Source organism: Pleurodeles waltl, chromosome 3_1, assembly GCF_031143425.1.
Source record: "Pleurodeles waltl isolate 20211129_DDA chromosome 3_1, aPleWal1.hap1.20221129, whole genome shotgun sequence".
Taxonomy (NCBI): Eukaryota; Metazoa; Chordata; class Amphibia; order Caudata; family Salamandridae; genus Pleurodeles; species Pleurodeles waltl.
In genome coordinates this window covers 569,383,755-569,527,933 of record NC_090440.1, presented here as the reverse complement: position 1 = coordinate 569,527,933, position 144,179 = coordinate 569,383,755, and the positions used below count along the sequence as shown (strand labels likewise).

At 46.6% G+C, this 144,179-nt stretch overlaps 1 protein-coding gene across 1 annotated transcript; it reads right to left on the bottom strand.

Annotated features, from left to right (window-relative positions):
• Positions 1–26,239: 26,239 nt before the first annotated feature.
• ABHD17C (abhydrolase domain containing 17C, depalmitoylase) lies at positions 26,240–116,692 on the bottom strand. The gene is made up of 3 exons (XM_069222997.1): positions 115,130–116,692; positions 41,200–41,379; positions 26,240–27,602 (listed from the first exon to the last, which is right to left on the bottom strand). The coding sequence occupies exons 1-3, from the start codon at positions 115,597–115,599 to the stop codon at positions 27,383–27,385; spliced, it is 870 nt and encodes a 289-aa protein (XP_069079098.1). The 5' UTR covers positions 115,600–116,692; the 3' UTR covers positions 26,240–27,382.
• Positions 116,693–144,179: the final 27,487 nt, after the last annotated feature.

Sequence of the window (144,179 nt, the reverse complement as noted above, 5' to 3'; positions counted from 1 at the left end):
TTCTGCAGGGGGGGGATGCTGGTGGCCTGTGGGTCCTGTGGCGGGACCTCCTGGCCACTAGAGGAAGTGGAGGGCTGTTCTGTTGACTGGCTAGTGGTAGGGGCCGGCTGGTGTGCTGTTGTCTCCCTCGTGATGTTGGCCATGTCTGCCAGCACCCATGCAATGGAGATCAGGGTGTTGTTAATGGCCTGCAAGTCCTCCCTGATCCCCTGATACTATCCCACCTGCAGCCGCCTGTTCTCCTGCACATTGTCAAGGATCTGGCCCATCGTGTCCTGGGAATGTTGATAGTCTTCCAGGATCTCCGAGAGTGCCTCCTGGAGAGTCGGTTCCCTGCCCCTGTCCTCCCCCTGGCGCACAGCAGTCCTCCCAGTGTCCCTGTTGGCCTGTGCCCCTGTCCCTTGAACGGTGTGCCCACTGCCACTGACCCCAGGTCTCTGATTGTCTTGTGGGCGAGGTGTGGCCTGGGGTCCCTGTACAGATGGGCACACTGCTGATTGACGTGTCCTGGGAACAGAGGTGTAGGTACGCTGGGTGGGTGCTGTGGTGTGACATACTGAAGGGGGAGGCTTTGTGGTGGTCTGTGAGTGGGCTTGGATGACCTGCTGTCCAGTGGTCCCTGATGGGCCAGTTTGGTCCTCCAGATCCAGAAGTCCAGAGTTACTGTCCTCACTGGGGGCCTCTTCTGTTGGGGAACTGGATAGTGGTGGCACCTCCTCTCCACTGACATTGGCTGGGGTACCTGTGGGGATGTAAATGATGTATTATGCTTCAAGTGTCCGACATTTGTACTTCTGTAACTTCCCCTCTATGGTTGGTGTTGCCCTGCCAGCTTTTGCTTGTGTATGGTGATGTATTGTGGGTATGTTAGTTTCCCTATGCTTTACATGCTTTGGTGATGGGTGTCCATGCAGGGCTGGGAGGGCTGTCCATGCATTGGTATGGCATGCAGGGCTGGGCATTGGGGTTAGTCAGATGGGTAGGTGCAGTGTGGGGGATGTTGTGGAGTGATGGGAGTGAGGGTGAGGGGGTGTGATGGCATGCAGGTATGGGGGGTGATAAGTGTTAAATGTTGACTTACCAGTGTCCAGTCCTCCGGCTACTCCAGCGAGTCCCTCAGAATGCAGTACTGCCAGTACCTGCTCCTCCCATGCTGTGAGCTGTGGGGGAGGAGTTGGGGGTCCACCGCCAGTCCTCTGTATGGCAAGCTGGGGTCTTGCTGCTATGGAACGTACCTTCCCCCGTAGGTCGTTCCACCTCTCCCTAATGTCATCCTTTGTTCTTGGGTGCTGTCGCACGGCATTGACCCTGTCCACGATTCTCCGCCATAGCTACATCTTCCTTGCTATAGATATCTGCTGTACCTGTGCTCCAAAGAGCTGTTGCTCTACCCTGACAATTTCCTCCACCATGACCCTTGGCTCCTCAGTGAAACAGGAATGCCTTTGAAGTGCCATGGGTGTTGTGTGATGTGTGTTGGTGAGGGTATGTTGAGTAATGTGGTGGGGTGTGTGATGTGGAGTGCGAGGGGTGTATGGCTGTATGTGGTGTGTGTGTCTAGTTGTCTCTGTGCTCTTCTTCTCAGTCTCCTGCCAGTAATTGGTGTTTGTAAAGGGTTGTGGGTAATGTGGGTGGGTGTTTTATAGTGCTGTGGGTATATTTTTTATATTGGCCAATGGAGTGTTGTTTTGTCTGTGGGTGTCTGTACCGCCAATGGTTTACAGCCGTTGAATGTCCACCGTGGTGATTCGTGGGTCATAATGTGATGGGAGTTGTTTTGTTGGTGTAACGGTATGGGTTTTGGGACCACCACTTTATCACTGACCTTTGGTCTGGCGGATTTGTGTATGTGGCTGAATTCTGTCGGATTGGTGTGTGTGTGTCATAATATGGTAAACGGATATCCGCCACTGCAGCGGTAGGTTGGCGGCCATCAGCGTGGCGGTAAGATTTACCACCAGTGTCATAATGAGGCCCTCAGTGTCTTCATCAGCTCCTTCTGAGAACAATCAGATTTGTTGTCAATAGGAAAACTAGAGAAACAGTCTGCTTTTTAACCACCCTATCCTGGCAGTAGCCCCTGAAGACCTAACATTACAACCACTCAAAATATGTTCTAAGGGCTTGTGATCAGTATACAATATATATTTCGTACACCAAACATCTGGCTTGAACTTTGAACCAGACAATGTACACATAAGCATCTCTCTTTCGATAACAGAATATTGGTGTTCATGTGGCTTTAATGTGTCTGAAGCAAAAGCAATGGTGTGGTCATTGCTATGTTTACCTTGAGATAGAACAGCTCTCAGTGCCACACTTATGGTATCAACATTAATAAAAAGTTTATTTTCCCCAATAATTCAGGGAGTCAGAAGTGGGGCATGAATGAGAAGGGATTTAACTAGAAAAGAGAAAGTATGTTGCTGTTCCTCGTTCCAAATGAAATGGACATTTTTACAGTAACTTGTACATGAGTTCAACACTAGTTGCTAAATTTTATCATAATTTAGCAATAATTGAACACATACCCATAAAAAGCAAAAACTGATAATGATTCCGGAGCACAGGTAAGTTTTCGATCACATCAAGCAATCAGAGTTCACACCAAAAAAATACACTTACCACTCCTGAGTCTCAACCCTTTTTCTTCAAAAGCGTCCAGAACACTACCTAGTCTTTCCAAATGTTTCTTCTCGTCTTTATCAAAAATCAGAACTTCATCTTGAAATGCTAAACCTCCACACTTCCCAAAATTTGTCTGATCAGTTGCTGAAACACAGCTGCGGCCGATGCTACGCCAAACGGCATCCTACGGAACTAGACAAGTGTCTCCCTCAAAAAAGACCTTGTGCCGCAGATGCCCCAGAGGGCAATAAATTCGGCCCCAGCCTTCATAGACAGCAGAGGTGTGGCACTGCATCATTTACCTGAGCTGTGATGCATTGTCAAAAGGGATCTGTCTTCTTAAATCTTCAATACAACATGTCTCTCCCTGAGTTGCATTCATTTACTTTAGAATGCTTAGGGGGTCATTCTGACCCTGGCGGTAAATACCGCCAGGGCCGGGGTCGGCGGTAGCACCGCCAACAGGCTGGCGGTGCTCAGCCGGGCATTCTGACCGCGGCGGTACAGCCGCGGCCAGAAGTGGAAAGCCGGCGGTGTACCACCGACTTTCCGCTGCCCATGGGAATCCGCCATGGCGGCGCAGCTTGCTGCGCCGCCATGGGGATTCTGACACCCCATAAAGCCATCCTGTTCCTGGCGGGTCGCCCGCCAGGAACAGGATGGCGGTATGGGGTGTCGTGGGGCCCCTGGGCATGGGCACTGCAGGGGCCCCCGTAAGAGGGCCCCACAAAGAATTTCGCAACTGCACCCGTCGCACCTTCCCACTCCGCCGGCTCCATTCGGAGCCGGCTTCCTCGTGGGAAGGGTGTTTCCCACTGGGCTGGCGGGCGGACTTTTGGCGGTTGCCCGCCAGCCCAGTGGGAAACCCAGAATGACCGCCGCGGTCTTTTGACCGCGGTACGGTCTTCTGGCGGTTCCCGCTTGGCGGGCGGCTCCCGCCGCCCGCCAAGCTTAGAATCAGGCCCTTAGTCTCCGCAGAGCATGGTTCCGCTGGTGCTCCCAAGCAGGTACTACTGATAGAAAGACTGCCAGATTGTTCTGCGCTCTCCCCCCGCTTCGAATCTGCATTGGTAACTACTTTTAGGTAGGACTCCAAGGGGGCGAATAGGCGATAGTTGTACTTCCGACAAACATCACCCAAGACCATCTCAAAGACGTTGAGTGAAAAAGGAGGGCTATAGTATCACTCCCTCACCTGCTAGTCCAGCTACTAGACATTACTTAAGGAAATTTGCCATTCAAATTATTTTTTTGTGTAGAGCAAGGAGTTGGGCTTGGCTGTAACAAGCCATTAGTTATCTGTCATCACTGGATACTTTAAAGGACTTTACAATTTACTTTCGTCTTTATTCCATTCAGATGTCCCAGGAAGGTATAGAATGTTTTTAGGTGGGCTGACACGGGGAAAAAAGGGCATGCATTTAATGTACAGTTATGAAACGACCGGTGCACCCCTGTTAAAAAAAAGCAAATTAAAAGAGGAAAAGAAAGGATCACCGACTAGCAATGTTTAGTGTCCATAGACAGCAGGCTGCAGAGTCTGGTTAAAATGGCATCATGACACATTGAGCTGCAGCTCCAGCCTGCTTGAACTATAAAGTGGACGACATCTAAAACACAACCACAGGTATGTCCTCATCTACACAACACAAACGAAAGACAGCCCGAGACACAGGATCGCAAGTGCAGTCCACCGAACAACCATTTTTGATTAAGGAATTGTGCAAAGCAGATACAAGGACTACAATAGGAGTGCTACTTTACAAATAAACAAATTATGCTGAATGCTGGGGTTGCAGAGTGCCAAGGGTGCTAGTTTTGATTCCAACTCATGCCTCATTCTCCCACTGCCCTTCAGGCTGTTTTCCTATCCTTTCCTTTATCCTTCTTTATCCCTTGCCTGCCTCTCTATCTTGTTCAAGCTCTGAAGATGAAAATTGAGTCCTGATCCCCAAAAAGTAGTGTTGGTACCCACCACCTGCAACCACCAGCACAAATGAAGCATTGATTCTAAGTAACCCCTTACTTAATTTGGACATATAGACCAATCAGATCCTGAAATGGGGCTCACACTGAAGGTGCTGCTCTGGGACAGAGGCATGTGGTCAACATAGCAGATCGTCTTTGGACAGTAATGGTGTGCCCTGGTCTAAAATCTACAAGAGGAAAGCAGGTATGGCCAAGCATACTAACAGAAGGAATGGCGTGGCTTGCCAGCCAAGATGGCGGATGCGGTTTAGCGCAGCTCCAGGGCAAAGCCTCGATAATCTGCACTTAATCCGCTACTGGGAGGCTGATGGGCCCCTGTGCATCGATGCATGACTGAGGAAATCCTGCCGGGAGCCGGCAGTGATGTTCGTGACAGCAGGGAATGTGCGTGGGCACCGAGCGTCGCTGTGAGGGGTGCGGCCTAACCTGGCCGAACTTGCGCCTTGCAGTGATGCGAGCAGAGAGAAGTTAAGGAGCAGCTGGTTGCAGTGAGCTGGAGGTGCACAGCAATTAGTGTTGAAGGGAGCGGGGACCTTGTGACAACGAAAACTCACCTGCTCCTGGTGCCCCTTGAATCGACTTCTACTCTGGTGGCCTGAGTGAGGATTTTGCGGAGAGAGGCCCGGAGGGCTCAGACTGGACTCTGCCCGGCCCCGCTAATACTCCCTGCGACTGCCCTGACACTGCAGGAGTTATGAGCTCTGGGATGATTACACAGCAAAATTACAGTGCCACAGGCCATCACAGGAGTGGGGCTGCTCGTGCTGCTGCATTTTCGACCCTCAATTGTGCGTACAAGTGGGCCCCCACCGCACCCCTGCAGAACTGCACCTTGATGATAACTGCGAGTGCGGCGTCTCAATCAATGAACGCAGCCCCCTTGAACCTCACAGTGACAGAGATGGGCCATCTTCGCTCTGGAACGGGAACTGGGCTGCAGGCGCCTGGAGCTGATGCCCTGCAGTCAGACAGTCATAAGTTGGATGTGGTGCTACAGGCTGTGGAGCGGTAGACTCTTCCCTGGATCAGGCTCAGACCTCACTGGAGGGTAAGATCAATAAGGTAGCAAGTCTCAACCTACTTCATGCGGATCACCGCAAACTAGCAGATAAAACTAGCTCACTAGAAGACCAGTTACATGAACTGACGCCTAAGACAGACCAACTTGAATTCTCACTATGAATGGCACTAGACCGGACAGAAGTGCTGGAACACCACACGGAGGATGCAGATGGGCGCACCAGGAGGAACAACATCTGTGTTATAGGCCTCCCGGAGGGTGTAGAGGGCTCAGATGTGGTTGCATACACCTAGACCTGGCTTTGGGTGCTCACAGGGTCCCTCTGAGGGGCCGGCCACCAGGAGCGAGCCCACGCCCCATCTTGCTACGCCTGTTGCACTATGCAGACAGAGATATTATTCTGCGTGCAGTATGATCACTCCCGGCAATCCAAGTGGTTAACGCCCAAGTTATGATGTTCCCAGACTATACAGTTGCCGTACAAAAACAATGTGCCTCATTTTTGTCTGTGAAGTGCAAACTCTGGGCCCTTAGCCTGAAGTACTCCCTCCTCTTCCCTGCCAGCCTGCGAGTGGCAACCAGTGAAAAAAAACACTTTTTTTAACACCCTGGAAGCCACCTGGGAATGGCTGGAGTCAACAGACCTGATCAGTCAGCGGGACACTGAATCTGAAAGACCTGCAGCATGGGGTCTGAAGACCCATAGGCAGAGAAACCGCAAATTGCATGGGGCTCCCCTGACAGGCATAAGCCATGCCTTGGATCTAGAACAGATTATAAAGGAGCGACGCTGTGCCCTACAAATTGCAGCAGCTATCACTGTCCCATCAGCCACCTCGGAAGCAGACGCAGAGCTGACAGATTCTAATGGTGACAATGGCTCCTTTCTTGAAACGCCTTCTGAAATGGGGTCCTCTGCCCTTCCTACAGTGAAGCCACAAACGGCAGATTACTTACTTTGAGCTCACTTAATGGCTGCACACGGTTCACTCAATTGGACATTCCCTTGCAACATTGCCTCTCGTGGTGATTGAAAGACCAAACCTCATTACGTGCCAGTTCTACTACCTGTGGCTCTGCGCCTCCACCACTTTCCACGGCTAATAATTGATGTTCAGTATGCATACTATCCCTTGTCTCCTATGCTGAATGCTATGCACTGGCCCATTGGCCGCCCACACCCACGCTGCGTTAGGGGTCCCGTCCTTGAGCTTATTGGGTACCACACACCCTCTCCACACCCCCCACACCCTTTACTTGTGGGTACTGTCCCCACACACACCGCACAGGTGTCTTGATTGTTTGGGAACATACCAGTTGTCCCTCTGCTCTAATGGTATTTTATCATGTTATCTTTTTGCCAGTCGTTGGTTTTAAACTGTGTTTGTTTGTTTCCGAATGGAGCCCGGATTCCCCCTTTCCCGCTCCCCTCCTTCTCCCCCCTAGGATGTCCCGCTGCCGATCACAGGAGGCCCCATTTCTCTGGGAGTGAAAATTAGAGACATTACCGAGCCACTGACACACTATGAATCCTACCACCATTCTCACATGGAATGTGCAAGGCATACACTCGCCTGCACGCAGATATTCCATATACTCATATCTTAAAAGACACTCGATTCACATAGCGTTTTTACAGGAGACTCACCTTGCACAGCCAGAAATCACTAGACTGCAGAGGTGCTGGCGAGGGCAGCTGTTTGCAACAAATCACTCCTCCTATGCCAGAGGGGCCCTTGTCTGGATCAGACCGGGCACTCCATTTGTGGATGATGATCATGCCATTGATACACAAGGGAGCTATGTACTGGTGGCGGCCGCCTGGCCGGCGAAGCCATGGTGTTGGGGTCCATCTATACTCCGAATACAGACCAGGCCTCCTTTCTCAACATGTTTTGCGGCCCCCTCTCTCGTTGGAGCGATCTTCCTTGGCTGATAGGGGGTGACTTTAATAGCGTTCTAGATCCTGATCTGGACCGTTCTTTTCCACCACTGCCTACTGCGCCTACCGTGGTGGCTGAGCTCCAAAACTGGCAACGTATAGATACATGGCACCAACGTAACGCTGATACTAGGGTCTACTCGTTTTACTCGGCACCGCACCAATTACGCGTCCAACTTGACAGAATATTATTCACAGCTAACTTAAGCCCTGCAGTACCAAGGACTGACTATTTTGGCTGCACTAACTCTGATCACAATCCGCAGCTTATGCAACTGGGATGGGACACTTCCCCTCCAGCTATTCCCACCTGGCAGCTCTGGCCGGCGCTATTAGAAGATGCAGTATTCAGGGCATCACTCGATAGAATGATTCCCGAATATTTTTAACACAACGATGGCACAGCATCCTCGGGTCTTGTCGAACGGAATGCATTTAAAGTCTCTGTCAGGGGGCACTGCATGGGCACGCAGTGTAATCTTCGCAAATCCATTGAACGTGACCTGACTCGAGTGGAGAGATCCCTGATATCCCATGAACAAAATGCTGCACAACACCCCTCAGCGACTTACTGATTATCTACTGCCAGAGCAGAACATACATTCTTGTTGGAGAGGCTGCGCTGCCTCAACTATGCAGCCCACTCGGCCCGCATGCATTCCACGGCCGACCGGTCAGGCAAGCTGCTGGCCTGGCTCATTTGTCAAGACCAGGATCATGTTCCTATCGTGGAGCTTCGCTTGGCAGTGGGGGATGTACTCCACACTCCCCATGACATACATGCTGAGTTCACACAACACTATGCAACACTTTATCGCCCGTCTGCGGAGCTGGACGTGATAGCCAATGACAAACTTTTCTCCCTGACCACTCTACCCCAGCTGGCACCTGAACAACAGGAGGAATTGGAGGCACCCCTGGCGCTGCCTGAGGTGCAGGATAGCATACGTGCCTTGGCTACAGGAAAAACCTCGGGCCCTGATGGCCTCCCTTCGGACTTTTATAAATTGTTCTTTATGGTGCTCACACCTCGCTTTCTCCATCTTTATGAGGAGGCACTACAAGAGGCATCCTTGCCTGCATCGCACTGGGAGGTACTGCTGGTATCGCTCCCCAAAATCGGCAGAGACCCGACTGAGCTGGGCTCTTACTGACCGCTAGCAATGCTCAGTACTGAGTACAAAATCCTGCCCAAGGCCTTGTTGTCGCGTCTGGCGCCCCTGGTACCTCCGCTGATTCACCCTGACCAGAATGGCTTTGTGCCAACTCGAGACACTTCCCACAACATCAGGCGTTTATTCAGAGTCATGAGGCATACAACACAAAAATGGCCTCATGCCGGATGTCTGGTGTTTGATCTGGAGAAGACATTTGATCCCTTAGAGTGGCCCTATCTGTTAGAGTCCCTAAACCGATTCGGCCTAGGTCCCCATTTCCTGCCCATGGTGAAGCTGTTGTATACCCAGCCCCAATCCAGGGTCAAAATTGGAACAATCACCTCTGCACTCATTGATGTGGGCAGGAGTATTCGACAAGGCTGCGCCCTCTCCCCACTGTTATTTTCTCTGACAATGGAGCCCCTGGCGGTGGAACTGCGCAGGAGGAGAGAGACATGGAGTGTCCCATTAGGTGATGGCATACCTTCCATATCCATATATACTGCACCGATTTGCTAATCTCTCTGGATTAAGAGTTCACTGGGTGAAATCATGCCTCTTTCCCTTCAATACTGACTTGAAAGACCTGTGCCTCCAACTTTCTGGGGTTCATATCCCCTGGCAGCCTAGAACGTTCAGATACCTGGGTATCCACATTTTTCACAATGAAGACGATCTCCATGATGGCAACCTTAGAAGAGCAGTGCCATCTATCCGTGCACAGATTACTTTTAGCAAATGCTTCCACTTTCAGTGGCTAGAAGAATTGCTCTTCTGAAGATGGTGGTGCTCCCGCGTTTACTATACTACTTCTCTACTTTACCATACTATGTCCCAGCTAGCTTTTTTTTAGAGAACTAGAACCCAGAATCCAAGTTTATTTGGAACAAGGGCAGATGCAGAGTTGCGCTGAAGAAACTCTACTCACCTATGAATTGGGGCGCCTATCAGTGCCAAATATGGAGCAATATTACCTGGCCTCCCAGCTTCCGTGGGTGGTGCGAAAGCTATCTGGCCTTCAGCTATCTGACTCGGCGACCAGATCACCACCGTGGAACCTCCCAGCGATTCTACACCTCTTTCACCCCCTCACAAACGCGAGGACACCTGCAGAGCTCTTGCTGTGCATGGCTCATCGTTGTTACCGCAGGTGTCTGCGCCTCACACATACGACCGTCCCTTATGCGCCGGCACTGGCACTACTGGGCACACAGCGGGGTTCATGACTCACAACCACCGCTGAACTGGAGCCCTTGCACGCGGCTGATTTACATACACTGGGCAATCTCTATAGTGAAAGCACACTTACTCCATTTGACGTACTAACAGCGGAGACAGGCCTACCAACAGGGCAGTTTCTGCTGTACAACTCCCTGATAGCAACACTGTCATGTCGCTGGGGAGATATGGCATCTGAACCTCCAACACACTTACTAGTACAATACATGCAGGTTATGGGACAGGGCAAACACCTGATACAGTGGTTCACCAACGCACTCAGAACGCACACACTACACACCTGCGCTGCATGCCAGCTGGGAGGAAGATTTCCTTGAGCCCTGCACTGATAAAACATGGGATGCAGCACTGTCCAGCCACACTAACGTCCCCTCCAACTCCAGATTCCGCCTCATCCAATTTTATATTTTCCACAGGGCCTACCTCACACCAGCCAATATTTACATGTACTTCGGCCACGTGGATGCTGCCTGCCCTCATTGTAAGTCAGTGGGGCGGAACTCCTCCACACGCTGTGGTATAGCCCCTCTTTAAGCACTTATTGGCAAGGTGTGACGACGCCTATCAGCTTGCACGTCGTGCCCACGGTTATCTGCTTGGGAATCTGAGACGAGAGGACACCTTGGGCTTGCATAAATATCCCTTATCTGCCAGTTAGGATGAAATGCTGACTTGACTGTGAGAACCAGAGCATGGCACGAACATGGAGGTGACAGGCACCCCACACTATGGAACTGGTGATGGAATAGGCAGTTCATGTGCTGGGTTTGCAGGCTAAGCCCTTACTGGTATGATCCCCTGTGATGGTTGGCTTTGATTGAAGTGGGATCCCTATAAATTGCATTAACGGTGGCCCCTGGAGCCGAGTGAAGGGAAGTGCGAGTGGACATGATGGTGGGACTCTTTTAGATTGCAGGGTGGAAGTGTTACAACCGGACTCAAAGTTTGTTAACTGATTTGGTAACCTTACAGTTTTATATAATGTCAATGCTGAATCTTCACATGTATAAGCTGTTATCTATATATGGCAGTTATTATATAAATGTCCCACAGAGACTTCTTATCCACGGGAGTACACTTGCTGAGCGAGGTGAAATCAACCCTACTCCCAGCTTCTTTATATTTCTCATTACATGTCAAATCCAATTGAGACTTGCCAATGTTTGCAAGCATAACCCACATGCGCTGTGAATATTCTCTTGCCTATTCCACTGTACTGTGTCCAAATGTTTTGGTAATGTATCGGTATTATGCACCTATACTGTAATTTCAAATGTTGAAACCACATAATACAAACATTCAAGCAAAAAACAGAAGGAATAGCTGGACGTTAAAGAATACAGCAGAACTGAGGAAGAAACGGCATAGATATTTCCAATCTAGAAAATAAGCAAACCCTGGAAAATGAGCTGGAATACAAAATGTCACAGAGAAGCGAAGCGGATGCCAGCACAGCAGAGCCAGTGCTGACTTGTTGAAAGTCTGGAGCAGCATGATCGAGTAATTGTAATAGAGGTAACAGCTGGATCCTAAAGAGGCAGGCTTTACCTGAAGAAGATGGGTTTGCATCGCCCTCCAGTAGGAACAAGCACCTATTGCATCCATGAGAGTAATCCAGTGGAGACACTGAGCAGGTATGGCAGAGAAGGGACCACGGCACCACCTGAGTGATACTTCTGGAGAGGCGAAGCCCTGGCACCAACAAGTGAACCTTGAAGAGCATTGAGGTTTGTAAGACAGGATGCTGGTGCACTAAAAGCCTACTTTCTTTTAAATTCATTTTTTTTTTTTTTTTTTAAAGAGTCCCTTATGCCGACTCATTTTCCACCTACTCCTGCGGTGTCCCTCGTTGGTTCAATTTGCAGCCTCGCATTTGTCAGTAACTGTTTAGCTACCCCCTCATTGATGTTCTAATGTTTTACCTGCTCCAGATTGTTGTTAACTGCTGCATCCCTGCCCCTGCTTGTCATCTCGTTGCTGCAGTGCTCCATTTCCCACATCACACCAGGCTGGCTAAGATGCAGCATTCCTCTTTAAAGTACATCTCCTAGCTACCCAGTTTAGAAAGGAGAGCCCAGATGTGCGCTATTGTAAATTAGGCTCTCCCAGCATTCCCTTCTGCGCAACAGATTTCAGAAGGGCTCTGGAACCTCTGTTTTCGACCCAACATTTTCATCTCTACAATATTGAAGGCGGACTACAAAGCACGGGGGCATCACTGCAGCGCAGATGTGAAGAGAGCTAGGAAGAGTGTGCCCCAAGGATTCCTCACCCTGCAGGACAGGGAGAGGTGGCAGTGAAAAGAAGGAGCTCTACTGTCCCTAGCACTGAGGGGCAGGGGTGGCAGAACAGACAGATGAAAACAAGGAGAACCAAACATTTCCCTACCCGCTATCTAATCCTGTCTAGGCCATCACCTTCTAATGTCTATTCTGTACTCCTGGAGCGGGAACAGTACCAGACCATCCATGATTACCCATGACTCCGGGGGTCGGTCCTGCATCACTCCTGGATGGATTCCATATAGTATTCTCTCGTGATTTTGATTTTAGGAGACAGGATTGCTGTTGAATGTACTCCATACTGGCCCATATTCTGAGCTGGTCAGCATTTTCTGACCACTGAACACGTTTATGCAGGGGTCAGACTTCCAAGTTGGGTGATAATTACCGAGTGCGCTGAATACCTCACCCTTCGTTACATTTCTGCAGGTTAAAGTATATGATATTTACCGTATCATGGGGCATTTGGGTGCAGTAAGAATCATGCTATTCCCCAGAAACTCTGAATAGGTGCTATTTATCACACCTGCTAAATAATGTATCCCACAGTATCAATATTGATCAGGTGCCGTAAATAGCACCCATTACTGTGAAAAAGTCATAATCAGGGCCATACTATAGCCTTAGAACCCGCCGTAGCGGGCTCTACCGGCTATTAAAGGCCCGCTCCCCGCGTTAAATGCCCGAGCCGAAGGCGAGGGCATTTAACAAGGGAGAGGGACTTTAATAGCCGGTAGAGCCCGCTACGGTGGGTTCTAAGGCTATTAGAACATTCTGCCACTCAGGGCAGAATGTTCTATTAAAAAAAAAATGTTCACGGAGCCCGAGGGGATTAAAATCCCCTCGGGCTCCGTGAGGCTTTGTTCACAGCTGTTGCTGTGAACAAAGCGAACATTGGAATGTTGGCTCTGCGGGCTTTTACCAACCAGTAAAAGCCCACAGCACTTCATTGTTTTCAATGGAGCCCCGAGCATTCCAATGTTCTAATATTCTCTGGTTGTTTATTCAGGGTACAGGCTGGAGAGGACTATATATTAGTTGTTTCATTAGGGATGCCTCCAAGACTGAGGCATTTACCATATCTGGGGAGGTTCCCATCGTCACTGGTGGCTCTGCCTTATGACAAACCGCAGATCGACGGCTGCACCAATGTGCACTCGCTGGAACTCATAATGAAGCACTGTGACATACAACGTACCGTGTCTGGATGTCCCATACTTCACCCAGCATCTCCGATACAGGATCTACTAGATCCACCGTCTGTTTCATCTTACAGTACTAAAGGGCTCTCCCATTAACGTGGTTCAATTTGGAGCACATGGTGGCTTTGTACGGGGTATGCAGTGTTATGCGTATGGTACAGCCCAGTACAATAAATTAATCTGTATCCATACTGCAATGCTATTTTTCAATCAATTGTAATGAGAGGAATGCAGGCAATGCACGTGCAATTCTGGAAAGCCCGAACATTTTGAGGCACAACCAGTAGTGTTGTTAGGCTATAAGAGAGAAAGCATAAGCAGAATCAGTGAAAGCAAATATGTAATCATTACAATATTACCTCTGGTTCGATGACATAGTCTGATCACTCCAACCAATAAGGACCGTGCAAGGACTTGGATATAATTTAGTGCAGTGCAGAATCGTGGCTATCACTCGATGTTCACTCCTCCTTCTCGAACACCAGACATGAGTTTTTATGGTCTTACAGTGGTCTTTTGGTCTAAAATGTATAGTCTAGTTCACATAACAGACCATCTAATTTACAGAGTTGGGTGTAAGTTAACTGCATTTAACCTCAAATATTGGACTTTTATTTGCAACAATAAGCTTGGTCTCCGAAAAAACATGTCACTGTTTTCAATATTTTTTTGGCCTTAAAACTCTAATTTCTGTGTATCACTCAAACATAGCTAGTGCAAAACGGCTGCAGTGTCTGCTACTCCGTCTACATCCAAGTCTATTTTTACCATTCTCTTTCAAGTATGCAGGAGGATGGTGGGACTGGTTTCTTCTTTAACCCTCAATGGCTTGTTGCCTAAACTATAAAATATCTTTTTCATTTATCTCATCTTTTCAATTTCACTTTATTTTCTTGAGACAACTTAAACTTTGGCCTTTCTTATAATCTATTGCTGGGCCCATTTTATGATATAGGCTCACTTTACTTGCTAGCGCCACAGCACATCTTCAAACAGGTGCACCATGCATAAACAGGGAAAGCGTGCCCTATTATATTGAAAGTGTCGCCAGGGCAGCCACAAACTCGTGTGGCCCTGGGGGTAGTGCAATCAACTGAAATATGGAGCAGTTGCTTCAAATCCATCCGTGTTTCACAGTGCAGGTGGCAATCCACCCGCACTTTCACACAGATTAGAGAACGCAAAGACTGCCTCAACAGGCCAAGGGGTGGCATCGCCATCCTACACAGGGACACCATCAAAGTCACCACCAGCTCCCAACAGCTATTGACAACACAAAACACATGCACTCCCTAATCCACATTAACAACAACTCCACCCTCAGAGGTACACTAATTTACAGACCACCAGGACCACGCCCCGCCTTCTGCGACACCATTGCGGACACCATCAGCTCGCATGCTCTCACCTCCACAGACTACATTCTCCTCGGTGATTTCAACTTTCACTTGGAGAACCTACAAGACAACAACTCTACATCCCTCATAGACAACCTCACCAACCTCGGACTCAAACAACTGGTCACCGCACCCATCCACTCAGTAGGACACACGCTCGACGCAATTTTCACCTCAAGCCAACACATAGCCTACACCCACACCACCTAACTCCTCTGAACTGACCACCTCTGCATCCACTTCTCCTTCGCCAAACCCCCCCACACACCACCATCAACACACCACACCCTACTGCATGTGGGACAAGATCCCCACAGAACGCCTGAACTCCCAACTGGCCACAACCCCCCCCCCCTACACCAACGACCCCAACACAGGAGCACACAACCTCTCGAAATGGATCACTACCTGCGCAGACACACTAGCTCCCCTCAGAAAACGCATCGCCACCCGCAACATCAAGAACGCCCCATGGTTCACCCCGAACTCCAAGCGCAAATGCAGCAAAGCAGAGAAAATTTGGCGACAAGAACCCTCTACAACCAACTTCTCCACCCTCAAAGCCACCATTCGCACCCATCACCAACTTTTACGCACCGCCAAAAGAGACCACTACAAGACATGCCTTGACAACAACTCTCAAAACAGCAAAGAACTCTTCACCATCATTAATGAACTAGCCAAACCCAAAGCCAGCAACATAGACCCTTCACACACACAGCCCCTATGTGACGCCCTCCCCGACCACTTCCACCACAAAATCCTGGACATCCACAACAGCTTCATACCACACACACCCAACTCAACCCCCACTCATGATCCCCCCCCACCACACTCACCACCTGGGCCCCCACCCCACACAAAGAAACTGAAAAAAACATGAACTCCATCCACTCCGGATCCCCCTCCGACCCCTGTCCACATCGCATCTACAACAAAGCCAACCCAACCATTGCCCCCATACTCCGCGACATAATCAACTCCTCCTCCAACTCCGCCACCTACCCAGACCCCTGGAAGCACACTGAAATCAGCGCTCTCCTAAAAAACAAAGCCGACCCAGAGATCCTCTCCAACTATCGCCCCATCTCCCTCCTCCCTTTCCCCACCAAGGTCGCCGAGAAACTAGTCAACAACCGCCTATCCCACTACCTCGAAGAAAACAAGACTCTTGACCCCCTCACAATCCGGGTTCCGCAAGAACCACAGCACGGAAACCGCCCTCATCGCATGCACTGACGACATTATGACCAAAGTCGACAAAGGCGAGACAGTCGCACTCATCCTCCTAGACCTCTCCGCAGCCTTTGACACGGTCTGCCACCACACACTCCGCACACGCCTCCACAACATAGGAATTCACCACAAAGCCTTAGACTGGCTCACCTACTTCCTCACTGAGCGGACCCAGAGTGTCCGCCTCCCACCTTTCCACTCCACCACCACCAAGATCATCTGCGGAGTCCCCCAAGGGTCCTCTCTCAGCCCCACACTCTTCAACATTTACATGATCCCCCTAGCCAACATCCTCCGATCACACAGAATCACTATCCTCTCCAACGCAAATGATACCCAACTCATCCTCTCCCTCACCCGCAACCCCACCACCGCCAAAACCAACCTACACGCAGCTCTCCTCGACACCGCCAACTGGATGACAACTAACCACCTCAAGCTTAACTCCAACAAAACCAAGATCATCATCTTCGGCCCCAACAAAACCGTATGGGATGACTCCTGGTGGCCCACCGCCTTAGGACCCGCACCCACCCCCGCAAACCACACATGCAACCTCAGCATCATCCTGGACCCCTCCCTCTCCATGACACAGCAAATCAATGCTCTAACCTCCTCTTGCTTCCACACACTCCACACACTAAATAAATCCTTCAAATGGATTCCCCCAGAGACCAGAAAGACAGTCACCCATGCACTCATCAGCAGCAGACTAGACCACGGCAATGCCCTCTATGCCGGCACCACACTCACACGCAAACTCCAGAGAATCCAGAACACAGCCGCACGCCTCGTCCTTGGCCTCCCCCGCCACAAACGAATCTCACCACACCTCAAAATCCTTCACTGGCTCCCCATTAACAAGAGAATCACATTCAAGATCCTCATCCACGCACAAAAATCCCTCCACAACACCGCCCGACATACCTCAGCGAAAGAGTGAACTTCCACACTCCCACCCGCAACCTCTGATCAACCAACCTCAACCTAGCCATAGTCCCCCGCATCCAACGCACCACCACAGGAGGCAGGTCCTTCTCCTACCTCGCCCCCAAAACCTGGAACTCCCTCCCCACCAACCTCTTGCTCTTCAGAAAGAACCTCAAAACATGGTTGTTCGAACAGGGAGTGCCTTTATGCCCACGTCCATAATACTCGTGGGTGCAGCTCTCTTGAGCTAGCACTGGCACTACATGTGCACCAGAGCTATCTGTATTACAGAAGGGGCATCAAAAGCATCTGCAGCCCCTTCTGTCATACCAAAGTGCTCCGGTGGTGCAAAAAACAGGCACATTCCCACTGCACCCCAGAGCATTTTTTGTATGATACCCCGGTCTACTTACCTCATTTGAGGATCGGGAAATTACTCTTTCCTATATCTCCACTTCTCCTTTGATTGTTTTGGGTAACTTCAATTTACAGGTTGCTTTTGAAGTAATTCTGTTTCCGCTACGTCTGTTATAGGATGTTTTGATCGGAGCGTGGATCTCACTTTCGTCCCCTTCCTTTATTATTGCATGCTTCCCCACCTCTCTTATTTGTAAGTCTTCTTTCTGATCATTTTTTTGCTAGTCACTTCTTTTAGGTGAACTGACCATGTGCTAACAGTCAACACTATTAACAGCAACATTTTTCAGTGTTGCTGTTGGCAGTCTTGGTCCGTAATGTTTTGCTTTCTGTGGAGAAATTGCCTACCCTATCACTCAGTGGCGGCCGGTAAATTTAGGAGGTAGGGGGAAAGGACATACATGCACACTCACACTCAGTCACTCATTCATTAATTCACACAAGCGCACACACACATCCATTCGCAGCACTTGTTATCAAATATTGTAAACATACATACACGCACCAAACATTCATGTTAAAAAACACACACCTTCAGCTCTGCCTCGGAGGTCCCAGGTCAAGGAGACTTCTGGCCCCACCCAACTCTGTGACGAGGTGTCACTGATGGACACTCACCCTGGGAGTTTCAGGGCTTAAACCTGAAGCGCCCAGGTCAAAGTCAATGGGTGACACTTCCCCTCGTCACTAAGGGAGAAGACCTCGAGGCACCTTTGCTGAGCTGTGGAGGTCACGCTCATAGGAGCTGTGACCTCTTTAGCCCAGCAAAGTTCACCTCAGGCAGCCAGGAGCCTGTGCAAATCCCGCATGTCTAGCTCCTGGCTGCCTGACCTGAAGATGAAGAGTGTCTGTCAGGCTGACCTTTGCTCAGCCTGACAGACACTCTTCTTGAGGAGCGAAAGGTGGGGGGGGGGTGTGGCCCCTCAGCCCCCATGGACCGGCCGCGGCTGCTATCACTTGACCAAGCCATCTCTTGGCTCTCTGCCTTGTCTGATGGACTTGATATTAGTGCTCTTAAACTTTTCAAACCTACGGCAAAGTCTCCTCAGCCCTTACTATCTACTTAAACTGCTGATCTTAAAATTACGTGTGTGTGTGTGTGTGTGTATAAAATAACAAATTCAATAATTAAAGCAATCTGTGAACTGACCAATTCAGCCCCAAACCACGAATTTAGTGCAAAAGACAATAACACACATGCAAAGCATGCTGCCAAATGTCAATTCTCAAGCCTAACATGGATGATAATGACCACACTTGGAGGAACACTCGTATCAAAGCAATTGGCCATAACGTTCCACAAGGGAAGTGAGGAAAAGCACAGATCAGACACATATTAATGTAGAAATGGGGCCTCTGAACCTACATCTGCACCCCAAATAGACGGAGGCTGTAAAGAGACAGTTGGTATGAAGCTCAAATGCAGCCTAGAACAATGCCTTAAATTCAGTCCTTTCCACCATGCTTTTGTTCACTCCAGGTGAGTGAAATAATTAAATGAAAAGTATCGCTAAGGAGACCAACAGGAAAACACTAAAAGGAGATCAAAGGAGGGGATCATTACACAGAGTGAAGAAAGATATGATGTAGCTACTGAGTATGTCTGACCTGTCTGGAGAAACTTCCCTTTTTCCAGGCATCATTCCCCAACCACCTGAGGAATCATTTACTGCCACTCCTGCCACAGCAGATATGAACAAAACAGGGGAGGAAGGGAATCAACAAGTCTGGGCCGGACCCTATGTGCAGAGCCCTTTGGAGAACCACCCACCTACTAAATGTGAGTAAAATCACAACAGCAAAGGTGCCAACCATAGAGGCCATGCAAATGAGTGTGACGTAAAGAGCTTTTCAATCACTACTGGAGTGCTGGAGAAGAGCGAACAAGAGACAGAGCAGGTTAACTTGAATAACATCGCATGTGAGTGGTTGAAGGCCTTTCTGTATGAAGTAATTTGTCAACAAGACAAAGGGGCCAATTCACCAAGACCAATAATGTAGTACATTTGCATCATAAAAATATGCCTCTGTAGAGGTGCAGTTTACTTCTTTTTGCAATTCACGTATATTTCAAAGTAGAACCCCTGAAAAACGGCACCAGGTGCAGGTTTCCAATCGAACTACTGGGGTAATTCTATATATACACGGGGTGGAACCTATTGTTCAAACACACACACTTTCTTTTCCAATGTGGAGAAAACTTTTGCCTCCATGGAGAAAGCCTTTCTCCTACCCCAACCAAATCTAGGAGTGATGCCACCCCCTTCCTATCCTGGAAGGATTTAACTCAGCACGGGGAAGTAGTAAATTTCCAGGGTAGAGAAGGTTGCATTGGAATTTGGGAATGTCCATTGACCAGAGTCTGTGGGCGTTCCAAACTGAAGGCAAAGAGGGCCTCATTCGACTCACTCCATCAACGCACCCCTCCGAGGGATTTACCGCTGCATATTTCTCCACACTTCTGGTGTAAAAATCCGGAGTAGTAAAATCATTCGTGCCTGTCAAGAATCCTTATGGGACTCCCCGACATATGTAAACATAGGTATTTTCAGCCTAAATATGTTTATGCATAAAGTATCTTTGTGAATTGGCCCCAAGTCTTTAAACTTTCAGAGGCTATTGAAGAATAAAATAAAACTGGTAAACCTAAGCAATCAGAGGAAGAACGGATGGAATCCCACATGTCTGTGCCCTCATGGTGCATTCCATCAGTGGCAAAACTCTGTCCCATTTCCAACCGTCAAACAACAACAAAGCAGAAGAGAGGCGAAATAGACCCCTCTTGTAATACATTCAAAAATCAGACCTCTTGGTAAGCAGGAGGGCAATGCCCACAGTGGAGGATGCCAATGTTTGTGGTCTGGTAAAACACAAAAGTAATATTTTGACCATGCAGGTTAAAAAATGTAAGGAGAGAGCGCCACGGAATGATTTTAAGGAAAAAATATATAATGAGAGTACACATAATGAGAAAGGTGCAAAGAGAACTGTGGACTGGAAGTGACTGAACAATCACCAACTGAGGTGAAAGACAATTACCCCCGATCCTATTTGGCTTCAAAAGCAGTTAAGAAAGAATTGCTCTGCGGAGCGTTAGTTATTTTACTCTAAGGACTAGGGGCCAGAAGAAAAGATTATCAGGCCACAAGCATTTGGGGTGAATCATATTAGTTTTTATTGGGAAGCAGGAGATTAGCTTAGCCCTTTGGCTTGCAGGCCTGTGCCCCCTGTCACCTAGCGTCCTTTAACCTACTTAGCGTGCCCTGTTTTAGTCCATTTATTTTATTATTTCTTTTAAGATGGCTGCCATTGTTTATGGTTATAAAAATGTTTTGACTTGCGTTATCAGTGCCACTCTGTAAAGGAATCATTATCAGTGTCCTAATCGAGTGATGTACATAGGTATTCACATCATGTCGTTTTCTCACTCACATGTGACAGGAACATAATGTACAAATGTTGGGGATTGTTTACATAATTGCCACCACAAGTCTGCCTCCTTATCAATTGTTTGGGAACATACCTGCGTCAGGGATCCTACAATATCTGTATAAATACATCTCACACAGACAAGCTTATCAGAGGGATTCCTTCCAGAAGCCATCTACGCCATCTATGCTGCACGTCACCTTGCTGCAGAACTCAGTTTCATGTCACCACAGAGTCTGACATAGAGACCTAATTCCAAGGTAACAAGGATTGGGGGTGCTTCTCATGGACATGGTTCAGGCAGATTAGGTTTATCACAACTAGCTCTCATTAGGTTAAAGATTAGGGGCCAGATGTATGACCCCGAGTTTTGCGGCTCATAAAACCATATGTAGAACAGTGTACTGCACACTGTGTGCGATTCCCAATGGGGTCGCAAATGACCTACCTCATGAATATTCATGAGGTAGGTCGCAATTTGCGACCTCATTGGGAATGGCTGCACTCATAGGGATGGTGGCCTGCTGGGGTCAGCAGACCACCATGTCTGTGACTGCTTTTAAATAAAGTAGTAGTTATTTTTTTAAATGCAGCCTGTTTTCCTCAAAGGAAAACGGAATGCATTTCGAAAACAAAAATGAAAAGTTTTCTTTTCATTTTTTCAGAGCAGGCAGTGGTAATGGGACCACTGCCTGCTCTGAAAAAATGTTTTTGCATGCATTCACAAAGGGGAAGGGGGCCCATGGGGACCCCTTCGCTTTTGCGAATGGGTTAGCACCAGTTTGATAGTGGTGCTAGCTGCAATTGTTTTGTGACCGCATTTGCGGTCACAAAACAATCATACATCGGACTGCGACTCACAATTAGGAAGGGAACGCCCTTTCCTAATTGCGACTCGCAAACCCTTTTTGCGATTAGGTAAATAGATTACTGAATCACAAAAATTGGTCTGTACATACCAAAATGCTTTTTTCTCATCGCAAACAGTCCGATTCTGTGAATCAGGCCGTTTGCAACGAGAAAAAAGGTACATACATGTTGCCCTTGGTTCTCTTGCTAGGGATTTTACATTTCATGTTTATTGCAAGGGGGGTCTTTGCATTCACGAATCATCTTTACAATTATGGTTCTTTTATTGTTCATTATCCTAATCATTACAGCTCATGCATTTTAATGCAGATTACAGTCTTTTCAATAAACCTATTGAAAACCTTTCTGCATTTCCTTAACTGCCTGTGTGTGACTAAGGCCTATTACTAATATGAGAAAAGGGTAACTTCCATTCCACCATGACTCCCCTGAGATGTCACACTCTAGAGACCATGAGGAAGGCTACCAGAAATCACTTTTTACTGTCTGGGTGTTTTGGTGAGGTACTGCTTGTGACAGTTGGGATTTGTTGTAGGAGTGACTCAGTCACCTACAAACAAAAGTGCTGTCATCCCAAAACCAGCAGTCTTGCCTAGGAGGAAGAGTCCAACTACAACACAGTTGCTGTTTTTGCACAGAGCTGCAGTGCAGCCCAATCCTTTGTGATGCCACAGATGTTACCAATTCATCACAACTCAAAATCTCTTTTCAGAAGGATGTAAAGAAACCCAGAGTCATACATATTCCTGAGGAAAGATTCTCTGTGTAAATCCTTCATAATGGGGGTGAACGCAGTGATGGCAGGCTGCGAGGGAGAGCAGAACTGTATCCATGCATTCACATAATTCCAATATTGCAACCCCTGGTCTTCAAAGGGTTATGTGCCTCAATATTAAACAATGCTGACATAGAAGGGTAAGCAGTGGTCCTAAGAATTGCCGTTGGGTCACTCCCAATGCCCACAATCCACATTTATTGTGTGAATGTTGTCCCTCAGGAACAGCTTCCACTTTGTGAATGGATACTTTCATTTATCAGATCACACCAATGGTTTGTAACTGCAATAACAGTTGCAAACCATTGATATATATCCTTGTAAGTCATAAGGAGAGGGGGAAGCCCCTATCACGACCCCTTTCATTAAAGGTCGTATGAAGTTGCAACATGGACACTAGGAATGGCAAATCCATTTGTAATGTTTCTTGAGTACTGTTGGACTAGGCCCTTTTTGCAAACTTTTTGCCTACTTTTTGCCTTCTTCCTCCTATTTGTTCTGACCTGTTTTTGTTGGCTTTAGGACTCTTGAACTTTACCACTGCTAACCAGTGCTAAACTGCATATGCTCTCTGTCTAAAATGTATTGATGATTGGTTTCTACATGATTGGCATCTTTGATTTACTAGTAAATATCTAGTACAGTGCGGGTGTGTGCCCAGGGCCTGTAAATCAAATGCTACTAGTGGACCGCAGCATTACTTGTGCCAACCACCCGAGAAGTCCTGTAAACATGTCTCAGGTCTGCCATTGTATGTGCAGTTCTAAACTGCTATTTGACCTGGCAAGTGCACCCACTTGCCAGGCCCAAACCTTCCCTTTTACAAGTAAGTCACCGCTAAAGTCGGCCCAAGCAACCCCATGTGCAGGGTGCAGTGTATTCAAAAAGTAGGACAGGTACTGGGGTGCTTTACATGTCCTCATAGTGAGATACTGCTAAACCCGGTTTTCACTATTGTAATGCCTATCTCTACCATAAAGTAAAATGGGGATTGCCTTTGAAATAACTTTTAAGTGGAATTCTCCATTTTGGAGCAGATAGAGGTTTAGGGTCTCTGAACTCAAAGCTTAAAAATAAATTTTTGGGTGAAGTGGGTTTTTGAAATGAGAGTTTGAAAATGCCACTTTTAGAAACTGAGCCTTTTCTTGTTTAACCACTTTGAGCCTCTGCCTGTCTGCTGAATACACGTCTGGGTCAGGATGACAGTTGGGCTGTTTGTGCATTCACTCTAGTCACACAAAGGGAGCTCAGGTGTGCCCTCCATATTCTGATGGCCCAGCACCAACCTGATGGGTCTTCCTGAGCTAAAGTGGTGGAAGAAGCTGACACTTGCATCTGAATAGGGCTGTGCCTGTCCTCACACGAAGCAGTCTCCAACCCGATGGAGTGTGTTTGGGACCCTGGCAAGGACAGGCAAGCTCTTGTGCACTACAGAGACTTCTCTTTGAAGCTTGACTACTTCAAAGAGAGAGATGGGTATAAGTACTAGACCTCTAACACCACATACTTCACATACTTAGAACACTTCTGGGCTGAGGACATTCTACCAGGAAGAAGAGCTGGATGCGGTAGGAGGGACTGCCACTCTGCCTGTTGCTTTGTTTTGCTTGCCTGCTGCTTCCTGCTTCTGTCCAGGCGGTGAAAGGACTGGACTTTGCTTTCTACATCCTGCTTTGCAGGGTTCTCCAAGGGCTTGCACTGAGCTTGCCTCCTGTCAACAAGTCTCAGGCCATCAAATACTTCATCTGTCAGCACCTGGGCTCTCTTGCTGAGAGTCCTGACTTGCAATGCGGTGCCAAATCCAGCCCCTGGGCCCATGGAAGTGAGTTCTGGTGATCTTAAGGAAAAAAATCCACGCATTGACTCCCAGCGCTGCTGTAAATCGATGCATCGCTGGAAGGATCAAACGCAACACCTGCTTCAGCAATAGTAATCAATGCATCAGTATACAGAGCCGAAGCAGCACCTGCACCGCTGCTGCAGAATCAACGCAACACCTGCTTCATTGCTGTAGAACAACACAGTGCAGCTGGATTTTTGATGCATTGTCCCCTGGGTGCCATTTTCTTCATTGACATTGCACCGCAGTAAGGAACCGATGCTGCATGTTGGGAAGCACTACATCACCTCCTATGACATTAAGGAACCAACGCATCACCTCCTTGGGACTGTAAGGAACTGACTCATCACCTCCCCTGGCAGTTATGAACCAACGTATTGCATGTTTTCTGGTGCTTCACCTCCCCTGAGCCTGTTCTCGTCTTTCCTTTTTGATGCACCTAAGGTACTTTGCCCTAAAATAAAACATATACATTGATTTCTATGGACTAAACTTGCTTAATCTTTTAAAATGATATCTTGACATATGTATGTTGGATTTTTGGTGTTTTGGTCTTGTTTTATTCAGATAAACATGGTCTATTTTTCTAAACTGGCGTGGAGTCCCTTTGAAAGTTTTCACTATGTTACTATGTTACTGTGTGTGTACAAATACTCTACATATTGCCTCTGAGTTAAGCCTGTCTGCTCGTGCTAAGCTACCCAGGAGCGCAACAGGGATTATCTTCACTGAGTGACTCCTTTACCCTGACTAAAGTAAGGGTCCCTACTTGGACAGGGGTCCAAACTTCTGCCAACTGGAGACCCCATTTCTAACAGGTACATTGATAATAATGTGGGTTTTACACTCACAACTCCTGCAAGTTTATTTACTGCTGGCTTTGCAAGAACATTCAGCCCTACGGCCTCACTCCGTTTGATCACACTGCATATATCACTTAAAGTGATGCCTCCTAAGAGTAATAAATACTGTAAATAAACCGACCACCGTAACTCCATATTGCACCACTGTGCCAGTACCACACCAACATCATGTATGGCCATTTCAGAAGCGTCTATTAACTTTCAGTCATACTTGTACTTTTTTTTTTTTTTTCAATAGGAGAATAATTTTCTTAGGAGTCCATTGCTTTTATGTTATGATACAGCTCTCTTAGCGGGTGAAATAAAGTAACTTATTATGGTTGATTTAATATCTGGTATTAAATAAGTATGAGTGCATTTCGTAGGCACTGCAGTTTCGATTCGGCAAAAATGTGTTTTTCGTGACCTTTGAGTTTGCAGTTAGTACAGACTTCCTATGCGTGGGTGAGGAGCTTAAAGTCGCCCTGTATTTAGACGAAGTCTGTAGTGGCCCTGATGTCTGCCTACATTGAAACAGAAGCCTTTACGTAGGTTGCAATCGCCGGTATTAAAGGGGTCTCTGCAAGGAGCTTGTACTCTGATTTTGGCAGGATTCGGTCACATTTTTTCAGTTCCATCAGCGATACGTAAAAAATAAAAAAATTCAAGAAGTGGATGTGTATATGTAAGGAATCTGAAGTCAAATAGGTTCTGTAGTGGTACGCAGGAGGTCTTCAGTAATTTTTATGGGGGCCCTGTAACAAATCCACAGTACCCTGGGTTTGGTAGCATGTACAATTACAGCCATAAGATATGGGCTCGGGGTCAGTGCCAGTCAAGTGATCTATATTGGCAAACTTGTTGCACCCATTCGCCTTAAAAAAACATACAACCCTGAAACCGGCACTTTATCACCTGGAACGGAAACATACGTATCCACTGCTAACCATATTTGGCGAGGAGTTTCTAATCAATGTACAGTTACTGCTCCAAGGAGTAAGCCTACAGCAAAATACAAGCGGCAAAACAAACAGGCAGGTTCATTCTGGACGTTGAGTTCCATGCAAACTTTATTCGTCACAATCAAAGCATTCCTTCCGAGATACGAGCGACAACCTGATATTCTAACACAATCATCTGAAGCTCGAGCGAGGGCTCTTGTAGTTGTTTTAACCAGATTTCAGTCGGTGATATAACAAACTGTACAAGTTCCCATCTATTTCCTGTATTGCAAAGAAAAAAATAACCCAAAGTAGAAAGTAGTTCAGATGCACAAATGTGTAAAATTATCTTGGAAACAGTACAAAAATTGTATTAGTGTAAGTACTGATAAAACAGATTGTAACAAAATCCATTATTGAAAAAGAGAACACTTCAATTCATTGTAACCAGAGGCACAAATTCAGGAATAGTTACTCTCCTCAGAGAACATCAGAGGCAGACCTTGTGAAAAGTACCCTGTAGGAACGAGATTGAGTCAAATTGACCTCAAACTATCACACAATTGAGCTTTTTGGTTATAAATGTACATATTCATCATTTTCTATTGTTAACAAAACAAGGGATTTTAAAAATTAGCTATTATCACAGCGTGTCCCTGGGAAGAGAAAGTACCTTTACTTGGAATAAAGAACAAAACCGATCAACAACAGCCACGAAAACGTCATTCAGGCAGTGTTTCAGTCACAACACCACATATTCACATTCTGACAGACACATTCTGGCTTCCTGTAGGATGATCCAGTGTAAGAGAAGATGATAGCTAGATGCCAAAATAATACAAGAGATCCTTAATGCCACAAAAGATGCAGCAAAATGGCTAATTATTCAACCGTTAAGTCCACCAAAGAGTGGAATGAAATTGATGTCTGGATACCCCCGGAGTCTGCAGCTCAGTGGTTTGGTCCAGCAGGATCTCTCCCACCCCACCAGGGGGCGAAGAACAAAGTTCTAGGGTCTTCCAAGATATAGCAGCTGCTCATTGAAGATGCACACTTCGGAACAGTTCTCCCATTTCAAAGGTAGAGTTCATCAGATTGTGGATCAACAGATTCAGCTTCATTCTCCCTGCCATGCTCCTCGCAAGCAGGGTTGTTCTTCAGAGCACAAAGCTCCTTTGGAGGTTCAGCTGGTTCAGCAGACCAAGCCCACGATCAGGAAGGGAGGCGATAGCCCACATGACACACTCATGAATTGGGCAACTCATGGGATATGAACTTCTTTAGTCTGTCCAGATATTGCGCATACAACTCTATATCATTATGGCCGGCTCCTTCCACCCACAAGGGCTCTACTGCCCTGGGGCAACGCTCATACATGGCTAAGCCATGCGAGAAATCGATAACCTCGTCTTCTGTGCCGTGAATCACCAAAACAGGAGAAGTCACCTTCGAAATCTTGTCAATGCTGGAAGAAAAGTAGCAACAGTTATGTGGAGTACTCTTGTGTAGTACTTTTACTTATTGCATTTAACATGTTTTTAGGTACAGCACTTGCTCTAAAGCCATGAGAAACTGTACGATACAGAAAAGTATCCCAGTCTTCTTACAATTAACATATTAGCATATATAATAACAATAAGCCCTGCTTACGAACATAAAATATATTTTCTACTTAATTTCCACATGGAATAAAATACTCCATCTATTTTAAACGACACTTTTACAGAAACGTGTTAACTAATAAACTCTCATCCACTTCAGAAAACACATTTCAGATGGAGCAAACCAAAAAGAAAGCAGCAGAGACCTTTCCAGAATCTCAGAAATAAAAAGGTTACTTATCTGTTTCCTCTAGGAAAATCGTATTTTTACTATAACTTTTTAAAATTTCAATTTTGTTTCTTTCATATTTTTGTTGAATTGTAAATAAAGTTTATTTTTTTGTCCTGGGCATCTGCTGGAAATTCAGAGTGTTTTACATTGTTCAGTGGCATTATTCAACATGTGCCCAAACAATGCTTGGTACCACGACAGGAGGGAGGGAATTTCCCTTATATATGGAAAGGATCCAATTACTGCTGAACAACTATTACAGGAAAATAATTTTCTGTACTCCATCAGGGGACTTACTAAACATTCAAAAGCTAAGAACATATTTCTTAGAAGAACATTTTTCCTAGAAGTAAATATTCAGGGAAGGGGATAACGATAGCCAAACCAAAAGAGTTCTAGGGTATGCCTGTCTATACGTGTTCTAGTCTTGGCACCTGAGTTCAATCAGCAATCTAAAAAAAAAAAAAAAAAAAAACTGATTATTTAGCCCTGCGAAATAGAGTAATGTACTTCCTGGTTGAGAGAGAAGGATTTTATTCACTCTCCTGCCAGATGTAATCTCTACTAGGAATGCACTGTTCCAGGACCGATATATCGACTAGAATATATGCATATGCTCAAGTGGAGCTTCAAATTACCCTAGATAGCAATATGTTAAGTTGGCACACAGGGGCTGGCTTCTTAAAAGGCAGGACATTCTCTTTAAGTTCTCTAAAAAGCATGGATAATACCCACTATGAAACAGTTATCTGTATCTTTCTCTAAAGCATTATGTACAGAACGGCGAACTCTGATACAGGACTATTAATAATCTATTTTACCAGACATAAGAGTATTGGAGTTTCTAAATCCTCATATCATTTATAAGGGCTGGTAGCCAAATACCAGTGGCAGAACCCATTTGACTTCAAGGAATAAAGGTCATTCTTGTAAGAGACATAAAGGAGTACAAGTCAAACTCCTGAAATTGACTGGCTATTGATGCAAGAACAAGCCCACCAGCACACTCACGCATCCAGTTTAAATACCCCAGGCCACCTACGCACCACGAGGAGTGCCCGAGTTACCACCCAGCAGAAAATGTATCCACTCCTGGTAAAAATGATTGACGTACAGCCTCACCTAAAATCTATGCTGGCAAACCTTGCAACCTTCTAACATCTATCACCCCCAGGTCTGCCTTAAACCCCACCACTGTCTGTCCATGTATTCTCTCCCCTATCCATGATACCAAGACCACTGGCAGTCCACTGAGCAAACACGACAACGATGCACCTTTCATCTTGCAGGCGCATTGCCCCCCAAACCAAGTGCCGCTGGCTAGGCCTGCAAGAACCTCCCGGATCAGGACCAGGTCAGTTCCAAAAGAGGAATATCACCAATCACCTCAGGCCCCACGGGTAAACATTGGTATTGACCCACTTCTTCCCACTCAACCACATCTGCCAGATCAACCTCCGACAGTCAACCATACAAACCCCAGGCATCTAGACAGGATAGTTCAGCCACTGACTGGAGTACGACTTGTCTCGTGGAACGTGGCAGGTTTGAAATCTATTCTCCCCCTTCCATCCTTCTCCTCCTTTACTGATGAACATGACATATGTCTTCTCCAAGAGACATGGTCACTCGACCCACCTTTTCGAACAGGCTATTCAAACTTCCACATCCCCGCTGTGGCCAGCATGAGAGGAAGGCCCTCAGGGGGCCTGACCATCTGGATCAAAACATCACTTAGCTGCCACATATCATAGCTACCTACCGACTCTCCCGACCTGTTAGGCCTTCGTCTATCCTTTGGGCCTGACTCTGTGGTGAACATCTTTAACATCTACACTCGAGGGGTCAGGGGGGGGTCAAGTCTCCAAAACCCTCTGCGCCCTCGTAGCCCTCTTACAAAACTATCCCCGCCATCATAAAACCATTGTGGCAGGAGACTTCAACGTCACATTCCAACCCCTTGACTGGGACGATCTCAGGTCCATTAACGAGGGGGATCAAGCCTGGTCTATCCCTGCCCTGTCAATCCCACCCATCAAGAGATGGACGAAGGTCGCTGTCCAGGTCAAATCACTGACCATGGAGTTCGGGCTCAGGGCGTTAAATGGCAGAACCAAATCAGACACCAATGGCTGTCACACGTTCAACAAAACCAATCACACCAGCAGAATCGACTACTGTCTATTCGACATAAGACTATGGCCTTTAGTCATCGACATGACGATCATTGAAAGGACTGAAAGCGATCACAACCCTCTCTCTGCCCACACATTAGCTCTAGGTAATCTCCCATCCACGTTTAACTCCCCAGCAGTAGCACCGAGGGTATTAGCCTGGCCAACAATAAACAACACTTAAAATGGGACAAGGTCGTGGCTCGGCCCACACTCATCAACGCCGCTAATAACACCCTAAAATCCACACTAATGGACCTAGAGGCAGGTCCTGCAATTCCCTACCAGGAAATAAGCTTAATCCACACCTCCTGTTTCAGGGACATCGCAGCCCACTTTTCAGTGCCCCCAGCCCATGAGAACAAACGACACATAGGTAGGCACCGCTGGTTCAACAAAACGTGTCGGTCCCTAAACAAGCGCTTAGTTCAAGCCATTAAATCCAAGGACCCCACCGCCATCCGCGTAGCTAGGAACTCCTATAAATCTGCAATACGCAAAGCCAAGCGTGACCAAGATAATAAATGGTGGACAGCACTCAGTGACGCTGTGCGCGAGAGGAGCCATAGTCTGTTCTGGTCCCTGGCAGCGCGAGGCCCAGAAACCAGTGGTTTGGACATCGCAACCAATATTGCCCCGAAAGACTGGGTAGTTCACTTTAGTAGCCTGTACTCCCCTGACCATGATAGCCCCATTCCTGTTTGCATGGGCCCCCACCTATATCCCTCATTAGCACCCACCACCGCAGCAACCCTGTTATTCTCCCTAAGCGACATAACCTATTCCCTAAGCACCTTAAAACGCGGCAGGGCCCCTGGATCAGACTGCATCCCAGCAGACCTGTTCTCAACAGACCTAGCATCCTGGTCAAGATACCTCACCATCATAGCAAATGCAATAGCATCTGGGGCGCCAATCCCCAAGTCCTGGAAAGCGGCTATTGTTATTCCAATCTTTAAAAAGGGCGACAGATCACTTTCCTGCAACTATAGACCTATTAGCTTAATTGACTGTGTCCAAAAAGTCTTCTGCCACTGCCTCCTAGGAAAGATCAAAGAATGGATGACTGAACATGATATCCTTAGCCCCCTCCAAGCCGGTTTCCGGAAGAAAATTTCCACCACTGATCAAGCCCTCAGATTCCTATTATTATATTGGGAAACAGTGCTCATTGGTAAAGGCAGCCTTTATGTAGCTTTTGGGGACCTCAAATCTGCTTTTGACCTTGTACCGCGCAACAAACTATGGGACACTCTCTCTCGGATGGGAATCCCGGAGCACATTCTTGCCATACTGATACGACTCCACGAGGACAACTACGCACGAGTCAGGTGGGGCAACAAGGGCCAACTAACTGATAGAATCCATGTTTCCAGGGGTGTCCTTGCCCCGACCCGCTTTTCCCTGTATATCAATGAAATCGTTCCCTCCCTCCTCAGATTGCAGGCTGACGCACCTTCACTTGGCACACAAAAAATCCCAGTCTTACTCTTTGCCGATGACACTCTTTTGATATCCAAGACCCCTAGAGGCCTAAGGAAACTCCTTACGTGCTTCGAGAAATTCTGCTCATCACAGGGACTCGAAATCAACGCCTCGAAAACAAAACTAATGACCCTCAATCCCCATAGATCTTTTAAAGGGAAGTTTACTTTAGAGGGCTCCACACTTGAGAAGGTGGGCATTTTCAGCTACCTGGGCTTAACATTCACTGACAACATGTCTTGGAAACCACACATAGGAAAACAAGTTCTAAAACTAAAACAAACAACAGGGGTACTACTAAAAAACTTTCACCTCTCACACACAAAACCAATTCGCCCAGCATTACAGTTATACGAAGCCCAGGCCGTCTCCTCAGCGCTTTACGGGGCTGAACTATGGGGCTATACCAAAACCCAAGACTTAACCACAGCTGAAAATAACTTCCTGAGAAACCTTGTGTCCCTTCTGCAAAGCACCCCACTGTTCCCCCTTTTTAAGGACCTTGGTATCAAACGCATTGGACACAAAGCCTGCCTGCGACCTCTGCTGTACTGGCGGCGTCTCTGGACCACCCCTGAGCTCGACATCTTCACTGAAGCTCTACAAGTCATTCTAAAAGCCAACCATCTTCACAGAATCCCATGGCTACGACGTATCAAGGGTTCACTGTACTCACTCGGGCTAAATGATCTCTGGAACTCACCAACCACGTCCGTCTTCCCCTCAAAAAGCGAACTAAAGAAACTATATTGGCAAATGGCAAATTACGAAGACACAAGGGCTGCACTCCACACCGCACTATCTTGTGATTTTGCCAACCTAAAAGAGTCATGCAAGTATGAAGCTTTTTGGGACAATCTCGGCCCCAAGGGAAAGGAAACTGTACTTCCAGCTCCGCATTGGAACACTCCCATTAAGTCTTCTCACCAGCAGCTGGTCACACAACGAATCAACCGCATGCCCAGCTTGCAAAGCCCCCGTCGAGAATCTCCCTCACGTCCTTTTTGCCTGCCCCGCGTACACCGCCCCTCGCAGGAAATGGCTGGCCCCGGCATGCAGACTACTGGGAGTCCGCAGCTCTGAGCTAACCCTGCGAATCCTCAGATCAGACACTAGGCCAACGCTAGTGATCGCCGTCGCCAAATTCCTAGGAGCTAGCTGGCTTGTTAGAGGGAAATCCCTTCTGTATAAAGACTCCAACTAAGACTGTCCCATTGTCCTGTGCAAGCGCATTTTATTCCATTTTTATTCCATCTTTTCTTATCTTTTACTCCCTTTTTATCATTATATTTATTATTGTAATTATCATTTTGTGTATTTATTTGTATTTATTACTGCTTGCACTTTTTTGGCTCCTGTAGCCGCAATAAAGCTCCTTTGAATTGAATTGACTGGCTATTGGAATTGCGTGTAAGGGCAGGTAGTCCAACCCGCTGGAAATTAGCAGACATTAGCATGAGATTTCCAACCAAGATGAAGAATCAATATTAAGGTAAATGTATTGGCCATGCTTTCTCCTTACTGTCCTGCCTACACCTGTAAAACAACAGGGCTCATTAGACCTTCAGCCAACATTCAAGCGCTCCCAGTTTGCACCGTGGTTACTCATACAGAGGGAATATTATTTGCCAGTAACATGATACAGCATCGGGTTCACCAGCAAAATCGTGTGATTCCCAGTTCCAAACAGTGGATCAAATCACTGCCACCTTATTAACGTGCGCCCTCTCTTAGTTCTATCACTCAAACAAGCAGACAAATGTTTTTGACCATAAACTTAATACATATGTGTGAGTGGGCAAAGCCCGGGCTTTGTTATACTTTTCACTGAACTATTGTCCAGAGAAATCTTTTGTTTTTAGCTGCCCCCTTTATTACCCTCCTTTATCCTGCTGCCTTATCGTATCACCATACCCTCCCCCCCCCCCTTTGCACACATAGGTAGAGCATGCTGGACTTAATCATGCCCCATGACAAGATCACAGGGAAGATCTTTTTGAATTTGATTTTCTTTTCATTCTGCTCACCTGCAAATATTGTTCGAGAAGGGATTATTAGGTTATTTAAGTTTTGGATAATTCTTTTGGGAGGTAGTAAAAGGGCATACTATACCCTCAGTAAAAGCAACATTCATTAAAATCACTGCATTGCAAGAAATGGCCTAAACAAAATGGAGGCTCAATGCAGGGCATAACATCTTACAGGATACTCTCCATTAAATTGATCAAAACTAGAAATTAAAATTATAACATGGGAAAATAAACACCAGTATCACAAATATGGAATAATATCCAGATTCACAGGGGCAAGAAAATTGTGGTACCAAGTGGGGAAAATGGCAATATCACAAATGGGTGTAAAAATACCCAGATTCAAAAGAGCAAGCAAATGTTAGTAACAAATTAATACTAAGTGGAGAAAATCCAATACTAACAAGAAACAGCAATACCAATAGGTCTGCTTATGAATGAAAATGCCTTTCATGTCACTGTTGGGCTTAGGCAATCATAAGTGAACGTATGCACTCTGTCACAAATCTTTGCACTCATGCATCCATTCATCCAACCATTGACTCCTTCCATTTACCTTCTGACACAACCATGATAAACCACACATACTCAACAACATATGCAGGATATATTAAAAGAATACAAGTAGAAAAAAAGAATCAATGCTGCAGTATAAACAAAGTGGAAATATAGTTGCATTATTCAAACTAAACATAGCAGCAGGTGCCATTCTTGCAGTGCTATTGCAATAGTATATCTTTGTTTAAAGTTCCAGTATAGCCACACGTTTAGAACCAAAGTGCTGGCCATCTTAAAATTGTAAAAATCATGTTGCACTATGGACAGCAGCAAACCATAACTGTTGCCTGATTTAGAGGAGGAGGCCATGTAGGATACGGTACAAACAATGAAAGGGGAACTATAAAACAAGGAAATTGAAAACCAAAGGACTGGCCAACCAACCCGGACACTGAAGTGCACTCATTTGTAGGTGGGGTACACAAGTGATCAGAAAATGCTATCATTCACAGAGTAAGAGAGCAAATGACTAAAATGAATTAAACGATTACCCCATGGAGTATGTTGCTGTGGATGGAAGCCGAGTGTAAATGACACTCAGTTCGACCAATGGCAGACAACAGCTGCCGTAAATATACAACTGTCACACCTTCCAATTCTACCAAGAATTATTGGAGTGCAGATCTACTACCCCTGGGGTTGTCAAAATGGGTAACCAATACCATAATCCTTCTCTGCAACTTTAATCTGTGGGATTTCATGTAACACAATACCTTAATTCAGGCTTTACCATGAAGCAAAAACAACCTACCCTTAATAATGTGCTTGCCACCATATTCAATTCAGTCCTGCTGTTTAAACTGTTAGAACCCAAGAAATACAACACAAGCACCATTTTCAGTGGAAGCATGCAAATTTGGCCTGATCATATCCTGTACTCCGGGAAGCCCTGCTCTCAGTTGTACTCTGAAAGCTCTTTTTTTATCATATAGGATAAAGCTACAACCGCGCTTTAAAGCCAAACCTGAAATGCATGTAGATTAATTTAGCCCTGGGCATCCCATGCTGTTTTCAAATGCCCAATTGCACTCTTAAGTCTAATGCTACTGATGGAAAGAGAAGGCGATGGTGGTGGGACTAGAAAATAACAATACCTTCCTCTTGACTGCCCTCCCAGCATCTGCGTTGGGGCAAGAGAAAAAGAAACACCTTAAACTATCTAGTTACCTAAGACACTTTAACAGCATTAAAGTGCCCCCAAAAGAAGGTAAAGCAAGATAAACATACAAGGTTTATACTTTATGCATGTTAGTGAGCCTTCTCTGGGCATACTGCTACTGGCTCATGTAGCTACAAAAAATAATCACAGTTGCATGCAGGAGAAGCACTTTCTCTGGAGAAGCATATAGCTTCTGCCCAAACAAAACATGTAGTTCTATTCACCAATGTGTGAGTAGAGCCAAAGGCTCTCTCTTTAGTACTCCTAAAGTTCTTTTTTTTTGGTTGGCGACATAAGGTCAGGCAATAGCTGTGCTGTCAAGCCAGAACTAAAAATGCAACAGCACAATTAATACACTATATGTTGGAAATGTGCCCTTTCTGCACAGCGATTTTATATTTTTTTGCTGCAACCAATGTTTGTTGGGTATAGACGTCTGTGCAACCTATCCCTGTGGTAAAGTGCTTGTGCTCCTGCTTTCAACTCAGTAAAATTGGTATACACCAATTAGTTTATTTCATTTCTGTGTATGTCTATAGTACATGGTACCAAGGGCCTGCAAGTTAAATGTCACAAGTGGACTAAAACACCCATGGCATCATTCACTACAGTGACAGTTTAAACATGGCGCAGACCTGCCACCAGTACCCTGGCTGGGCAAGTTTTAACTGCAAATTTGACCTGAAACTTGGGGGGAGGGACTTATTTTGTCCTCCCAGCCACTTGGTCCGCAATCCCAGTGGGCCTCTTCTTGACATTTTAGTGTCACAGCCTATTTGACATGTCTGCTCGGTTTACATATAACATGTGAGATGCACTTTAAAGAGCGAAGAAATGATGTCAAAACAATTCTTGTGTATCCCAAGTCTGGTGGCTAAAAACTGTTCCACCAGGCTTCTGTCTCTGAAGTTGATGGGGGTGCAGGGACTGTCTCAAACTATATTTTAGTGCTAGATGTGGGAGGACACTAGGATCACTGTAGTACAACACATACCCCCAACTCTCAGAGCCCCAGTTGAGTGTGGCCAAAGATTTCAGCCATCTTGAACATGCCCTAATTGGGGAGGATTTGCCCCAGGAGCATTTACCACTTTGGTTAGGGCATCCTCAAGGGTTACTAGCTTATGCCAGTCTTTTATGTGGCATTTTCAGACACGCACTTATGAAAAATCCTGACCCAGTGAAAATTCAGATGAGAACTGAACCTGCTGAGACCGAAAAAGAGTTTACCAGGCAAGAGGTACACGAGGAAGACCTGCTCTTCCTCTTGTACCCAGGACCAAAAATGGACTCCAAGGATCATTAGGCTAATTTCCTGTTAAAACTACCAGGACACTACAAGCTACTGGGGCTGTTTCCTGCAACTGTCCAGCTGATCAATGTCAACAAGACCTGGACTGGAGCCTCCTGATGACCTATGCCTAACACCCTTTGAGTCTCTAGGTGCCTCCCTTATACTACTGGGGGCTTCAGAAGAGTACTCCTCTGGTGGATCTGTACATAAAGGTCAAAAGTCAGAAGGTAAAATCTTTGACAAGGAAGAGTTTTGTTAGTGTATTCGAGACATGCTCCATCACGGTCAGCGTCAAATTGCCCCTAGGTCCTGTTCTACCACAACTGTTGCCTATCATTGGCACTTTGTACTATTTGGCACCATTTCTACTTCACTCTTTAAATTCATACCTCCTGTTCCCCTTATTAGAGGTTGTCATATTTATTAAACTTTACTGTATTTTGCTAATTCGTCTTAGGATTTTTATTTGTTTTGCATTTTGACTAATACGGTTTTCCGTACTGCATAAATACTTTACGAGTTGCCTCTAAGTTAAGCCTATCTGTTTTGCGCCATACTACCATAGGCTGACTTCAGGCTTATTGATGGACCTTAGTGGTTCACCTTGACAAGGCTTGAGATTATTATTTGAAGTTGGTACTTAACCCCCTCAACGTATAACCCAATGTCTTACACCATTGCATAGTAGATTCAAAGCTTAAGGAAATTCAACACCAGAATCACCACTCAAAAAACTCAAGACGAGAATCGCCAAAAAGGAATGAAATCTCAGCTCCAGAAGCAGCACAGAGCAAGGAAAATCCAGGTGCAAATGGGATGAAGCAAGGAAACCATAACAAACAGCTAAAGAATAAAACACTTCAGGGAGAACAAAATAGACAGATCAACAAAACAGTCATTACATCCTAATACAGGGCTGCAGAAGAGGTACAGACTTTGCACAATACCTCAGGAGAGCACAGAAAACATACACAGAATCACCAAAGAACTGAGAAAGTCAATAAAATAGTGAAAACATTCTGTGTTGACTTGAGAAAACACTTTTTTCTTCATTTTTTAAACACAAAACCTTGAAGCAGAAACAGTGGAAATAGTGCAGGCACACTCGGTCCAGGAAGCAGTGTAGGTTATGGAGACACACAGCCTCGTTATTCAGAAAGAACAGAACTGATATTTCCTTGGTAACTTTCGCAGGATGCAAAAGACGACATAGGGAACTCTACTGATTTTTGTAGCGCTGGTTTCCTTGTATGGTGACAAATAACTCCGACCTCAGGCAGGTGTGGTATTGGCATCAACATGTACCGGAGTTGGAACACAGTCCTTGCCCGGTGTGCAGAGTATTTCGCGGAAACACTGCATCCTCTTCGTAAATACACTTAGCGTCCATACCTGGAAACCATTCAAAACCACTCTAGCTTGAAAACAACACATACCCAGGAGCCTGGTGGCCAAAATCTGATAGTTTATTTGCACATGTGCACCTGTGACAGCAAGACATAAGCAATTTGAACTACATACAAGCCACAACTGTCTAAAATAGCTAGTTGAGTACATTAAAAGTGGCAACTTGGGAGGAAAACACAGGAATCATCTGTGCTGCTCATTGATTCAAGCCCAAAAGAGATATTCTCACAGGTGCAAGGTATTGTTAGTCTCCTATAGCTCACAGCGGGCATGGCACCCGTCGTAAGAACTGTCCTACGCATACTCTGGGGATGATAGTAACTAGTGAGGTGGCAAGAAAATGTGTTAGCAGGTGTTAAACCATCCTACCCGAGTCCTCAACGGGAGTCCACCGAAAGTAGAGGCTTTGACAAGAGTTCCTAGCTGGAAAAAAATAGTCATACTGGCAGGAGTGTGGGCCAAAGTTTAGACAGGATGTACTCCTGGCAGTGAAGCAGAATCCCTCCAATACTCTAAATCTCACTCATCAGGGCTGGTGGCGTTAAAGCAGTGACCTTCAGGGCATTACCCAGCTAGAGCCTGCACAGAAATCTGTAGCTTCCAGTGACTACTCTATCCTGTGTGCATCATGATCGGCGAGAACGGATTACAACACAGAGGGCTCCAAGAAATCGCACCACTGCTGATTGGGATCCAGAGCCACATTTTGTGAGGACCCAGTCTCGCCTCCAAGACAAGGGGGGGTGGGGTGGGGGGAGGCAATCCTACTTGGTGTCCTACAGAAGGATATCTTCAGTTCCTCTTGCTACCAATGTCAGGCTTGGCATGTCCAATGTCCCGTAGATCTGTCCATCTGTCTGTATTGAAGCAGGAACAACACTAATTTGCATTTGGTTGTTCTAGCTACATAGCAGAACAGAGAGCAAAAACAATGCTTGGCAAAGTGCAGCACAGCGTAATTATCTGTGGCTAATATTAATTGATTATGGTTTTGTTCTCCCTTTTTCTCTCCCTCATTTTCCAACTTATTTTCACATTCTGCCCTTTCGCCTTAATCTCCCTAGTGCAGCGATTCACTCTGACAATCAACTTCCTCAATTCAATGTCCCCACTGCCTCAACTCGCCGACCTCAACCGTGCACATTCTTCGCCCCTCACACACTGCCTCCTCACTCCCACTTCACTTACTTCTTATCCCACTTGATACCCGACCTTCCTTACTCATCCCCTTCTCCACCTCGCCCCCCCCCCCACAACCTGCCACTCTCCGGGTCCGGCTCTGCCTTGCTTACTCCCTCTCCCCAAAGCCACCCAGCTGCTCCTGACATGTCTGCATCTCTGCCTTCCCTTCACATATCGTGTACAATACCTCTCCTGCCGCACACTGTGACTTCACTCTCGCTATGCCTTGCCTTTGTTCATACAATCTTCTTCCAGTGTTCTCTTGCACTACCTTTAATTTCCCCAACCAGTCCTCCCCTTTGGCTTCCCTGATTCTACTATGCCTTATGTATTACTGACTCTCTCTTGCTCTGTCAGTCTTCTTTCCAACACAAACTTTCTTCACCTTCCCTCCTGTTACTCTGCCTCCCCCTTGCGCCCCGACATAGTCTGCTGCCCCTTAACATGCACTCACAAACTCGATCCCCATGCTGCCCCTCTCTAAGCCGGTTTATCCATAGTCTCTCCTTCCAACCCCACCCCCCTGTTTTTGGTAGAGTCTACTAAACAGAGCATGAGTTCTCCGTCGCTGGCCATATTGTGGCATACCATGAACACAGAGGATTGGGGCCCACCCATTGTTTACTTTCCCTGTCACTTTCATTTGCCTGCTTCTAATCCGTGTCCCACCTTCTAAATGGTGTTTGTCCCTCCCACGGAGCACTGCCCCTTTGTCAAGTGTATGTTTGGTTATGGAGGTTACTTTTTTATGGGCGAGTGCAAAGCGCTCCGTCCATAAAGTAATCTCTCTTTGGGCCTTTAAACCACACCCAGGTCACGTCAGTCTCATTCATTGGTTCCTGGGCTTGCTCTTTAAAACCTGCTTGCTTTCATTTGTGAAAGGCATGCATACGTCATGCCTTTTCCGGTGTTTAGCCTGCCTACGCAGCACCGGTAAACTACTAGAAACATACGAGGCTCGGTGTTTTGAGCCTGGTTTCTGGACTACTTTGTTCATTTTTCCCACAGTGCGTTCGCGCTGGGGTTTACATAGCGCAATCGCGCTCCATTTTTTTGTTTTCAATTTCAGTGCGATCGCGCTGCATTTTACATAGCACGATAACGCTGTGTTTTTTTTCTTTTAATTTGTGTGGCAAGAAAAGTTAGGTTAGGAGTTTACAACGCAAATAGCTCCAACTCGAGCAAATGCGAGCCCCGTTGCATTGAAAATGCTTGTTCTTTCTGTGTGAGCACTAACCGAGAGTGCACGTGTTCTCCAGCTGACTTGCTCATGTACTTTGCTCCTCCCTCATGCTGCTGCCTGTCCCCACATGCTTCTTACCACTCCTCCCTGTTGCACTCGCCCGTGTTCTTCTGTGGGTTTCATCCGCCCCTTCTCTCTCCGCCACGTTCCCCTTCCTTCCTGTGTTGCTTCTGCGTCTCCCGCCCCCCCTTGCTGCTTCCATCTCCCACTCTTGTGCTGCGTGTGTCCATCTTCCCTCGCCCGTTTTGCTTCCAATCCCTGTTGCTTCCCCTCCCGCCTGCTTAACAAAACATCTTAAAATGGACTTGCATGTTTTGATTTTAGTTACCAATAGGACTCACATCAGTAACAACAACAAAAGTTTTAAAAAGTCTCTGTCTCATTTTGTAGGCATGTGCATGGGAGGTGCAAGCGCCTACAAAATTACGCGGGCGGCTTTGTAAAAGGTTGTTTTTCTTCTACTGAACTCACGCTGCGCAGCATCAAAGATCCTGTGCACCCTGACCAAAACATATTGGCAAATCCAATAGGTCGAAAAGTCGAGACTTATTGGCTTTGCCCATGCTGGTTTCTCGCTTCCCTGTTACTTACTTTACTTTTAATTTCATCTTCCTTGGTATCTGCCCATACCATTCTCTTAAACTAATGGGGATGTCCAAACAGTTAGGAAGCAGCATCTCAATTGAAATTCCCTTACCTGGGGAAGGCGTCAAAGCAGTAGGTTTTCCTTGTGTCTGGAAAGGCAACCCGCAAGCCGGACATAAGCGGTGAATGAAGTATGACGGCAGCACATTCGTGCCGCGAGGCAAGGTCTACTGTGGGCACTGTTCCGATACTCTGTCCATAGAGGATGATGTTTTCAGGGCTAACCCCATACCTGGAAGGAGTAAAGATAAGCAGCATTAAGTGTATTTGACATTACACTACAGATGCTCAAAGGAGCCTGCAAGACCCTCAGCGATATCCACACCTGCCAATCTTAACATCATTTGCACCATGTGATCATATGCAGAAGGGGCATGGCATTGGCAAGGGGTGTGGATACAGCAAGTGGGGCTTTGGAGGCCGTGCTCTGCCTAAACAGCCCCCACCTGCCTGCCTCGACACACCCAGAACTACTGATCTGGAGCCTCCCATGTTCTGGGAGGTTTTAAATCGAGCCCCGCTGTGCAAATCATGTACTTCTGTTTCAGAGATATATTTTATGAAAGAATTTTCAGCTCACCATGTGATAGTGCCTCTTCAATGGAGCACCGCGTGATGAGGTGTGAAACTGTATGTCAAAAGGCAGCACAGAGTGAGCAATATTATGCATGGTCTACTGGTGCAAAGTTAAGATTCAAGGTAGTTAAATCAAGCTGAACTATCAGAGCCATTCTATTAAGTGTTCTACAGACAGCAACATCAGAGGTGAACAAATAGTGTACATAATAGCCAGATACTATAACCATCAAAATGTGCCCCACATCAACAGACAAACCCTCTGGCCTATTTCTGCTGAAGCACAAACAAGGTGATGGATGGAATGCTTGAATTAATCTCTGCAACTGGCAATCGCTCTGGGCCGCATCCCATCATTTTTTGCCCACCATGCCACCTCAGTTTGGTCCCAGCCATCAGTCTTGACCCTGCTCCTCCTGGGGGCAGTCCAGCCCGAACTACCAGGCCAGGTTCACCCTGAACCAGAAAACAAGCAACCTAGGACCGGTTGCACCCTAGTTAGGGCTCTTCATCCAGGTATAGCTTGGTTCCAGTGGCATAGTGACCCGCGTCTGGGCATACCCAGCACACTTAGGGCAGCAAATGCAAAAAAAACGAGATGATGGATGGAATGCTTGAATTCATCTCAGCCACTGGGTTCTGGGCACACTGTGCCACTGGAACTAAGCTATACCTGGATTGTTTTTTCTATTTCTGCTGAAGGCACAATGCGGACAAAGAATATTGGGCCATATGTACAAAAACATTTTCCCATAGACGCAGAATGGGAAAAACCCTTTGATACATCTGGCCCATTGTCCTTTATAGATCTGATCCTGTGCTGCAGATGTGACCAAAATCATTGCCCCCGAAGGTTTAACAGCAAGGAGCATCTTTTATTAAAGGGTAGAACCAATGCTCCCAAAAACATTCCCAACCATAGGCTCATCGAATAAACCTCCACATTGTTACAGAATCTTAAAGGTCTGTGGATTATCCAGCAGCTACAGTGTATGTCTTAATGACAAGCAAATTACTGAACTTCCATCCTTTGCGTACAGTTACAACTCGTAGAAACAGTAAAAATGTGTCTTAAGTATAAATTAGATTAGATTATCTTGTCCAGATACCGTGATAGAACACTACTCCAAAGCACGGCGAAGTGCCAGACTAAATCATGAAACTCACCATGCCCCTAGTTAAACTGCACCTAATCTAGAACCAACTAGAAGAGGAGGAGGATGATGATGATGATGATGATTCTCCGGTTGAGAAAGCAAGGGATGTCAATCCGAAGCATTATATGTAATGAAGAATCAAGATCCACAATGAAGACATGGTAAGAAGAAAAAGCAAGAAACACTAAAATGAATCATGAGAACTTGAAGAAGAAAAGATCTGAAAATGCAGCTAGAAAAATCCAGACATGTCAAGACATATAAAGATAAAGTGAAGCAAGCAACAATCAACAAAAAAACAAGAGAGGACAGCTTTCAGCTAGCAATAAGTGAAAGTACAATATTTGAAGAACGAAATGAAAAGCATGAAAGAGGTGAACATGAAGCAAACAATATTGAAGTGAAGCAAGAAATATAAAAATGAAGGAAGTTATTAAACGAAAAAACCTCGTGATTAAAAAAAAGAATTTCAGAACCTGTGCAATTCACATGTATACATTTCTGCTAAGCTTAAACGGTGTAAGTAGCCGAGCTCCTAGCAGTGCATGTTCAAGCTCTGAATAATAACATCTGCTACAAAATATCTCTTTATTCACACATCACGGGCTGATAAAACAGTGGATGTGGAAATACGGTGCCCCTCAAGTGCAAAGCTATTGTTGTTGAGCCAGTCTGCAGGACAATCCTCTGTTGTTATGGCAAGAGAAAGATGGACCGTAGCTTGGAAAATTCCACAGACACTCCTGCAGGCTTCTATGTATCCAAGGATCCCTATTCCCTGGATCCTTGTCCTCAAGCACCCTAGCCCTTTAAACTCTCCATCAGGGATCCACTGGGACAGACTGATACAATCAGATTGAACGGGCAAGTACATTATTAGGACAAGACTGAAAAGGGAAATTCAAAAACATCTCTTGGGTTTCCGTTTTTCAGCCTGTGGGGGAAAAAAACGAAAGAAGCACCATTTGCGTATTCTAGAGACAGTTAAAACTGAATTGATTCCCCCACCAGAAAATCACGTTTTCGAACCATGGGATGATACTCTGGGAATTGCTTGAAAGACTGCCACAGGTATCCATCATACCTCCTACGCAATGATTCTGAATCAATTATTCTCAAAGAAGATGCTATCCAAGTAACCACGTGTATATATATATACACCAGGCAACAACATCAGTAGGGCTACAGTGGAATCTCAGTCCAAACACCAACCTTTGGAAGGACTCCACTAGCTAGACAGTGCTAAATAATTGGTCTGTCCGGACCACAAAAAATGTTATTTAATTGTGCCAGGCAAGTAAAGGTATTGGGGTTCCCATAGCTAAAGCCGCCTAAGTGGCCCTTACGTACATACAAGATCATGTTTTTAGTTGTAAAGTTTAAATACAAGCATAACCCAGCAGGAGACAGGTGCAACACGAGGTTACATTATGTTTCATGATGATTCATTGACTTAGGGGCTGCTCAAAGCTGACGAACTAGCACTTTGTATCTCGAATGGTAAGAAGTTTGTAAAAAGCACATTAAACTTGAATGAGTTCTTATCCCTAGCATTGTGTGCAGAGGGTCGTCTAAGGCCTATTGTACTAGCACTCCTGGCCATAAATGGCAGGGCCGCGTAAAGTTGCCCAAGTTTTTAATCTGTTTTTTATGTCGTCTTAGTCAGGATTGATCTGGGCTATAAAGTCACAAAGTGACTATACCTATGGTATGTGTCAGGAGGGAGACCCTGGCAGACAGTGAACGGCATCTTGAACATAGTACCGGACTGCATGCCACATGAACCCAGTACTAGATGCTTGCTGGGATGTTGCAGTAAATTGGCTTTGATATAGTTAATGCTCCGAAATTAACCAAAGCAATTATGTACTCGCACTTTCTCTTGTTAGTGGGGTTTTCCTTTGGAATTTTGTATGTTGCATAACTCGCATTTTCTGATTCAATTTTTAATGGGCGTATTTGTATGTTTCTTATGCCCTGGAATGGTTTTATAATGTAAAATATTGTGTTTCTTATGTATTCTATGGCCTAGATATGCTAGGCTGACACAATAAATAAGCTTGACCTGACTTTTTATTCTCAAAAGGAGAAGCACAGGTGGTACAAATCTTAACCACAGCATCCGCGCATCCCTTTTTCTTGATGGGAGAGCCAGTCAAAGGAAAAGGAAGGGAATTTTCTTGTTACTGCTGATGTGATAATAAAGTCAGGTGGGTTCTCTTTTCATTATTGAGAGTCTTGAGCTATGTCCATAGATTCCAAATCCTGATAGGACTTGGATGTCTTGTTTTTTTTTTTTAGAGCTGGAGGTAAAGTGTCCAAGTTGGCCTACACGACCATTGCTTTGGGTTGCAGAGTCTCAACATGACTAATGTCTGTGTTTGAAGAACAGTATTGGAGATCGTGAGCTTAACTGCAGCCCTGCTCATTCATAATTTCACTGAGTCAGATAATCATCTACTAGGGAAAAATCAGAATGTAGTTGCCTACAGCAGCGGTAGTAGAGGAAATGATCCATCCGGACTCCTCAGGGGTGTTGGACAACTCTTAGAAAGCACGAGAAGTCTTTCTCTTTCCGATAGCACCACTACATAGCGTTCTGTAAAAATATTCAAGCCACGTTCATAATTTATTCTTCCACTGTAGGAGGCATTTATCTAAGAAAAGCTATCATTCTGGAGGAGCCAGCTGCTGAGCAACACTTCAGGACAAGCATACCTTAAACACATTTCCCAAAGGCTACAGACACCAATGGTGGGAAATTAATGCAAAAAACTTCTTCAAAGCCATAACTGGTCCCGACAATGTAGTGCATTCTGGGGCACAGCTGATGCTGATCTGGCCTCAAGTGACAGTGTGAATTTATGTTTTCAGCGCGGTTTTTGCCTTTTCAGACCCATGTCTTTCCTTTAAAAACAAAAAAATTTAAGGTTTAAACGTAGTTAGCTGCTGAAACAAGTTTAAACTCTAAATTGCTTTAAAATGTTTACAGATAAGCAATGGTTAAAAATATATCGTGAAATTTGAGGGCAGAAAAGGGTGTGTAGGTAATTAAATGGCAGTTGGCGAGGCTCTAGGATGTTGCTATACATTGGCTTTGATGTAGTTAATGCTTCGAAATTAACCAAAGCTATTATGTACTCGCACTCTCTCTTGTTAGTGGGGTAATATAAATCTATGCATACTCTGAGGAGCGCAAAGAGGTGGCATAATGTGAATGATAGTGGCTAACACTGGCATGAGGTCATAGCGCCAAAATACCGGTCGGGTGATTGTGCTAAATAATTGTCTGTTGCTTACTTACTACTCTGTAGCATGTCTTTAGCCAATTGTGGAAATGGATTTCGCTGCGGGTCATCACTAACGTGTTGTGATGGGTGATCCAAAGTCAGGATGAGAGATGGAGGGGTAAACATGCAGCGGGTGTAGAAGGCATTTAAGGTTTTTGTCAATCGTACTGTTTGATTTGGTAAGACAGAACAGATCAGGGAAGGTTGCAAGGGCAAAGCACAGTTTGTGGACATACTGAGGTTTGCATATGGGTGAGTTTTCATCTAGACTGAGGGTTGAAGGTCAGGTGGTAGGGTGGAAGAGGCCACCACGAGTTACACAACGACAGATAAGTTAGAGGAGGCGAGTGAATTAATGTGTAGGGAACCTTAAGTTGTTAGGCAGATGAGGGCACCAGGAGCAGTCCTTGGTGGGATTGTGAACAGTGGAGCATACCAGTTACTTCAATTCACTATGTGTCGAGACGCCTATCCTTTTAAATTCGCTAAGGATTTAGGATTGGGGAAGCTAATGGTGGGGTGCCTTAACAAATAGCTGGAGTCCCTTCAAGATCATGGACTCCAGCTAGGTTGTCGTGTGTACACAGTTACTACCTATTGTGTTATGCCTATGTGACCTTCGATCCATGGCCCATGACCACTGCCCAATAGCACATGATCTTTGCCTTTTTTTTCTGTAACCATGTACGATGATATAGTTCTGTGCTTATTTTTATCATATACTTTTTATGCTAGTGTGCCTATATTACATGTACACACTGCATGTCTGCTATAATTATTTACCACTGATCTGTAGAACTGCACTCTTGCAATAAGGCACACAAAATGAACGCAATAGACAAATAAGTCCTTTAAATAAGTGTATTTGTACCATGATTTCTAATGCCCCTATTCTTGCATGTCATCATCAAGAGAACACGTTAAAAATTTTTGTTTGTACGAGAACAAATTAAAAAAGGGTGCAATGCTCTGTCCCTCGGCAGAGAAGACCGAACCATCATTTAGAGAACCGAGCCTCCAAGGACGTCTGGCACCTTCCCCAGATGCAGCCCAGCACAATCCGTGGACTGTGCAAGCCTGGGTCATTCCAAGTCTTGGTTCAGGTATGCAGCTTCTATAAAAACCCTTCTCCTTAAAGCTTATTAGTTACCAGCAAATTAGGAGGTGTGATGTGTAAGAGAAATATACGAATATTTCTAATGCTTGGTTTCTTCATTATGTTCACTTTTCTTCTGCTGGCTATAGCAAATACTTGTGCTTCTTGGTAACATTGTGATGGAGACTAGGTTGGTGTAGAGAGCTGCCTATACTAAACAAATACAATACTTTACAAGTATGTAGTTTCTGTGTGTGCGTTAACCTGGGGTACGTTTGGCCTAACTTTCCTCTGACTGATGCATCTCCTTGAAGATTCCTTACCATAAGAATGAGACCCAAAGTAATACCTTCCTGGGTGGGTGGATGAACAGTGTGTTTAGCCACAGAAGTCATGAACACAGCCTGGGAAAAGTATCCATTTAAGCATGCCTAAGCTATGAAGCAGAACTGGTTAGCAAAAATATGGTGGTATAACCATATGACCGCCAGTCAGATGTCACTAATGGATCCCCTCTGGAAGCCCTGTAGCAGCAGCAACGGCATAGTGAAAGGAGCAAGAATGCCCCCAGGGGGCCTTACTTGGTAAAGGCAAAGCAGATCTTAATACAGAGGATGTCTTAACGAGAAATTGTGTTTTTAGTCACCAACTTGACTTTTTGTTTTTAGCTCTATGAATTGAGTGGAAGAAAACATTTGAAGTAAACTTTTTAGAACACATGCCACTAGGTGTAATATAAGCAAGGAAGGCGGGTAAGGAGGACCCAAGAAAGCAGACAGGGCAGACAAATAAATATTTAACTGTAGCTCCTTCCATCCCCTGCCATGCAAGAGACAGTACGAAATGTATGGCAATGAAAAGGCAAGAATGAACAGGCTCCAGCTCTTCTAACTCATGCCACAGCATAAATTCGTTCCAAAAACCTGCAGAAATTGATTTTGTTCGGTTTTCTGAGAACCAAGATGATATCCCCACATTCACCAGGAAGGCAAGAGAACTCTAGACAGGCTCGCTCAGCATTTGAGGATTTGGGTGCAGGATCTGAACTCCTGCTGCAAGAGGTCCAACTGGTGCTGGACAGGACGACAGGTCAAATGCTGAATGGTAACAATCTGCATTCAAGATCCTCCTTGCCCAATTTAGGCGGATTAGGATTAGCAGTACTAGATCCCCTTGCAACTTCTGCAGGAATTTCAGCAGAAGCATGATCATTGGAAACTCGTACAGCAGGCCCGGATACCAGATGAACCTGAAGGCATCCCTCTGGAAAACATTCAGAGGGAAGTGTATGACACAAAACAGAAGATACTTCCTGTTCGAGCTGTGACAAAGATATTCATTGATGGAGAACCCACTCTGGAGAAGATCACCAACATTACTGTGGGGTGTAGTTCCTAGTCGTGGTGCTCTAGTGAGAGGTGAATGAGCGTCCACCCTCACATGAAGGGAACCTGGTAGATGAGCCTCTACTAGGAAAAAACATCCTTATTGCCACACCCACTGCTGTAGGCGAATCACCTTTCAAACAAAGGGTCCATGATCTATACCACTCTTCCTGTTGATTTAAGGGGCTGTGGTGGTGCTGTCTGACAGAATCTAAATGGAACTCCCAAGCTAGATGAAAAAAAATGTGCTGATGATAAGATGGAACATATTTAGTTCCAACACGTTTATTTATGAGCAGGTGCTGCGCTGACACAGACCAAAGTCTTCGCATCATCATGTTGCTAAAAAGGACAAGCCCAACAAAGACTGCATCCATAAAGAGCTAAAAAGATGACCAACCTCCAAGTTGGGGGCATCCATACTCCAGTGCATAACTAGGTAAATAGATGGGAGCATCTGGACTGAAAGGCCTTTGAAACTGGAGGTATGGTCAAAGCAGGCAACAGTGGAGGGCCATCATTCATCATCTGACTTGTGGTAACAATCAGATGCAAGACCTGCAGAACCAGGGAGCTGTTCTGAGTCAGACATCTCATAATTATCTCCCAAATACCTGTGATCCTCTTAGAAAGAAAATTATTTGTGTGGGTACCACACCAACGAAGGTCACCCTATGTGCCAGAACAAGGTGGATGTAATTTTAGGGGGTTGATAGCAAAGTTTGAGTTGTGGCGGAGGGTCCTCTTGCATTGAAGATGTCACATGACCTGGGAGATAAACTCTGATTCACTGGCTGACTGTCCAAGTATGAAAATACAAGGACTCCCAATTGTCATAACGAAGTTCCCACAACTGCCAGCACTTTTGTGAAAACAGAAGGGGTGGTTGTTACCCTGAACGACAAGTGACAATGCTATGCTCCCATTGTGAATTTTAAATAACAGCTGTCGACAAGGAGAATAGGAAGGTGAAATTAGCCATCATGGTTACACAGGGGCATCAACCAATCGTTTCATTCAGGGCCAGCAATGCTTGGCTCAGGGACAGCCCCTTGAGCTTGTTCTGCCAAATGGACCAGGATGATTCTCAGATCTCTGTACTTTCTGGGCACAAATAAGTAATGTAAGTAGAATCCTATGCATATTTCTTCCAGGTGCACCACCTCTGCCCCTTTGGAAAGCAAGACAAGGACCTCCACCTCCAAATCTGAAGCCTGTGTTGGACAGCAGGTTTTGTAGAAGGAGGAGAGTCGGGAGGGAGGGGACGAAAGCGTAGGATATAGCCCTTGAAGATGAGACTACCTACAGACCTATCTTCACATGACGTCCAGTCTCTGACTCTGTCTGGAGGGGCCGTAGGGAAGGCTTTGAAATTCAAGTTTGAAGAAACTGCTTGAACTACCAAGGTTGCCAGTAACTGGTGTGAAAACAAGAATTTTGGGTCACCCAAAACAGACCTATGTCGCTGTCATGATCTGTTGCAGTGAACTGCTTTTCCAAGCTTATGCACCTGCCAAGCCTAATACTCTGAACTCACAAGGGCTGTGTTTATTCCAGGAAAGGAAAGTCTGGCAGTGCACCTGGAACATTGACGCACCCTCGCCAAACAATTCACCTCCGTGGAGGATGCACTACGCACAGGCGACTGGACACAAATTTAGAAACTATGTTTCACATGAAGCCACAAAAACTCTCACAATGTCTGGAAATGTTGGTGGCCATTTTGAAGATAACAAATATAAATTCCATATGGTTCAGATCATCCTTGCTAGGCAGTCAAGATCATTTTTGCTACAGCCAAGATCTTGCTAGCAAGGCCTTGTGAAAACCTTGGAGACTGTTTTCCTTTTGAAAGTGCGACTAGAATTTAAAGTTGAATACAGGAACATATTCTAAGGAGTTAAGTCATATTTTGGAAATAAACCTAAATAACATTTAAATCATTCTGTGCCACGGATGTAACGGTTACGTCCCCCAGCACAGTGCTCCTGTGCAGAGGATGAAACCACTTAGGCACAAGGAATAGTGTGTGTGTGTGTGTTTTTTTAGTTTGGGGGGGGGGCGGCCTCTTGGGCAAGGGTCAGTCTCCTTAGGGGGGCATATTATTTATGGCCATTCAACCCCCCCCTTGGGGGCAGATCAGCCGGGATTTTTTCTTTGTTTTTTTCTGTTGGGTGGGGGCGGCCTTGGGCAAGGGTCACTCCCCTTACGGGGGCATATTATTTATGGCCATTTCTGCCCCCCTTAGCGGCAGATCGTCCTATTATTTTTAGGCTGATCCAGTGCTTAATTTGTGCTTGTTGTTTCCGGTGTTGAGCACCACCACTTATTTTTGAGGGCCGGGGATATTCTTCTGCCTCAAGCATTTGCTGACAGCAAAAGGCGCATATGGGAAAGATGGAAAAAGGGAAAAATGACAAAGCGTCACAAAGGGAGAAAGTAGAAAGCTGCAAGAGTGAGCTGAAGGGGGAGAGAGTGGCTGTAAATGGACTGAAGAGGCCCGAGATGGCTTCAGGGTTACGCTGCCTGAGTATTCCGTGCTCGCACGTTTAATTGCAGCAGCCGCGTGTTTAAGAGGAGGGCTTTGGGCACAGGCACATTTTTATTTACAAATTAAGCATTGGGCTGATCTGCACCCACGGGGGGCAGAAGCCACAAAGACACCAGGGATTGTTTTAGTTTTGTTTTTTGTGTGTGAGGGGGCCGCGCTGGGGCAAGGGTTGCTCCCCCTCCCCCAAAGGGGGCACATAACTGGTGGCCATTTATGCCCCCCCCCCCAGGGGCAGATCAGCCTATTTTTTGTAGGCAGAATCCACTTAGGCACCAGGGAACATTTCTAAATGCTTGGTGACAGGGTGTTTGTCAACTGGAGAAGTATTTGCATTCGTGATTCTAACAGTTTATTTCTCCTTTTTGTTCTAGTTCAAAGCTTTTACTTTGTTTGCTGTGGCTCCTTGCGTTTTTGGCAATGGTTGACCTGCGTTTCGCGTAGTTGCATTTTTAGGTAAGTAAAAACAATTCAATCTAAAGGAGTATTGTTGCCATGCATGAATTACATGTTTGTAGGTGGTATACTAAATGCAAGATTGTGTGTGAAGTTGTCCTTAAATTTGTGCACTATGATATTTGTGTTGTCTGTCTCATTTTTTTCTTTTTAGTGGTGATATCATTGGTGATTGCTGTGTCTGTGCAGAGTAGTTGCTGATGAGTCTAGCTTTTTCAGGCAAGTGAGTGGTATAGTTTTTGAGTACATAACTTTTGATAAAGCCACACTTTCTTTATTACTTAATTTAGACAGTGCTGGTTGTTGTTGGCGCATTTGTCAAGTTACACTTCTTAGAAAGGATCATGGCTAGCAGCAGTGACTGCTCAGCAGCTTGTTGGCATGCCTTTTGAGTAGTCTTCTGACCATGATTATGAGACTAACTCTGCATCTGAGGCAGAAGAGGAAGTGAGAGATTCTGGCAGTGAAGTTTCTGTTCGAGGGAAATCTTCTGATGATGAAGCCACTCTCAGTGCAGATGAGGGGACTGTTTAAGAGGAGGACACTTGTGCCAATAGTGCAGCAGCCTTGAGCTGAAAGGTTTCCCATTGGAAGACCTGAACTCTGGGTTGCCTCAAACATGGAGCAGCCAGTTTTGCCTGCCTTCACTGGTCTGCCGGGGTGTAGAGTCAATACGGAAAACTTTTTGCCAGTCAATTTCTTTCAGTTGTTTATGGACGATGTATTTTTGGAAGAGATTGTTGAGCAGACTAATTTGTATGCAGAGCAGTATTTGAGGGACAATGCTGCCAGTCTTAGGCCACACTCTAGAGCTACCCAGTGGATTCCCACAAATTTGGAAGAGATGTAAAAGTACTTGGGTTTGACTTTTTTGATGGGGTTGATAAGGAAGATGTCACTGGCTTCTTATTGGTCTACTATTCCTTTAAAGGCAACAGCTATATTTCCTGCAACCATGAGTCGTAATCAGTATTTGCTTCTTGTTCGGATGTTGCATTTTGTTGACAATGCTTTAGCCTTGCCACGAGATCACCCTGTTCTGACCGTCTTTTTAAGATTAGGCCTGTCCTAGATCATTTTGTAGATCAGTTTTCAGAGGTCTATGTTCCAGGCAAAGAAACAGCTGTGGACGAGTCTTGGGTCCTGTTCAAGGGTCGTTTGGTTTTTAGGCAGTACATTCCTAGCAAGAGGGCATGGTATGGAATTAAAATGTATATGCTGTCACTACAGGATATGTGTATAATTTCCGGGTCTACACTGGGAGTGATATTCCAGTGTTGACCCCCTGGTTGTCCGTCCATTTTTGGAGTTAGTGAGAAAATAGTGTCTGTAAAAAAAACTTGAGGGGATAGAGCAGTGCCTTGCAGAATGATGAGCTGCTAGCTCTGAAGTTAGCAGACAGAAGGGACGTCTATATGCTAACTACCATCCATGATGAGAGTACTTCCCCTGTGACTGTTTGGGGTCAGGTTGCCAAAGTGGCCAAACCTGTGTGCATTTTAGATTATAATAAGCACATGGGAGGTGTACATAGAGTTGATCAAAGGTTGGAACCTTATACTGCTATCCGTAAGTCTTACGTTTAGTATAAGAAGTTAGCGGTTCACCTCTTCCCCTTGACAACTTTTAATACTTTTATTGTGTTCAAGGATAGTACTCCAGAGTCAAAGACGACATTTGTGAAATTTCAGGAGTCAGTGATAGAGAGCCTTATTGTGGTGGAACAGGCAAGAGTTCCAAGAGAAGCAGTGGTGGAGGTTGTGGCTAGATTGAAAGATCGCCACTTTGCTGAGCACATTCCTCCCACACCCAAAAAAGACTTTCCAGCTAAGAAATGTAGAGTCTGTGCTGAAAGAGGTATCTGGAGGGAGACTCTAATGTACTGCCCGGATAGTCCTTCAATGCCTGGGCTGTGTGTGGGTGGCTGTTGCAGGAGTTACCACAGAAAAAGAAATTCTGAAAAATACAGTGAGCGTAAACTGCCTGTTTCATATGTTCAGTTTCTTTCTTGGCATTACTGTCATGTATTTAGTTAGAGCTTTATGTTAGTAGTTTTGTACTTACTTATAATTAGTTAGTGGTTTCTTTGTTGATTAAAAAAAAAAAAAAAGTGATGCCGGTGTGCGTGGAGTGGCGCTTAGCTGGCGGTGTAAATAGTGACTTGCTGTTGGCCACTGCAAAGCGGTTGGTGCCTTTTCATGGCTTTACAGCTCACGAGCTGTGAGTCATTGGTTCAGTTTTTTGGCCTTTTGGTTATTAACAGTGCATTTAATTTTTGTGAAATCTCTTGTTAATAAAATTTGATCTATTCAACCATCACTCTTCCTCGTGCCAATTCCAACCAGTATGTGTGGTAAAAATGCCAAAACTTACTCCACTGTAATCAGGCGTCGCAGCACACCCATGACACACTAGGTGTCTCGGGTGGGACCCACGATGATGAAGCATGCCACCAACTTGCTTGGTGGGTGAGGGGTCTTTTTAACATAACCTTAGTGCGTTTCTTTTCACAATTTTAGTGTATGGAACATCAGAGAATTACGTGGACACATCAAAATGATCCATTACAAAACTAGCTGTGTTGGGGGGGGGTGATGCACCTATATTTTTTGGTCCCGGGTACGCCCTTCATCTAGGGAAACCTACCAAATACAGATTTTGTTTTAAACTAGACTTTGACCCTGTCACCAGGCAGGTCGCTCCCCCCATCTGTCACGCAGCCCCCTGTGGGTTGAACCTCCTTTGCCGCCTGACTACTCGCTCCCTTTTTATTCTGTACCCCTGCGCTTGGCTTCTGTGCCACTTTGTTTTTTCATTCTGTGCCCCTGTGTTTTGCTTTCTGTACCCCTGTGCTCTGTTGTCCCTCTCCCGCCGTCTTTTCCCACCGTTTTTTCCCAGGGTTTTCCCTCGCCGCTGAGCCCCTGCTGCCCCGCCCCCTTTCACTCCCATTGGCCGCCCCGCTCCCACCTCCCAGCTGCTCCTCCCTCCCTCTGCCCTCATAAGGAGGCCGCGCAACGGGCGCGCCACTGGCGCGCCGAAGGGGTGCCTTAGGCAAACCCGTCTGCGCCTGGACTGCACCCAGCACCAGAAGCCCCGGAACCCGCACCCCGCAACGCCAGACTGCACTATGACGCAAGCACCCTCCACGCACTAAACACCAGACAAGACCACCCCTGCTACCGGGACACCCCGAAACGCACCCAGGGGCCTTTCACCTGCCGGAACTGCAGATTCACCAGCATCCAACCCTCCACACCACCAGCCAGAGAACCCAACCACCTCCGCTGCATCCTCCTCAACACCCGCTCCGCTCGCAAGCACGCCATCAAACTCTGGGACCTCCTAGACTCCACCGCCCGACGTCGCCTTCCTGACGGAGACCTGGCTGAACGCCACCTCAGCACCAGACATCGCCATACTCATCCCACAGGGCTACAAGATCTCCACAGAGACCACACCAACGGAGTGGGAGGAGGAATCGCCATCTTCCACAAAGACTCCATCAAAATCTCAACGAACACCGATGACACCCTCACCACCGCCGAGCACATGCACTTGCAGATCCACACCGACCCAAACACCACCCTCAGAGGAACTCTCATCTACAGACCTCTCGGACTCCGCCCACAGTTCAGTGACACCATCGCCGACCTCATCAGCACCCACGCCCTCGCTTCCACGGACTACATCATCCTCGGGGACCTGAACTTCCACCTCGAGAACAACGACGACGCCAACTCCACCGCCCTGATCGACAACCTCGCCAACCTCGGACTCAAACAGCTCGTAACGACACCTACTCACGCCGCTGGACACACGCTCGACCCCATCTTCTCCGCAAGCCCCCACGTCTCCTTCAACCACACCACCGAACCACACTGGACCGACCACAGATGCGTCCACTTCACCTTCAGAAAACCCACCGCACCCAACAGCTACCACGCCGCTGCTGGGGCAAGGTCACAGAGGACCAACTGACTACCGCCCTCGCCCTGAGACCACCCACCGACCCCACCGACCCAGACACCGCCGCGACCAACCTCACACAGTGGATCAACGACTGCGCCAACACCCTCGCCCCTCTCAAGACCTCTACAACCAACCACACCAACAAGAAAGCTGCCTGGTTCACCGAGGACCTCCGGATCTCCAAGCACACCTGTCGGAAGCTGGAGAAGAAATGGCTCCACGACCGAACACCAGACAACCACACAGCTCTCAAGAGCGCCACCCGCAGACACCACCAACTCATCAGGACCGCCAAGAAGACCGCCTTCAAGGACCGCCTAGACAACAACGCACACAACACCAAAGAGCTCTTCAGCATCGTGAAAGAACTCTCCAACCCCAGCTCCAACACCAACGACATCCCGCCATCTCAAGACCTGTGCGACTCCCTGGCCACCTTCTTCCACCGCAAGATCACCAACATCCACAACAGCTTCAACTCCGACCCCCCGCACCCACCACCGAGTCCACCACCCCTGCGACTACCACTCGCACCAGTCGCCTGACCGTCTGGTCCAGCGTCAGCGACGAAGACACCATCAAAACCATGAACTCCATCCACTCCGGATCCCCATCGGACCCCTGCCCTTACCACGTCTTCAACAAAGCCAGCGCAACCATCGCGCCCCACCTCCGGAAAACAATCAACTGCTCCTTCGAGACAGCAACCTTCCCAGAAAGCTGGAAGCACGCTGAGTTAAACGCCCTTCTGAAGAAGCCCAACTTCCGGCCCATCTCCCTGCTCCCTTTCCCGGCAAAAGTGACCGAGAAGATTGTCAACAAACAGCTAACCCGCTACCTCGAAGTTAACAACATCCTGGACCCTTCCCAATCCGGTTTTCGCAGTAACCACAGCACCGAGACCGCCCTCATTGCCGCCACTGACGACATCCGGACCCTGATGGACAAAGGAGAAACAGCCGCCCTCATCCTCCTAGACCTATCAGCAGCCTTTGACACGGTCTGCCACCGCACCCTATCAGCACGCCTCCATGACGCCAGTATCCACGAGAAGGCCCTGGCCTGGACCACATCCTTCCTCTCCGGCAGAACCCAGAGCGTCCGCCTCCCACCCTTCCGCTCCAAAACCACCGAGATCATCTGCAGCGTCCCACAGGGATCCTCCCTCAGCCCGACACTGTTCAATATCTACATGACCCCCCTCGCCCACGTCGCAGACAACACAACCTCAACATCATCTCCTACGCCGACGACACCCAGCTGATCATATCCCTCACCGAAGATCCCCACACCGCCAAAGCTAACCTCCACCGAGGAATGAAGGCCGTAGCCGACTGGATGAAGGACAGCAGACTGAAGCTGAACTCAGACAAGACGGAGGTCCTCATTCTCGGACCCACCCCATCAGCCTGGGACGACTCTTGGTGGCCCACGTCACTAGGCACAGCCCCGGAACCCACGGACCACGCACGCAACCTGGGGGTCATCCTCGACTCCACTCTCTCCATGACCAGGCAAGTCAACGCCGTCTCCGTGTCCTGCTTCAACACCCTCTGTATGCTCCGCAGGATCTTCAAATGGATCCCCCTCGACATGAGAAAAAACGTTACCCAGGCCCTCATCACCAACAGACTCGACTACGGGAACGCCCTCTACTCAGGAACTACAAACAAGCTCCTGAGACGACTCCAACGCATCCAGAACGCCTCGGCCCGACTCATCCTCGATGTCCCCCGCCGCAGCCACATCACACTCCACCTGAGAGGCCTGCACTGGCTCCCCGTCAACAAAAGGATCACCTTCAAGCTCCTGATCCACGCACACAAAGCACTGCACAACACTGGACCCACCTACCTCAACAACCGACTCAGCTTCCACACCCCCACCCGAAGCCTCTGCTCAGACAACCTCGCCCTCGCCACAGTCCCCCGCATCTGAAAAACCACCGGCGGCGGCAGATCCTTCTCCTACCTCGCCGCCAAGACCTGGAACACTCTCCCCACCATCCTACGACAGACCCAGGACCTGCTGGCCTTCAGAAGACTCCTCAAGACCTGGCTCTTCGACCAGTAGCACCCCTCCCTTCCCCAGCGCCTTGAGACCCTCGCGGGTATGTAGCGCACACAGTGATTGATTGATTGATTGATTGATAGACAGGCCCAAGGAGTCCAGCGAGGTGTGGCTTGCGTCGATCCCCCAGTCTCTTCTACAAACCACCAAATTTGCTTAAAAAAGCATATTTTCCTCACTTTTATTTGTAGGATCACTGCTCCAGCACAAATTTCCTACCACCCAGTGTTCCCCTCAGCCTCTCAAATAAAATGATACCACACTTGTGTGTGTCCCCAAAGCAGAGTCAGCCTAAAGATGTATAAAAGAAAAATATGTGCTTATCAACTCGCTGTGCTATTCCCTCAATCTCTACAGGTTTTGGCTTTTTTCTGCTGCAGGCACCTGGGCCACCCACACAAGCGAGGTATCATTTTTATCGGGAGACTTGGGGGAGAACGCTGGGTGAAAGGAAATTAGAGGCTCCTCTCAGATTGCAGAACCTTCTGTCACCGAAATGTGAGGAAAAAGTGTTTTTTTTTTGCCACATTTTGGGGTTTACAAAGGATTTTGGGTAACAGAACCTGGGGAGAGCCCCACAAATCACACCATCTTGGATTCCCATTGGTGTCTAGTTTTCAAACATGCACAGGTTTGGTAGGTTTCCCTAGGTGCCGGCTGAGCTAGAGGCCAAAAACCACAGCTAGGCACTTTGCAAGAAACAGCTCTGTTTACTTTGGGAAAATGTGATGTGTCCACGATGTGTTTTGGGGCATTTCCTGTTGCGGGCACTAGGCCTACCCACACAAGTGAGGTACCATTTTTATTGGGAGACTTGGGGGAACACTGGGTGGAGGGAAATTTGTGGCTCCTCTAAGATTCCAGAACTTTCTCTCACCGAAATGTGAGCAAAAAGTGTTTTTGTTGCCAAACTTTTAGGTTTGCAAAGGATTCTGGTTAACAGAACCTGGTGAGAGCCCCACAAGTCACCCCATCTTGGATTCCCTTAGGTGTCCAGTTTTCAAAAACACACAGGTTTAGTAGGTTTTCCTAGGTGCCGGCTGAGCCAGAGATCAAAATTCACAGCTAGGCACTTTCCAAAAAACACGTCAGTTTTCAATGTAAAAATGTGATGTGTCCATGTTGCGTTTCCTGTTGCAGGCGTTAGGCCTACCCACACAGGTAAGGAACCATTATTATCGGGAGACTTGTCTGGAACATAGAATAGCAGAGCAAGTGTTATTACCCCTTGTCTTTCTCTGCATTTTTTCCTTCCAAATGTAAGTCAGTGTGTAAAAAAAGAAGTCTATTTGAGAAATGCCCTGTAATTCACATCCTAGAATGGGGTCCCTGGAATTCAGAGATGTGCAAATAACCACTGCTTCTCAACACCTTATCTTGTGCCCATTTTGGAAATACAAAGGTTTCCTCAATACCTATTTTTCAGTCTTTATATTTCACCAAATGAATTTCTGCATATCCAGTATACAATTTAAACCCATTGCAAGGTGTGGCTCATTTATTGGCTCTGGGTACCTAGGGTTCTTGATGAACCTACAAGCCCTATATATCGCCGCAACCAGAAGAGCCCAGCAGACGTAACAGTATATTGCTTTAAAAAATCTGACATTGCAGGAAAAAGTTAAAGTAAAACGTGGAGAAAAATGGCTGGGTTTTTTTTCACCTCAATTTCAATATTTTTTTTATTTCAGCTGTTATTTTCTGTAGGAAAACTTTGTAGGATCTACACAAATGACCCCGTGCTGAATTCAGAATTTTGTCTACTTTTCAGAAATGATTAGGTTTCCGGGATCCAGCATTGGTTTCACACCCATTTCTGTCACTAACTGGAAGGAGGCTATAAGCACAAAAAAATAGTAAAAATGGGGTATGTCCTAGTAAAATGCCAAAATTGTGGTTTTCTGATTCAAGTCTGCCTGTTCTGAAAGCTGGGGAAATTGTGATTTTAGCACCGCAAGCCCTTTATTGATGCCAGTTTCATGGAAAAAAAACCACAAGCCTTCTTCTGCAGCCCTTTTTTGTAGTTGTTTTTTTAAACAAAAGTTTAGCTGTATTTTGGCTAATTCCTTGGTCTCCTTCAGGGGAACCCACAAACTCTGGGCACCTCTAGAATCCCTAGGATATTGGAAATAAAAAAGGATGGACATTTGGTGTGGGTAGCTTATGTGGATAAAAAGTTATGAGGGCCCTGAGCGCGAACTCCCCCAAATAGCCAAAAAAGGCTCTGCACAGGAGGGGAAAAGCCCTGGCAGCGAAAGGATTAAAGTACTATTCTAGGGAAAACCATGAAGGAGTAGGAAACTCACATTTTTGGTGCACATTTTAGATTCTAGGCCATTAAGTAGAAAAAATGATCCTCGTCAATTTAGAAGACTATTGATATTTCACAATGCACATTCCATATTTAAAGTAGTGATACATGCTTAGGTAAGTGATTCTTTGATAAAAGTATGAACTTTATCATCCTGATGAATGTCTGTTTATATCACAGTTTAAGAAACAACCTTTAGTGTAAAGCAGAACGAGAGAGCATGTATTCAAAGAAAAGATCATTTCAGGGGCACAAGTGAGGTTTATTAAAAACCCAAGTAATACCAATTACATACATACTTTTTAAGTCTTAGTTCCGAGAATGTCAGAGTTCCACCAATATCCCATAGTGTCTGAGGCATATAGATATCCTGGAGACATATCATTTGCAATAGCAAGTATTCAAAAATTTTATAGAGAGATAAGTTAAATATTTTATTCTTGCATGTAAATATTCACTATGACCCAGTACATGTCAGCACCCAGCAGAGTGACAAGTAAGGGTGGCGATATTCAGAGTCTCTGTTTTCTCTCTTTCTCGATATCTCTTTCCCCAGATCTACTGCTAACCCTTCATATTCTATTATGCATGGTGGATACACAAAAGGCTGGCCCGAACTTGGCTTCTTTATGGCAGCAAGTGTGAGCTGTAGCACTGCCTTACTGAAAAGAGGTAGAGGCAGCAAGTAGTGAGATTTTGGTCAAATTTTAGTTTTTGGCTCCTCAGAGGCAAGGTCAACTCTAGCATGAGCGCAGTCTTACATATCACTGTAATGAACAAAGACACCTCACAACACATCTTCCGGAGGGCCAGGGAGTTAGAAAAGTCTCCTTTGTGTAAAGTATTCAAAACAATGGCATTCTGCAAGTCAAGATAAAGGCCAGGATCATAATTATAAGAAGAAGTACGCTAACTCCAGGTCATCTTCTGCACAATCATAATCCGTATCAGGCATGGCCAGGGTAAAGGACCCGAATAGCTGATCCATCCCAGGCAAATCTCTAGGCGCCAGGGAGATGGTGGGTTAAGGACCAGTAATTAAAATAGTCTCTGATCACCTCTTTTGGCACCTATATTATCACAGATGATTTTTTAGCGTGGCGTCTACAATACTTTGGTGAGCGTTGCCAGTGGCAGCTTCGGGGACAGTGTCATGGGCAGCAACAGATGAACAGAGGATGGCACCATGGGTTTGTATTTCTTTCTAGGTACTGAAGCCTGAGGAGAGTCATGGAGTCAGGAAAATTCAGTGTATGTGCTGCTGGTATTGCCAAATCTTCTGGCTCGGGTCTGCCCTTGGGGTTGGGCCAAGAGGTCACTCAAGTGGTCATAAACAAGTCTAACCTGGCCAGATGGAAGGTCAGCTGAAGGAGAAGACATTTCCTGGTAAATCTTTTTCAGTATCATAGATTGGCATTGTGACTCCGAATGTTCCTGGAAACTGGACCTTTTCCTCAGAGGAGAAGAGGATTTTCCTTTCATGCAGCACTTTTTGTGTTTTCCCTGATAATATCTATTGGGAGAACGCTCCTTGACCGGAGACTTCTCTAGAGGAGAAGTGAAACAGTTTGGTTTGTAAATGCAGGCAGGCCTTGGCCAAAAGAAACTTGCCCTCCCATTATGATGGCCTTTAGGCGCTTCAGAGAACATGAGTCACAGTCCACCAAGTTGTGGTCACAGCCAAGACACTACATGCTTATGACAACCGGATCAGACAAAAACTCCGCATCCTCTTGCAGCACCTTAGACAGGGATTGCTCCATGACAGTCGTTGTCGAACGCCGAGGAATGCTCGTCAGTGAAGCACCAAGATGACTGAAACTTTGTAGCAACAAGAAGAACGATGTTTAGGGGACACTTGGGAAACTACAGAAGCCTGAAATGACATGGCAGTGCTCTGCTCTCTGGCACTAGGTTTGTTTCCTTCTAGAAGCCCGTGTATGAATGGTAAGGCGGAGCTCCTTGGCCCCACCCGGTCTCTGACCGCACAGAGGCTTGTGAATAAATGACAGCGCCGTGAGAATACCTGTCCGACTTTTATACCGCTGTCTAAAGAACATGGCGCATTAAAGCAAGTGTACCCAGAGGACTTAATACATGTTTGGTTTATTATTATAAACGGCTGAGAACAAAATTCCAAAGTTAGCTGCAAATGCCTTACACCAAGCCCAGGTGGTCAAACTGTCAGAAAGGGAGCAAGTTATTGACAGTAACATATTAGGTCGCAGCAAACCTTTACTCTCCCCAGAAGTCCAAAGTGCATATGCATAAGTGGCTTCAACGTGTGACTGCACAACCTCGTGCTTATACACCGGCTGCGCCTGTCTCTTCTCTTCCTGGGTTAGATTAATGGCTGACTGAGGTGGTGACACCGAACCCTTTACTTCTTAGAGGCACCTGGTGAACAGGGGTTTCAGCAATAAACGCAATGGCAATTGTTTCACCAAGATGGAAGAGCCAAAGGTACGGCTAGCCTATCGTGGAAAGATTCGAACCCCTACATGCGGAATTTTTAGTCAAACACGCATTCCACAGGCCGATTTCACGCTATACAAAATTAAAAAATGAATGACATTTTGTAACGCACTCTACTGGTCATGTGAAGCTCTCTAGTACCCTCGTACCAATTTCGTCTTTTATAATAAAAAAAATGCAATGCAGAGCGGGTTGTGGAGTATTTGGGGTGGACAGCCTGCAAACATGCATATGGAGTGCTGCAACTACAAGAAACAAGCATTGGCAAAGAAAATAGGTCTCACCTACGTACAAGCTATTGGCTTTGCCAATGTGTTTTAGTCATGTTAAGCCATGTTCAGCATGGTTAAAAGTTAGTGGCATAGAGGAGAGTGGGGTGGACTGTCGTAGACTGGAATAGCGAAGAGTGGAGAAAAGTGTTGTAGAGTACAGTGACAGAGTGTGTCATGTACAAGAGTGGCATAGAGTGGAGTCGCATAAAGTGGCATACACTGGAGTGGTGTATAGTGGATTGGTGCAAAGTGCATTGGCATAGAGCATTGCAGAGTATAGCGGCATTGAGTGCAGTATCATCGAATTAATCTGCATATAAGGCAGCGTTTTAGAATGTAGTGGCATAAATTAGTGGTGTGTAGTAAAGTGGAGTGGCGCATAGTGGAATGGCATAGAGTGGCATACACTGCAGTGGTGAAGAGTGCGGTGGCGTGGAGTGGCGTAGAGTGCAGTGGTTTAGAGTGGCATACAGTAAAGTGGTGTAGAGTGGAGTGGGGTAGTGTTGAGTGATGCAGAGGGTAGTGGTGCAGGGTAGAGTTGAGTGACTCAGAGTGCAGTCAGAATGCAGAGTAAAGTCGAGTAGCATAGAGTGTAGTGGCATAGAGTGGTGCAGAGTAGAGTAAAAGAGTAGTGTAGAGTATAGTGCCATAGAGAGCAGTGGCATGGAGTGGAATAGCCTAGAGTGGAGAAGTGCAGTGTAGAAGGCATACAGTTCAGTGGCAAAGAGTGCAGTTTTGCAGAGTAGAGTGTCAGAGTGCAGGGGTGTAGAGTGGCGCAGAAAGCAGTGGCACAGAGGACAGTGATGCAGAGTTGAGTGCCGTGGCATAGATTGCAGTGACAGAGTGCCGTTGTTTTGCATGCAGTGGTAGGGGGTAGAGTGGCGGAGAGTGCAGTGGCATAGAGTGGAGTGGCACACAGTGGAGTAAAGTGGTGGAGAGTGCAGTGGTGTAGATTGTTTCAGAGTAAAGTGCCATTGTGCAGGGTATAGTGCAGTTGTACTCAGAGCAATGGTGTAAAGTGGTGTAGAGTGCAATGGCATAGAGTGCAGTAGTCCAAAGTAGATTAGAGTGGCGTACAACTGATTAGCGTAAAGTGCAAGGGCATCGAGTTGAGTGTGTTACTAACAGAGTAAAGTGCATGGGCATGGAGTGTATTGGCATAGAATGCAGTGGTGTGGAGTGCAGTGTTGCTGTGTGACTGCGTACAGTGGCGTAGAGTGGAAGATTGTCACAGAAATCCTCTCACTTTGAAGTCAGAAAAAAAGAAAAGTAAGCAAGCACCCTCAGAAGGCAGCATCTGACATTTGACCTCGGTCTTTGAATGCACAGCAAATGCGACAAGATATGAAAAAGATTTAAAGGCCTGTTTACAGAAAGGGAGCAGCACTCAGAAGGATACTGTAAATGAGGCTTGGGTAAGGGACGGTACAAACTCAAGGTGGACAACCTAAAACAAATAAAGCCAGTAAATGGAAAGCGAGAAAATGTAAGTTACAAACCACAAAGCCAATGGCAAGCAATGGGCAGAATGATTTCCTAGGTCGGCTTTCTGAATGTCCCCAAGATGTCTTTAGCAAACCAGACAGCTGGACTGTCTGGTAGCCTGCGACCTAAAAAGTAACTCTGAAAGCTTGAGCCTGGGGTGTTGAGTTCCTATAGCCCGAGGCCCAGGACAACAAGTTTTCATAGTTATTTTGTCCTTGGGACAAGTAGGCCCAACTCCCTGCAGCACAAACCCTTTGACTGCCAGTTTATAGGGAAGGGACCTGTCTGCAGTTGAGGCAATATTTGTGTTCAAATGTTAATGCTGTTCGAACTTGTATCTATGGTTCATTAATGCAAAACTTTTATTATTAGGGTGAGCACTCTAAAACGTTGTACGGTCAAACTGCACTTCTGACAGTGGTTCCAGTAAAAAAGTGTACACACGTTTGAAAAATTTAACAATATGAGGCTACATATAATGCTCCCAGAACACTCTCCGATTAGATTCAAATGTTTGCAGAAGCTTGTTAGCAAGATTGATGATTTTTTATTTTCAACATAAAATGTTCAGAAAAAATGCAAGTAGGAAAAACATGTTTTGCTAAATTACTGTGAAATTTTAGGTACTATTTCTTTGAAGCATCATTTAGTGAAATGTGTGCTGCATGCTAGAATTTTTTTAACATATTCATAATGGAATATCAGTGTAACCATTTTCAACAAGATTCTGGGAAACATGAAAATAAACAAGCACTTGCAAATCTGACTGATCCGACAATGGTTGCCAGTCTTTTGATTTTGTCAATGCGTATTTTGCTTTGACATGGCTTTTGTAAAACGTTACTGTTGTGGGAGCTGCCAGGCCCTCATCAATGTAGCAAACATTGGCTGAAAGCAAAAACTGTTTTTGGTCTCAAAAAGCACACATTGCCACAGTAGTTCCTGGCACTGAACAAAAATAATTTGTGTGTCAGTATGCTATGTGTGGAAGTGCAGAATGCTATCACTTACAGTAAAGCCAGCCAGTAGATAGAGAAATTGAATTTTAATAAAAACAAAATGTCTTTGTTAATGCCAGACCTAATTAGGGGTCTAATTTTTAAAGAAAGTCAGAAAAGGGCAAACTTGGTGTATGTCTTTGAATTAGTGGCTTTCACTAATTCACAGGAATTTACAGAAGTAGACCAGAAAATAGTACTCCTGGAAAATATTTGTGAACTGTATTTTAGCACGAGTAAACTTGCATGTGTAGATTTGCTCATATGAAAATCTATTGAGCGTTTAGAAGTTCACTTTCCCTCCAACCACTTTTTTTTTCCAAACCATGGAAGAAACAACTTCTAAGTAGGGGAAAAGATTACAGAAGAGCTGGTGAAATTTCTTAAAGCATGCAGGTTTGTAGGCTTGCGCAGGCTCATAGGCATTCCAACCCTGGAACTATTGCTTACTCCTTCCTCTAGCCCCAGTATGTAGCTCTGCAGAAAGGTGGCAAAATAAGGAAATTGCTATAGTAGGGCTTGAAATTGCTAGTATTCAAGCCCTACTACTGTATTAGCCCTGGCATAATTAGAGAGACTGTTATTAGAGATCTTATATAATGGGATTGCTGCCATAAATTGATGTCGCACTACATGGCACCAAAGGGACAAGTAGATTTTTTACAAGACAAGTAGATTTAAAAAGCAACCTGTCCCATGGACAAGTAGATAATGTATTACATTTCACAGCCCTGTTGAGCAGTGGAAAGAAAGTAGGCAAGGAAGCAGTACTTGGGCCATGCTCCAGAGAGGGACACATACAGAGTATGTGAAGCTGGAATGCACTTATGAAAGAGCAGCAAGGAAGTAAGAATAACAAACCCAGCCAATGATAATCAGTGGGCGGGTTCCAACCCACTGTAAGTAAACAAAATGTTTTGCAAGCGTGTCTCAGGCAAGACTGTTGGACCTTCTCTGCTGCGACAAGGCAAGTGGAACCGGAAAAGAGGTGAGTCACACAACTGATAGCTACTTAGGGGTGACTGCTGCAAGGAATCCATTAAATGCAACAAAGTTAAATAGCTAGCATACAAGGCAGCAGATGGGCAGAAAGTAAGTCTGTGTGGTGAAAAAGGAAGTGTGTTACATGTTCACATGAAGAGATCATGTATGTGCATGCTAAGCATGCACAATACAAATGTGAATTGTGCATTATACTGAGTGTGTATGGCAAGATTTTCGTTTTACAGTCTGTATAAATGCAAGTATGTGTTGTTAGGTGAACAGTAAATTTGCGCTGTGGTGGTGTACTGTAAGACATGGTGGTAGGTGTTCTTTGGAGCTAGGCAGAGTGAGGTTGCAAGATGCACAGTAGTCCTTGGTGAAGCTGTGCTGGTAGAGTGTAGGTTTAAGTCTTGTAGTTATAGGTCCCTATAGTGAAGCCATGTTTGGCGAGCGTGCACAATAACACTGTACAAGGTGCTAATAATGCAGTGCTGTGCATGGGGTGTGGCTAAACATCTGGTGCTAATCGTTTATACGGAAGCTTTGCTCTGGTGGGGTGTATCCTTTAAGGCACAGGGTATCAGGTGCTCATAACTGCACTGTGAGGGTATCCAGTAACACTCATGACTCTAGGTGACTCTGTGAAACAGCATGAGTGCTGGACATTGCTTAACATATGGTTCTAGGTGTTTGAAGCTTAGCTCTGTTTGGGTATATGCTTTAGGACGCATCTACTCTTGAGTTCTCTGTGAGGGTGCACAGTAATACTCAGGTGACTGGGTGCCAACACCGATGCAGAACTGGATTAGATGTAACGTGTTGTATTAGGTGTTTAAACTGAAGCTTTGCTCTATGTGACTGCTATGCCAGGTGCTCACATAGAAGCAATAATCCCAGTGCTACTGGGTGCTACGGATGACATGCCGTGCTGTGTGTGATGCTAGGTGTTCATACTGAAGTCTGGGTTTGTGAGCTTGTGCGGTTCAGCATGTGCTGCTCGGTGGGACTAGTCAAGGCCGGTGCTAGGCATGGGCAGTGTGGGCAGCTGCCCAGGGTCTCGCAGCTGCTTACAACTAAGGGGCCCGCACCAGAACACAGCCTTTCAAAAAACGGTGGGGTTATAAGGCCCAAGGAGTTGCAGAGGTGCAGTATTGCGAGGCACAGGGGAGGGAGAGAAGGGCTCCCTCTTAAGGGCCTTCCAGTCATGCTGTAAGGGTTACGGAAACTTAACTGCTACATTTGCATGATAAGAGCAATTAGATGGATATGTAAAGCACTCTTAAGTGTGAAATGAGCCCTGCATGAATGATGGAAGAAAGCAGAGCCTCCAGCATTTTGAGATTTTCCGATTCATGATATAATTATAAAATCAGTTATGGAGTGTAAAGGACACAATATTTCATATACTGATTGTAGGAAAATTTCCCTTTTGGCATGGTTACCCCCTCACGTTTTGCCAGGTGTTGATGCTAATTTGTCTGAGTGTGTGCTGAGAACCTGCTAACCAGGCCCCAGCACTAGTGTTCCTGTACCGTTGTTTCCATAATTGGCACATAGCTAAGCCCCTTGTAAAAGGTACCAGTGGTACCAAGGGCTCTGTGATCAGGGAGGGTCCCTAAGAGCTGCAGCATGTATTGTGCCACCCTGAGGGACGCCTCACCAAACACATGCACACTGCCATTGCAGATTGTGTGTGCTGGTGGGAAGAAAAAGGTAAAGTCGACATGGCACCCCTCTCAGGGTGACATGCCCACAAACCACTGCCTGTGGCATAGGTAAGGCACCCCTCTAGTTGGCCTTACACCCCGAAGGCAGGGTGCACTATACGACAGGTCAGGGCACAGCTGCATGAGCAATATGCTCCTACAGTGTCTAAGTCCATTCTTAGACACTGTAATTGCAATGTGGCCATATTGAGTACATGGGCTAGGAGTTTGTCATTACGAACACCACAGCTCCATGATGGCTTCACTGAAGACTGGGAAGTTTAGTATCACACTTTTCAGTACAATAAACATACACTGATGTTAGTGTTGGATTTACTGTAAAATGCACACAGAGGACATCTTAGAGATGCCCCTGTATTTTACCCAACCCTTTAGTGTAAGGTTGACCACTAACAGACACATTTCTGACCCCATGCAGTGAGAGCCTTTGTGCTCTCTGGGGTCAGAAACAAAGCCTGCTCTGGGTGGAGGTGCTTCACATCTCCTCACTGCAGGAACTGTAACACTTGGTGGTGAGCCTCAAAGGCTCAGGCCTCCTGTTACAGTGCCCCCCGGGCACTGCAGCTAGTGGAGATGCCTGCCTCCCAGACCAAGCCCCACTTTTGGTGGTAAGTCCAGCGGGAAAATAAGGAAAAACAATGAGTAGTGACTACTTCAGCTGGGACCACCTCTAAGGTGTCCAGAGCTGAAGTGACCCTCTCCTTGCAAAATCCTCCATCTTCTTTTGTAGGACAGGGACCAACAGCGTTAGAAATGTGCCTCCCTCCCCACAGGGAGAAGGCACAGGAAGTATTCCATTACAAACCGATGCCAACTTTGACCCCTGCACCCAGCCAGCCCCGTGTTGCTGGTGGTGCACTTGTGGGGCCAGCCTAAACTTTGTCCTGTGGACATCCTAATTCCCGAAGAGTAGAATCGTAAGTCGTTTACTTACCTGTTTTCTGTGCTAACATTTCCCCCCCCCCCTAGGACTCTATGGGAAAATTGCAGTGTGTCAACTTTTGAAATAGAAAATTGCTACTTACTTGCAAACTGCTTTATTTACAAAAACTAAACAAAGTACATTTGATACATATACTTGATACCTACTGACAAATGTACTTACATGTAAAAAAGTTCTTCTGGTTCTAAAAATAAAGTAACAAATATATATTTTTGCTATATAAACACAATTGGCCTGGAGTTAGTCATTGAGTGTGTGCCTCGTTTCTTGACTGTGTGTGTACAACAAATGCTTGGCACTACCCTCTGATAAGCCTAACTTCTCGACCACACTACCACAAAGGAGATCATTAGTATTATCTACTTTAGCTGCTGTTAAGCCTCTGGGGAAACCCTGGAATCTGTGCACACTATTCCTCATTAGGGTATAGTATATACAGAGTCAGCTTCATTCATTGGTCGCAAACAAAACAGAAAATGTAGTCTTCCGGCAGTGAAAACAAAATGTTTCACGCTCTAAGAGAGATTTGTTTACTCAAGTTGCTAAATGGCTTTGACACAATTACCTGCAAGTACAGCCCTGAATAGTAGACACTTCCTTTTGCAGTTTAAACAAGCAGAAAGATAGGACCATGACAACAGCCCTAATAATAATGCGAAGAGGATTTGAGAGATTGGCCTCAGGACATAAAAAAACATGAAGGTTTGAGGTTGAGTGGGTCAGCACAGTGCTGAGAAAGGAAACTGCACAAAATTTTAACATCTGGATGGCTTTGACATTAATACTTCACATCACTGCAATGAGAAGCATCTATTAAAAGTGATAGTTTTTCAAACATGAACTTAGAATTATACCTGCCCCTCCACCACAATGGTGACAGTGCTATTAGTGAACTAAGAGGGAAGACAGGTGTAATGTGAACCCTGTATGTGGCCCAGATGCTTATAGATACAGAAACAATATAGTCTATTAAATCAAACAGGTTTTTGACAGCTGGTATTCTAAACTCATGCATTTGAAGGTGCTTTGAGGAGCCATAGTGAAGAAAAAGGAGGATTGGTGAAGTTAAACATTTGCCTAACGTCACACAATTTGGTTAAACAAGGAAGTTGTGATTAATCCAGGTTTTTTGGTTTCAATTTCTTCAAACCGGCTACTAGTTGGCTCTCTTTTTCTCTCAAATGCTAATGTTCTGTTTTCACCTTGTGGTGCAAGGAGGTAGAGTGAGGGTGACATGTAGAAGCCATATGATAGCACAGCTTGTTATGGGCTCAAGGTTTCAATGGGAACGCGAGCTGAGCCTGACTCACGCTTTCAGTGGCTCGGCCACCTCTACACAAAGGTATGAGTCGGTTGTGGGAGAGAATATGTACTCAAGGCAGGGAATGAGTGACCAAGGTAAGGGTTACTGCATCCACGCCCTTTTCTCTTACAGGGAGGACTGTAAGAGGTTTGGGAAGAGAGTGAGGGATGCAGGGAGTGTGCGAGTTCACCTTTACTTCTGCTCATGCATGGGTGACTGTGAGGAATGCAATGGGCTCCTACAGGGAGGGCTGTGAGAGGTGCTAGGAGTACAGGGAAGTGAATGGTGGTTGTAGGGGGCTCCTGCAGGGAGTGTTGTGGGGTTGCATTGAATTAATGCACGGAGGAGAGTGAGGGCTGTAGGGATCTCCTGTACCGAGTGATGTGAGGGGTGCCGACAGCTCCTGCAGGGAGCAAAAGGCCAAGGCTGCAAAGCGATCCTGCAGTGAGGACCCTGATGGGTACATGAGCACCTACAAGATGGATGAAAGGTGAAGAGTGCTCCTGTAGTGTGGTTAGTTTTACGTATCTTTTGCGCGTTAGCTTCAGGCTTTAGGACTTTGTGCACTTTGCCCTGGATGTATTTTATTCATTTGCTGGCAGCTTAGAGCCTCTGTGCACTTTGCTCTAAATGCTTTTTTATTAGGCTTCGTACTGTTATTTTTCAAATAGCCAGTTCTACGGTTTTGTTTTTTATTCATATCACACTGTTTAGCCTACTTCAGCACTGGAGTTCTCCATAACACATTCACTCTGTGCTTCAGTCAAGGATACAGTCTGGTACATTGCCGATAGATGTGGTAGGAGTTTAGACTTGGCATTCCTGCGTAGGGACATTTTGTGATCACACTGACATGTTAGTTATAAAATCACTTCCTTGTCCCAATACACGCAAGAGGGAGATTCCAACCAGGGAACCACAACTAGACGCTGACTGCCTCGTTGCAGATGCTGAACCAAGATCACAGGCCTTTGCTCAGGTATGAGGGCTGATGTCTCCCCGGTGATTCAGAAAGGCAAGTTAGAAGCTTAACATAGTGTGCTCGAAATAGATCAAGCAGAGGGAGAGTAGAAACTAATAGACACGATGATAGCTTTGTTCTTATGTTTTACTCTCCTGGTGACTATTTCAATCCTACTGTGTTGTATGGTTCTGGTTATTGCGGCTCATGCCTTATTATCTAAAATACAGTCGTTTTATGAAAACATTATATAAAGCCTATACGGTCTTTGTCATTTGTATATGAGATCATACTGTAAATGAGAGAGTTGGTTTGGATCTGAGTGACCACGACTTCCCTGAGAAGTTCCAAAGATGTCATGCGCTCGGCTGCCCAATCATCTCTTCCCCGTGGGAGAAATGAGGCACTGCTAGTTAGCCAGAGCAAAAACCGGATTTAGCGTGACAGAGTTCCTTACACGTGGGTCCGACTCAGTCCCCCACACCGTGATCGATCCTGCTGCCTAGAAATCCAGTAGTCTCATTTAGGATAATGAGAGCCCACGCGACATGGCGCCGCCAACGATTGGTCTGGCTCTAATATTTAGGTCCGACTGACTCTCTCGGTCTCATATATATTTTGACTCCTCGGTTCCGTAAGCGGAGACGTCCGTGGGGCTGAGGGTTTCCGCCACCACGGGATAGGTACATCCTATTACTTAGTGGTTGGTTGGTTGTTCAAGCTTGAACTTTGAAAGGAAAAACCCCGATATTGGTGTGCCTTCTCTGACCTAGTGCTATTTTTTTACAAATGGCGAATCCTAATGTAGTGAATATAGCAATCAATATGCGACAACCGCTCATAGGACATCTGATAGCACATGGACTGACGGTCCAGGGGGGTCCGGTCACTTTTGTGGTGGACGCCCATGCAGCCTATAGAACAGAACTTTTTTATTCTTGGGTCGTATTTCCAGCAGTTGATGGGGGTACAAACACTTTTCACGAATACACTGTTGCAGATGTCCCTGGACAATACAGGGCTTATGCATACTTAGAGATACCTTTATCTTATCAAGAACACCATAATTGGCTTGATGACGCCCTCCCACACACAGTAGCACAAGTTAGGTTAGGTCCACTGAGTAATGATGGTCCTACCTGGCCTTTATTGGCTACGTATACACCTCATCCTGCGGCTGCTCAATTGACAGTGGTTGAAGTTCGTCGTTTATATACAGACTTAACGGCTACATATAGACGATTAGTTCAGTTTGTCATGCAGACACTAAATACGAACGCAGCGCGAACTGCTCCGGCGCACCCACAGGCGGTGGTTCCGGGTATCAATCCGGCCACTGTACACTCAGTTACGGGTAAGGTACCGGCTAAACGTGAGGAAACTCCATTTTGGCTGGTGCTAAAAATTAATACGCTGGAAGCAGTGTTTCCCCATACGGGACCTCAGGATAAACATAGAATATTGACGATGTGTTTGCCGTATGGGATGGTTCCTCCGGTGGACCTTTGTAATACCTGGGGCACGGTGTTTGCCGCGCTCTACACTACGGCAGACGGTACACCAACATTAGCTAATTTACCGGAAGTGCTTAAACAAATTCAAGATGAATATGGGCTGCCCCTGCCTTAGATTTGGGCATGCAGTTAATGGGCAATTTTGCTGCAGTTTCTTCTATTATTTTGAGTAATCTCAAGGGAGAGGCAGTAGCACTAGCAGTGCGAATGCGTCTTCGGGACGTTCCGCAGATTAATCAGGAGCGGGAACTTCCGAGAATAATAGCAGAGACATATTCCAGTATTGGTCGCAATAGCCTAAGGGCTAGACCGCAAAAACCCCAATTACAGGGTAAAAATAATAAAGACAATGCTAAACGAGGCTAAATAGCAGAGGCCCATGTGAATGCCACTCTTACAGACCACCTTGGTAGGTTTAACATTCTTGATCCTACCCAGAACGGGTTCCGCGCGGGTCATAGTACGGAGACGGCCCTCCTCTCGATGGTCGAGCATCTGCGCTCCGTGATGGATTCCGGTCGGACGGCGGCACTGTTGTTATTAGATCTTAGTGCCGCCTTCGACACGGTCTCGCACGGAATTCTGATTCGGCGTCTTGAGGAGGTGGGCGTTTCTGGCTCCGCCTTGCACTGGTTTCGTTCCTTCCTTATGGATAGGTCATTCCAGGTGGCGATCCCGCCCGGTAAGTCGTCACTCTACCCGTTAGACCAGGGAGTCCCACAGGGGTCTTCACTGAGTCCCACCCTTTTCAATCTGTATGTGAGACCGTTGGCTGCGGTTGTCAAGCGGTGGGGCCTAACCATGGTATCCTACGCAGATGATACGCAGCTGGCGGTCACACTGAGTGGGGACTCAGACCTGGAGGCTCCCAGGTTTTGTGATGGTCTGCGGGAAGTGGCTAACTGGATGAAATCCAACTGTCTCCAGTTAAACACCAAAAAGACGGAAATTATGGTGGTTGGTAAACAGGTGGTTTTGTGGGATGATAAATGGTGGCCTTCGGAGTTGGGTGTGACTCCCCTCCCAGCGGCAGAAATAAAAAACTTGGGGGTATGGTTTGATTCTTCTCTGAGTTTCATCTGTCATACCAAGAAGGTGGCGGCTTCTTGCTATGGCATCATCAGAGGACTTCGACCTATCCTCAAATTCTTTGATGCACCTACAAGACAGCTGGTGGTTCAAGCATCAGTGCTGTCTAGGTTGGACTATGCCATCTCTCTACTGGCGGGGATAAACCAGTCAGAATTTCGGCGGCTCCAGCGGGTTCAAAACGCTGCGGCCCGACTGGTGACTGGTCTCCCCAGGCGATGTTCGGTGTCCAATACTCTGCGCTCTCTCCACTGGCTCCCTGTGCAGCAGAGGATTAGATTTAAGGTTCTCTGTTTTGCATTTAAAATCTTAAAGGGTACTTCCCCGCAAATCATGGAGAAATTGCTGATTCCTTATGTTCCCTCTCGCACTCTTAGATCGTTAGGCCAGAACTTAGCAGTGGTTCCGCGCTTTAAGCTGAGCAGAATTGGGGGCCGCTCTTTTCGAGTCCTGGCAGCGAGTTGGTGGAATTCTCTTCCTCCACAAATCCGGGCCATTGATGAGCTCCTTCAGTTTAGGCGGGCTATTAAGACCTTTTTATTTGTCTAAGCTTATCTGTTGTGTTTTGTCTTCTTTTGCCCGCTTTTAGTGCTGTGTTGTGTTTACCTTCTCAAAGCGCCGGGACGCCCCTTTGCTGGGGCAGCTGTGCGCGGTACAAATAAAAATAACATAACATAACATAAACAACAGCAACCTGAGGGTACTAAAAAGCGCTGGGAAAAGAAACAGCAAACACCTAAGAAAGATGGGAGACAGTCTCCGCAACCGGAGATCACGCAGAATAGGTATAATCTCAGGAATAGGGATAATTTGAAGACGCCTGATAGATATCAATATACTGATACACGCCAATCTCGTTCCTTTCAGGACTCCTCAGAGAAGAGAAGTGAGAGAGGTGGGCGGTCAGAGCGAAGAACGGAGTACGTGAAACCAAGACAGGATTCACAACGCTCAACGGAGGTTTCTATTAAGCAAGAAGAGAAACCGCTGCAACAAAAACAGAAATTTAAAAAGAAGAAGGTGGCAGCAGTCTCAGTTAGACATGCCGCTCAAGAAGAGAGTTCTCTTGACGAACAAGACATGGGCGTTGGCACTGTTAGACAGCGCGGCAGAGGTCACAATAGTTCGCCAGATTCTTCTAGAGCATCTGGAGGTGAAAGCAACTGATGACTTCATACAAGTCGAAACGGCGGATATGCGAGTCTCTGCTCCTGATAGAGTATATAAAGTGACTCTGCGATTAGAAGGGGACATTGACCGCATTGTACACGCCATCTTTTGGGACCATGTGGTAAAATCATATGATGTTCTGCTGGCCGAACAGGATTGGCCACCTGACTTTGTTCGCGACTGTCCGGTTGGGGAGGAGGTTATTATACCTTCCTTCTCACCACTTGTTCCGAGAGAACTAGCGGAGTCCTATAGTAAAACATGGGCTCTAGCACAGGCTCCCGCCCTATATAGAAATAATGTGGGGTGGGATAGACAATCACCTTATCATGTAATTTCAATAAAGGGCGAACCTCAGCCACAGCCGCAGTACCCTATCAAATTTGAGGCAAGGGCATCGGTTAGGAAAATTCTTACACAATTGGAGTACCAGGGTGTAATTGAGCCCTGTGTCTCGCTGATGAATAATCCCTTGTTTCCGGTTGCTAGACCGGACCATTCATATAGGATAGTGGTGGATTACAGACATTTAAATGGTCATACACGCACATATGCAATACAGAATTCACATAGCGCAGCGCTTATGAACAATATAGTGCGTAAGACATACAAAACTACGTTAGATATCTCGAATGGATTTTTCTGCCAAAATATAGTGCCCGAAAGTCGGGACTATACCAGTTTCAGTGCGTTTGGCTCTTGTCGTATGCCTCAGGGGTATAAGAATAGCCCAGGACTGTTTTCGGCTTGTGTGACTGAAATGCTGCACGAGTTGGACCCTGAAGCGTTATCATATGTTGATGACATATATCTGACAGACGATGAGCTTATGCGACATCTAAGGCGTGTATCGCGCATTGTTGAGGGGTTAGCGGAAATTGGCTATAAGTTTAATTTTAAGAAATCGAAGATTGCCTTCCTCAGCGTCATTTTCCTGGGATATGAGTTGTCGAGTGAGGGCAAGAGATTAGCGCCACATTTTTTGGAGAAATGTGCTTTATTGCAGCCTCCTAATACGGTTCGGAAGCTCCAGTCATTGTTGGGGTTTCTGAATTTTGGCAGAACTTACATTCCTGATTATGCTACGCGTATAAAACCCTTATACGAGTTGATTCGTCCGAATTTTTCGAGTAGATTTTGGACAATTGAGCATACACATATACTACGAGATTTGCAAACTGATCTCTTAGCAGTTAAACACTTACACACACGGGACAATAAGACACATTTAGTCATCAGGGTGATACCTGGGGCTGTTGGGTTTACATATGTCACCTTTAAAGAGGGTGAGACAGTCCCGATTGCATACAAGTCCCACTTGTATTCTGCAGCAGAACAACGATTTGCGCAAACTGAGAAAATACTCACTGCCGTACAGATGGCTGTGATTAAAGAAAGACCGCTTGCCCAGGGCCAACGCATTATTGTTGTTTCCCCGATTCCGGCCTTAGAGGCCGTTACAAAAGCGAGTGTCCCTAATTCTAAAGCCTTACACCCGCGATGGATACAATGGGCTACGTCTTTGACGGCCACTGATGTAGATTACATATTTGACCCTAAACGGCAGACTCAAGAATTTCTTCAATATGAAATGGAGTACCCAGTCCCTGCTGGCACATTGCCTATTGACCAATATCAGGTGGTCATGTATACCGATGGCTCTGCGCAATCAGCGGTTGGGACTAAACAACAGTATTCTGCTGCATGTGCGGTGGTGAGCGGCACGATGGAGGGGGAAGTGTTCTGCCCCCGACATACTTATACTAAAACCTTGGGAGATTGCACGGCACAGCTGGCTGAGCTCAAAGCTCTATTGTTAGCGTTGGAGCACTCGGATCCGGCGATTTTAACCTTGCTGGTCTGTGACTCCTACTACTGTGTACAGTCTTTCAATGAATATCTACACTATTGGAAGTTGAATGGGTTCAGAGATTATAAAGGCAACACCATTAAACACAAATTGTTGTGGGGTAAGGTTGCGGATCTGAAAGAGACGCTTCCTAAGGTCCATGTTGTACATGCACTTGGACACCAGCACGTTGGAATACACGTTGCTGGGAATACTTTGGCTGATGAAGCCGCAAAATCGGCAGTGGCTGTCGCCACTGTGGCCGCAGTGACTCGTTCGAGTTCCAAACCAGACACAGAGATTTCGGCTGCCATAAAAGCTACGGCTGATGGCACGCCATTTCCTAAAGGATTTCCTTCTAAATATAGTTACTGCTTGAGTAGTGCGCTAAATGCTGTTGTTAATATTCCAGGCATTGGTGTACGTGAACTACCCAATAAAATTGAGAGACCTCGATTAATTTCTGCAGCACATGAGGGGGTGGCGTCTGCACATGCTGGTGTGGCTGCCACGATTTCACTTTTACAGGCTTGTTACTGGTGGCCTGGTCTCTATAAAGAGACAAAGCAATATGTCCTTTGTTGTGACGTTTGTCAACAGATTAAAGCTTTGTCGGCTAGACGCCCGCAGCAGACGCCACTTCGGATTTCAAATAAACCTTTACAGTGTGTGTACTTGGATCATTGTGGTCCGCTGACACCAGATAGTGCATACAAATATATTTTGGTTGCTGTAGATTCGTGCTCCAGATTTGTGTGGGTCTGGCCACAACGCTCGGCTGACGCTAAGACTGTTATTAAAGATTTGCGCATCTTTGTCGATACATTTGCAGTTGCGGCTTTTCATTCGGACCAAGGCCCTGCGTTTGCCTCTAAGGCATTCAGGGACACCATGGCTTCGCTGGGGGTCCAACTCCAATTCTGGTCTCCATTTCATCCCGAGGGAAATTCTGTCGTGGAGCGTTTAAATCGTGATTTAAAGCAATCCTTAACGGCCAGGGTTATAGGTACGGGTCGTAGTTGGCTAGCCCACCTGTATGGAGTACAGAGAGCACTTAATAACTTGCCTAGACGGTCACTGGGGGGTCGTACTTCATATGAGTGCCTGTTTGGAACACAAATGTATGTTCCTGATCTAGATGGTCCTGGTGTGGAGGCGGCAGATGCGCCCTTTGACATAAATGATCGTGTCACTGTTTTGCAGGATTTACAACAATTCCGTGAAGATAACTCTTCTGCAAGTGCTGCCTCCTCAGGAATTAAGGATGAGCCAGTAACACCTAGTGGTTGGATACCCAGGATTGGGGATCTAGTGCGTGAAAAGTTCGCAGTAAAGAAAGAATTTGGTCCTTCTTATCGAGAACCTGTCCCTGTGTTAGGGGTTAGCGGCACGAGAACTGTGTTTTTACCGCCGCTGCAAGGGGCCAAAGGAAATCGCTTTGTTTCCATTGATAATATCAAGTTACAACATGTGGCCGATTCTGCACAGCAGACCAAGAGGGACACCCAGTAGTTCCGGAATCCCTCTCACTACTGGGGAAGAAGTCCCGCTGCAGGTGATTTACACCGATGCTGTTTCCTCTCCGAGCTTGGGGAGGGTGGAAGCTGATCTTGCGATTGTACCACAGACGACGATTAATTTGGAATCTTTTGATCGTGTTGCTGTACGTTCTACTGATGTTTCTGAACATGTGGTTTATAGCGTTCCTAGGCGAGAGCCTCCATCTGCTTCTTTGTTCACAGTTGCTCCTTTTGCAAGAACTCCCTCTGGCTGCTTCAACGGCACTGATGATGCAGTGTCCGGCTCCTCGTCCTAGATGTCTTCAGTCCGGGGTCCACGTAAGCTGCTGTGTTGGCCTAAACGCACATATTTTGTGTTTCCTTGGAACTATTTGTGGCTTTTTATGGCTGCAATGACTCTTTTTTTGTGGTTGGGATTTGTGGTTACTTTTTTTCTAGTAATACATGGTCATTTTCTTCCTGAACAATCTGACATTGAGCACGTGGAGACTGTGTTAAAACCACATTTTTCGTCTCATATGGTTCGAAGAGACTTGTCCAATGTAAACATTTCTGCAATACCGATTCCGGATGGGATTGTGTGGGATAAAGTAATGTTTGATATATATGGTCCCACTGAATTGATTCAAATACCGTACGTCCTCAAGTTATCAATGAATGATATTGTTATACCAGGCATTGTTTCTGATGATTGGGATGTGAAGACAGTAGATTCTATGCTGACAGATTTGCAATATTATACTGTCTATGACGATGAAGATGCTTACCAATTTAGAGATAATCATGGTGACATGTTTTGTTACAACTATTATGGACACCACTTTATTCATAAAGCTAGTAGCCCTAAATCCATATTTAATTATGTGCAATGGGAACATTGCTCGACTCCTCCACAAGGGAGTTCGAAAACGTATTATGATAAATTTGCATATTTTTCTGGGCATAATCAACTAAATGCTAGGTCTTACTATTTTAAAGTTACTCCGTATTCTAATAAGCAAATGTTATTGACCGATACTAAATTACTGCATTCAAATTTGTTTGTATCTAAACTTTCGGTCGAGGGGTATGAATTCTGGTTTAAGACTGTTGACTTGAAAAGTGTTTGGGGTACGAAAAATTGGCAGATGCAAGGCAGGGACACATTATTTAGAGCATGTATTATCCCTGTGCAGATGATTTTCCTCAATGACACAGTACAACAGACTAGCTGTTTGGGCTTGGCAACAATTAGAGAGTTAAATTTGCCTAGTATACCTGTCCCTTCCAAATTAAACAACTGGCAGCACTATGTGAATGCTACTTTTAGTGAATTTACACATTGGGTCCAGAATGGTACGCTTAACACTTCATTGATACATCCAGGCGGGTGGTTATTATGGCCTATAGACACTAATAAGTGTCATCAACGTTTTGTCACCTCTTCAGGGGGTTCAGGACTAGTAGGGCAGACCCTCGTTACATTTCACCAGAACATGCTGATATTATAACTACATACAGCGTGGGAAGCTTTGTCAGCAATGGTTGAAGTCATCCACGCTGGATGCAGTTAAGTCACATCTCACGTTACTGTCTAATGAAACTGATTTACAAGATTTTTTGTCAGGTCCCAAGGTACCACGGAAGAAAAGATTTTTAAATATGAACTATTGGGAGACAGTTACATACACGAGGTGTGGGAGCTTCCCTTTCAATACAGATGTGTTAATGGTTTGAGGGAGGTTTTTCTTAGCGGTAGTGAATGCGAAACTTCTGTCAGCCATTCTATGGTTTGTAAACAGCTGTCCTTGCACAGAGCATGTAACGCTTCAATTGCTAACTTAGCTTGTTATCTGAAGGGAGTTCCAGTCCCGGTTATTAAAAACACTTTCCAGGTGCTTTCTAACGGCAGTTACATTGTTCTTAACAGCGAACGCTGCTGTGGCATGCGTGCCGGAATAGCTTACGTTGTCAACAAGGCCGTTACGTGCTGCGGGAATGTGTTGTTTCCCCCCACTCAAATTAGGGAGGTAGCGGACATCTGGCCTCATATTGCTACTTCCAAGGTTAATTTCGACAAGTTGAGTCGACTAAAAGCTTTATTGTTTCAAAAGCATGTGGCCCTTAAATCTGCTAGCGAGACCTACGCACTTCAAGTGGCAAGGTCATCGGCAGAAATACCTTTTGAATACTAACTTTCCAAGTCACTTCGGTGAACTTGTGGGACGTATATTTAATGCATCCAGCACTGCTGGCATTGCACATTTTTTCAAAGCCGTTGGTGTTGGTTTTGCTCACACCTTCTCTTCCATATTCGGTTTGATACCTTCGGCTATACACTCTATTTTCAGAAGCATTTTTGGGGGTTTCCCGATTACTTTGGCTTTATTGGCTGGAGTCTTGCTGTTGATATTTTTTCGCAATGGCTGTCCCGCCACGACGAGATCCTATATTGCTGCTCCCGTCAGCACAGCTGTGTCGTGAACGCATGATGCAGCATTTTGGAGCAACACTCCTGGGCCACTTGGAGTGTGACTGGTCTCTGTCATTCCGACCAGTTTTGGATTGTGTGCAACCCGTGTTTCGGTGCCTTTGGTGCTCGTTTGAACATGCACTAGCTCTCTGTCTCTCACTGCAGCTCCCTCCAGTGGTCGATCCTGATCTGTTGATGTTCCCGATTAGGGCTCATTCCCAAACTTGTGCACTACGGTTGCGTTTGCTTCGTGAGGCAGTTTATGAGATTCCTTTCCTGGAGGAAGATGGTTTTGTCTCATTCATAGGCCCTGCACGGGGTACCGCCCTGAATGGTTTTGGGGCTTTGGAACACACCTGCTCCATGGTACTTTGTGGCGTGGATCTTCCGATATTGACATATATCGAAGTGGAGGAGCTCCTACTTTCTATTGCTTCTGTTTCACAATTGGATTTTTTTCCTCTCCTGCAAAATTGACATTATATTGAATTTGGCTTTATTGTCACCTGTTTCCTAAATGTATGACTTTGTTGTCTTCTGACCTTGTCGAAATATGTATATAATTTTAGGTATTGTTTATATCTGGGGCATATTTTTATATAATTGGAACCACTTGCTACCGACAAGGGGAGGTCTTTTGCGCATTAGCTTCAGGCTTTAGGCCTTTGTGCACTTTGCCCTGGATGTATTTTATTAATTTGCTGGCAGCTTAGAGCCTCTGTGCACTTTGCTCTAAATGCTTTTTATTAGGTTTCGTACTGTTATTTTTCAAATAGCCAGTTCCTCGGTTTTGTTTTTTATTCATATCACACTGTTTAGCCTACTTCAGCACTGGAGTTCTCCATAACACATTCACTCTGTGCTTCAGTCAAATACAGTCTGGTACATTGCTGATAGACGTGGTAGGAGTTTAGACTTGGCATTCCTGCGTAGGGACAATTTGTGATCACGCTGACATGTTAGTTATAAAACCACTTCCTTGTCCCAATACACGCAAGAGGGAGATTCCAACCAGGGAACCACAACTAAAGGCTGACTGCCTCGTTGCAGATGCTGAACCAAGATCACAGGCCTTTGCTCAGGTATGAGGGCTGATGTCTCTCCGGTGATTCAGAAAGGCAAGATAGAAGCTTAACATGCTGTGCTCGAAATAGATCAAGCAGAGGGAGAGTAGAAACTAATAGACACGATGATAGCTTTGTTCTTATGTTTTACTCTCCTGGTGACTATTTCAATCCTACTGTGTTGTATGGTTCTGGTTATTGCGGCTCACGCCTTATTATCTATAATACAGTTGTTTTATTAAAACATTATATAAAACCTATACTGTCTTTGTCATTTGTATATGAGATCATACTGTAAATGAGAGAGTTGGTTTGGATCTGAGTGACCACGACTTCCCTGAGAAGTTCCAAAGATGTCATGCGCTCGGCTGCCCAATCATCTCTTCCCCGTGGGAGAAATGAGGCACTGCTAGTTAGCCGGAGCAAAAAACGGATTTAGGGTGACAGAGTTCCTTACACGTGGGTCCGACTCAGTCCCCCACACCGTGATCGATCCTGCTGCCTAGAAATCCAGTAGTCTCATTTAGGATAATGAGAGCCCACGCGACACTCCTTCTAGGAAGTGAATGGGTGGTGCAAGGAGCACCTGTAGTGAGTTTGTGCAGGCAAAAGAGTGAGGGTGCACTGATCTGCTGTAGAGCAGAGAGAGGGGTGCAGTGATCTACTGTGGAGCAGAGAGTGAAGGGTGCTGTGAGCTCTTACAGGGAACACTGTGGAGATGCATCAAAGTCCCTGCAGGGAGTGTTGCTAGGATTTCACTTCAGGTCTGCGCTAAAAAGGTAACACAAACCGAACACAAAACCTTTGTAGATCTATGTCCCTATGTGTTAGCACCAAATAACATGAGAAGTGAAGCCCTTGCTGCTCTCTTTTTAGGATAACTAGCATCTTATGTGTTTGAATCCTGGCAGAATCTGTTCATGCTTTCACCCTACTTATGTCGACAAATTAAACACCCTCAGATGCCTTAAACATGCCTATACCAAGGTGGAATACCCTAATGTAGTAGTTTCCATTGATTTAAGGCTGAAACGGAATGGCTACAAGTAAAATAAAGTGCTGCAGTAATGCCGCAGAAAGGGCAACTGTGTGCTGTAAAATTTACGTTTTTCTGCCACCAAATTTGCTTAACTATGCAGCAAAATCCTGGGAAGTGTGAGAAACGGAGAAAGTCATCAAAATTCGAAAAAACATATTTAACACACGAGTGTTCGCCTTTATACATCAGATGATATAACTTAATTGAGATATATTTAGTAAAAGTGAAAGTTTTTAAACATGAACTGAGAAACATTTCTGCCCCCAGTCCTGATGAAACTGGTATTATTGAAGTAAGAGCAGGGTCACTGGAATGTGGTGCAAAAGAACCAAATTAGGCAGCAGGGTTTACTAACTTATGCAGCAAGAAAAGGCAAATTATGTGGCATAATGCTGTGTATTTTGTGTTAGTAATAACCCTTTATACCTAACAATATAATGAAGTAATAATACTATCTGATCAAAGGGTAATCTCATTAGTATCTGCCTAACACCCAAGTACAACAATAAACAAAACACAGATGACCAGTCAAACTTTTGTGAAGAGCTTTCCACTTTGCAACAAGGGCTGCGGCATGTTTAGTAAATTTTTGATCCGCTTGAGCTATTAACAAAATTATTTTGTTGTTCAAAGCTGTAGATTATGCAGCCAATGGTTTATGTGGCAAATCCATAATTATGCAGAAAATGCAACAATCACAAAATCACATAAATTCCAGAGACCCTGACTAGGAGGCATGTCAGGGTTCATCTGTACACTCTATGGCAGTGGTTCCCAACCTTTTGTCTTCTGTGGACCCCCACTTTATCATTACTGGACCCCCGGGACACCCACTGAATCTTTATTGGAATCTGGGGACCCCCCACTGAGTCATTACTAAACACTGGGGACGTAATCTGTTAATATTTAATTTTCAAAGCAATCGTGGACCCCCTGAGGAGGCTTCGAGGACCATCAGGGATCCCCAGACCACAGGATGGGAACCACTGGTCTATGGGATTCTTATTGAACATGGAGCAAAATTATTATTACATCATGTTGTACAGCACACCCCCTGACAGCATGTATTTGAATGTGCTCTGATGTGTGATAATGTACAAAATGGAGGTTGGTGAAATAAAACATTTGCACAGGATTACACAATTAAACAAGTAGTGAAACTGTGATTGATCCTAGATTTTCCAATTTCTCACTGTGCAATACATGGGTATCTCTTTAAGACATTAAAGCTTAACGCTTTGTCTTTAATTGTTGGAGGAAGAGACTTAGATCTGGGTGTCTGGCATGGTGCACATCGTATTTTTGGCAGTTTTATATAGCACAAACCATGGCCATAGACAAAATTGCTCTTTACAATAGACAGACTATTCCTTTTTTTTCCAGTTTAGAGATTTGCCTGGATTAACATGATGCTGAGCTGAGGTCAGGATTCAAGCCTGGCTCCCCGTGAAGCATGGTGGACCCTGTAGCCATAAGGCCACATTGATCCTGTCAAAGCTTAGCTCAATTTGGGGTCAAGGTTCCAAGAGGATTTTGAGCTGAACAGAGCCAGGCCTCTGGCTCGAAGTTTCAGAGATTTGCCCACATATAATAGCATTAAAAAAAAGAGTAATGTTCAGAGGGGAAGAATTCATGCACAAATTTAAAAAATGTTAGGAGAGGGGGAGGGTGGAAGAGGATAGATGGGAGAAAAGGATGATATCAGCTGAGACAAGGTAAGAGGCTGGGCGAGAATGGAAAAGAGCAGCGTGTGTAAGTCAGATGTGGATGTTAGAGGGGAAGAGCCAGCAAGAAGATGCTGGGGAAAGGGGAGTGGTTGATGTAAAAGCAAAAATAAAACAGCAAAAACAGAGTGTGAGAGGCTTGGTGGGAAGAAGAGAGGAGAAGAAAAGAGTAGAACTCTCGGGGAGGGAAATGGATGCAAGGGTGGCAGAATCAGAAAGAGACGGTAAGATGCTTGGGAAGAGATGAGATGGATGTAAGTGGGCAGAAGCTGCAAAAATAGTAGGAGGCTGAAAAAGAGGTAAAATGGTGCTGAACCAGTTTGTTCTACCAAGTCCGTTGAGTCTTCTGTCGAAGTTTGCAATCCCCTATATCTTTATTTTCCATGTAAAAAAAAAAAAAAACTCTTAGTTTTCAGATACATGTAACATCCTTCACAAAGGGTTATGATCTTGAACCATCTTTAGCTTGTTCTCTGTATACTCTATCCCTCCTCTTGACCTTTCTATAAAATCTGACTCCCAGTGGGATCTTTTCCTGAATATGTGCTGGCTGGAGATCTAAAGATCATAGCTCCTGCCCTGAACTCCCATTACAATATCTTGCTTTCTTTGTTGTAAGTTGCTATCAATATGAAAACTGAAAAGCTATGCTTGTTTCTCTGCTCAAAACAATCTTCAGCAAAAAAAAATCTCTGCACCTTCAGACATTTCTTTGCTACCCTTTCCTCGAATGTCTCACAGTATTTTTCAGTAAAAAGAAAAAACAGAAGTATATTGTGAGACTTTTTCTTTGGGTCAGGCTCAATAGGTGATTAATCCGACATTTGTGAAATATAACTGTTTAAAATGGCTGTTTCAGAACTGACTATTGTACATAATTTGGATAAGAGTTATTCCTTTTAGAAACTTGTCTCTCCAAAGGTGGCAATAGCGAGCAGTCGCCGCTCATTCCAGGAGGTGATAAATGTACTGGAACTGAAACACAATATCTCATATTAATCATACCAGAGTAGCACCGTAATCAGCCATCCTGGCTATGTCTTTTAAAAAGGACAGATTTAGAGATGGTGGTTATGGAACATAACACCAAAATGTGTTCTGTAACTAACAGTTCCCCAATACCCAACAACTGCCTTACAATACCTCATGTGTGAAGTGATAACAGACAGTAGTCTACCCTACAAGACTCAAGTGCTGCGAGGTCCAAGGAAAGGGTTACATCCAGGTGTATCTGCTGTGTTTATCCCCCCATGCCTGCTGAAAACCAAAATGCCCTATCTTCAATTTCACTGGCATAAATGGAGGGATGGACAGAAATTTGAAGTCTCACTGTATAGTTGTGGGACAATCTTACTTGGAGTTTTAATCATGTCTTAATCTGGAAACTATTAGTGAAAATCATAGTAATCATATCAGTTTTGGGGAGACAAACAGCTAGCTTTGCCAGCCAAAAAACACAACTTGAAAGCATATGTACTTATTTTATTAGGATTATTTTCAACATTTTTTAGCGACTTTAGTGATATTCTGTAGTTTCTTGCAAAACCTCTTAACAGGGCCAGAAAATTAATGTTCAGTTGATGTCACTTCTTGCTACGTTACATCTTAGTGGGGCCCACCATGTATGTAGTCTGCCCAGGACCCCACAAACCCTGGAACCTGCACTGCGAATACTGAGGTAATAATGATGCATAAATGTCCTATAATAAAGTGGCCTCGCGGCAGTAGCCAAAAGCGTTAAATGCTGAAAAACAGTCCGTCCCAACTTGGCCATAATACAAGTCTAGAAGCCCCGGAGGCGCTGAAGAATTTCCTCTTCCAACCACAACATAAATAATGCAGGATCCCTGCAGACTTTACGCGGAACATACCTCTGTTTAGTCTTCAATGAATGTCCACAGTGTCGGACCGGAGACAACCCCAGGGCACCACGCTGGACCTGCCAACCGGCAACAAATTTATACAGACTGTCTGATCTTGAGCACATGGTCCCCCGATTATTCCACACTTGAGCGCGAGCACCAATCCATCTCTGTCCTCTCCACTCTCCTTGACGTGACGCTCTTTTGCTGGAAACCACCGTAATGTTTTCCATCGAGTCTGCACAGTTATACCAGCCACACCACGCTCCCCACAGAACACACAAAAAGGCAACCGGAGCCCTGTGAGCGTGCCCACCTCTGCAGGTGGAAAACCCGAACGCCGTCCAGGTCCCCTTCAAATAAACACAACAAGCACACAGACACATTTCTGCCACTCTTTGGGGCGCTGCATTCTATTTTCAAGCACTCGTACCCACAAATACCTTCACAGACACTGTAGACTCTTGGGAACAGCATGCTTTCCCCACCACAAGAAACATTGCAAACATGTTGTTGGCACATTCCAGGCAAGCAGATACTCTCGCAGCTCCGTCTCCAGCCCCCATTGCCTTCAACACTCTTAACGCCCCCAACTCTCCGCTTCCTGTAGTATGCAAACTCAAAATAACCACTTCCTCGAGTGCCAGACTCCCTCTTTTCAATTACAAATTTCAAAAAATCAACTACTCGTCCTCACGCACCCAATTCGACGATCAACCAATGCATCTTTCTAGGTGTCCTTCTAGTGCGTCGCAGCATAAATGTTCACCGCCTTATTGAGGAAGACTTGTTCGAACCCTTCCTCTGCCTACAAAGGACAGGCAGTTACTTTCTCTCTTCTACCAACTTCCTTGGAAGTAGAGCTTTCAACACTCAATCGCGAAACCCTGCAACCTGCTCCTCCCACAAAACGCACTGCCAAGGCTATACCAAATACATCAATACATAAAAATAAAAATAAAAATCGCAAAAAATAAAACGTACTGCTTCTCTCATCCCCTCCCTCCTTTTCACATCGCCACCCTTCCTCTTTATTATGTTCGTTTCATATCCGCGGCCTACCTTCACCTTTCTAGGGCTTATTTTCACCTCTCTCCCCCGGGTCCATCCACACTGTGCTTCTGACTGAGCTTTCTTCGCCCCGTCCCCTTCCCCTTCTCCCAACTCTCCTTTCACTTGTCCCTCTCTACCCCATCTCTCCTCTCTCCCACCTTTGCCGTTCCCTTCTCCTCTCTCCCCTTTGACTCCCGGCCTCCCCCCTTCTCTTCCCCTCATCAACAGGGCCAGGTCTCCTTTCACTGTTTACATGGTATGTTTTATGACAGAGCCGGCTGGGGTATATAAATAGACAGACAGAGCCCTCTCTGTGTCCTCCGCTGCAGGTATCATTACCCTATCCTTGCTGGGAGCACCAGGCCAGCTGGAGAGGAAAGTCCGGCCTGCAGCAGGAAGCCTGTTCAACTCCTGCCTACAGACTAAATCTTTCCGATTCAAATACGCTCAGCTTCGTCTGCAGAGCTGCTGTACTTTTTCGCTCTACCCTCGGGGTTTCCTACCGGTAGAACCTAGATTTGGAGACACAGCATATATTTCCAGCTTCTCAAAAGATCGCCTGCCACCTGAAACCATCTTTGCTCCACAGACCCTGAACAACCATCATCCCCAAAGACGCACAAGACAATCCCAGCCCTAAACAGATCACAGGAATCAGTCTCCACGGACCCAGGGTTTTAATTTAAAACGTACTGCATTCTGTGAAGTTTGGCCCTGTGTCAGTCTTGTAAACAAGCGACACACACGAAGTAAAGCACATGGAACTATGGTTTGTAGAATAAAAGCACGAGTACGGCGTTATGCCCTTCGCTGCATCGACTCATCTCTTAACCTACCACAAAGAGTAACCACAGGCCCCCAAGATACCAAACCCCCCCCCCCCCCAGACAGAATCCTTCAAACCCATCAACCTCCACAAGCTATCACTGTCAATCCAAACCAATCAACAGCACCTCAGGAAGAGCTCACCAATGTAGGCACACTGTCTACTGGAAAAGTTCTTATTATTTGATGTAGCACGGGAATGTTTAAAAGAAGCACAATCCAGACACAAAATAATTTTTAAAGAGACAATGTAAAAAGAAAGACAATAGTGGAATGCATCCCGGGGTGGCAGTACTGTGCGCAGGGGTTAAATTATGATTCTGTGCAAACAAAAATTACACAGGGAACTGGAATTTCGTTGTGTATGTAATAATCGTCCCACCTTACCTGTCTCCCTCCTGCGATTTTTCGCTGACAGACTTTCGCAGGTCAAACCTGCCAAATTATCCCCAACTTAAACCGTTTTCACCACACTGGTGCGTGCCAAAAGGGGGAAAGCGCTCCTCTGTTTAACAACATTCCTACTAAATGCCCAAAAGTTACATGGGAAGAATACAGACAGGGCTAAAGAGGATGACCCGGATATGCTTCTTCTGACAATGACTGTTCAGAAATCCCGGGCAAAGATTATGACAGTATGATTGATATAGTTGTGGTCTGACACAAACAAAAAGTCAGTCATCAGCGTATTTGTTGGCTGCCCTATGCCCATGCAGGTGTATGCTTTTTTAAAAATACAATATGTAAGAGAGACGGTGCTTTCACTGTCCTCTCCAGCAAGCGCACTTGCACGGCTGCCGGCTTCACGCTTACTATCACGCACTGAGACATTCAGAGCATTTACATTTTAAGTCAGAAGACATGATAGTTTTTTGCTCTGAGATGTTTTGAAGTCGCCCCCCCCCCTCACACACACACACACACACACACACACACACACACACAAAACGTTAGGCAAGATCTGGGGGAGGGGCAGAGCTGAGAAAAGAGCCGGGGCTTATAAAATAATTTTCAGGCATACTTTTTCATAATCCATACTGAATGCGAGACTTCGAAAAGAGCAAATCTATCAAACTGAAACTGCCCAACCACCACTACTCTTCATTCTTGGAGTGTTGTGAGCTCCACACACTCCTGGGCCCCAAATACATTGTACCTGCTGTATTAACGATAGCCACAGCCCTGAGTAGCAGGCTGTCTCCTCTGCCTGTTTTGCAGCTTCCCCTCAATGCCTGGCTGTCACTTCAACCTTGAAAAAGACTCTGTCCCTTTCAGAACAAAACGAGCCATTATGTGCCCCTCCTCGGTCCCCCGTCTCTTTGCAGTAAGTGTGCTCTCTGCCCTAACACTAGCAATGAAAACAAGCTCCCATGCCCCTTTTGAAAAGTAAGCCAGTCATAATTCTAATTCAGTGGGCGCCACGGCCCCCTGAGCCCACTGCCACTGCACTTGATTCACTAATGATAGCTACTACCTTGCAAAGTGGGCAGTGTCTCTGCCTTCTGAGGAAACAGCCCCCCCTTGCCCCATCCCACTCTACCATCTCTCTTAGGCCCAGCAAGGTGCCTTGTCTGCTTTAATCTTCCCCTCCCCTGGGTCATTAGTCACAGGGCCAAATCAACTCTGCCAAAGCAAGAGTGCTCTTCCCCAATTCAAGCAAGAGACAACAGTAAAACCGCCTTTATTGAGGTTTAGCGCACCCTTCACCACCGCATCTGCAGCACAAATGATACCTAGAGCCTGAGAAGCAGCATATCTTCTCTGGATCACTTCTAGGCTTGAGGCCCAAAGCAGGTGGTCTGCCTTGGCGGTAAAAAAAAAAAAAAGGGGGGTGGGGGGAGGAGACAGGGGAAGGCCTACTTCTCACCCCTGTTGCTCGGGGCCTATCCCCTATGCAGCCAGGGTGACCTGAGCCCTAATGCAACAAGGAAAAATGTCTCCCACCTTTTTCCCTGTCTCGCTAGTAAAAAAAAAAGCCATAAGTGGGGTTAAAATGGCACCAGTACCACTGCACCAGCTGCACTAATGGTAGTGGTGAGAGGAAAAAAAAAAGAACCCTAATATCTTCCCACTTGCCTCAGGGCAGCTTTCTGAGGAACCAGTAAATGAAAAAATAAGCCCTTATACAGCGTCTGACCTCTGGGCCACCTCTTTGATGTTATCTGTGGGCCTTCCTACTTTCCTCTTTCTCCAAGCCCATTGCTTTGAGGCCCTCTAGTTCGGAAGATCGAGGCTCTGCGTCTGAATCAAACCCTGCTCTCCTTCTACCTGCCATCCCTCGAATCACCCGAAAAGACATCTGTATGTTAACAGAGGTCAAACTGAGCATATCTATGAGGGAGCTGGTGGCTCATGCTTTTTTAATTGTACAGAAAAAGTTCTAATACATTTGTAATTTGTTTTTAAAAACATCTGTTCCTGAGTGGTTAATGTGGACCTCGATGTGCTTCCGAGTGAAAGTGATGGGAGGATGTGGGTTGTGGGCGAGGGCAGGAGGGCGAGGGTTCCTTTGCTGTGAAGCCAAGGGAAAGACTGAGAGCTGTAGAAGAAGCAAGCCTTCTCACCAGGGCGCCTGATGCCTGCCAGAAATGCAAATGCATGCAATTGGTTAATGACCAAATATATAGGCTGCTTGGGAGCCAGATTAGGTGTTAATTGACACTTAATGGCGACAACAATATATTCTTTTTGGAAGTTATATAAAGGCTGTATCAGCTGAGTTCTGGAAAGTGTTCTTTTAATGGACACTTATACGAATGTTTGCAGTAGGTACAGGCCGATTACCTATTACAAAATATATTCTTTGACACCACTGGCTTTATCTTTAAAACTAAATCATTTTGTGGAAGCCTATGTTATAATGTGTGCAATACATTTTTCAAATAACTACTTGCATATTTACAGTGCTTTCTGTTACAATCTGGGTTCCTCACAGCATAATAAATATACAAGTCTCTACTTCATGACCTGAACAACCAGGATCCGTACCACAGAAAGTGGCCCAGTGGCACAACAGCCGTGTGCACCTGCTTTATGCACCCCAGGGCACTTTGGTATTACAGAATGTGCTGCAGCATCTTGTGCAGCCCCTTCTGTAATACTGATAGTGCTGGCGCCATGTAGTGTCAGCGCTATTGTGAAAGCCATCACTTTGCTTGTGCGCCCGCACTGTATTACAGATGGGGGCTCAGAGGCAAACATGCTCCTTGGAGTGTGTGCCACAAAAAGGTGGCGCACGGTCAGTGAGCCCCCAAGACGGCAGCCCTCTGTAGGGGGAGAAGTGGGTCCCATGAACTCCCCCCCCAATAAATCCCTCTGTAGGTGGGTGCAGCCATTCATTGGACCAGCCTTTGTAGGGGTGAAGGAGGTTTGGGGGGGACTGAAATGCTTGACCTTCTTTAAAGTGCAGTTGGGTTGCCGCCTGCACAGGGAAATAGAGCGGCTTTAAAACAGCCGCTCCATACATCACTGAATGCGCTGCCATCAGACCAGCACAAGTTTGCAGCTGCCATGAGGGACGCATTGCTTCTATTTGAAATTAAATGAAATGTAGATTTATGTAGGGCTTCTAAGGGTCTCAAGGCACTGTCCATGGGCACAGGGAGATTAAGTGATTTGCCCAGAATCACAGAACGTTGCGCTGACACAGAGGATGGAACCCATATCTCGGGCTCCTGAGGAAGTCGCTCTGACCGCTGCGCTACATCCTCAGGCACCCGGTGCACCTGTTTAAAGATGCAACATGGTGCAAAACAGAGAAAGTGCACCCTATTTGTAATAGTGGTCCAGGATTCAATTCTGTGACACTGATCACAGTAGAGACATCTTCAGTGATCACATAAACCAATTGCATTTTTATCACATCCGTAACATTTCCAACCCATTGGTTTAACTTGCATTCATTTTTCATTTAAGGTTTGTGAGTTATTTTATATGATGTTTCCTGAAGGCATAAAAACAAGAAAAATACAGAATATTTTGTACTTTTTATAGTCACCTTCAACCTTACTACCACAACATTCAGAATCACATTTCCCATTCTTTTCTTAGGCATTTTAACCTCTGCATGTAAGTGAAGACAGTCGGGAAAAACACCTTGTCGTGCTGTGTGCGAAAGGGAAAGGTCTTGCATCCAGGCCCTCTTCAAGTAATTGTTCATACATTTGTGCTTTGGGGGTGGGGGAGGTACAGTCACAGACCCTAAGAGTGACATGCCCCACAGTCTGAAGACTTCTGTTTTAAGTGAAGGTCATTTAAACCATTTGAATATTTAGTGAAGAATAATAGAGGTGGTTGGTCAGAATAAAGAAGTATCCAGAATGAGGACATGTGGGCTATGATATATATATATATATATATATATATATGCATTGTCTCTCTTGTAGATGGATTGTGTTGTTTTTCAGAGAAATGCTACATTGTTTCTAAAAGAAAACCAAATGAAGACTCTTGAAAATGCAAAAACGGAGTGCAGTATGAATAGAAGGTCCTTTTTGGGTTTTTTTATGGGCTCCTTGCATGGCTCTGACTAACACACATGACAAGAGGATAATGATGATTAATGTGGTATTTACCAGCTGTGGTAAACAAGCCATGGTGTTCTGCACAATTTGTAATCTTGGCCAAAAACTCAAAAGGAGTGCAGAGCACATTGGGAAATCCTAGGGGCGCAGCATGCAAGAGCACTACATTAGTGAATAGATCACCAAAGACATCATGGGATACACATCACTGAAGTGCCACTAAACCAAGGGTCTCCAACCTTCTCTGTAACAAGACCTATTTAGGTTCAATAAACATCATACCGAGCTACTAATATTAGTGTTACAATAGATACCACATAAGACAAAATTATATTAGTGGCCGCCCCATACAGGATTCCCAGCAGTGATCACCTCAGTGTATTAAGCAGGGTTGGCAGTGGTCATGTAAAAGGGCTTTTTCAATTTGGAATGCCTCTACATGGGTAATACATGACAACTATAGCAGCAGTGCACCTGGCACCAAGGTAAAATTAGTAATACTGTATGATTTAAGGCTCAAATGTCAGCTTAAAATATATTTTGAAAATCCATTTTTCTCCAAACATAATTTGATAAGTTATAAAAAGATACATATGTAACCCAAAATTGAAAAGTGTGTATTTGACATTAAAATGTATACAACAATTTAACCAGGCAAAATCTTCAAATTTAGTAGACAGGTCTGCATACTAGAGAGCTACTTCCAGATAGCTGGACAGCTATCTGCAGGCAGTGGTTATTTTGTAAATAAAAACGTGCCGATGCCCAAATCTCTCTTCTGAATCATGTGGGTGCTGCAATTAAAAGTGCAAACTCAGAATACTGATGCAGCGTAATCCTAATGCCATCTCGGACCTCTTTCATCATATTACAGCAACTCCCTGCCCCTTCAGCTCACTCTTGCAGCTTTCTGCTATCTCCCTTTGTGACAGTTTCCATCTTTCTCATCATTCATCTTTCCTGTTAGTGTCTTTTGCTCACAGTAAATGCCTGATGCAAAAAAAATATAAGTGCCGGCCCCAAAAATAAGTGCTGGTGCCCCCCACCAACGACCACCCTCTCGAACTACTCGTTGGAGAAGCGTGAACAAGATCATACAAACAGTGGGACAGTGTAATAAATGTAATATAGAAGGCACACAGGGATGCAAGCACAGAGTAAACCAAGGATGCCAAAATATGGTGACACCAGCAGGATTACCAGCATACGACAGTGAAGGACCTGCACAGCACCATAGCCCAATGAGATACACAGCACCCCAAGACAGAAGAGGAAGGTGCTGTTTCCCAGTTTCTGCGGTTCCCAGGATTGTCTTACTCAGCACATCTTTATGGTCAGTCTCTGTAGCCTAAATTGCAAGCGCAACAAGCGCCCAATACACAACATTACAGATTTGTGGTTTGGTTTATATTAACAACAGCTGTTGCCAGTGTTTACTTTTCATTTAGATAAAATGACTGCTTTGTCAATCTCAGAGTAAAGGGAGAAAGGCCGCATTTTAAAACACACATACCCACACAACTAACCCAAATAAACGTTACACAAACTGCAATAAACAATAAGAACATCATCATAAATAAACTTGCAGGCGTTTAAATAAACCTACAAAAACCAGAAACCAAACTTAAAAACACCATATTATACTCACAACAGACTGTCATAAACAAACTTAAAATGCATTTATTAACTCTGAACTAAACACGTCTTACTCGGACTTCTGAATAATATTTTATTGTCGTGTACATTTATTAAGTGCTCATCATTTATGGTTTGCTGCGTGCATCTTCGTATAATGGCATTGATCCACAAATACTTCTAGGCGGTGTGGTGCTTTAACTCATGTGTTTTACAAAATAGATCCAGGAAACCAAGTCCCTTTATGGATGCATCCAAATTCACTTCATTTCGTCAGTGGCTAGTCTGGTAATCTAGCATGCACTGGCCCACCTGGACATATGTTGGACATCTTTGCACATCCGACCACGTCAGCTGCCCTGAAATACTTGTGAAAAACTTTGAGGATGGTGGCTCTTGCCGAGGGCTGTGGTTTGCTCGCTGGCCCCAGGGCCAGACCAGGAAGCTCAGTGATTGCTTCTGGTCTTGCGCAGTCCAGGTACTATGCACCATGTGCTGCATATCCCTTGCAAAAGCCAGGCTCAAGAGTTTGAGAGTATGCTCTGGTTGATCCCTCTGGAAGGGAGAACCCCGAAGTTCGCCACTGTAGGCTCCTAGGTAAGCTGCCTTACCAATCTAGCTTTGAGTTAGGGAGCAAGTCTCAGAAATACCTTGTTGTTTACATGCCACCATTGGCTTCCAAAGTTGGGTGGTGTGGGTGGCATTACTGTGATCATTCTGGGAGGAAGTAGGCGTTCTCTTCCAGAACCTCTGATCAGCACCTTCCCCCACCCCTCAGAATCCGACACTCCCCGGAAGAGGGCCGCGCATATATTACTGGGAGGACCTTCGGAAAAAGAATACCTGCTGCTGGGGTTTCTTTTCTGGTCCCTGGGTACCCCTCAAACGTCTTCAGTGACACTGCTTAAAAGTGTGTGGGGAAGGGAAAGGTCTTTCTCAGATGGCACGGTGATTCCATCTAGTGACATCCACTCTGCTGTGCAGTCTCAGGGGGTAGTGGGTGAGAAACCTCTATCTTTCATCCACCATGTTATGCAGAATTTCTTCCCCATTGTTCTGCCTCCAGCAGTGGTATTGCTTCATTCCACAGCAGTGGGACGTACACCAGCATACCTTGGCACTTTCTAAAACGTGCTCAGCAGGTGGGCTCACTGATGCAGTGCTGTACTGGAGTGCCCTCTGCTTACCAGACACGGTGAAAGTGTAAATAGGAATATATGTGCTGTATTCTGCAGTCCTTCCCAGTGGGGAGAGTCATGCACTTCTGTTTATACTTAACCGAGTATTCAATCACGAAAGTTGGAGGTTTTCTTTGCATTAATGGGGTGTTGTCTTCCTTGGTGCACATTTTCCAAGAGCTTGCCAGATGCCCTGTCCCCTCTCGCAAGGTGCCAAACTAGGTGGATCACACCTAGTCACTTAGGGACAATAGCGGATGGGGGTACCTATTTTCAAAACTCATCTGGAGACACCTTATTACCATAGAAACGTTTCCAAACCTAACCTCTGGAAACACTGGGCTCTCTCGACCCACTACCACCAGAGTGGGAGGCACCCTTGGACCTTCAGTCTTCTAGAAGCTCACGTAACAGTACCAATGTCAAAACTTTAATTCAGCAAAAGTTGTCATGTAATGATACCTAGATAATATGTTTTCTAGTTCCCTCTCTGTTTACTTTGGAACTCTTGGGATAAGCTGGAGCCGTGTTGCCTGGACTGTAAGAGCATCACAGGGTTGTTAACAATAAGGTACTTGAATATCTTTGAAGCGACTGCATTATCAAATACACCATTTTTGGCAACAAAGATGGGATTCCTTCACATCTAGTAACAGAAAATTGGTACACAACTAAAGTCAGGGAAGATGAGGGAGTTTTTGTGAGGTTGTGGTATCAAACACATCCACACTCCTTTACACAATCCCCAAGGTAATGGCCATGTGAAGAGGATAAATAGATTAGTTAAAGGAACCATGGAGATGGCAATAAGTTAAAAGCTGAATATGCAAGAAGCTCTAAATGAGATGTTGTCGGCACACCGTACCACAGTAAATTCCTTGGTAGGAAAGTCACCTTTTGAGAAAAGAGTGGGTTCCCAGGGACAAAACTGGTCCCAGTGTGAATTTGCGATGTCAAGTCAGTAGGAAGTAGTGAGAATGAAAGATACACACATGTGGCACAAAAAACAAGTCTGTAGGTTATTGTGTGAAAGTCAAACCTGGGAAGTTGGGTCACGGACTGCCAAAACACAAGGGATCATACAGATTGATAGCGTCAGGAGGCAACTGGAATAAAGTGGGTACAATTGTTAAATGCTCAAACATGGAATTTGAGACAAGTGGCTTTGTAATTAAAAGGTGACTTTTGCAGAGGAACAGAGAAAGAAAAAGTGGTTGTAGTGGGTGGTCATTCATGGCTGATTCTGACTTTCATAACGATTGTTAGAGCCGACATCTTTAGAGTGGTCTTATCACAGATTTTTTGCCTTTATTTCCCGATTTGTTGCTATATCTTTGGCCTTAGGACTCTGAGCACTTTACCACTGCTAATCAGTCCTGAAGCCCATGCGCTTCTCCTCTAAAACATGGATACATTGGTGTATCCACAATTGGCATATTCAATTTACAGGTAAGTCTCTTGTAGGAGTAGTATACCATATACCCAGTCCATATACATTAAATGCAAATAGTGGGCCTGCAGCACTGATTATACCTTCCACTTATGTAACTCTGTAAACGTCTCAGGTGTGCCCCTGCACAGCCTGTGTGTGCAATCTCACTGCCAACCAGACTTTTCATCTAAAGCCTCTTGCCAATCCCAGAACTCCCCTTTTCTTACATATGTCACCCCTATGGTAGGCCCTAGGTAGCCTATAGGGAAGGGTGCCATGTGAGTGAAAAGGCAGGATTTGTGTCCTAGTCATGGAAATCTTCTAAAGTCATTTTTCATTATTGTGAGGCATGTCCCTCTCATAGGCCAGCACTGGGAATTCCTTATAAAATCTTTAAGTTGTAATTTCTGATTTTAGAAATGCCAGTTTTAGAAAGTGGGCATTTCTCTGACTCTGCCCTGTGTGCCTACAGCCTATCTCCAATATATGTCTGGCTTAGGCTAGGTGACAGCTATACTTGTGCATTCCCTTCAGACACCCATAACACAAGGTACTAAGCTACATCTGCATACTAATGGGTCTTCCTGGGGAGAAGTTTGGGAAGGGCTCACACTTAAATTTCAAAGGGTAGTGACTAGAGTCCACACAAAGAGGCTGATTAACTCCCACTGGCAGTCTGGAGCCAAAGCTGAGCAGAAAGGGGGTCCTGTGCACTTCACAAGAACTCTTTTGTAGTCACCCCAACATAAAAGGCACTTGTCAGTATAAGTACTGGGTCTCTTGATCCACTCAGAGAGGCACTACTGGACCTGTAAGAAACTCTGCGGAGTACAGGCTGTGACACTAGAAGGACTGCCACACTGCTGTGCCTATCTGTTCCCAGGAACTGCTGCCCTGCTTTGCTGTGCCGGACTGCTGCCTGCAGACCTCTGCCATGAAAGAAGGACCTAAAAGACACCTCCAGAAGTGACTCCAAGGGATTGCTGGCCTTCCCCCTGTTCTCTTGAGGTCTCAGGGCCATCAAAGACCTCGCTTCCAGTCTTAACTTTTTCACCCCTGCTAAGTTAAAGCTTAAAATAATCCCGGCGCTCCGCTCTGAGAGAATCAGGAGCCTCCTGCCAGACTCACTGCGCTGAGAATGGTTTGCCAGAAGATTCAGCGTAGCGGCCTCCTTGCTTGGTAGTAGACTGCTTCCCTCTCAGCGATGACCAGCCATCCAGCCTGAGTGAAGCCGCATCAAGGAGACCCCACAGCATAGCCCCTTCTGCAGAGCAGGCAGGATGCAATAACTGCCTCCCTTCAGGAATCCCCCAGCACAACAGGCAGGATCTAACGACTGCCTCCCTTCAGGAATCTCCCAGCGCGGCCCCTCCCGTCAGCGATGTGGGTCCCTCAGCTACCACTGGAGCCACCCCTGTGCCGCAGATTCTTTAAATTGGCCATCAGCCTCAGGACACTGGAGGTGCTGAGTGTAGGGGGGGCCCTCGGGGTGGTCACTGTTGGCCCACTGTTATCACATTACACAAGGGAGAGCGGATGGGAGCAAGGGGAAAAAACCAAACCGTACTCGACTCCCACATAAACACAATCACAAAAAAGGGGAGTACGGGGTTGTTTATAAAGTAGGGGGGTCAGTAGTGTACTAATTGTGACGCTAGACCACTCGTAGTCCTCAACTAGAGGTGAAAATTGGGTGGGCTGTGTAGTGGTGTTCGGTCTGGGGGGAAGGAGAGGAGCTGGGGAAAAAACAAGGAAAGGAAAGTTTCCTTTACGGACTAGGTGGTCTCACACACTATATAGTGTCATGCTTCATCATATGACCACCTAGCCCCACCCAGGTAGGACAGTGCCACCTGGGCGGACTCGACCTCACTGTTAAAAGAACAGGAGGGAGTGCGTAAATTAATCTTATTCCTGGAAATAGGGATCCAGCTATGCTAGGGAAATAAAAACACCTACTCAGGTACCCGGGTAACTTTAATGGGGGTCCTGTGTGGTGTGGTTAAAAAGGATGGGGAACCAGTGTGAGAGCAATGACTCACAAGGTCACCTGTCTAAAATGGGGTAGCCATTGATTTTTAGGGATACTGATTTTTCGAAAGCCAGTACCTCCGGGGGCATTTGCCCTGCCGGGGGACAGAAAGTAGACTTGGGACGTAGTCCCGTGTTCTGTGTGGGAGTGTCATATTCCTTCCCAAGGAAGAAGGTCTTTAGGCGGATCTTACGGAACAGGCCCGCTAGTTCTGTTCTAGTTCTGAATAAGTCAACCTTCGGGGTAGGTACAAAGTTCAAACCTTTGTTTAATGCTAGAGTTTCGGTTTGGCTCAAACTCTGGTTGCTTAGATTGATGATGTTGCTTGTCTTTTCAGGGGCCAGTTTCACTTTGTCTTGCTGGTCCCTGGGACGGAATCCCTGTGTAGTGGATTTTCCAAAGCATCCTCTTTTGGGCGCCACTGTACCTCTTTTCTCCTCCCCCTGTCCCTCCCGTGACCTCTGTCTAAAAAAGGCGGCGGGGGTTCGGAAAAGGACCATTGGGCTGGGTGTTGCAGGTAGGGTGCTTGATATTGTTGAGGAGGGCCATATTGATTTGGCCAACCCCATTGTTGGTTAAAATAAGGCGGGTAAAGGGGAGGTGCCGGTGGAAAGTTCCATCCTCCTCGACGTTGCCCACGCCGCCCACGGCGATGTCGTATGTTTCCTGAAGAGTTACTGTCACTGTCTGAGCTGATATTGCCCCCGGATGAGGTGTCAGAAGTGTTGGTGGAATTCTTTGCTACATAATCAGGTTTAGTGTAGGGATATATCCTTTCCAGGGAAAAACGATTCAGATCTTTTTGGAATTTGGCTATTTTTTGCTGGGTTAGGTATTCTTTATATTCATTCATGTTTTTGTTTACCTCCTCCAGTTTTTTTTTGAAGGAGAGAATACTCACACCTGACTTCAGGTTGTTCTCACTGGTTTTTATCTGGACCAGTAGGGTTTCAGATAGCCTAGTGGCTGTTTTTATAATTAATATCAGCCAATCTCGAGTGCATTTCCATGCTATAAGTGACCAATCTTTACGAAACTCAAAGTCGTCAAGGAATATGCGGGGCTCATTAGTGACGAGTAGTCCGTTTGGTGCAGAGTTACTACGGAGGTATTCCGTGAGAACAGCTCCATGTAGTACAGTCTTAACTTGGGAGCGTTTTAATTCCACTAGGGTGTCCCAGTCCCCCAGTTGGGACAAACTTTTTGACAAAGCCGTGTCCCCAAGAAGTGAAGGGGCTGCGAGGATAGCTGATACTTCCTCGTCATTGAAGGAGAGACCATCTGCCATGGTGTGGGTGGGGGGAAGAGAAGGGATGAGGGAAAAAGGATCTAATTGTAGAAGACAGAAGCGGGAACCGAAGTTCTAAGGGACGCAGACGAGATAAGGGTGCTCACTGGGAGACAGCAAGCTACGACTCTCACAATCGAGAGATAAGGATAAGAAAGCTCTCGCAGCCGGGCGGCTGCTCTACTATCACATTACACAAGGGAGAGCGGATGGGAGCAAGGGGAAAAAACCAAACCGTACTCGACTCCCACATAAACACAATCACAAAAAAAGGGGAGTACGGGGTTGTTTATAAAGTAGGGGGGTCAGTAGTGTACTAATTGTGACGCTAGACCACTCGTAGTCCTCAACTAGAGGTGAAAATTGGGTGGGCTGTGTAGTGGTGTTCGGTCTGGGGGGAAGGAGAGGAGCTGGGGAAAAAACAAGGAAAGGAAAGTTTCCTTTACGGACTAGGTGGTCTCACACACTATATAGTGTCATGCTTCATCATATGACCACCTAGCCCCACCCAGGTAGGACAGTGCCACCTGGGCGGACTCGACCTCACTGTTAAAAGAACAGGAGGGAGTGCGTAAATTAATCTTATTCCTGGAAATAGGGATCCAGCTATGCTAGGGAAATAAAAACACCTACTCAGGTACCCGGGTAACTTTAATGGGGGTCCTGTGTGGTGTGGTTAAAAAGGATGGGGAACCAGTGTGAGAGCAATGACTCACAAGGTCACCTGTCTAAAATGGGGTAGCCATTGATTTTTAGGGATACTGATTTTTCGAAAGCCAGTACCTCCGGGGGCATTTGCCCTGCCGGGGGACAGAAAGTAGACTTGGGACGTAGTCCCGTGTTCTGTGTGGGAGTGTCATATTCCTTCCCAAGGAAGAAGGTCTTTAGGCGGATCTTACGGAACAGGCCCGCTAGTTCTGTTCTAGTTCTGAATAAGTCAACCTTCGGGGTAGGTACAAAGTTCAAACCTTTGTTTAATGCTAGAGTTTAGAGATTAGAGATTAATTTACGCACTCCCTCCTGTTCTTTTAACAGTGAGGTCGAGTCCGCCCAGGTGGCACTGTCCTACCTGGGTGGGGCTAGGTGGTCATATGATGAAGCATGACACTATATAGTGTGTGAGACCACCTAGTCCGTAAAGGAAACTTTCCTTTCCTTGTTTTTTCCCCAGCTCCTCTCCTTCCCCCCAGACCGAACACCACTACACAGCCCACCCAATTTTCACCTCTAGTTGAGGACTACGAGTGGTCTAGCGTCACAATTAGTACACTACTGACCCCCCTACTTTATAAACAACCCCGTACTCCCCTTTTTTTGTGATTGTGTTTATGTGGGAGTCGAGTACGGTTTGGTTTTTTCCCCTTGCTCCCATCCGCTCTCCCTTGTGTAATGTGATAGTAGAGCAGCCGCCCGGCTGCGAGAGCTTTCTTATCCTTATCTCTCGATTGTGAGAGTCGTAGCTTGCTGTCTCCCAGTGAGCACCCTTATCTCGTCTGCGTCCCTTAGAACTTCGGTTCCCGCTTCTGTCTTCTACAATTAGATCCTTTTTCCCTCCTCCCTTCTCTTCCCCCCACCCACACCATGGCAGATGGTCTCTCCTTCAATAACGAGGAAGTATCAGCTATCCTCGCAGCCCCTTCACTTCTTGGGGACACGGCTTTGTCAAAAAGTTTGTCCCAACTGGGGGACTGGGACACCCTAGTGGAATTAAAACGCTCCCAAGTTAAGACTATACTACATGGAGCTGTTCTCACGGAATACCTCCGTAGTAACTCTGCACCAAACGGACTACTCGTCACTAATGAGCCCCGCATATTCCTTGACGACTTTGAGTTTCGTAAAGATTGGTCACTTATAGCATGGAAATGCACTCGAGATTGGCTGATATTAATTATAAAAACAGCCACTAGGCTATCTGAAACCCTACTGGTCCAGATAAAAACCAGTGAGAACAACCTGAAGTCAGGTGTGAGTATTCTCTCCTTCAAAAAGAAACTGGAGGAGGTAAACAAAAACATGAATGAATATAAAGAATACCTAACCCAGCAAAAAATAGCCAAATTCCAAAAAGATCTGAATCGTTTTTCCCTGGAAAGGATATATCCCTACACTAAACCTGATTATGTAGCAAAGAATTCCACCAACACTTCTGACACCTCATCCGGGGGCAATATCAGCTCAGACAGTGACAGTAACTCTTCAGGAAACATACGACATCGCCGTGGGCGGCGTGGGCAACGTCGAGGAGGATGGAACTTTCCACCGGCACCTCCCCTTTACCCGCCTTATTTTAACCAACAATGGGGTTGGCCAAATCAATATGGCCCTCCTCAACAATATCAAGCACCCTACCTGCAACACCCAGCCCAATGGTCCTTTTCCGAACCCCCGCCGCCTTTTTTAGACAGAGGTCACGGGAGGGACAGGGGGAGGAGAAAAGAGGTACAGTGGCGCCCAAAAGAGGATGCTTTGGAAAATCCACTACACAGGGATTCCGTCCCAGGGACCAGCAAGACAAAGTGAAACTGGCCCCTGAAAAGACAAGCAACATCATCAATCTAAGCAACCGGAGTTTGAGCCAAACCGAAACTCTAGCATTAAACAAAGGTTTGAACTTTGTACCTACCCCGAAGGTTGACTTATTCAGAACTAGAACAGAACTAGCGGGCCTGTTCCGTAAGATCCGCCTAAAGACCTTCTTCCTTGGGAAGGAATATGACACTCCCACACAGAACACGGGACTACGTCCCAAGTCTACTTTCTGTCCCCCGGCAGGGCAAATGCCCCCGGAGGTACTGGCTTTCGAAAAATCAGTATCCCTAAAAATCAATGGCTACCCCATTTTAGACAGGTGACCTTGTGAGTCATTGCTCTCACACTGGTTCCCCATCCTTTTTAACCACACCACACAGGACCCCCATTAAAGTTACCCGGGTACCTGAGTAGGTGTTTTTATTTCCCTAGCATAGCTGGATCCCTATTTCCAGGAATAAGATTAATTTACGCACTCCCTCCTGTTCTTTTAACAGTGAGGTCGAGTCCGCCCAGGTGGCACTGTCCTACCTGGGTGGGGCTAGGTGGTCATATGATGAAGCATGACACTATATAGTGTGTGAGACCACCTAGTCCGTAAAGGAAACTTTCCTTTCCTTGTTTTTTACCCAGCTCCTCTCCTTCCCCCCAGACCGAACACCACTACACAGCCCACCCAATTTTCACCTCTAGTTGAGGACTACGAGTGGTCTAGCGTCACAATTAGTACACTACTGACCCCCCTACTTTATAAACAACCCCGTACTCCCCTTTTTTTGTGGCCCACTGTTATCTTCCGGTCTGCACTGAATTGCTTCTGCAACCTACGTGGACTGTGGGTGCAACAAGGCTCTTTGTCGGATCAAGCCTTCCTAAGAGGGACTGCACATTCCTTTCTCACCCGAAGTGAACTTATAATAATTAGAGCACTGCTTTTTCCTGACAGAATTTGAGAATAGCCTCTAGTGATTTACTAAGTGGATCTTTGTCAACTTGATCATAATCCCTTTTGCAATTATAAAAACATGTCTATTTTTTACAATCCTGTGTGGAGCTTTCTGTTTTTTTTCATGGTGTCTCATTGTAGTTATTACCTGCATGTTGCACAATTATTTTACACATTGCCTCTTAAGTCTGACTGTTCTGCGCCAAGCTATCAGAGGGTGAGCACAGGTTAATTTAGTTGTGTATCTGACTAAAGTGGTGGGCTATACCTGGCTTAGATGCATACCCTGGCACTTGATGAGAAGAACCATGTAGAAGCTGTGGTGTATCAATGAGGTTAACCATAACGCAAAGGCAAGCTGTAACCCTGGCACAAATGGCATTTGTGAAGAATTTTACAGTTAGATCTGGGACCGTGCCCAGCAGCATAAGCTGTTATGGGCGAACATTACACCACCATATCTTTTATTTACACACAAGCAAGATTCCCAGGAGACTACAATATTAATTCTAAGATGCTATACGGTGGGCATATGGAAAGGTCCCCTCCAGCTCATCGGGGCTGGCCAGGGAAGAGCACAACATGAGAGGATGGTAGCCACTTTTTTTTAGTCTATTACCAACAGTTATACTGTGGCTGAGTCTGAAACAAGCATGGGGGCTACATTGCTGTTAGAGCATTCAACCACTCGAAGCTAGAATTAAATAGAGAAAAACAAAAACACAAGCATCTTATTGTTGGAAAAGAAGGTCTATACCAGCCATTACTGGTCCTTTGACACTCCACTGTCTTCAAAGGAGCTTGCAACATTTCAGTGTTTGAGTATGTCTTATGTCCGAAACACTGGAGTCTAAAGAGTTGAGGGTTCTGATGGCAGACACTGCTCTAAAAAAAAAAAAAAAAAAAAAAAAAACGAACAAGTGCTATGATAGCAATACTTAATCCAGTCCCTACCCAGAAGGGTAGAAGGAGTTGTTGCTGGTAACAGTGCGACAAGATAAGAGGCATATCTCCTGGACCAATCCTCATATGATAACGTAGCAGCTGATCTTACTATTTACAAACATTCCCACCAAGACACTGCGATAGGAGTTGAACCAACCACTGAATTAACTTCAAGCAACTTTGCTTTCATGGCTTTGTTGGGGTGGGGTTGACTTGATCCAAACTGGATGCTACTTTTTATTATTGTTCATAAAATGCTTCAATGTTGAGGCTATGTTTAGTGACCCAACACACTAATGGCTCCCCCATTCAAGGAGGACAAAATGCTGAGTATTCATCCAGCTGCCTCCCCTAACATTCAAACAGTATACACCCATCACATGCTACCACTCTACTGGATTTAGGATGACAGCCCTCTAGGGGCTCTATTCACATGTAAAGTTGGAGTACACCACACTTCGTTTTAACATAAACAAAACTACTACAGTGAACAAATCCAGGGTGTAAACTCACGGTCATTCTATAGTAACCCAAAATGCAGAAATGTGAAAGTACAAAGGATTTCTGGCAAATGCATCATTTTGTTACTCAGTAGAGAATACCCCACACTTTTATGCAGAACCCCATTGGGAATGCAACAGCGCATAATGGAACACTAGATGTAGAGCTGATGGTGGGGGAGGGAGTCCAGCTTCCTGGGAAGAGTGTGCAATTCATTCTCCTGTGAAACACTACAATCCTTCAGGGCAACACTCCAGGGGACAGGTGCGAATCTAGTAAGTCCCTTGGAAACGGAGTTTAATGAGGTGCCACTAGCCAACACTCTGGGGGATGCTTCCGTCATAGCCTATTAAAGGTTGCCCTACTCACTGGATGTCCCTGCTTCTCCTCATCCGCAGATGTTTATGCATCTGACCTGCAGGGACCGGAGAGGTCATTCCCACCACGGGCTCAATAAGGAATTCATTCCCCAATCATTCTGCTTTTGCGGCCCTCTCCAGGTACTGGCTTGGGGGACACTTTAGTGCCATGAGGTCCTTGATCCCCGGTATTCTGTTCCTGAACTAGTTATTCACAGAGGTCAAGGGCAGAATCTGTCAGAATCGTCTTTACAATCTCTCTGCACACAGTTAGTAGTCAGTATAAATACATTATATACCTAATTTGAAAGACACATTCTTCAATAATATGGTGAATTACCTCGGATACTCCGTCCAGCCAGCAACTAGGTACACACCACATTCATTCAGGCCAATAAATACAGTTCATTTTCTCTGACAAACAGACCGCTCACAACACATCATTCTTTAAATAGGAGAGCACATTACACCTCACAGAGCCCAAATTACATAAACTGATACCAAATATGGCGAGACCCAGTCACCTTGAGTTGCCCGTTGTTCTGTTCTAAGTGTGGCCAATGTGCTCACCACAACAAACATGGCTGTCAGTCAAGCATCCTGCTTTGGGGATATCTGCCTCATTTTCTGCTTCAACCGACCTATGAAAGAGATATCATTTTATAATCCGTTCCTTTCTGTTATTCAGTCTGGGCTCAGCAAAACCAAATTTAAATTAAATGCTGAAAAAAACAGAGTTTCTGATCTGTCGCCACTACGGTCTCTGGAGTGATAGCCTCTGGCCAGACGTAGGGTTAACACCTATACCTGTTAATATTATGAAAAATCTAGACTTTTAAATTGATAGGCTACTCTCTCTTGAAACACAGATCAGTTCGGTAATTTCAGCATATTCATATACATTGAAACTTATCAAAAGGTCCCCGTATTCTAGTATGAATTTCGTGCCATGATAGTGGTAGCATTCATCCACCCCAGGCTTGACTGTGTCAATGCTTGTTACCTGGGTCCGTCTGCAAAACTTCTCTCCATATCGCAATGATCCAGTACACAGCCACGAGGCTGGCTCCTGGACTTTACTAGTTTGATGACATCACTGTGGTCACGGATAAACAGCACAGTCAGCCTGTGCAATGTTTGGTCCATAAGGCTAAAACTGACATTGGTGCCCCCGCACTCCTATATCATGAAGCAGGCTCCTGCACAGTCTCTGCAGGTCCTCTTCGCAAGTTAGGGCAATCGGTATGCGTTTTTTAAAGTCATATACGGAAGAATGGCCTCAGAATGTTGTTCTGGAAAGGATTTCATCAACTACCACTCGTAGTGTAAACCATTGCAGACCATGGGATTTTTATTAAGGAATTAAGACCTCATCCTTTTGTTTACATAAGCATATAAACAAGGCAGTTTTCAATGAATTTTAAATGAACCTGTTTGTAATTTCTTTTGTTCCCATTTTCTTTTTTCTCTCACTCCCAAACCGAGTTTTTAGTGCAAGATTTGTGTTTCGAAAATATTTGTCATGCATTCATCTGTTCTCACATTGCAAACTGTACCTTTCCTTCACACATTCCCATGTGGAAGGAGTATGACTCTAGTAACCAGAGGCTTTAAAATAACCTGAAGCTGAACGTCACCAATTATAGGGTGATCCCAAGGTATGCGAGGCTTTCAGTCTCGCAAGCACAGGAACACAACTAAATCATACTTCCGAGTGCCAAGACGACAGTGTTTGTCAGCACCATGGTGTGGACAAAGGTTTAGAGGGCAAAGGATGGTTCTTTGCAACTTGCCCAGAGATCACAACCTCCCAGCAACATGCGTATATTGTATTGTAATAGTATTTTTATAGCGCTTACTACCCCTGACGAGGCGTCGAAGCGCTTTATAGCAGAGCTCAGATAGCTTCTATGCCGCCGTGCACAGTAAAAGGCGACTACTACAACGTGGGTCTTGACAATCCCCCATCGGAGGGCAAGGTATAGCTGGAACTGTTAGGGCCTGCTTCAACGTTCAATGCAGGAGTATGAGATAGTAAAACATACATGTGCAACATCCAAGTGTTACCCGTATGTTTTATTACGAGGTGAATAGTTTAACGGAATATTCTGAATTCATAGAGTACACTGCAGCAGGGCACCGCTCCTTTGCCTGAGGGCACAACTACTTGACATTGGAAATTAAAACAACAAAACACAAAGACCCAATGCATTTGCCACTCAGCTGTTAAATCTGAGCAGCACAAAGTGTGCAGTTGTGACTTACAACGTATTGTACTGATCTTCACTGAAGTGAGTCATTCAGTTTCAAACAACCTTTCCATTGCAGCTTGTGAATAATGATCGCCTACTGAAAGCACCAATGAAGGTTTGCACAACCAGCGCACATCAGCCTCAACAGTAGAACCGTAATTAACAGGTGCCAGCTGTACTCACCCCAAAGGCACTCATTTTATCAATCACACAAGAATGGAGGTCCTGCCCTAGCAGGATTCCAATATAAATTGGAGAATAAAGGCAGATATTTGCCGTAGACACTCAGTGCACTTTTGATATAATAAAGTAAACACATTTCAATCTGAAAAGTGGTGTCTTGCAAGCAATCAGTTTCAGTCATTCTTGGATTTAGATACTTCAGGGCTTCCTGGAGTTACTGTCCCTTGTTTTTACAGATTAAGCAGTGCAAGTGGAAAATCGAGATTAACTAGAGTAGGGCAGAGTTCGGGGCCTACAGAGGAGCTTTTGAGATCCTCCCTGAATGGGACAGTGGAGAGGTTGTCATGAATATTGGGTACTGCTATCCTGGGCGTTCCCTTGTTCGAGTTCCATGTGCTAAACAATTAAGAAGAACTCTGAAACAAGATTCACGTAACACACTTATGGTTTATATGTTTTTGGTCTGGAGTGTGATAATAAAGCCTATTAAGAGATTATGTTAATTAAGTTAAGCACAGAAAGTGAAAGACACAGCCGAGTCTTTACACCAGGCGACACTGGGATAGGTTATACATCATATCTCCGGTTCCAACTGAAAGCTACCAGAAAAGGAGGCACTTCGCCTTCATGCGCCAAGTTATCTGTGCTGCTGCCTTTGTGAGGCAAGAACAGACCCTGCTGTTTCCTTAAACACTGAGCGTCATGTTTCAAAGAGGTGTGCACCATCTCTCATACTAATAAACAGTTCTAGAATTAGACTAGTGCTTAGAAGTAGCAGAAAGATGGTATGAATGCTATGTAATAATAACGCAATAATGTTGAAGTGTCATCTATTATTCATGCTTCTGGTAAGAATTGCTGCTGCCATATTACCCGTCATCCTTGTGGTTACAATCCATATTGTGTCCGCTAGTTTAGTTTTAAAATAACTATTTAAAACGTATCCTAGGTGTTCTAATGTTTTTAGGTCTGACCTGGGACAGTGCATGCGCTCTCACTTGAGGGAAATATTGGATACAACAAGGGTCTTGCAGCCTTCCCTTTGCTTACCATTCATTGGCTTCAGTGTCATTCTTAATTTCTGTCTCCTATTTGGGCAGCGCCTGCCAGCTTCAGTTCCTCTTTCCCCGAGAACATGGACCAAGTATTACAGATGGATGGTCTTTGATTGTTGTCATTCCGCTGCTACTTGCCTTGGGATTGAAGTACTATTTTTTGTTATTATTCCCCTGTCGTTGGTTGCCCATTGTTGACTTCCCCCCTTATTTGTGTTGCTTTTTCCCCCTTATCCATGTTTGGTTATTTTTTTTTTTTTAACCTTCCCACCCCTCCGTGATCCATGTTGCTTTTACCTGCTCCCGTTGTCCATTCTCCTTTTACTACCTCCCACCCCCAGTTGTCCATCATGCTTTTACCCCCTCCAGTCGCCCTTTCAATAAATCAATCAATCAGTTTTTGTAACGTGCAGCTACTTACCCGTGAGGGTCTCAAGGTGCTGGGGGGAGGGTAGGTGGCCTCATCCAAAGAGCCATATCTTGAAGTTCTTTCTGAAGATGGTGAGCAATGGGCTATGTTTGCTGTGCAGGGAGGAGGTTGCTCCCGCTCTTTGCTGCAATGTAGATGATGGATCGCCCTCCAGCGGTGGTTTTATGAGTGCAAGGGATGGTGGCCAGGGCCAGCTGGGCAGAGCAGAGGGATCTGGCGGGGTGTGGAAGGAGACACAGTGGTTCAGGTAGGCTGGTCCTGTGTTGTATATGGCCTTGTACGTGTGGGTCAGTAGCTTGAAGGTGATTCGTTTCTCGACTGGGAGCCAGTGGAGGGTCCTCGGGTGTTGGAAGATATGTTCTCGGGTGGGAAGTCCAGGATGAATCGGTCAGCAGCATTCTAGATGAGTTGTAGTTTTTTGATGTTTCTAGTCGAGGAGCCAGCATAGAGGGCGTTGCCGTAGTCGAGCTTGCTTGTGACTAAGGTGTGGGTGATTTTCAGAAGTTTGCGGAGTGTGTGCCAGCTGGAGGAGGCAACTGAGTTTACCTGGCAGGTCATGGATAGGGATGAGTCAAGGATGGTGCATGCTCAGTCAGTTCAAGGGGGGAGCTGAGGGATGTGGGCCACCAGACGCCATCCCAAGTGGCGTTTCCGAAGATGATGAGCTCAGTCTTGTCTGAGTTGAGCTTGAGGCAGCTTCCTCTCATCCAGGTGGTGACAGCTTTCATTCCTGAGTGGAAGTTCCTTTTGGCCGTGTCCGGGTCTTCGGTGAGGGAAATGAGGAGTTGTGTGTCATCGGCATATGACAGGATGTTCATTCCATGGCTTACGATGATGGCTGTGAGAGGGGCCATATACATGTTGAACAGTGTGGGACTCAGTGAAAATCTTTGGGAGACTCTGCAGTTGACTCCTGTGAGTGTGTAGGTGTAGGGCAAGAGTCTGACCCTCTGAGTCCTCCAGGAGAGGAAGGAGTGGATCCATTCAAGGGCTCTTCCACGGATTCCTATGTCGTGGAGTCTGGTGCGTAGTGTGCTGAGAGAGCCCGTGTCAAAGGCTATTGAGAGGTCGAGGAGTATGAGCGCTGCGGTGTGGCCGCGGTCTAGGAGTGGTTGGATGTTGTCGGTGGCTGCCAGGAGGGCTATCTCCGTGCTGTGGAATCTGGACTGGGAGCTCTCCAGGGAGTTGTTGGCCTCGATGAAATTTTGTAGTTGTGCGTTGAGTGCTTTCTCCCCTTTGTCAGTGTTACTTTTAACACTGCCTACCACCACCTGCCATCAGTGTTGCTTCCACCCCCTAACTAGTGCCGGTTGTTTGATTTGCCCTGCCCCCAGCTGCCATTAGAAAAAAAGCATAATGATGATGCGGCCAGCGCTGGCTGCCTTATTGTGCTTTTCTTCTACCTTTAAGCTATACTGCACGGTCATGCTGCTGTACAACATGGCGGAAAGACATTGGCAACGCCAACAGCTTTTGCACAGAGGAGAGGCCTATTATCTTGACCAATGTTTGTTTGAGTGTGGTTTTCCTTAATGAAAAAGGGTTTGAGGTTCCACTAGTTGTCCCTGTAACATTTGATGTGATTAATGATTTCCTAAACACATCTAGCTGAGACTCAGTGGGTTGGATAATGGTTGCAGTACAACTGTTCTTCTGATTTGAGTTGGCACACTGGCTCAGTCCTTAGTGCCAAGGAGAGTGGAAGGCCAACCTTTGCATTTCTAGAAACATTTAGAAAGTGTATCAAGGTTAGTACTCAGCTGAAGGGGCAAAGAGTTCCAAATTTTGTAAAGCTTGACTCATTTTTTTTAAGGGCACACCCTCATGATGTATATTAATGCCACAAGCACACTGTCACAGCTTGTTTCATTAATAGACACCCTGGTGGTCCTATTTGTAATTAGAATCTTCCATTAGTAAATTAATGCAAATACATGTAAGGTACAAATGTAGTCAAATTATCAAATTTTGGGAACAACTATGGCTAGATTTCTTATAAACTGAAGAACATTGACAGTGTTCAAATGCTTGAGCAAGACCAACTGTTTGTATAAGATTCTTCACTAATTATAGGCCATTATACTCGACCCAAGCTATGACGTTCAATCAACGCCAAGGAAGGATGAGCTTTAACACAAGCTGGGCCTAATGAACCTGATGCAGCTCGACTAGGCTGACCACTTCCCTCCAGGTCATTATAGATCCTATTTCCAGTCCTAGACTTGTGTATGATAGCCTAACGCACTCTGGGTGTTTTCATATTTTTGGGCTCTACTGAACCAATTACATTAACAAACTTTACTTCAATGATTTGTAAGTAGAAATTTCAAGACTTCAGACTGTGTTTTTTATTGCCCTAGAATCTGGTGGTCATCCTAAGATTGTCTAATGATTGACCCTAGGAATTATTAGGTGAAGCTCAATGACCAAGCACAGGTGACTTTGGTTTTCACCTATTCACACTGACTGTTAAGTGCATAGTAAGGGTCTATGGCATTAAAATGCCCCAACAGGTCTTTGGGCACCTCAAGAATCTAGGACTGGCTTTACGGCAACTGGTATTTTGGGCACATGTAGATTATAAACTGACAAACTCACAAACGACTGAAAGGAATGCAGGTCACAGTGAATACTGGAGACTTTAATTTATTCAAGCAATCCACCGACCACTCTTTAGGTCTACCTTGACAGCATAGCTGTCACCAGATGTAATGTGATCAACCTTAAAAAATAGCTTTCAGGAGTATTACAGAGAAAGGTTCTGGCTCCACCAACATGTTTGTAACTGGAAGTACATCATTTGATTGAGCAGAAGTGTGTATTTCCACAGAAAAGAGTGGTTCCCTTCCATGCAGCTGTGATTATTTTCTTTATTTACCTAGCTGCCGAGTCCGCAGCAGTATGGCTCCCTGAGCTTTAACCTCCAAGGGCATGCACACACAACATTGTAATGCTATTTAGGTGTCTTGAATAACTAGATAACTTACAGGGTTTATTTTTCTCTGGCAACAGCACAGACAGGGGAGGGCAGTCATAAGACATGTATTAAAGTGCCAGCACCCTCCTTTTCCAACATTAACTTTGAATTCCAGAGTGCAGTTTTTTATTTTGAGAGCAGTATGGGATGTCTAGATCTACATTAATATAGAGGGATGTTTAGGACTGGCTTCACAGTGCAACAGTCACCTGACCTTATGTGATCAACAAAAAAGAGCTTTCATAGTAGTACAGAGACAGGGACATGGGATCCACCCACATGTTGGGGATCAATATGTATCCTTCCACTAAAACAGCTGCTTGTCTCACACTTTTTGGCTTGTGACTAAGACTATTTCTGATACAGCAAGAAAGAGTTGGTTACGGTGGCAAGACAATGATCATGGATATATACCTGATCTATCTACTATGGAATATTACAGAAAAGGCACTAGGTCAGACGTATTTAGTGTAAAAGGCATATGTTAAAGTCCATAGGCATCTAATTGTGGATTGTAATTACTCCATGTTAAAGCCTTCAGATAGGTATTTTGTTACATGGAGTCTCACAGATTACTGTAGTAGACACTTGTTTTGGTGTTGGTGACCCAATGTGACAAACTGTGTAAATAAAATTCTCGTTAGGCCCTCCTAGGAGTGACAGAATCTTGCTTAGCGAACTGTAATTTTGTATATATTTGTACTTTTACAACTGTATATGTGGTATGGTTGTCCTGGGGACGAGCTTACACTTAGTAAGGTAGGCATGAGTTGGTTATGGGCTTTTATAGGCTTGACTTGAGGGCAAGGAAGTGTTATGCCAGATGCAATAAATCTAATCAGTTTATTATGAAACTTTATATGTGTGGATTATTTATTATTAAAGGCATATTACAAAACCAACAGGCCATTAACAGTGGATTGTTATCACAGTATGTCACAAGCCATTTTGTTACAAATAATCTCACAGATTACCATAGTGGGCAACGGTTTTTGTGTTGGTCATGCACTCCGACAAATGCAGGGAGTAGAATTTCACTATGATGATTCTTGGTAGGCCGTACTGAAAGGATTAGTATATTGTTTTGCCGACGGGAATTTTGTACATATTTATAATTTTATAAATGTATTTCTGATGGTTGCCAGCAAATGCACACTTAAGTAGGCCTGTGTTGTATAGTGCTAATCCACTGGTAAAGGCAAGGGGCCACACAGGTTCTCTGGGAAAAGCGATGTAATATTACTTGGGTATGATCGGTTTAAAATGAAGTTAGGAAAAAGTAAGCCTGCCTTGCTTACTTATGGTGAAAAGCATGAGTTAATGCCTACCGTGTTTTGACACCAGCATGTTATATTTTCTCTACTTGTATTCTTTTAATTTATCTTACATATGTTGTTGAGTTTTTGTGTGTTTCACTGTGGTTGTGTCAGAGTGTGGATGCAAGAATGAGTCAGTGCATGGATGAATGGATGGATGCATCAGTACAAAGATGAATGACAGTGCATATATAATGACTTACTGAGTACCCAAACCCACCAACAACGTAATGGGCACATTTTTAAACTCTGCTGTTCACGAGACTGAGTTTGAAATGAAATTGTTTAATCTGCACAAAAAGACATTCTTCGAAAAAAATGTTGTTAAACAATAGTCCTTTCTCTATATACCTGGAGTTAAAAGTAAAACAATAAAAACAATACAGCACAGTCACTTCACAAAAGCCACTGCATTAAGGCACTTCATGTCCACTATACATGCATGATGAAAGAAAACAGTGGTCTCTTTTCTATATCAATAAATATACGCAAAACACTGTTCTTTGTAGACAGCCCCAAATACATAAATTTTCTATAAAAAAAAGAGGTTAAATAATGGATAAAGAAGGGCGGGTGAGGTCACTAGATGCAAACTCGACGCTTGAGGGATAAACATCACTAGATCAAGTACAACGCCCTATGACTGGATTCAGGACACCTCGCAGTTTAGACACAGCGACCTTCTAAAACACTGACACCGTTTTCTGATCCGGGGCGACTTCACCTCTGCCTACTTATCCACTGACTTCAGCAGCGTGAACCATCAAGCCTTGCATGGCACTCTCCTAATGAGCTTCCACAGTGTTGTCGTGTTACGTCAGGAAGGTACCTCGCTGGACCAGCTGAGTTTCTCCAGGTCTGAGCCCATGCCAAAGGCATGCAGCGTCCCCAAGGCTCCATCTTCCACCGGTGATATTCACCTTGTAAACGGAGCCCAGTTCTGCACCCGCCAGTGTCGAAGAAACCTACCTACCTATACCAAAAGTTCTAGTCAGGTTATTGTATGGCCCTAGCAAGAATTGCTGAACTCGAGCGGACAAACACAACCAGATTTGTAATCCACACATTTTAGGACATTCTGAAACTGATATTTGGCAATAACCTATACAACACATGCCCTGCTATCAGGGACGCTTACGAATATACATTTTACACTGATTTCAAATTCTCATCTGTATGTGGAGGTATACTGCGGGCGACTTGTTGGGGTGAAATCAGTAGAGTCCCTCACCTCTCCCTCAGCGCCCCCCATGCTGCCTCCATGTCCGCATACAGGTTCTCCTCGGAAGGCCGGCCACTGCTGGCCCCGTAGCCAGAGTAGTCGTAGCTGAAGACGTTGCAGTTTATCCGGGAGCCCAGGCCGATGTAGAAGCCACACATTTGACCCAGGTCCACGGCGTTGCCATGCGAGTAGAGCAAGGTGTAGCGGGCCCCGGGGGCGCAGCGCACCAGCAGGAGGCCCAGGCGGCTCCCACGGGTCGTGCGAGCCCGGCTCACCTCCAGGGCGGCCAACTCCTGGGCCGAGTAAGGCCAGTCCGCGCGTGGGGACAGCTCCAGAGAGCAGACCTCGCCCGGGCCCTCCTCTTCACGCACCGTGTACGTGGGCTCAGGTGGCACGAAGGCCAATTTGGCGGCAATCCGTTTGGGGCAGGGTGGGCAGCAGAAGAGCCAGCACAGCTCCCCCAGCGAGAAGCCGCTCATCCCGGTGGGGGAGGCAGGTGTAGGGGGCAAGCCAGGGATTAGTGGCCTTACGTGGTCTAAGGTTGGATGACGGGACAGTAGACGATACACCACAGCAAGGTGCTGCTCATGCCAGAGGCACAGAGGGTTTGATGGCGGGCATATGCTGTGGGGTGGGGAAGGACCGAGGGTAAGTAAAGGGGCAAAATTATACCTTGCGTAGCTTCTCGAGCAAAAAGCCAATCAAATCAGCCTGGTGGGTACACTGCAGCGTAATCACTGATACCAGAGAAGGGCTGCACCGGGTGAGGGCGACAGGCATCAGTGGCAGGTGTATCAGACCCTCAGGGCGTTAGGTGGATAAGTAGGCGCCCAAGAGTAGGACAGGTGAAGCAGCCACAGGGGGTGACATTGAGGGCGGAGGTTCACCTCGCTGCGGAAGGGAATCAGGCTCCCTCCAGTGAGCGGGAGAAAGGGCGCAGGCATACCAAAGGGAGTGAACACTGGCGAGCCACACCCCAGGTGGGTGCCCAAGACACTAAAGAACAAAAACAAGACACCGGGAGCCACTGATCCCCCCAAGAAAGCAGGATCGGGGGTGCTCCGAAACCGGCGCGTCCTGTGCCAGCATTAAACAGGGGGCTCAGGACACGTGTCTGGGGTACGGCGGGGGACGAGAGCTGACAAGCGGCATAGGACAGGTGCAAGGTTTATGAACATACAGGGAGAGACACCCGGAGAGGTAGACCGGTGACCAACACACCACAGCGGCAGGGGAGAACCTCCGGAGCAGCGGTGAGCGCGGGAGCAAGGATGGAGGGAGCGGGGCTTGTGGCTTTAACTCCGCCGGCGGATGCTCAAAGCATGAGCGCGTTGAAGGGTTCAGGGGCAGTGTGACCGTGGTAAGAGAAAATAATGGGGTAGGGGCGGCTGGAGACCAGTGCCAACACTAAAGCCAAGGGTGCCGGGTGCGGCACTGGGAGCCGCGAGGAGCTCCCGGCTCGGGGACAGGGCACCGCTGTCAGGATGCGGGGGAATGTGGACAGATACCCATGTTGAGGTCAGAGGCGTCTACGGCCTAGCAACACATCCGGATCCAACAACAGACACAAACAAGGAGAAGCGAGAGAGAGAACCACAAAGAGCTGGAAAACCGAGCAGTGCTGCCCCCATCAGGGGAAGGTGGGATCTGCTAGGAAGAGAGGGCAGTGGTCGAAGTGCATTATACAAAGTATGGGGACAGTAATGCTGCGCGCAAATGGGGCCGGGGTCAAAGACGTGTCTGGGGAAAAAAACAAAATATTCTACAACTTCTTTCGGAGTCTCACCTTCAGGTAACAACTTATAAAATAAAGCACAGCTTAAATGAAAAATGAATGCAAGTTAAGTTAATCAGTGTGAAATGCACTATTTTACATTATGTAACCTCTCCATGTTAGTGCACTCTAGAGGTCTATGCAAAGGGCTGGTCTTAGCAGTGGTGGTGCCCTGTGCAACAATCTTTCCTTCCATACCCCCCCCCCCCCCCCCGCCGGCAACCGTGCCCCTCATCTCTCAATAGGCCCCACTCTCACATACATTTGATCTAAAGCTCTCGTAAAGACTAGCTTTACCCATCCACTCACCTAGCCACATAAAATATAGATTTTTTCTTTGCAGCCGTCATATTAACCCTTTTGGTGAGTCAAAACTGCCTCTGGACAAAACTCCCATCTCTGTCTGGAACATGAATCACAAGTGTTATCTTGACATCTTTATTGTTGTCTGTCAGCTGGAGGCACAAGGAACTCTGCAGCATGTGCTTTTAAATTGTAAGTCATTGCTAAGCACAGCACCTTCTCCTCTGAGGTCAGCTTCCGCCCCCAGGTCAGCACCCAGTGCAGCCGCACCAATCTCACCCCTCTAAAGCCGGCCCTGTCAGTGCATGTAACCAGAAAGACACAGAATTCATCCCAGATTGGTGCAGTGGTTTTGTGCATGTTTAATTCTATGAGGTACCAGTTTTTGACATAAAGAACTGTGAATATGTAAGTTGTTATTTTAAACTTGCATTATACACAGTAGAAGGCAGGCTGCTATAAAATACGCAAAAAGGTTTAAGATAAAAAAAGGTCTTCCAAAATAAAGATTTTTAGTAATACCCAGACTGTGCATAGTGCAATTATTTTCATAACTGCTCTTTAAAAGCACACACTTCACAGCTGTACAGGTAACTCTCTGGTAATACCAATCAAAAATAATAAATCTGCATCATCACAAAGGAGCAAGGTGGTCATTACAACCTTGGCGGATGGTGTTAAAGCGGCGGTAAGACCGCCAACAGGCCGGCGGTAAAAAAAATGGAATTACGACCATGGCGGAAACCGCCAACAAAGACAGCCACTTAAACACTCCGACAGCCACGACGGTACAAACAAACAGCTTGGCGGTCACCGCCAACAGACAGGTGGAGGACAATGTACCAGCCACAGTATCACAACCTACCAATCCGCCACCTTTTCCGGGGCGGATTCACCGTGGACAAAAACACAGCGGAAACAGGTCTCCGAAGGGAAAATGCTCACCTCTACTCACTCCATGAGGAATCCGGACGCCATGGAACCCGAGCTCCACATCCTGCCAGCCCTCATCTTCTTGCTCCTCTACCAGGAGCACGTACGCTGGCGGCAGAGACAACGGTAAGTACTGCACCTACGACACAGGGTAGGGAAAAAACAGGGACACACACACGCAACACCCCCACCCTCACCCACTACAACGCACACACTAATACAGCATCATACAATACAGTTACACCCCCCAAACTCCCCCAAAAAATGCAAAGACAAAAGCAAATGAGTGTAACCAATTTTATCTATTAAAATCCAGGACGCAAAAATATATATACACCACAAACAAATATTTACACCAAGAATAGTAGTCCAGGTAGTGCTCCATTGAAGTCCGTGGAACACTGGGCCCACACGGAATGGGCGAGGCCCACACTCAATCCCCGACCATGACGGAGAGAACACTGCAGGGGCATCAGATAGCAATAAAACAGGCACCTCAGGGGGAAGGGAAAGGGAGGACACCTCAACCAATTGAGTGCACAACGCCAAATCCACGAAAGGGCCACATTCCCACTGTTCAATCCTGGGGAGTGCAAAGCCACAGTCTCTCAAGTCTCTACAGTGGGTGGGTTTCCCACTGTTCAATCCTGGGGAGTGCAAAGCCACAGTCTCTCAAGTCTCTACAGTGGGTGGGTTGCCCACTGCCATATCCTGGGGAGTGCAAAGCCACAGTCTCTCAAGTCTCTACAGTGGGTGGGTTACCCACTGCCATATCCTGGGGAGTGCAAAGCCACAGTCTCTCAAGTCTCTACAGTGGGTGGGTTGCCCACTGCCATATCCTGGGAAGTGCAAAGCCACAGTCTCTCAGGTGGATGACTTTCTCCACTGGTTCTGGAGGGGCCCTTGTGCCCAGAGTGCTTCATCCTGCCAAGGACAGAGGTAGTGAATGTATCTCTCCACTGGTTCTGGAGGGGGCTTTGTGCCCAGAGTGCTTCATCCTGCCAAGGACAGAGGTAGTGGATGCCTTTCTTCACTGGTTCTGGAGGGGGCTTGTGCCCAGAGTGCTTCATCCTGCCAAGGACAGAGGTAGTGGATGCCTTCTCCACTGGTTCTGGAGGGGGCTTTGTGCCCAGAGTGCTTCATCCTGCCAAGGACAGAGGTAGTGGATTCCTTTCTCCACTGGTTCTGGAGGAGGCCTTGTGCCTAGAGTGCTTCATCCTGCCAAGGACAGAGGTCGTGGATGCCTTTCTCCACTGGTTCTGGAGGGGGCCTTGTGCCCAGAGTGCTTCACCCTGCCAAGGACAGAGGTAGTGGATGTATCTCTCCACTGGTTCTGGAGGGGGCTTGTGCCCAGAGTGCTTCATCCTGCCAAGGACAGAGGTAGTGGATAACTTGCTCCACTGGTTCTGGAGGGGGCTTTGTGCCCAGGGTGCTTCATCCTGCTCGTGACGGACTCAGTAGCGTCAGTGCCCTTGGCGCTCATGGGCCAGCGGTGCTTGTTGCGGCGGTGTCCTTGGCAGCGGTGCTTGCTGCATCGGTGTCCTGTTAAGCGGTGCTTGTTGCGGCGGTGTCCTGTTCAGTGGTGCTTGTGGCGGCGGTGTCCTTGCCAGTGACTCGGCTGCTGGTGGTCCTTCATGGCCCAGCGGGTCTGGTGCTGGCAGTCCTGTCTGTCCCAGCGGGGCTGGTGTTGGCGGTCCTGTCTGTCCCAGCGGGGCTGGTGCTGGCGGTGGCCTCTTGTGCAGCAGGGCTGGTGCTGGCGGTGGCCTCCTGGGCAGCAGGGCTGGTGCTGGCGGTGGCCTCCTGGGCAGCAGGGCTGGTGCTGGCGGTGGCCTCCTGGGCAGCTGGGCTGGTGCTGGCGCTGGCCTCCTGGGCAGCGGGGATGATGGTGGTGGCCTCCTGGGCAGCGGGGATGATGGCGGTGGCCTCCTGGGCAGCGGGGATGATGGTGGTCTTCTCCGCCGTGCTGCTCTTCCCAGACTTGCAGACTTTCTTGTGGCCCTTCCCCACCTTGGAAGGTGTCGCAGCTGACTCCACACTCCCACCTGTACCCCTGGGAGCAGCTTTGGTGGCTGGAGTCCTCCCCCTCTCCCACCGGGCACTGGCCAACTTTTGATGTTTGACAGGTGGGGGACTGTCCGTGCTGTGGCTCCGTGCCACACTGGCTGCCCTGGTGGCCGGTGCACTCCAGATTCCGGTGACTACATGCACCACTGGTCCCGGAGATGTTGTGGCTGAGGTGCTAGGTTGGGAACTGGAGAGTCGGGCCCTAGGAGACTGACGGGGTGGGTGAGGTGAGGGAAAGAGGTCAAGGTTGGACAGGAAAAGTTTCTTCGGGACACTGGGACGGGTAGCTGGAGGGGGTTTGGGAGAGGAGGAAGAGGTAGTGGTTGTAGGAGGTGTTCGTTTGGTGACTTTGGGTGAAGGTGCATGCACTGGAGGCTGTCATGAGGTGGATGGCTGTTGGGTGGGTGTGTGGCTTGGGAGGTGGCGTCACAGACACACTGGAAGAGGACACAGGGGACGTGTGAATGGCAGTGGGAGTGGTGACTGCACGTGAGCGGGGTGTGGTGGTGTGTGTGCTGGTGATGGAAGTAGGGGCTGTAGATGTAGTGCATGCAGGTGTGAGTGTAGACGAGACTGGGAGGGAGGAGGGAGACGAGGAGGAAGGGGACACAGTGGAGGCAGTGGATGTTGGTGTGTCTGCATGTGTGTGATGCTTGCGTGAGTGCCTGTTGGATGTGTGGTGCTTATGTTTGCCAGAGCTTCCCTTGTGTGTTGAGGTGTGTGCTGAGGCCAGAGTCTGAAAATCTCGCTGAAGGGCCGCCTGACCAGAATGAATGCCCTCCAGGAATGCATTTGTTTGTTGCAATTGCCTCTCTACACCATGGATGGCATTCAAAACTGTAGACTGCCCAAAAGTGAGGGACCTGAGTAGGTCAACGGCCTCCTCACTGAGGGGAGCAGGGGTCAGTGGGGCAGGGCCTGAGGTGCCTGGGGCAAAGGTGATGCCCACCCTCCTGGGTGAGCGGGCACGGGGCAAAGGTGAGGGGCTGCTGGGAGGGCGGTGCTGGTAGGGGGGGTGGCACCTGTACCTGTAGATGCGGGGGGAACAGATGTTGCCGCCACCACAAGGGAGCTCCCATCAGAGGACGAGTCCGTATCACTGGTCTCAGCTCCTGTCCCCGCCGTGGAGCTCCCCTCGCCCTCCGTCCCACTGGTGAACTCTGAGTCCGTTGTCTCGCCCTCCAGGGCCATGTGGGATGCAGCTCCCTCCTGCTCCGGTGCCACTGCTCCTCCGCCTGATGATGCTAATGCACACAAGACCTGGGAGACCAGAAAAAGGGGACGACGACAGAAGAAAGACATGTTGAGTGCATGCATTACCGCTACCGTTGGCGGACACGACAGACACAGAAGCCCCCTGCACTACGCCGCGCACTTGGAGTCCACTGTTCAATCCTTGGGACATGGCCTACAAGGCTATGGCCGACATCTGCACACATGGATGACACAGGAGCCTGACTAGGTGTACTTGGCACTGTACACAGGTGGGGTGGGGTGCCACAGGGTCTGCCAGAAGAAGGGGACATAACTAGCACACTCGCCCTGGTCTAGGGAAAGCCACAGCCCACCTCCCTCACCCAGGCACCTCCTCTGCGCGCAAAATCAGCAAAATGAGAGTGTACTCACCCCCTTGTGGCTGCTGTGATGCCCTCAAGCGCCCATCCAACTCCGGGTATGCCACCGCCAGGATCCTGAACATCAGGGGGGTCATGGTGCGATGGGCACCCCTCCCACGTTGGGAGGCCATCCCCAGCTGGGCCTCCGCCGTCTTCTTGCTCCAGCGGCGAATGTCCTCCCATTTCTTATGGCAGTGGGTGCTCCGTCTGTGGTAGACCCCCAGGGTCCGGAAGTCCTTGGGGATGGCACGCCAAATATCCTTTTTCTGGTGGGCGCTGACCTACATGAATTGTACAGGGAGAAAAAAAAAGTTATTACCAACTGCGCCGTCACAGTCATTGGCCCCTATCCCTACCCTTGCCATGTGGCACATGCACTCACTGTCGTTTCATGCACGCCTCAATCTCCCCCCCCCCCAGATATCATCCACCCCACTCCACACAGGCATAGCCCATACAGCATGCTCCCAGTGTACTTACCTGTTTGTCTGGATGACCGTAGAGTAGCGTGTACTGGGGGAGGACCCCATCCACGAGTTTCTCCAACTCCTCCGATGTGAAGGCAGGGGCCCTTTCCCCAGACACACAAGCCATTGTCTCTTCCAGACTGAGGTCACAGCAGCACTTGCAGTGTAGGTCCTCTCCTGTCGAAGATCAGGTATCGAGTGATTGAACAGATAGAAAATGGCGGTCACGTCCGCAGCGGTGCGTACTGTCACCGCCGGCGTACATTTTCATTGGCCCCTGGGACCCATAGGGTCCAATGTTAACCAATGCAGAATTGTGCCGCGGTCTGCGACCGCCTACCGCAACGGTGTACAACGCCAGTGCAGTTACCTCACATCCCATTGTCCCACTTTACAGGTCAGGCAGCCGCCATTTCAGGGGCCCACATGGCTTAATTTCTAACTGTGTCACACATACCTAGCCTTGCCTCAACACTCATACAGGGCACATTTCTGATTAGGATTCGTGTTCTGTGTAAGCTGTGGGTACGTACCTCTGAGTTGGTTGACTCTGTGCTTGCTGTTGTCCTTCATAGGCACCGTCCGCTGGGACATGTGAGGAGATGGCGGCATCCTCCGGTGTACAGACCGCTGGTGGACCTGTCGACAATGGAGGAAAGACATGTGATCATCACCTACAGGCTTGATAATGCCACAATCTAGGAACTGTGTACCCAGCTGGAGCCAGACCTGATGTCAGCTATCCGCCATCCCACAGGAATCCCCCCTCAAGTGCAGGTGCTGTCAGTACTCCATTTCCTTGCAAGTGGTTAATTTCAAACAACAGTGGCCATAGCATCAGGGATGTCCCAGCCTATGTTTTCCAACGTGTTGTCCAGAGTGTTGCCTGCCCTGCTGAAACACATGCGGAGCTACATCGTTTTCCCTCAGGTGGAGGGTTTGCCTACAGTGAAAGGTGACTTCTATGCCCTGGGACATATCCCCAACATCATAGGTGCCATTGATGGGACACATGTGGCCTTGGCCCCCCCCCCCACAGGAGTGAACAGGTGTACAGAAACCGGAAGAGTTATCATTCCATGAATGTGCAGATGGTGTGTTTGGCCGACCAGTTCATCTCCCATGTGAATGCCAAATTCCCTGGCTCAGTGCATGACGCTTACATCCCGCGGAATAGCAGCATCCCTTATGTGATGGGTCAACTCCAGAGGCACCGTGTGTGGCTATTAGGTGAGCACCTGGAAGCAAGTCAGTGGGAATGGTTGTCTGGGTCTGGGGATATCCCTCCAGGTTATTGTGTGTCTAACAGTTTTCCTTCGCCATTTGCAGGTGACTCTGGTTACCCCAACCTGTCATGGCTACTGACCACAGTGAGGAATCCCAGGACAAGGGCAGAGGAACGCTACAATGAGGCCCATGGCCGAACTCAGAGGATTATAGAGCGGACCTTCGGCCTCCTGAAGGCCAGGTTCAGGTGCCTCCATATGACAGGTGGATCCCTATTCTATTCACCAAAGAAGGTGTGCCAGATCATCGTGGCCTGCTGTATGCTTCACAACTTAGCTTTCCGACAACAGTTGCCTTTTCTGCAGGAGGATGGTCCAGATGGCGCTGTTGTTGCAGCTGTGGAGCCTGTGGACAGTGAAGACGAGGAAGCAGAAGAAGAGCACATGGACAACAGGAACTCGGTGATCCTGCAATATTTCCAGTGAGACACAGGTAAGAATTCAAACATGCTTACTACATGTACTTTAACACTACTACCTCTCTACTGTCTGTCCTTTTCACCCAGTGTATAGTCACTGAGTTGACACTTTCCCTTACGATTTCACAGATGTGGGTCCCACTGTGTGACATCTGCTTTGTTTCCTCATGGACTAGAGCTGTGTGACATAGGTATGTTGACATTACATTTGAAAGAGCATTTTGACACTGTAATTGCTAATACACTATTTCGAAATCACAGACTGACTCCAGATTGTTTTGTACTTCAAGGGTGTTTATTTAAGTGCTCAATATTGGAGGGGGTTGTAAAATGGTGAGGGGTGATGGTGGAGGAATGTCCATGGCAGAGTCCAGTCTATTAGTCTCACAGGTGCATTGCCCAAATGGGCATAGGAAGTGGAGCTGGGGCAGTTTGTAGATGGACGGAGTGACAAAGTGGGACAGAAGGATGACATTCAGGGTGGTCTCATTTCTTGGCGGGGGTCTTGGCATCGTTCTCTGTCTTTGTCCTGGATCTCAGGGACCGTTTGCGGGGTAGTTCACCCTCTGCAGGGGGTGGGATGCTGGTGTGGTGATCCTGTGGCGGTGCCTCCTGTCCACTAGCACCGGCGGAGGTGGTGGGCAGTTCATCGTCCAGGCTAGTGTCAGGGGCCCATTGTTGTGCCACAGTGTCCCTCCTGGTGTTGAGTACTTCCTTCAGCACCCCTACGAAGGTGCCCAGGGTGGAATTGATGGATCTGAGTTCCTCCCTGAAGCCCAAATACCGTTCCTCCTGCAGGCGCTGAGTCTCCTGAAATTTGGCCAGTACCGTTGCCATTGTCTCCTGGCAATGGTGGTAGGCTCCCATGATGTTGGAGAGGGCCTCGTGGAGAGTGGGTTCCCTTGGCCTGTCCTCCCCCTGTTGCACAGCAGCCCTCCCAGTTCCACTGTGTTCCTGGGCCTCCGTCCCCTGGACCTTGTGCCCACTGCCACTGCCCCCAGGTCCCTGTTGTTGTTGGGGTGGTTGGTTAGCCTGGGTTCCCTGTAGTGGTGGACACACTGCTGATTGACGTGTCCTGGGGACAGAGCTATGGGCCTGCTGGGTGGGTACTGTGCTGGTGTTTCCAGAGGGGGGAATCTCTGTGGTGGCCTGTGACTGTGAGGGGAACCGACTGTCCAGAGGGGTCCGATGGGCCGGGCTGGTCATCTAGATCCAGTTGGACAGAGCTGCTGTCATCACTATGGGCCTCTTCTGTTAGTGGTGTGGACATGTGTGGACCCTCATGTCCGGTGACGTTGGGTAGGGGTCCTGCAGGGGTATAAAAGGATGTTTATTACATCTGTGTGTGGCATGGTGTGCAATGGGTGGGTGACGGTGTACCCCAGTGCTTGCATTCTTGTGTGGGACCTTGTGTGATAATGTCTTAGGGGTGTGTGTGGGTATGTGCAGTGGCCTTCAATTAGTGATGGTTGTCCATGCTTTGTAGTTGCATGCAGGGCTTGGTGTTGGGATGGGTGGGTTGTGATATTGGGACATTTGTGAGGAGTTGGAGTGATGGGGTGGGGGTGAGGGTGAGGGTATGTGATAGCATGCAGGTAGGGTGGGGATGCAATAGTTAAGATTTGCCTTACCAGAGTCCATTCCTCCATCTACTCCTGGGAGGCCCTCAGGATGCAGAATCGCCAAGACCTGCTCCACCCATGTTGTTAGTTGTGGGGGAGGAGGCGGGGGTCCGCCGCCAGTCCGCTGAACCGCAAGGTGGTGTCTTGAGACCACGGAACGCACCTTCCCCCGTAGGTCGTTCCACCTCTTCCTGATGTCATCCCTATTTCTTGGGTGCTGTCCCACTGCATTGACCCTGTCCACTATTCTTCGCCATAGCTCCATCTTCCTAGCTATAAGAGGTGTGCTGCACCTGTGATCCGAATAGCTGTGGCTCTACCCGGACGATTTCCTCCACCATGACCCTGAGCTCCTCCTCCGAGAACCTGGGATGTCTTTGCCGTGCCATGGGGTGGTGTGGGTGATGTGTGGGGTGGTGTGTGTAGTGATAATTGGGGTGATATGTAGTGGTGTGTTGTGTGAAGTGCGTGGAAGTTATGTGGGTGATTGTATTGTGTGCCTGTGGATGCTATTGTTCTTTCTGGTGGTGTCTCTCTCTGGCCTTCTGTCGCAATTGTTGACGTAAGGGTTTGTGGGTGATGTGGGTCTCTGTTTTATATTGTATTGAGTGTGTGGGTGTGGTGTGTGTATGTGTATCAGGTGTGTGTATTTCGAATTGTCCAATGTGGTGGTGTTTTGGAGATGTATGTGTATTTTAAGCGCGGAGGTGTGTACCGCCAATGGAATACTGCGGTTGAAAGACCGCCGCGTGGGTTCGTGGGTCGTGATAGTGTGGGCGTATTTCTGTTGGCGTGACAGTGGAAGTTTTGTTTTCGCCAGTTTATCACTGACCTTTGGTGTGGCGGACTTGTGTGGGTGTCTGAATTTTGGCGGATTCCAAGCAGTGGATCATAATGACCGTGGCGGAATTCCTCTGCCGCAGTGGTGTGTTGGTGGTCTTCTGCACGGCAGTAAGCGGCTTTTACCGCCAATGTTGTAATGAGGGCCCAAGTGATTCCATAAATTAAAACCAGTACCTGCTACCAAGCACCCTTTACATTTTCAGATTAACCAGTTTGCCACATTTACATTTCTTTCAGGCAAGCAGGCACCCTGGCAAGAAGGCTTGTTTAGATGTCTGCCCTTCTTTTAGTTTCACAGCACAGGAGACTCCCTGCCTTACATTTCAGCTGAAGCATTTCAACTCTCGGAATTGACCATCCTGGGATGGTTTTCTATTCCTAAAAAAACTAGGGGACCTGTTTTTAAATTAAAAAGGTATTGGCACATTGTGATCCTGCACACTCCAAGCACAGAGAGCGGTGGGGGGGAGCATATATCCCACGTTTTGTGTGTGTCATTTCAGTGTTAGTAGTGTGCTGAAATGTGGCGTTTGCATGCCCCATAAATTGCTTTTATCGCAAGCAGCTGGAAACTTATCCAATAGTGGGATATCAAGTTCTGCTTTTTGTCACATTAAGGTTTTGTTTTTGTAGTATTCATATAGTGCCTCATATGCCTATGTGGGGCACTGAAGCGCATTTTCAGACTGTACCTGAAGTTCTGTTTAAAATGAAAACACTGAAACTACAAGCAACAGAACTGCAATGATGTCAAACTGCTCCACCTCAGATGTGAGTAACTCACCAGTTTTATTAGAAAGATCAAAAATATTGTTGTTCCATGTTCTCCATGATACCAAATCCTGCTGTGATACTATTTCCGATACCTTGTCAATCTGAGTGGTTCACAGTGACTGATTTATCAACCAGATCTTGTAAAATAAATTGGAGACCCCGAAGTTGCTGTGCAGTTCAACCCTAGTTCAATATATTTACAACCTGTCGATGGCTTTGAGAAAACAAGAAGCATGCAAGCAAGATACTATTACCCTGCTGAATCATTTGGCTGAGAACAAACATAGGGGGTCATTCCGACCCCGGCGGTCAAGGACCGCCGGGGCCGGGGTCGGCGGGAGCACCGCCAACAGGCTGGCGGTGCTCCACAGGGTATTCTGACCGTGGCGGTTCAGCCGCGGCCAGAAAGGGAAAACCGGCGGTCTCCCGCAGGTTTTCCGCTGCCCTGTAGAATCCTCCAGCTGCGCCGCCATGGGGATTCTGACCCCCATACCGCCATCCTGTTCCTGGCGGCTTCGGCCGCCAGGAACAGGATGGCGGTATGGGGTGTCGTGGGGCCCCTGGGGGCCCCTGCAGTGCCCATGCCAATGGCATGGGCACTGCAGGGGCCCCCGTAAGAGGGCCCCACCCTGAATTTCAGTGTCTGCTCAGCAGACACTGAAATTCGCGACGGGTGCTACTGCACCCGTCGCACATCCTCCACTCCGCCGGCTCCATTCGGAGCCGGCATCCTCATGGAGGGGTGTTTCCCACTGGGCTGGCGGGCGGCCTGTTGGCGGTCGACCGCCAGCCCAGTGGGAAACCCAGAATACCCGAGGCGGTCTTTTGACCGCGCAGCGGTATTCTGGCGGTTCCCTCCAGGCGGGCGGCTCCCGCCGCCCGCCGGGGTCAGAATGACCCCCATAATGTGTTCCTGAGCTAGAAAAGAGAATACCCACTATTCTAAACATGAACCCTCCTACTATGCAGCGAAGTCAGCTGCGAGAAAGTCTCTGCTGAACCCCAGCTATAGGAATGCCAGATTACAGTAAATAGTTAATTATATTTTGCAGTGAGAGAGAAGGGTGCACTCTCTCAGTGCGCACACAAACCTATTGTGATTCAAAAAGTTTGGTGGCCTATTTTTCAACCACTCTTGACCCAGTAACGACTAGAGCAGTTGGTGTCAGCATTCAGCAATGTGAAGGAATGGTCAGGGATATGCTGTCAAAGTGATGGTGCCTCAATTTGGAAATCCCATTAACTAGATCTAGAACTCAGGACATGTGAAATAGCCATTTGAACTACAATGAGAAGGACAGCCCTGCTGTTGCAAATATAACTTAAAAAATATATTCATATCTCAATCCTGCTTCACAGTTAGTGTTGCTGGATGCTGAAATTGATGGGAAGGGAGTTTACCACAACTGACCAATTTGACCAAATTGTGTACCAAACCAAGGCCCTACATCAAAGATGACGTTCTTGAAATGCCTGATTATGGGCCTGATTTAGAGTTTGACCAGTGGGGTTAGTCCATCACAAACGTGACGGATATCCCGTCCACCGTCTTACGATCCGATTATAACCTATGGGAATCGTAATATGGCAGACGGGATATCTGTCACGTTTGTGACGGAGTAACCTGTCCAGCAAATTCTAAATCAGGCCCTATGGACTGTTTGTGGGCAGCTCTTGCTTAAGAGATGATAGAGGTAATATGAGAGCAGCTTATGCTGTTGCACCTTAGACGGTGTAGTGGAAGCCTCCTGGTTGTATAATGTACCTTCTGTTCGGGTGGTTGAACTGGGTGCTCCTACTAGAACTACTGTGTATCTGACAATTGAGAGTTGTCATTTACACCAATAGCCAGTATGGTTTTGGTGTGTTCAATGATTTTGGGCAGTTGAGGTTACAGAGTGGGTTATGACATCTTCTGGATCAACTATATGAAACGGGCACCATGTAATGCGACTGGTGGAGGCTTTTCAAATGCTCACAGAAGTAGCATCCATCAAATACACAGCGCAGACATTATTTTGTCATTTCCGGCAATCAGTATGCTGATAAAGTTGGACGATATTGCACTGATGCGACCTGTCCATTCAATGGAGAATACTCAAATGAGGCTGACGATGAGACTGTCATGAAATTGTTGTTGACTATTGCTGATATGTGAGAAGAAGTTAAAAGGTTTCAGGAAGGAGCCCTATAAAGTGAGCCACAGGGATGGGTCAGAGCTCCTTGTGTCGAGAATCAGGATAAAGTTTGGGTTCCATCAGTCAAAGGCCTGTCTTGCCAGTTAGCTTGGTGTCACCTATGGGCAGACACTTTCATGGTCCCATGCATATGGAGAGGGACTCCATGGTGTTGTTATTGAAGCAGAACTAGTTTAACCCACATTTCACAGTGATGGCTGAGAATCTTAGTCACCATTGTCTGACTTGTCAACAGTTAAATGTTAAAAGAAGGACAGCAGTGACATTGAGCTATGTAGAGAGACCTGGAGGTCCTTTCAATTGTGTGCAGCCTGATTTTTTAAAAAATCCTGTCTACAATGGGCTTTGATACATTTGGTTGTGGTGTGCATCTTCTCTTATTGGTTTGAAGCATACCCGATAGGGGGAATGACAGTCTTACTGTAGCCAAACTTTTGTTGTGTGAATTGATTCCACGGTTTGCTTTCCCAGTTTCTCTCGAGTCAGGCGTGGAACTCATTTCAATAATGAGGTCCTAAACATTTTCAGTGTGTGAGACTGCACTGTTGTTACCATCCTGAAGCATCAGAGATTGTTGGACAGATCAGTCCTGCCTTGGCAAAGTGTGTACATCTATCTCTCTTAAGTGACCAGGTGTATTGGCTTTATTGCTGATGAGTCTCAGAAGTACCCCGACCGGAGGACAGGATTGTCCCCACATCTCATGGAGGTAGTCATGTAATTGCCTGCTGTGCTTGTTGCCATACTTCTCAGTATTTCAGATTATATGATACTTGACTGCTGCAAAGAACTGGCTGATGTGGTGTGTTGCATCTCTCACCAGGATGAAGCAGCAACTGCCCTTCTGAGCCAAGAGGAGCGCCATGACCTCAGTCCCTGTGACTGGATCCTGGTGAAGAAGAATGTCAGAAAATCATGCCAGGAACCCTGAAGGCATGCCCCTTCCCGGTCATCCTGGTTACCAACATTGCAGTCAAATGTGGTGGTCCGCTTAATTGGGTGCATTCCTCGCACACTCAACAAGTGAGATAAGCTGGTGAAGAAGTGGTGACCACAAACATTGGTTTGCAGAGTTAAACTCCTGATCGGCCTGAAGGAGGAGAGGGGGTAGAAGAGTGAAGCATCTTAGTGTCAAGCTGAGACGACTTCTGTGCCTGTGGTGAATGAAACCAGAATAGCCACAGTGAATCAGACAAATGAAACAGTTAACAGCAATTCAAATCCAGAAGAACAGACCAATGTAACCAGAGCGATCAGTAGGAGAGAAAGGTAGCCAAAGAATAATGAGAGCCAGGATGAGAGAAGAATGCATCCTGCAAACTGTCAATGAAGAAACCAAGCAAAGCTAGCAGAGGGACAGTTACAATGAACAGCTAGTAGTCCGGAGAGTCAAAAGTATTCAGCTCCTGAATTGACAAACTTTGTTGAAAGTGAACTTGATTTGAATTTTTATGTATTTGATAATCAACGAAGAGTGCCTTCTCAACCTTCTGAATACCACAGCAAATATTTTTTGATTTTTGATCACCTCATTACCAATGAACTGTACTTATGAACTGTATGTTATTGAATTCCCTACAGCCAACGTCCAGTGGAAGAGTAAGGTTGACACTGTAGAAGAAGACAATATAAAGTTAGGGATGACTCACAAAGACAATTGTGTAAATATATTTGTCTTTCAAGTGACAAGGTATTGCAGCTTTGCACAAGTAGAAACATACAAGTAGAAATAATGTTTACTTTAGTCATTGTGCTTCTTTTAAGGCCTGACTTAGGAAAAACAATGGTGATCCTTTTGCAAATTTAACATAGAGTAATGGTGGCTATAGCGTTGATTGTCATTATCATTTACATGATTAGTTTGTTGATAGGTTTGAGTTCTCCCGCTTAAGTAGCTCCTGTTACATACAAGGCTGATCCCATCTATATCTCTTCACATGTAGTAGGACAGTATAGTTTTGACTTCAAGATTTTGCATAGAGATGCCTCAGAGGGAAATTTTACAACAAATGTATTTTTCAACTTGCTACACGAGATTACTGTTTTAATGAAGCCAAGGACTGTTACATCTGCACCCATTTGCCTGCATCTGTGGTGGAGGGTATGACCTACCACCACATTCCTCATACCTATGAAACTTCATGCAATATAATTCTTAGTGCGTTGTATCATCAATGTCACTTTGAATATTAGTTCTCAAATTATGATTCAGTTTTATCTGAAGCATCCATGTATAAACTTTTAAAATCCTGATTATAATGCTAGGTATATGGACACTGTGTGGCACTTGTTCTGATCCACAGGTAAACTTAATGCTGCCCCTGCCCACAGACAGAATTTAACTTGTAAGTTAAGTCATATAAAAAATAATTTCATTGATGATTTAGAGAGCAGAATAGAAGAGCTTGATTTGGAAGTGAAGGGCAGGAAAATTGACTGAAAGGATGCATGGGGAAAGGAAGAGGAACAATTCAAGATGCTTGGAAAGCAACCCAAATTGAGTTTAGATTGGCAACAGCAAGGAAAGTTGTGCTTTACACAGAAGGAAGAAAATGTGTTTAATTTTCAAAGGCTGGGTTGGAGTGAATTTCTTCGCAGATTTGAAATTTGAGCTACACATATCAGATATTTGCAGGACATTACCCTGTTATTCCTGAAGTTTATTGTGAATGAAAGAATGCTTATTTCAAGCCCCCTGCACATTTGGGTGAGGAGTTATTTCACTTTAGTTTTTCTTAAGGTATAACATGTAGACAATGTAAATGGTTAGGGAGTTATACTTTCAGGAAGAGGTAAGCACAGGAGTGCTTCACAGATAGTAGAAGACAGCTTTGTTAGATATTACTTCTGAATTAGTAGCCATCAGGGCTATAGTTTTACAAAATTGACTTGCTTTAGATATTTTACTAACAAAAGAGGACGGAGTCAGCAATATGTTGAAAGTTCAACAGTGCTGCACTTACATCCCCGATAATAGTAAGGAGATTAAGAAGTATGTGAGAAATATCACAGCAGTGTTGATAGTATGGGATGAAAAACAAGCTACAGGTGCCTGGAAAGATATTGGGAAAGGATTTTCTGTTATAGGTAGTTGGCTTAGTAGTATTGGTAGTGGTCTTGTAGGTGCTATGTTAAGGCCTATTGTGATTATTGGTGTTTGTGTGATTTGTTTGTTAGCAATGGTGAAGGGATTTAGACTTATGAAGACAAAGGAGACACCAGAACAAAAGGAAGGGTACAAGGTGGATGAGGGAAGAATTAGAGTTTGAAGATGAACAATGTAAGATTTATGAGTTGAGAAAGTTGGAGAACTCCAAGCGTCAGCAAAAAACAACACGTTGTGATGCAGTGCTGAATGTGTCTTGAGATAATATGTCATGGCTATTCCAGTAATCGGAGGGAGTGGGGGGAGGCAGCTGATGCCGTGTAAATTTATGCTTTATAATTTAGACTATTCATATTCTAATCTACATGTTAATGTGTATCTATAAACATACTGGATCTACACTTCGTATAACCGAAGTATAAACATTAGTTTCAAGCTGCAATCATGTTTAACAAAATATATTTCCCTAGATTTTCCTAAACTTAGCTTGAGTTCGAGTTGGCCTTGTTATACGGTTCCTACTAAGAGAATAGGACTACCTATTTAGGATAGAAGAACTTCAGAACGTGGAAGACTAAGGGGGCCATTACGACCTTAGCCGCCCGCCAAGCGGTGGCCGCCAATGCGGCCGCACTCCAATGGCCCCCATTACGACATCCCCGCTGGGCCGGCGGGCGCAAACCAAGTTTGCTCCCGCCAGCCCAGCGGGGATGAGGCCACAACATAGGAGCCGGCTACTAATGGAGCCGGCGGTGTTGCAGCCGTGCGACGGGTGCAGTAGCACCCGTCGCGCTTTTCACTGTCTGCTATGCAGACAGTGAAAAGCTGGCCGGGGCCTTGTTAGGGGGCCCCTGCACTGCCCATGCCAGTGGGCAGCCCAGGACACCCCTTACCACCAGCCTCTTCCTGGCGGTGCAAACCGCCAGAAACAGGCTGGCGGTAGGGGTGTCATAATCCCCAGGGCAGCACTGCTTGCAGCGCTGCCCTGGCGGATTATCACCGCCAGGGCTAAAACGTCGGGAAACCGCCGGCCCCGGCGGTGCGACCGTGGCGCTACCGCCGCAGTCGTAATAAGGGCCTCCGTACTGCCTGCCTGTTGGCGGTACGGACGCTACATTACCCCTGGCGGAATGACCCCCTAAGTCCGTCCACACCATCAGAAAATGTTGGCCCAATTCCTAGTTAGCTCACGGTGCTTACCTGTACCCCTAAATCTGCTGGGGTGGAAGGTGATTATGGCAACCTGAACCTGACACTCTGACTCCCCATGGAAGTCGTGGAAACAGATTGCACCCTTTTATTGTATTACTCATGCATGCCCAGGTGTAGACACAAAAGATATACAAGCTGAGTTTTCAATACATTTATTGAAACAAATTTAATTTTGCTTAAGGAGAATGAGCTGTGATATTTAGGTGGATGAAACACAGCAAAATAACTAGCATGATAAACAATGTGAAGACAAAGAACAATCCAGCCATTATAAACGTGTTGTAGAAGTTCTAGAGGTTCCTACTGAACCCTAAAACTAAGCTGAAAGCATAGGGTGTAACCTTCTATCTGGCCCTTTAATCTAAGGGATTAGCTCCAGCCCCATACCTGAAGATAGGGTCACGAGTTGGACTGTGGTGTAGATGACAATCCTCTTGGGATGTGGTAGATTAGCACTAGCAGAGCTGCATGTCAAACACAGCATTCGTCCCAGGATGGTCCTGGCTGAAGTGCCCTTTGCCCCTTCTTGGTCAGTGCACTGTTCATATAATAAAGTCATACTGTGTTGGAAGCACAGCTCTGATGCAATGCTGTGTCTAGATGTTAGAAGCTGTCTCCTGGATGGCAGGATAGGCAACACAAGAACTAGGATATTATGCACAGTGTTCCTAGCCTTGAACAGAAAATACTGATTACATGTTGTGCAAAGGCTAACTAAACAAGCAACTTGCACCACGTATTCCTAGAAGAATATCATGCAAGAAATATGTGTAAAATGTTATTGCTTAAAGCAGTGCATCTAAAGCACATAAAATATGAACTATGAAATGAAGCCAAGAGGAACCAATTCTGGTCCAAAAGGTCCTTGCAACAGCCTCAAATGCCTTTCAAGGTTGAATAAAATGTCTTTTTGCAGAATGTTTTCATGATTTCCTTCTTGTTTCAGGTGCAAGATAACATGAGCTAGTTGTAATTTACACTGTGCTTGGGGATGAGAACTATCCTCCTGTACCAGGTCGTTTGAAGAGATGATATATCCAAGGTCATGCAGCTGTGTGTGCCCTTTGTTCAATGATAGGAATGAGGGGAGTTCACCTGCTCCAAGAAAATAATGTATCCTGATTGGTTTTACGTGAAATCAACTTTTTGAATTGTGTGTTCTTAGAATAAGACAGATCACATAGTTTCCTGACTTTACAGAGGGAAAACCTGTTTCCTGATTCTTTTGATGATCTCTGACTTAAGACTTTATATTTCTAGTTCTTGAGTTAGACTCTTGAGCCAGTATGCCTTCTCCTTGCTCCAAACCTTAACTTCGTTCAACTTTAGAAATGTATTGACTGAGACATTCTGCTTAGTAATGTTCCCGTGCCACTTTATGCACTTCTAGTCTAGCCTTAGGGAAGTTCATTTAATGAACTGAAGCTGTCTCTGATTTGCATTTAACATTATGGGCCTGATTCAGACCTTGGCGGACGGCGGCCATTCAAACATTTCCGCTGGGCCGGCAGGCACTCTCCCAAAGAGCGCCCGCCGGCCCAGCGGAAATGCCCCTGCAACGTGGACGCCGGCTCAGAATTGAGCCGGCGTAGTTGCAGGGGTGCTACGGGTGCAGTTGCACCCGTCGCGTATTTCAGTGTCTGCAAAGCAGACACTGAAATTCTTTGTGGGGCCCCCAGGGGCCCCGCGGCACCCCCTACCGCCATCCTGTTCATGGCGGGTTTCCCGCCATGAACAGGATGGCGGTAGGGGGTGTCTGAATCCCCATGGCGGCGGAGCGCGCTCCGCCGCCATGGAGGATTCAATCGGGCAGCGGTAAACCGGCGGGAGACCGCCGGTTTACCCTTTCTGACCGCGGCTGAACCGCCGCTGTCAGAATGCCCTTGGGAGCACCGCCAGCCTGTTGGCGGTGCTCCCGTGGTCGGTGACCGACGTCACCGGCCGCCAGGGTCAGAATGACCCCCTATATTTTTTGATTTATGCTACAAATGTCTGTATTCTCTTTCTTGGATTGATCAATCTTCCTGAATTTGATTATTTATTGACAAATGATTAATTGATTGAATGAATCTTGTAACTTGACTAATCTGCTAATAAACCTCATGGTTCGGAAACCATCCTCTCTCTCGTTCTTGTGGATTGCCAGGGTTTCGCTGTACTTTGAATTTATTTGATCTGATGCTAGCTCCTTTATCACACTCTCAGCTGAAATCTCAAGGTCCATTTCACCAGTGGCACAATTAATTTGGTACTAACACCTGAGGTTTAGAATGAGAAAATTGCCCTTCATCACTACTTATGCACTGACCTAGAAATCAGGAGAGTTCTTACAATGCAAAGCAAAAATAACATTTGGTGAGATTTTTACACTCAACATGAGGCAACTTGCATTCTCTTTTTTTAAAACATGGACCTTTTTCTGCTTATGTTTGAAAACCATGTGTTTCTCGTTTACAAAGATATGCAGTGCTCTGTTTAGTTTATTTTGGGTGCACTTTGGAAGACAATCCATCTAGCTGCATTATTTTCTATTCAGGAACTGGAATGGGACAGGGCCTGATATGCCGAAACATTAGTGTGTGTGGTGTGTTTTGGGGGCAGGGAGAGTAGTGTCCTAACTGGCAATGAGAGAACTGGAGATGGCAGGCAGAAGATAGTACCGGAGTGATTGGGAGAGTATGATATGAACTAAGAATGCAGTCTCAGATTGGGGAAAAAATTCATATTCTGTGATCCAATGGAAGGAGAGAGGCCCTCAGCGAGGTTAAACCGAGATGAAAGTGGGGAAAAGGCCACCAAACTGGCAAAGACAGCAACCTACCATCACAGATTCTGAAATCCCTCAAGTGAGATGTTCTCCCATACCTCATGTCAAACTGTCCTCATGGACAAGAAACCCTGTATTCTGCAGTCAACCACATTTGCAGATCAGCTAGATTAGCTTCCTGCATTGATTACAAATCTGGCTTAAGAACACGCTGAGGCACAGACATGTCACCTCATAGGTAGCCAGTACCCTCCTTAACGATCACAAAGAGAACCCCTGCCTACTGATTCTACTCGACTTCTTTGCAGCTCTGATATAATTAACCATCAAGCACTGACTCATACCTTGGAAAGATGCATGGGCTTCCTTGGCTCAGCCCTGCAGTGGTTCACTGCTTACCTCAGCAAGCACCACCCACTCGTTCAGATGGGAGAATGAACATTCCAGAAATTCCATATCCTTTGCAGAGTACCCCAGGGCTCCATTCTGTCCCCATGGCATTCAATCTCTACAGGGAGCCCCTTGTGATCCTATTCATGGACAGCTGCATCAAGATCCATCACTATATTGATGATACAAAATCTACCTGAAAATTAAATCGGCTCTCCACATTCAGTGTCCCAAAACCTGCCTCAATCTAGTTCAGACCAGGTTGTGCAGAACCTACCTAAAGCTCAAAGTGACCACAAATATTTCCTCCTATTCAGCAACAAAGCAAACAACTGCATGTTGAAGCCTGCCTATCCAAAATTAACTTTGACAGTTTCACCCTCCAGCTAAAAGCCAACATAAAGGGGGTCATTCAGACCCCGGCGGGCGGCGGGAGCCGCCCGCCTGGCGGGAACCGGCGAATGACCGCACTGCGGTCAAAAGACCGCGGCGGCCATTCTATGTTTCCCGCTGGGCTGGCGGGCGACCGCCAGAAGGCCGCCCGCCAGCCCAGCGGGAAACCCCTTCCCACGAGGACGCCGGCTCCGAATGGAGCTGGCGTAGTGGGAAGGGTGCGACGGGTGCAGTTGCACCCGTCGTGAATTTCAGTGTCTGCAATGCAGACACTGAAATTCTATGTGGGGCCCGCTTACGGAGGCCCCTGCAGTGCCCATGCTATTGGCATGGGCACTGCAGGGGCCCCCAGGGGCCCCACGACACCCCTCACCGACATCCTGTTCCTGGCGGTCGGAACCGCCAGGAACAGGATGGCGGTGAGGGGGTCGGAATCCCCCATGGCGGCGCAGCAAGCTGCGCCGCCATGGGGGATTCCTCAGGGCATCGGAAAACCGGCGGGACACCGCCGGTTTTCCTGTTCTGACCGCGGCCAAACCGCTGCGGTCAGAATGCCCTGCGGGGCACCGCCAGCCTGTTGGCGGTGCTCCCGCCAACCCCGGCCCCGGCGGTCCTTGACCGCCGGGGTCGGAATGACCCCCAAAATCTCATAGTTTCACCCTTTACACAGACCTTCAAATAACACATCAGTAAAATAGCACAGTACTGACCCTCCCTTTTGAAAAAAAGTAAAACGTACTTTTTAATCTGACACTTTTAAAATCCATGCTATGCCTTAACCACTGCCTTGTTTGACATCTCGCGCCATGCCAGCCAGAGAGATCCCAGGACTATCTGCCTGCCACTAAAATCCTTTAAAAAAGACAATCCCTGGCCTGAAATGTCCACGTTGCACCCAGAAACAACCATGTAACATCAGACCTGTGAGATTGTGCATTCCTGACTACTCAAGCCATTCAGATGCAAGGATCGGCTTAGAGCTACAACTAGTTCCTGGACATCCCTTCACCTGGTCTTCCTCAGCTAAGAGCTGATGATGATAAAGCTGGTTCTTGTTTGGGCTATTTAGGCCAAGCAGGTCCTAGGGCCAGAACACCTTTTGTTCTAATGAGAAATGAGGGAAAAACAACCATGACCGATGAACTGACGGCAGATAAAGTCTCTGTCTGTGAAGGATCGGCTCTGCTAAATAGTTACATCCCAATGAGTCTTTGAATATGGAAGTTGCCCTAACAGCACCCAGACTTTCTTCCTCCCCCAATTTTTGGATGATATCTCAAGGGATCTTAAATACAAAGGATGAGAGAAGAGGGGGTTAACCAGTAGATTAGTGGAAGTTTTGAACAATCACATAATAATATGGGGATACTACACAAGATGAGGGGACATTGAGAGGCTGAGGATTAACTCCCATTAAAGGCTAAGTAGCGAATCCATGAATAACATACCCAAAACGTCTGCCTGCCCATCCTCCTCCATGCTGGACGTTATGTTACTTCATGGGATAGTAGAATCAGTCTTATTAAACAATGAGGCAATGAAAAATAAAGCTATCATTTTAAAAACAGCAGACAGATTAAAAACATAATTGAACATATACCAACACTGGTAAGGCCAGTAGAGGACACTATGGAAATTAAAGATGTCATCCAAAGGGAGCAAACTACAGTTTTTGTGTCTCACCTACCAATGTTGGTGAAGAAGCGAGAAGATGATCTCTTTTTTCTGAAAAACTGGTCACATAGATCTGGAAATAAATAAAAGGGTGGGGGAAGTGGGGGGAGGAGAAGCAAGAATAGTCTCAAATTAAGACGGACAGAAAAGAAACCAACAAGATTAGTAAACAACAGAAAGAGATGAAATCCATCACTCATGCACAGAAATGATCAAGTATTGAGATTGGGACAAAACAACGGCAACAGAAAAAAGTAATCAGTTAAGAGTAAGCAGACAGGTATACAATTGCAGCAAAATGATAAAGTTGTATGTGATGAGGGGATATGGAGAAAGATAAGCAAAAAGAAAGGGGTGTAGTTAGGAAAGTGAAATCGAAACCAAAGGGGCCTGTGAATTTAGAAGAGATAAAACAGTCAGCAAAGTCCTATCAGCATAAGATTCAGAATTCTTGCCCCATTCAGGAAGAAGCAGAATTTGTATTATATATGGATGTACTAAGAAACCAAGGGGAACAATGGGCCAAATTGAAACTCCTAAATAGAAGTAGTCTGCTAGGGATATTTAGGAAGTGTAGAAATATTGAGACAATCTCTTCTGATGATATAAGGAGTTGGATTCTTGAACAGAAAAGACAGGATCACTAAGATTGTGTGTCAGTCTAAATTAATAAAATACCTGATATTGAAAGAGGAATGTGAATTAAATGAGAGGGAAATTCAAATTATCCTTTCATGAACTAACCGAATACAGAAGAGGCAATCTGAGTAAAATAGATTAGGAGAAGGTGTCCTCCCCCATAACTTAAATATTGTTAGCTGGAATATATATGGATTAAAATAGTTAAAGAAAACAGGAAACCTAGAGATGGTGCTAGAACTCAATGAATTGATCTGTATGCAGGAAATGTGGTCGTGTGGGGAGAAGGTAAAATGTGAAAGGTTCTTACAACTCAACCTAGAAGCCAAAGGAAAAATTGATCTATACCAAAACTCTGTTGACACAGAATACTTAATTGAGGTTAATGTTTATGTATAAAAAGCAGATAGGATGGTTAATGAAATACAGCGGAAGTGTTTCAGAGAGGATATTGAAAAATGCTTTTATGCTTATTCGAAGAGATTGTTATTAATCATGGGAGATTTTAATGCAAGAATTTAGCCAAAGTGCCAGATGCAAGATGGGTGTTAGTTTGTTAATGTATATTATATACCTGGAGCAATTCTCCCTATTGGAATATGTAATAATATGGACAAGAGCTGCTCTGATATGATGTATAATTTAGGTTTAATTTGTTTAAATAGCCAATTTGTTAGCGAAGTTGTCGCCCGACAAACGTTCTGCATTGGATTATAGAAATGTCCAATTTATCATGTTTTTATACCAGTTTGGTATTTTCATGTAATCACAAGTTTAGGGTGTTAAATATAAATGGCAGTTATCATTTCCCTTGGAAGTCCAGTGTCAGGTGAAAAGTGTAAGACATAAAGAAATGGTGACAGTTACAGACATGGCATTCTCAAAATGGTTAAAAACTAGGTTATATGAAGAAGAGTTAGTCAGCTTAAGGAACATTCAATTCGACCCCATAGAAATTTCATGATTGTGAGATTGTCAGATGTGGTAAACCGGTACTCAGGGATAGTGATTAAAGTTATCCATTGTATAACCGTGGAGCAATGTATTGAAAGGAAAAAGAGAACCAGAGGTTGACATGTCTCTCTTCCATTGTCGACAGGTCCACCAGCGGTCTGTACATTGGAGGATGCCGCCATCTCACCACCTGCCCCAGCAGACGTGCCCTATGGAGGAGAACAGCAAGCAGAGAGTCAGCCAACACTAAGGTATTACTAAATGTCATTAGCAAACATTTGTAAATCCGCAATGTGCCTGTTACTGTGTGTATGCAAGGCCTAGATAGGTGTGACGCAGTTAATATTAATGCCATGCGGCCCCCTGAAATGACGGCTGCCTGAACTGTAAGGTGGGACAAGGGTATATGAGGTAACTGCGCAGCGAAATCCTGCATTGGTTAACATTGGACCCTGTGGGTCCCAGGAGCCAATGACGATGTACGCTGGCGGTGACGGTTCGCACCGCCGCCAACGTGACCGCCATTTTCTGTCTGTTCACTCGCTTGATACCTGACCTTCGACAGGAGAGGACCTACACTGCAAGTGCTGCTGTGACCTCAGTCTGGAAGCGACAATGGCTCATGTGTCTGGGGAATGGGTCCCTGCCTTCACTTCGGAGGAGTTGGAGAAGTTAGTGGATGGGGTCCTCCCCCAGTACATGCTACTCTACGGTCCTCCACACAAACAGGTGAGTACACTGTGAGCATCCTGCATGGGCAATGCCTGTTTAGAGTGGTATGGATGGAAGATACATGGGGGGGGGGGGCTGAGGCCTGCATGTGCGGACGTTGAGTGTATGTGCGTCAGGGCAAGGGTGGGAACGTGGGCCAATGACTGTGATGGTCCGGATGGTTAAAGTTTTTCCTTTCCTCTGTACTATTCCTCTAGGTCAGCACCCACCAGAAGAAGGATATTTGGGGTGCCATTGTCAAGGACTTCCGGACCCTGGGGGTCCCCACAGACGGAGCACCCACTGCCGGAAAAGATGGGAGGACATTCCCCGCTGGAGCAAGAAGACGGCGGAGGCCCAGCTGAGGATGGCCTCCCAACGTGGGAGGGGTGCCCGTCGCACCATGACCCCACTGATGTTCCGGATCCTGGCGGTGGCGTATCCGGAGTTGGATGGGCACGTGAGGGCATCACAGCAGCCACAAGGGGGTGAGTACCGTCACATCCATCTGACTCTGCGTGCATTACGAGGTGTCTGGGTGGGGGAGGTGGGAAGTGGGTTACCCTAGGCCAGGGCGAGCTTTGTAGGCAAGGACCCTTTGTGAGACAGGCTATGTGGCACCCCAACCCCACCAGCGGTAAGAGCCATCTACACCTAGTCAGGCTCCTGTGACTTCCATGTGTGCAGCAATCGGGTATAGGCCTTGTACCCCATGGGCATGTGATTTATCTAGAAACTCTAAGTACATGGTGAAGTGCAGAGGGCTGCTGTGTCTGTAGTGTCCACCAACAGTAGTGGTATGCACTGAACATGTATTTCTTCTATCTTTCCCCCACCCTTTTTGTGGTCTCCCTGTTCTTGTGTGCAATAGCATCATCAGGCGGAGGAGCAGTGGCACTGGAGCAGGAGGGAGCTGCATCCTACTTGGCCCTCAAGGGCGAGACAACGGAGTCTGAAGCCACCAGTGGGACAGAGGACGAGGGTAGCTCCACGGCGGGGACAGGAGATGACATCAGCAACAGCGATTCCTCTTCTGATGGGAGCTCCGTTGCGGTGGCGGGCCTCTCTGTGCCCCCCGCATCAACAGGTACAGCCGCCAACCTCCCTACCAACACCGCCCTCCCAGCAGCCCCTCAGCGTGTGTCGCGTGGCCGCTCACCCAGGAGAGTGGGCATCTCCTTCGCCCCAGGCACCTCAGGCCCTGCCCCAGTCAGCCCTGAGCCCTCAGTGAGGAGGCTATTGAACTCCTGAGATCCCTCATTGTTGGGCAATATACCATTGTGAATGCCATCCAGGGTGTCGAGAGGCATTTGCAACAAACAAATGCATACCTGGAGGGCATTCATTCTGGCCAGGCAGCCCAACAGAGAGCATTTCAGGCTCTGGCCTCAGCACTGATGGCAGCCATTTCCCTGTGTCCAGCCTCCCCCTCCAACTTCCTCCACCCAGACCCAATCCCCTGTACCTCAGCCTATCCCAAGCACACCATCAGACCAGCATGCACACACCTCATCACACAAGGGTGGCTCAGGCAAACATAAGCACCACATATCCCACAGGCACTCACACAAGCATCATTCCCATGCAGACATACCAACATACACTGCCTTCACTGTGTCCCCCTCCTCCACATCGTCCTCCTCCCTCCCTGTCTCGTCTCCACTCACACCTGCATGCACTACATCTTCAGCCACTACCTCCATCACCAGCACGCCCATCACCACGCACTGCTCACGTGCACTCGCCACCCCCACTACCATTCACACACCCCCTGTGTCCTCTCCCAGTGTATCTGTGAGCCCTCCTCCCAAAGTACATAAACGCAGGCACACCCCCAATAGCCATCCACCTCACAACAGCCTCCAGCCCATGCACCATCACCCAAATTCAGCAATCGTACACCTCCTACAACCACTACCTCTTCCTCCACCCCCTAACCCACTCCATCTACCCATCCCAGTGTGTCTAAAAAAAAATCCTGGCTAACACTGACCTCTGCCCTACACCCCCACCCCGTCCGTCCCCTAGGGCCAGGCTTTCCAGGTCCCAATCCAGCACCTCAGCCACCACATCACCGGGCACAGTGGTCCCAGCAACAGCGGGCTTTTGGAGTGCGCCAAGCATCAGGGCAACCAGTGTGTCAATGAGCGAGGGCAAGGACATTCCGCCACCTGCAAAAGTAAAAAAGTTGCCCACATCCCGGCGGGAGAAGGCGAAAACACCTGCCAACAAGGGCTCCGGGAAAACAAAAGGGGATAGTGGCAAGACAGCTACGCCACCATCCAAGGTGGGGAAGGGCCAGAAAATCAATGGGCAGGTCAGGAGAGGGCATGGTGGCACCGACTATGGAACCAGTGTCACATCTTCTGCCCATGTCGACGCCAACTGGTACGGTGGAGAAGACCGCCACCTGCACTGCCACATGCACCGCCACCAGCACCGCAGTCACTGAGCCCACCACCAGCACCGCCACCACAGAGCCCACCACCAGCACCGCCACCACAGAGCCCGCCACCAACACCGCCACCAGCACTGCCGCCACAGAGTCCGCCACCAGCACCGCCACCTTCGAGCCCGCCGCCAGCACCGATGCCACAGAGGCCGCCGCAAGGACCGCTGCCACAGAGTCTGCCGCCAGCACCGATGCCACAGAGGCAGCCGCAAGCACCGCTGCCACAGAGTCAGCCGCCTGCACCGATGCCACAGAGGCCGCTGCAAGCACCGCTGCCACAGAGTCCACCTTCAGCACCGATGCCACAGAGGCCGCCGCCAGCACCGCCAGCGGCCCCGCGACATCCTGAGCCAGTGGCACCACCGCAGACATGGCTGCCATCCCCAGTGGTCAGTCGTCCAAGCCTGGTGGTCAGTTCCAGGAGCCTGGCCAACTTCCATGATGCAACACCTTCAGTGGAGA

What these genes read in the sequence shown, in the direction of transcription:
- ABHD17C (XM_069222997.1), bottom strand. Translation starts at nt 115,599, where the DNA reads ATGAGCGGCTTCTCGCTGGGGGAGCTGTGCTGGCTCTTCTGCTGCCCA. An exon ending in TGGGGGGCGCTGAGGGAGAG is followed by an intron (nt 41,380 to 115,129) that starts GTGAGGGACTCT and finishes TACTCCTTCCAG; the next exon opens with GTATGGGGTTAGCCCTGAAA. An exon ending in TGCTTTGACGCCTTCCCCAG is followed by an intron (nt 27,603 to 41,199) that starts GTAAGGGAATTT and finishes CTTTTCTTCCAG; the next exon opens with CATTGACAAGATTTCGAAGG.